Below are 144179 nucleotides of genomic sequence, written 5' to 3'. Positions count from 1 at the left end.
AGCTATTTATTTAAAAATTCTTAATAATTATAAAAAATAGTTTAATTGTTTTTTTTTTGTTAATTTAGGATTACAATTTAAGTTTAACACTATAATTTATAACTTTTAACTATTTATAAAATAGTCTCTCTATTTTTTTCAAGTTTAACCAAAATTTTGATTTAAGTTAACCGTTTAACATTATATTGAAATTAATAATTTAACTGTTTTGCATAAAATCATAAATTATATAAAAGTTGTGACTTTAAAAAGCCAATTGCTCACATATGACAACATATCTAAAATAATAAGTTAACTATAATATATTAAAAATTTTAAGTCATACTTTTATAAATAGAAGTAAAATATGATTTTTTTAATATTGTAGTTTAGTTAATTTTTTATTAGAATTTAGTTTTTGCATTAATTTAACATTATTAACCAATTTATAATAATTATTAGAAAGAAATTGAAAAGTTATTGAGGTTTCAAATGCATGTGGTGCAAGTAAAAATGTCTCTTTTATAAGTATACTAGGCGAATGTCCGCGCGTTGCACAGAAACACATATATAGTTGAAGTCTTTACAAATATATGTTTTTTTAAATATAACAATAGTGTTGTTGTAGAATTTGATATAATAATTTGTATACTAAATTGATATAATATATTGATTATTTTAAATTATATGATAATATATACATTTATTATAACTGCATAATCTCATTTGTTTGAATGACTTTTATCCGCGAGTTACACATGAATAAAATTAAATATAATATATGGTTTAAGTTATTTATAGTTGTTGTTATTGTTAATTAATTGTTTAAAATTTATTTGCTTAATGTTTTAATTTCTATCATTATAATTATTTAAAACATCAAGCATTGTTTTTTGATTTTAAAGGTAACAATATAATCATTTATATAGAGTTATTTTTAACTATTGTTATTGTAAGTTATTTTAATCTACTTATTGAAAACTTTTAACGATTATAAAAATACATTTAGGAAATATTTTAGTTAAATTGAGATTACAATTTAGTTTTTGCATTTATCAATACAATTTATCACTTTTAACTATTTACATCATATTCTTTGGTTTTTTAAGTGGAATTGAAATTTATACTTAAGTTGACACTGTAATATTATACTTAAATTAACAATTTAAGTATTTTGTCGAAGTTGTTCAAAAGTTGTTGCTTTAAACTGATAATATTTTATATACAACAACATTTTAAATATAATAAATTAAGTATAATATATTAAAAGTAAAAGACAGAACTTTATAAGTAGAAGTAAATATATTATTTAAAAATTGAAATTTAGTTTATTTATGATTACACTTTAGGTTTGATATTTATTTAACCTTATTAACCAACTTATAATCATTATTAGAAAGACACTACAACTTATCATTTTTAATTATTTATAAAATATTTTTTTGGGTTGCTTAAGTTAAACTAAAATTTATATTTAAGTTACCCTGTAATGTTATATTTAAATTAATAATTTAAGTATTTTATACATATTGTTCCAAAACTATATCATTAAAATGATAATGGTTTACATCCAACAATATATTAAAACTAATAAATTAAGTATAATATGTTAAAAGTTAAAAAAACATAACTTTATAAGTAGAAGTAAATATATTATTTTAATATTGAAATTTAGTTTATATATGATTATACTTTAGGTTTGATATTTATTTAACCTTATTAACCAACTTATAATTATTATTAGAAAGAAAATGAAAAGTCATGGGAGTTTCAAATGAATGTGGTGAAAGGAAAAATGCTTCCTTTATAAGTTTAGTATGACTAGGCGTAACCTCGCATGTTGCGCAAGAATGCATTTAAGTGGTTAAAATAATTATGGGAAAAATAGAAATATGTTGAAATTTACGTTTTTAGTTATGTTTTGGGCATTAATCGAATTATCAAATAACATAAAAATCCATCAACTTATATTTTGATACTATCTAATATAGTCCATACCTTATAAACTTTACTTTTACTTTTATAATATCCAATATATATTATAAGTTTTTGTATAATATTAATATAATCTACTTTTCTTATGTCCGATAATTTTTTTTGGATAAAATAAGAAATAAGTTGTTTTGAATGAGCTATTAATAAACAATATTGAACTAATAAACGTTATATTACACTCTTTATATTACACCAAAACATCCAATCTTTCATATATGAACTTTCAAATATTAAACATTGAAATTAAGAATGAAGTCATACATAATATATCATTATACATAAATGTCATCAAGAGTTTTAAAATAAGTCGATTAGTAAATATGATATTTAATTTCAATTACCTATTTTGCAAGGCGTACGTTTGACTTTATGTTGGTGCGCCGATAATCCTCTTCCTTAATTAAAAAGGGTATGTGGATTGCCTACCACCGGCTAAAAACAACATACCTCTCTAGTGATATCGATTCCTATGTGAAATTGAAGTAGTCATTCTAAGTACACCTTGTTTTCTAATTACATAAACAAATATGAGTAACCAAACGTAAAAATGTAATCTTTATGTAGGAAAAATATTTTAGTTAACTAACAAATTAAATAATATAAGTTTAAGAGTTAGGAGTTTCAAAACATTAATATTTTTATTAATAAGTAACACATATTGATATTTTTACAATCATTATTAAAAACCATTTGAAATATTAGATTTTAAATGAATTTTGGTTGAATTGTTTTGACCTCTATTATATATATATATATATATATATATATATATATATATATATATATATATATATATATATATATATATATATATATATATATATATAGAGAGAGAGAGAGAGAGAGAGATGGAAATTATAACATATGTATGAGTTTTAATTGATTATCTTTTTGAAACGGTACAATTACAAAACAAAAAAAACATCTTTAAAATATTTTATTAAATATTTTCGACATCACCCTATATAACATATGATCAATATATTAACGATTAAACCATAATATACAACGACTGTATTACAATAATCCAAAAACGAAGAAAATTTAAAAACGAATTAGTATAACAAACTTACAAATTAAAAGGTCTAATATAATAGCATATCTCCAAAAGTGGTCATAAGACCTCAACCCAACACAAACACCTTTCAGTTTGTTTTCTTTCTGAAAATTGTATATGATTTGTATGCATGTCTTCCCAAATGATTGACCTTTTTATAGTAAACTTTTCACTAAATGCTAATTAAACATAATATAAGTTATAAAACTTTTGAGTGTTAAATCATAATTAAAAAAACTTTCGAGTTGCCTTAGTTAAAAAATGGGGTTTCAAATGAATGTGGTTTGAGAAAGTTATAAAAAGGGGGTTTCAAATGCATGAGATTCAAGAAAAAATGCTAGCTTTATAAGTATGTATGACTAGGCGATATTCTGTGTGTTTCGTAGTTATAAATAAAATATTGATAAATATATGTTATTAAAATAAATATATACTATTTGTTAGTAAGTTTAAATTAATAATTCTTAAAGTAATTTATTATAAAATATTCTAAGTATTTTAAATAAATGATAAGCATTATAAAAAATGAGTGTACGAAATTACTTTCGTAATGGATTTATGAGTATCAAATAATAGATCTTATATTATTCTATTTAAAATCGCATCATATTAATAGCCTCTACCTGCGAAAATAAAAATAAACTCAATTTAAATAGACATATTTTATTTTTACTAAATTTTAAAACTAGTTTTTGATACATGTATTATATTTAATATTTTATTTAAACTTTTAATATTTTTAATTATTTTAGACTATCTATTTTGAGGAAAATATCATTTTTATAAAAAATACTATGTAACTTTTTTTTTGTTAATTTGACACTTTGATTTAGATTTTTCCTTTAAACTTTTTTACTATTTAAAAAAAATAGGCTTTGAGTATATTATAAAAATTATGTTTTAAATTTAATATCATATTTGGATTAACAAACTATGTATATTATATTGAGAATAAAGAATTAATATTGAAATTACAATAATGTTGGATTTAATGTATTAATTTAAAAAGAAGTTCAAAAGTTGGGGATTTCAAATGAATGTGGTTGAAGAAAAAATGCATCTTTTATAAGTATACGAGGTTATGGGTTCCCTGAGGATGTGTATTGTGGTAATTCAGTATGTGTAGTGCCGAGAGAGGTGTAATGTGTTTGTTTAAAGGGAACAGTTAAGGATTGTGGGAGTATCAGTCGAATATCATAAAATATCGGTGGAATGCATGCATTATATTTCTGTTGTTCGCAAGCTGTTGTCAGGGGTTTGATTATCAAGTTGGGAACCATTTTTGAAGCCACGAATCATAAAGTTCCTCATGAATGTCTCGAGTGGTTTTCCCAGGTGGGGGTACACCTGAGCGGATAGGGGTTGGATGCAATGCAGAATTTTTGGATTGATCATCTTTGCTCGTTGGAGCTGTGGTTGGTAAAGGTATGGCGGAGAATCAAGGGTTATTTAAGGTTGTGTTACATCATATGGATTTGGATTTGGGTAAATTTCACAATCGATATGTTTGGAGGATCATTTTTTTTCATATTCTGGTAGTGCCTCCAGTCAAGGACTGGGGGTAGATTCATAATGAATGCTCATCAGTTTTAAGGAAGGGTCTTCGAGAAGATATTATCAGTTTCCTTTTCGAGTGGGCTTTTGGTGGAATCTCACATTGGGAATCGTGAGTGTATCCATGCAATGTCTGTATTTCAAAGAGTTGTGGGTTAAGAATCCGTATGTCAAGGCATCAGCTAGAGGGTTGAGGATTTAGCTTATGTGTTTGTGCTCTGGGATGGTTCTACCTATGTGAAAGTCGGGCAAGTTATGGGGCACCAGAAATATAGCAGCAGCGTATCGGTCTGGCAGTTAAGGAAATCGGTATTTTGTAGCTCATTATGTTCATGAAATTGTTATCATCAGAATGAGCCTTCTCTCGAAGGAATATATATAATCCCTTTTGGTCTAGCGAAAGATTGTCAGCAGCATCAGAAGGCCTGCAATTTCACTTCTAGTAGGAATCTAAGGTGATCAGGAGTCGAGTAAATAGTTGGACGGATAGGTGAAGTGGATTTAGCAATTGGTTCGGTATTTGTGGTCTGTCGGGGAGTCAGACCACTTTGAGATTTCAGATTTCAGATAAAGTAGGGTTGGCTTTCTACATGGGATTGTGGATTTGTCTTCTTTAGGTTGGAAAAGTCCTGTTGGGTTTAGTTGCCTTAGGAAGGTTAATGTATTCTTAAGGTTGTGGTTGTGCTCCTCATGCTGCATGCCGAGATTGGTAAGGAATGATTTCGAGGACAAAATCGAATTTAAGTGGGGGACAGTTGTAACACCCGGTTTCGAATTTGCTTCATTATTCGGGGTTGTGACCCGATCATCAGTTATCATAAGGCTTAGGGCCTTGGGAAAGAAAGGATTTGGTCCTTTTTGGATGATGGTGTTAAAGTCTAAGTGATATGAGTGTTCAATGGTGGTTCGGAGCCCAAGGGTATAATCGTAATTTGTTAGTTCGGGCCTTTATGAATTTTGGGTTCTTGTTCGGGAAGTTTTAAGCAAAGGGTGAGTTGTTATAAGTGTAGGGTTTCTCATCACCTTTCCGAGGGTATAAAGTTCGTTGGAAACAGACTTAGGACGAAGGAGTTAAGGACGAGTGAAGTTTGAGAGTTTTAGAGGAAAATTTAGTACGTGGGGCGTACTAGCTGCGTACGCGGGGCGTAATGGGTATGATGGTCGCGGGTGGTCTCTGAGTACGTTGGGCGTACTAAGAAGTACGTGTGGCGTACTCCCTTAAGGCATGAAACCATAATTTTGGTCCTTGACCCTATTTAAACGTCATTTCTTTCATGATCCTCGTCTTTTTTCAGCCTCTAAGCCTCCTAAACCCTAGAAGTCGACCCTTAACCTTTATATTGGAGCTTTTAAGCCATTGTGAATGATCTTGGAGCATTTTTGTGCATTTTGAAGAGCTTGGAGCTTGTGGAAGAATCACCATCTGGAGTTAGCTTGTAGATCCAGAAGTTTTCCATCTTTTGCAATCTATTGAAGGTAAAAAGCTTTGATCTTGTCATCTCTTTGGTTAGATCTTCTTTTGGGTTTGATTATGGTCTTTTTAGCCTCTTATGGTTGGTCCTTGTGAGCTAAGGTTGTTTCAGAGGCTTGATCTTGTAGATCTGGACGTTTTAAGTGTTCCAAAGGCATAAAAATGTAATCTTTATGGTTTATTTGGATTCATGCATGTGTTAAGACCCTTCATTAAGCTCTTTTGAGCTCTAGAGTCCCATTAAGCCATGCATGCAAGTAAAGTTGCCAACTTTACGTGATAAGTCATCTATGGGAATCAGATCTGAGAGTTTGGAGCAATGACTTAAATGATTAAGTGCTTTTTGGAGTGGTTGGGGTTCAGAGGAGTACGTTGGGCGTACCCATATGGTACGTTGCGCGTACTAGCCACAAAGGGTGTACACTGGGCGTACCAGCTGAGTACGCATGGCGTACTCGGCCAAGTTGAGTTTTCTTGAATTGTTGACCTTTTGTACATTTGACCGTGGACCAGAAGTTTGACCAGGGTTGACTTTTGGATATTTAGGCCTTTTAGGGTATTGGGCCTTCTCGGGTTAGGTCCATGATGGGTTTGGGTCCAATTTGATAATTGGGCCATATTTGGGCCGTAGATGCTTATTTTGGATTTTAGGCCTTTGGTCATCTAGTTTGGGCCTTGGCCTTGGGCCAAGCTTGAGTAAGGGTAAAAATGTCTTTTACACTAATTTGACTCGTAGTGTGAGTCAGGAGCTAGATGTTAATGGGTTGTCATTTGTGGTATTTGATAGCGCTCGGATTTTAGCGGATCTGCAGTCAGAGATTATTCGTGTGATCAGCTGTTGATGGGGTGTTGTATTGATATTGGCAGTTTAGGGATCTGTCAGCCAGCAGCCAGGGATCGTCTCTGTGATTCGGCAGTACGAGGTGAGTTTTCCTCACTGTACTTACGGTTCGAAGGTACCAATGCCGGTCCTTTGGATTGTTATCCTGGTTTATCGTATTATTGAGTATTATGGTGATCTGTTAGATCTGTATCCTGGTAGATAGGATGATGCTATGCTTAGTGATCTATTCGATCTACATGTTATCTGTTCTGGCTATATGTTTACCGGTCGCATGAGTTGATGTAATGTGGTTGGGTTGAGACTGTAATGCTTTGTGCTGCCAGTCAACAAACCTGGTAATATTTTTATCGGTATGTTATATGTATGCTTATCTGTTATATATATGTCGACATGGTTTGTGTGTGTGGTTGGGTTGAGGTGGTCCTGCTTAGTGCTGAAGGCCAACAGACCCAGGGTGGCCCAGATAGGTTGAAGGCTAGTAGGGCGTACCAGTCAGGCCGAAGGCCCGGAGAACGGTCCAGATAGGCTGAAGGCCCGGAGAGGCGGTCCAGTCATGCTGAAGGTTCTGTGAGCGGTCCAGATAGTTTGTAGGTCGGTGGGGAGTTCCAGTCAGGATGAAGGCCTTTTATGCATGTTGTTTGTTGTATATGTTATCTATTGTGTGTTGGTACTTTGAGGGAAACTCACTAAGCTTTGTGCTTACAGTTTTTGGTTTATGGTTTCGGGTGTTTTAGAGACTCGTGGCAAGGCAAAGGTGTGACCGTACACATCCTGATTTTATGTCATTGATCTTGGGAGGCACTGATTTTCAAATAATGTTTTGAGAACACTACTTTGTAAACATTTTATTAGTAAAAGGATCGTTTTGAAAAGTTTAAAATTGTTGAAATTTTTGGGATGTTACAAAAACTTATAACAATGAAAAGGCATTTAAAATACAATCCATTCATATACTTTGCATCAAGTATTATCTATCAAAAACAAAACTATTTAAGGTCAAAGTTGAAAAATAAGGACTTCAAAAGTCAAATGCGGACAATTAATTTGGGTCGGAGGTAGTATGATTTTTTTCAATTAAAAGTAATTATATAAACAATAATCACATTTTAAACCTATAACATATTTATTCAGGTGAAAACAATTAAGCACACAGACTTAATAAAAAATGCTCTAAGAATGAGCAATCTTGCCATTCTACTCAATTGGAAGAATTAATAATAAAAATCCTAATTATTATCTGAAAGTAAAAAATCTTGAGAGTGCAATGACCATGAAATACCATTAAGTATGTAACAACCCGATTTTTCAAAAGAAAATTTTCATTTTTGATTAGCCAAACACATTTCCATAAACCATGAAATCCAAATACAATTGTTTTCAAAATTCATATCAACTACAATTTTATTTCAAAACATCAGAGTGTCCCATAAAACGCCCGAGAGAGAGTGCCCGCCGCGCCATCAAGCCTTGCCCTTGCCCTTGGGCTCAGATGTACCTGAAACAAATCCACAAACTGTAAGCTAATGCATAGTGAGTCCCCCAGAGCATACCCCACACACAATCCACATAACACATATCATATTAGCTATAAAAGTTACATATATCACATAAGCCATGCATACAACATATAAGGAAGCCATGGAAACCATCCAGAGTCTTACACCTAGTGCCACTGGAACCCCCATGTGGTCCTACTACCTGCCATGGGAACCCCCACATGGTCTTCCTGCCATGGGAACCCCCACATGGTCTTAACTAACTGCCACGGGAACCCCCACACGGTCTTCACTACTAAGAAAATATCATACAAGCTAAACATGCAAATACACTAGGATGCCATGGAAACCCTCCAAGGTCTTATACCAAATGCCACAGGAACCCCCACGTGGTCTCAGACTACTGCCACGGGAACCTCTCGCGGTCTTCCATGCAAATGTCACACTAACATAACGCATAATCAATCAACCATCCACATATCATAAAATGGGCCGACTTTGGTGCCTTAGACCCATTGGTATGGTGAGATGACTCACCTCTCGAATACTGAACTGAATAGCTGAGATCAGATGTATCCTACGCACTGCTCCTCCTCACTGCCTATAACCAACATGTGATTAACTTGTCATAATCCAATAATTACCCTCAAAGTTAACCTTGGTCAACCTTGTTCAAAGTCAAGGTCAACAATCCATGTTGACCTCAACTCGTCGAGTTCCTCACGAGTCCATTCAACTGAATCCCGCATCAACTCGCCGAGTCGCCCTAGTGACTCGTCGAGTTCATCAAATGTCCAGAAAACAAATGTCCGTTCAGACCAAAACCCTAATCCTCCACCGCATTCATCCAGAAACTCAGAAAAGGGCAAACCCTACCCCCGACTCGTCGAGTCAGCTAAGGGACTCGACGAGTTCCTTCAGTTATTTCCAAGTTCAGCCCTTTTTAGTGGGATCTAAGGTCTTAAACTCCCTTAGTGCAGATACCACGTAAAGTTGCAAACTTTACGTGCATGCAAGGCCCTTCAAGGCCATAACATCAAAACTAGGCTTCTTACAAGGTTTTTGTGCATGGAAAGGGGCTAGGTTGCATAAAGTGAGCAACTTTATGTCATTGGGGACCTAGAGAGGTCCATATCTGGAACCATATCCTTGTGATAAGTCAAGATCCGAGTTTGACTCCATTTTGCACCAAAAATGGTCATTTACTTCCAAGAAAATGGATCTAATCAACTAGAGATCAAGGTGACGACTTTATACCTCAAGATGATGGCCAATACAGAGTAGATGTCGGATCTACTACTTCTCTCCTTGCTCCTTCCTCTTCAAGCTCTAGAATCCTTCACAAATACCCCAAAATTTTCCACAAAAGCTCTTACTCTCACTCAAGAAGGTACAAGCTCGAATTAGGGTTTTCTCTGGCTAATAGGGTGATAAGGGAGGCCACAAGAGGCGGATTATGCTCTTTAAATAGGTTCCAAACCCTAAAAATTAGGGTTTCTCTTTACAGTGCCTACTCGTCGAGTCGGCGCCTTCCGACTCGTCGAGTAGAACCCAAATCCCGCGTCCTCATAATAGTCTCTACTCGACGAGTTGGAGCACCCCAACTCGCCGAGTCCATGCACAAAACCCTAAAACTTATATAAAGTAATCAATACCTGGAACAGGTGTTACAAAGTATATATAATTAAAAAATGAACATGATTTAATCAATTTGTTTCAAAAAATACCATTAAGTGTATATAAATTACAAAATTTTTGAATGGTTGTTATTAATTATGTGGAAAATGAAAAGTTTTGGAGGTTTCAAATGCATGTAGTGCAAGAAAAAATGTATCATTTATATATATACTAGGCGAATGCCCGTGCGTTGCGCAGAAGCATCTATATAGCTGAAATCTTTACAAATATATATATATATTTAAATATAACAATAACGTTGTTGTTAAATTTGATATAATAATTCGTATACTAAGTTGATATAATATATTGATTATTTTGAATTATATGACAATATATACATCTGTTAAAACTGCATAATCTCAATCTTTTGAATGACCTCTATCTGCGGGTTACTCATGAATAAAATTAAATATAATATATGATTTAATGTTATTTATAGTTGTTATTGTTAATTAATTTTTTAAAATTTATTTGCTGAACATTTTAATTTCTATCATTGTAATTATTTAAAACATCAAACATTTTTTTTATTTTAAAGGTAACAATATAATTATTTATATAGAGTTATTTTTTACAATTGTTATTGTAAGTTATTTTAAGCTACTTATTTGAAAACTTTTAACGATTATAAAAATATATTTAGGAAATATTTTAGTTAAATTTATATTACAATTTAGTCTTTGCATTTAGCACTACAATTTATCACTTTTAACTATTTACAAAATATTCTTTGGGTTTTTTAAGTGGAATTGGAATTTATATTGAAGTTGACCCTGTAATGTTATATTTAAATTAATAATTTAAGTATTTTGTCCAAAATGTTCAAAAGTTGTAGCTTTGAACTGATAATGGTTTACATACAACAACATATTAAATCTAATAAATTAAGTATAATATGTTAAAAGTTAAAGACATAACTTTATAAGTAGAAGTAAAAATATTATTTTAATATTGAAATTTAGTTTATTTATGATTACACTTTAGCTTTGATACTTATTTAACCTTATTAACCAACTTATAATCATTATTAGAAAGACACTATAATTTATCACTTTTAACTATTTACAAAATATTCTTTAGGTTGTTTAAGTTGAACTAAAATTTATATTTAAGTTGATCCTGTAAGGTTATATTTAAATTAACAATTTAAGTATTTTATACAAATTGTTCAAAAGTTGTAGCTTTAAAATGATAATGGTTTACATACAACAACATATTAGACCTAATAAATTAAGTATATTATGTTAAAAGTTAAAAACATAACTTTATAAGTAGAAGAAAATATATTCTTATAATATTGAAATTTAGTTTATATATGATTACACTTTAGGTTTTATATTTATTTAACCTTAATAACCAACTTATAATCATTATTAGAAAGAAATTGAAAGGTCATGGGAGTTTCAAATGAATGCGGTGAAAGGAAAAATGAATGGGAGTTTCAAATGAATGTGGTGAAAGGAAAAATACTTCCTTTATAAGTATATAATGAAATGATAATGGCTAGGCGAATGCCCGCGCGTTGCGCATAATCATCTATATAGCTGAAATCTTTACAAATATATGTTTTTTAAATATAATAATAATGTTGTTGTTAAATTTGATATAATAATTCGTATACTAAGTTGATATAAAATATTGATTATTTTGAATTATATGATAACATATATATATCTATTAAAACTGCATAATCTCAATCTTTTGAATGACCTCTATCTGCGGATTAGTCATGAATAAAATTAAATATAATATATGGTATAATGTTAATTTTAGTTGTTGACATTGTTAATTAGTTTTTTAAAATTAATGTGCTTAACGTTTTAATTTCTATCATTGTAATTATTTAAAACATCAAATAATTTTTTTAATTTAAAGGTAACAATATAATCATTTATATAGAGTTATTTTTAACTATTGTTATTCTAAGTTATTTTAAGCTACTTATTTGAAAACTTTTAATGATTATAAAAATATATTTAGGAAATATTTTAGTTAAATTGATATTACAATTTTGTTTTTGCATTTAGTACTACAATTTATCACTTTTAACTATTCACAAAATATTCTTTCGATTTTTTAAGTGGAACTGAAATTTATATTGAAGTTGACCCTGTAATGTTATATTTAAAGTAACAATTTAAGTATTTTGTCCAAACTGTTCAAAAGTCGTTGCTTTAAACTGATAATGGTTTGCATACATCAATATATTAAATCTAATAAATTAAGTATAATATGTTAAAAGTTAAAGACATAACTTTATAAGTAGAAGTAAAAATATTATTTTAATATTGAAATTTAGTTTATTTATGATTAGACTTTAGGTTTGATACTAATTTAACCTTATTAACCAACTTATAATCATTATTAGAAAGACACTACAATTTATCACTTTTAACTATTTACAAAATATTGTTTGGGTCGTTTAAGTTCAACTAAAATTTATATTTAAGTTGATCCTGTAAGGTTATATTTAAATTAACAATTTAAGTATTTTACACAAATTGTTCAAAAGTTGTAGCTTTAAAATGATAATGGTTTACATACAACAACATATTAGACCTAATAAATTAAGTATAATATGTTAAAAGTTAAAAACATAACTTTATAAGTAGAAGAAAATATATTCTTTTAATATTAAAATTTAGTTTATATATGATTACACTTTAGGTTTTATATTTATGTAACCTTATTAACCAACTTATAATCATTACTAGAAAGAAATTGAAAAGTCATGGGAGTTTCAAATGAATGTGGTGAAAGGAAAAATGTTTTATTTATAATATAGTATGATATGATGATATGATGATATGATATAATATGATATATATATATATATATATATATATATATGTTATGATGATATGATATGATATCATAATATGATGTTTATTTATGGTGATTCTATATGTAGAGCATCTACAATATGAGTTAGTTTTCATTAAAAACAACTTAAAATCAAAAAGCTATTTGTGTTCTTTATAATAGAGTAGTATTTTTTTCATTTAATTATCTAAGTATGTTTTGTTTTATAGTTATTTATTTAAGATTAATTGCAAAGCTATGAAACCCACCGCATCACTAAAAGAGCTTAGGAAGAGAGCTTGCTAATTAGCAATCCTTTTGAAAAAGCTCGATCATCATTTTCAAGAACTTTTTGACTTAAAAAGGTACTGAAAAAGCTTTTGAAATGACACCGACTGAATGGATTGATGATTCATCAATATGCACATGTCAATTCAAAGCGACTTAGAAGCATAAAGAGAAAAACTAGGTAAAAGTCTCACATGTCATTGTGCACATAAATAGATTTATTTCACAAATAGAGGCGTACCAATCAAGTTAGTGAAGGGAATATATATATGAGAAGGTTCTCGGTGAATGGGTTCAGACCGAATAGAACGCATAGCCAACGAGAGGCTGGAGGGGGCTCATCAGGGGAGCAAATTGAATTTTGGATGCTCTTAGTTTTATGAAAATTTGTTTTTATTGCCTTCCTTTTGATTTTATTGTCGTTTTTTCTTTTGTATTTTGTTGTCTTTTATAATCACTATTAAATTATTATGATTATTTTTGTTGTTGTTATTATTACTATTCATAGCTTATTATTCTATTATTTATTATTAGCATTATTTTTATTATCCAAAATACATTAACAATAAAATTAAAATTAATAATAGTATTATCATATAAATATGGTTTTATCAGAGATAAGATACCTCAACTCTTGAATATTAATTGTGTGATGCATAGCAACCCATACAATAGAACATTAGGTTTTCTGTTTACGCTGTAATGGCAACACAATATGCACCGGAAACGCGCTCATCGTAAATCAACCTTCCATAATAACTACCATAAACATAAACGATGACAATACCTACATTGTTTGGAATGTCTTCCGGACTAAGCCATGTTAGGAAGCACATCGTTGAACCTTGTTTGCTTAGATAATGAACGATAACACCATACATGTTTACAATGAGAAAAGTAGTGTCCTACTTAATAAGCCAAGATTCAGTTCCTATGAAATCTGACCCATAGTAATTCAATGAATAATTTATATTGTTGAAATAGTTTTCATAAATAAATGAGTATTCTCTTCTATGTTCTAACAATTCGTATAAATCTCACAAAATTTTAAGCTAATCGTCTTCACCGTAATTGAGAAAAACAACTATTGCTAGAAATACAAAATTTTCATCACACACATCTTCTATGCGAGTGACATCCATATCAAATCCATGTCAAGTTTTATTTATAAGTGAATGTTGATTTACAAAGAATGTATGGATGAAATTCACATGTACATAATGATATTTTATTCTCTTTTTATTGTGACAGATTACCGAAATTGAAATATACTATAATAATAGTAACTCATAAAAAATTTCGCGCTACGTCGTGAGTTTGAATAATGTGTGATTCGTAATCGCAGATAATTTATAATAAGAACTGTAAAATAGATTTTCATATTGTTGGTACGTTGGCAAAATTATACCAATATAATTATTAAATCGGTAAAGAAAGTTCAAGTATGTTGCTATTATGGGCCAAGAATTGCTATTACAGAATATGGTACTTTCATTTCATATTTGATTTACGGAAAAGACGTTGATTCACCTGAAGTCCACCAAAAAATACCATATTCTTCATATTGTTTTTATTATTTGAATAATGAATCAACCAAAATGATGTAAATATGGCTTATCAATATGGCTTATCCTTCGTTGATGAAGTTTTCATCTCAGTTTACCATTTCTAATCTTTCCTCAAATGGAGTCACATGGAAGCTAATCTTTTCATCATGTTGAGTCGAACGAAAAGATAATTACAAAACGGCCAAATTAAATATACATTTTCTATACAAAAATGAACAAACTTCATATTTTTGTATAATATAAATCCAATTTTTACTATATAATATGGATAAACTAATGCCATCTACAAATCAATGTTTTTTTGTCATGATTGTTGGTGATTTTAGTGTCACCATGTCATTTTATGTAACTGGAACTAACATGTGAGCTAAGGGGGCTTCATAATTTGTACTCTATTGTAACATCCAAAATCCAAGACCAAAAATTTCAATTTTAATTTAATAATTCATAAAACGAATTAGTGAAAACATCATCAAAGTTATCTCATATCATAAAAACTCATAACTCATATATCTCAAAAACATGTCATCGTATAATAATGTCAGAGTACAATTCCCAAGAACCACATAATGCGGAAGATCGTGGTGTGATGTGTTGTAGTCATGCCGGCTCCTTTCCTTTCGAAGAAGAAGTACTTGAAACCAAAATTGTAAACCGTAAGCACGAAGCTTAGTGAGTTCCCCCATCATACCACACAAACACATACTGTCAGGCATATCTGGGTGCCCGACGTACCCTGTTGAGCATTATTAGGTGCTCAACCTACCCATGTTAGGCATACCGGGGTGCCCAACCTACCCCTGCCAGACATACTGAGGTGTCCGACCTACCCATGTCAGGCATATCTGGGTGCCCGACCTACCCTCTGGTTTATCTCAACCGGTTACGGGGACTATTTTACCCCTACCACTACCACATAATATCATATCGTAAACATACTATCAGACATATCTGGGTACTGGCCTACCCCTTCGGTTTCTTTCAACCGGTAACCGGGAACTATTTCACCCCTCCTACCACTATCACATAATATCATAGCATACTAGCATATAAAGCATAACACATAGTGGCATACCAGACAATTATCACAAAGACAATTATCTCTACTATAATCACATACTAGTGGGCTGACATTGGTGCCTTAGACCCACTTCTACTGGAAGGTAACTAACATCCCACTGCTGAAGTCCCGTGGACAAAACTTTAGCTGCTGGATGACAGATTCCCGAACTGTCAACATCAAAATAACACCCAATTAATAATTGGGTTCCACCACATAACCGTAAGTCCATGCTTGGGGTAAAAGACTACTTTACCCCCAACTTAGCTTGATTCAAGCCCAAAGCCCAATCCAAAGGCCTAAACTTCAAATAATGAACCAAAGCCCAATATATTGCCCGATTTTCCAAATTGGGCCCAACCTTTACATGGTCTTACCCTAAGGCCCAACCATTTATTCTAGTCCAAACACTTGGCATTCCAATGGTCCAATATCCCATAATCATCATGGCCCAATTATGGCCCACCTATGGCCTAATTTTCCAAATTGGGCCCAAACCCCTCACATGGGTCTTACCCTAAAGCCCATCCAAATATTCTAGTCCATATACTTGTTCTTGGATGGCCCATCAATAGCCCAATCACCAAAGCGCAATAGATAGGCCCAACTAGGCGTGTGCAAAAAAACCGGTTCAGGAACCGAAAACCGGTTTGGCCCTGAACCGGTTCACGTAAGAACCGAATCGATGCTGAACCTAACCACCGGATTGGACCAATTCGCACTTTCTACCCTTGAGTCCGGTTTGGAACCGGTTTTTGCTGAACCGGTTTGTTGAACCAGTTTTGAACCGGTTTGCGAATATAGCCGTTGGTGAACCGGTTTTGAACCGGTTTTCGAGTATTACCGTTTTTTTGTCTTTTCCTAACGGTTATATAGCCGTTTGAGGCTGTTGAAGACCCGATTTTGGCTCCTTTTTGACCATATTAACCATTCCTTATAGTATATATATGTATTAGATGTTTAGGTCGCAACTTTACCTTAACCAAACCTCAAAAAAATCTCTCTTAGTTCAAAAAACGCTGTTAATTCAAACAATGGATTCGGCTTCCGTTGGTGTTGGAGATTCATCAAACAATCTTACCGTTGTTAGCATCAAAGAAACAAATGGAAATCCGGCTATTTGGTGCAACTATGATTTGTGTGTAATGTCGAACGGTATAAAAAAAGCGCGATGCAAGAAATGTGGTGCTTTTTTTAATGAAGATGGGAATTTGACATTGAAAACTCATATGACCAAAAGATGCCCCGCGGTGAAATTTGGGCCGGGACATAATCAAACAACAATGGTGAATGATGCAACATTGTGGAGTTACGATATGGCTAAAGTTCGGGATAGGATGGCGAAGTTCGTGATTCAAGAATGCATGCCTTTTGACCACTTCGACAACAAACGATTGACTTCACTCATCCAAGATACTCTCCAACCACGATATTGCCATGTGAGTCGTACTTCTATTAGACGTGGTTGTATTGAAATGTGGAAACTTGCAAAAAATGAGATGATTTTAGGATTTCAATCTTTAGAAACAGGTGTGAATTTAACTTGTGATGTTTGGACGGCTCCTCACGGTTCACCGGATGCGTACCTTTGTGTTACCGCTCATTGGATTAATCCAACTAATTAGGTAATGATGAAGCGTACTATTACGTTTGAATTGTTGGAGTACCCGCACACCGGTAGAAATTTATTTAAAATTTTAGATTGTGTGATCAAAACTTATAAACTTGAAGGAAAGATTTTTTCTATATCTTTTGATAATGCTTCAAACAACACCGTCGCGGTTGGACAACTAAAACTAAAATATAAACCAATTTGCGATGGTGTTTTTTTTCATAGTCGATGTGTTGCACATATCATTAATTTGGTTGTGCAAGATGGACTAACTAGCATTGAAACTATAAAAGATGGTTTCAAAGACATTCTAAAAGATATTTTTAGTTCTAGTAACGCTCGATATCATAATTATATGCAATTTTGTGTCGATGTGAATGCCCTCTTTTTAGGTCCGAATTGGGAAAATAATACCCGATGGAACTCCACTTGCAAAATGTTTGAATGTGCCTTACGTCAAAAAGATACTTTAAAAATGTTCCATGACAACCTTGCGGACCGTAATAAGGTTACGGCTTATCCGGAATCAAGTTGGGATACTATCAAACTTGTTACGGACATGCTTGATGTTTTTAAAAAAGCAACTACTTTTTTATCGGGGGTTTATTATCCTACAAGTTGTTTAGTTTTAAACCAAATTTTTTTAATGTGTGCGAAAATAAATGAGTTTGAAATGAGGAGCACAATGTTTGCTAATATGATGAAACCGATGAAAGCAAAGTTAAAAAAATATTTTCAAGAAATGCCTCCCATTATTACTTGTTCCGCCGCTTTGAATCCGGCTCTAAATGTTGGGGGGGTTGAGACTTTAATTGAAAATATTTGTTACGATTTAGGTTTATTGGATGATGACATTGATTATGCATCAAAGGAAGTTTCAAAATTTAACAAAGTTTTTCAAAATTTGTTTGAAGTTTATTTAACAAAATATGGTTCAACAAACATTCATGACATGATGCAAAATACGGGGGCATCCGGATCCACTTCTCACCAAAATAATGAAACAATTAGGCTTTATAATACTTTGAGGAATGAAAATTCCAAACGAGCTCGGTCTAACACCCCTGGTAGCGAGCTCAGAAGGTACATTGGTTCCGATTTCTTGTCTCAAATGAGTATTCAAGAGGTTGAAAATTTTGATATTTTGGCTTGGTGGAAAGGAAAGGAAACCCAATTTCCGATTCTAGCCGCTATGGCCCGTGATCTACTAAGCTCCCAAGCTTCTACGGTAGCTTCGGAATCGGCTTTTTCTGTTAGTGGCAGGGTAATATCACCAAGAAGAATAAAACTAACCCCTTTGTCGGTGGAAGTGTGCATTTGCTTGAAATGCTACCTTGATGGCGTGGAAAGGATACAAGACATTGAAGTACTAGAAGGCACATCGTTGCATGTCGAAGCACAAGTACATGAGGAAGAAGTAGCGATGGGAATGTCGGTGCCACTCACCCTAGAAGAGATCGAGTATGAGAGAGGATTACGCAACGACATGCGGATGACGAATAAATATAATGACTACGGACTTGGAATGAAGACTACGACGACAACAATGTTTTATATTTGAAGATGTATTAGTTTGACAATTTGGATGTTTTGTGTTTTTATGTTTGAAGTTGTATTATGTATTTCCAATATAAAAAAACAAAAAAAAAAATGAAAAAAGAGGTTGAAAATTGCTCCAAAAAATGTGTTGATTCAAGTTGAACAATTTTGTACATACATTATGTTTTTGTACATACACACAAACATCAAATTTAAAACAAAAAAAAAAGTTAATACATCAAAGGATATGTATATTATTAAACAAGAAAAAAATGAAAAAAACCTTTTGGGATATATATATGGACGTGTATATGTATGTGTGTGTAATACCATAAGGCTTTATGCCTTCCCAATTCCTTCAACCCCTAAAAACCTACTGTGAAGCATAAACTTTTTTTATGGTTAAACACAATCAAAAGCAATATAATCTAAACAAAAAAAAACCATTCCTATTTTACATTTATTAGCCCAAAAACAAAAAAAAAACAAATTAAAAAACCATTATATCTGTCGAACCGGTTTTGAACCGCTTTTGAACCGGTTTTTGAACTTGTTTTTGAACCGATTTTTTGAACCGGTTTTTTCTGAACCGGTTTCAATCACACCGAATCGGTTTACATATGTTCGGATTATTTTGGGGCTGGACCGGTTTGGAACCGAACCGGTTTCCGGGTGAACAGGTTTTGACTACGTTGACCAGAACCGAATCGGTTTTCTGAACCGGTCTGGTTCATAAAATAAACCGGTTTGTGCATGCCTAGGCCCAACTCAAGGCCCAAACAAAATTAGGGTTTTCACATAAAATGACGATTAAGGTTAAGTGTTCTCGCTTAACCCATTAAGGACTTAATCCATTAAGTTCATCACTCTACTAGCTCACCCATACAATGTGGTCGGGATTAATCCTTAATTCCAATCCAATGGTCCAAACATGCGGGTCCCGACGATTCCAAATTAATATATCCAAAATTAGGGTTTTCTAAACCCTAATTAGGGTTTCCAACCCAATCACATTCCAATTAGTCCATTTGTGAAGTTTTTATGTTAATTAATGTTAATTAAGTCGGGCACCACCCACTACCACCTCGGGTAGTGGTGGTCAACGGCGGCTCACGGCGGCGGCCACCACCTCGCGGTGGTGGTTATAATTTTAGACTAAATATGTCCAAGCATCTAAACTAACAATCCAATCACACTATGCACACCGCCACCCAACACGGCGGCTGGTGGCGGCAGAAGGCGGCAGCCACCACCTCACGGTGGTGGTGGTGGGTTTCTTCGGATTTTCCGGCCATACAAATGCATTCTACAACATTTTATCCAAAATAAAACACACATACAATGTAACATACACACACACAACCATCCTTGTTGCGGTCGGCGGTGGTACAAGGTGACAGCCACCACCTCACGGTGGTGGTGATGGCCTCTCTTTTGATTCACAATCACGCAACACACCAGCACACACACGCCATGACTGAAATATGGTCACAACCACCCACCTGGTGGCGTACGGTGACAGCAACAGCAACACTAGCGGATGGAACAGCCGTTGGAGCGGCAGCGGCGGTCGTAGCTGTGACGTAGCGATAGGAGAACGGCCGAGACCACAGCGAACAACAACAAAGCTAACAGTCGGCGTTAGCGGCGGCTTCGTCTTCAACGATTGGGGCACATCGGCGGCAACAATGCAACAATGGGAGGAAGGTGGTGTGTCGGCGGCAACAATGCAACAATGGGAGGAAGGTGGTGTGTAACGCCCGGGTTTCGGGGCTAAGCATTTTTAGACGATGTAATAGTCTAGGTCAACTATTGTAACTCTTTTTGAAGTAATAAAGATGAAATATTTGAGTATTATGTGAATTATGTGAATTTATATGCTTATTATTCATTTATAAATGTGAAATAAATAAGGAATAAATATAAGCGTCAAAATTAAAGTGTGAGATAAGCCCGATATCTCTACATAAAGTTGTAGTGGTCGAAACAAGGATTCTAGGGATATAAAGAACGCCGAAATCCGAGTTATAATGAAGAAGTTATGACCCGTCGAAGTTTCGCGACGGAACCGACACGACACCGGGAAGCGTAAATAGTGAATTTACGATAGAGCGATTTTTGGCCTTAGTAATCTAAACGAAAGTCGTAGTGTTCGTTAAACCGAGAGCGTCCATAAACATAACGCTCAAATCTGACTTCGTATGAGGAAGTTATGATTTTTCGAAGTTTCGGCTTAGTAGTGTACAGCCCGAAATTCGAATATTAGATCGAGCGGTTTCTAGCCGACACAACCTAAATGAGAATCGAAGATCTCGTTAATAGTAGCATAACGATAAAAAGACAGATGAAAACGGACGTTAGATGAAGGAGTTATGATTTTTTAACAGACCAATCGTGTCCCGGCCTGTTAAAAATATAACTTTTAAAATAAAATCAAAATTAGCCGACGGAGTCTAAACGAAAGTTATAGAGTACGATCCCGCCTTCGCGTGGATATAAAGAACGTCGAAAACGGAGCTCGTATACCAAAGTTATGATTTTTAGAAGTCGGAAAGTGAATTTGCGAGATGCGATGACGTGGCACGATCCCAGCCTTCCCTTGCTCCCCACGGTATCGCATCCGATAAGGACACGTCACACTTCGCATACGCGCCGCGTAAAAGGAACGCCCCGCGTTCGGATTCACTTGGTCTCGGAAGCTCCACGTCGCCCCATCCGAAGTGTGCCATCTGTTGACCTTATCCGAGGCTACGCCCTGCGTAGACCTACTGAACGCCATGCGTTCGAGGAGCGCCCCGCGCAGGTCCGAGGAGCGCAGCGCGTTCCCAGCAGCTCCGACCTATAAACAGCTGCGAGATCCTCCGAGTTTTTCACACAAATCTCCTTCTCTCTCTAGACTATCCTAACCCCCCTAAAGTCTAGGTTAACCCCCTAGCACCCGAAGGAAGCCCCGAGGCTCCCGGAGTCCCGAGAAAAAGGGTCTTTCGGTTCGGAAACGCTGCCCCAAGCGAAGCCCGGTTTTCAAGAAAACTCGCTGTAAGTGAGCTACACCTACGCTATTTTTAATATAGCTTTTATTTAATTATAGTAACATTATTAGGAACTTAAAATAATTATTTGGGCTATTATTATGAGTTATATAGAGTGTTGTTAACGCTTATATAACAATAATAATAGCTAGACTATTAATTAGTCGCGGTTAACGTTAGACTAAACCCTAGTGGTATTGATACTAGGTTTTGTCAAGGGAAAATTGTTTTGAGATAACGAAGTGTTGTCCGAGTACTGAGTCACCACCTAATCAGGTGAGTGCATAGTCACTTTCATCTTACACATAGATATGAAGTATTTAATATAAATTACGTGCTATGTGTGCATATTGTCTGAATACTTGTTGTCTATGCTGATGAAAGATTTTTATACATGTTTTAAATGATTTAAACTGTATATGTATTTTATATCTACAAAAATGTTGGGGAAAAACATGGGTAGATGTAATAGACGATGTGTGATAAAACGATGAGAGGCCTCGATGTTGTTGTTGTTGATTCTGTCATCTAGCTGAGTATGGATGACAACCACAGACTCTTCTAGACAGTCCAGTGGAACGCTAGCAGGCTCGCAACCTGTAGGTGTTTGTGAACGATGTGTTCATCGGTGTACTCCATCCCCCTCATGGTTGCCTTTAGGACATTTTTTGCTGAGGAACCACCTTAGCAGTAGTGTCCATCCCGATGATGATCCTTAGGCTAGGTCCCTTATGATAGGTGTTTAGGGACGTAAAGTGAGGATAACGGGAACGGGTAATCGGGTTATTGTTGGTTGATGAAATTAAATAACTTATTTATTGTTGGTTGAAAACCCTATGTGCTCACCAGGCTCCCAAGCCTGACCCACTCAGTTTCTTGTATTACAGGTAGTGGTGCACGAGCATATATATGATGTTTGGGATGAGAGATTACGAATTAGGCCTGTAGATATGAATAAATGTAGTAAGGCTTATATTGTACTGTTTATGCTTTTGATCTATATCGAACATGACATCCCGAGGTTTTTAATGAAATACATTTCTACGGAAATGCTTTGATAAATCTTTATCATATTTTATTTTGGGAACAAATTCCGCAACACTTTTATTTAAAATGTTACTCTGATTTTTAAACAAAGCATAAACAAAATCGGTTTTTTCTGGCCGTGAAAATGGGGATGTCACAGTTGGTATCAGAGCATTAGTTTAAGCGAACTAGGAATTTGTAGGATTTCTAGACTTAAACTTAGAATGCTAAGCGATGATTGTGAGGTGTGAGCACTAGCTTATTTAAGGAATTTTGCCTAAATACTTTTGTGTGCTAAATGCTTTATGCCTGACATGCTGTTATTTGTTCGGATCTATGGTCTGTTGCCGACCGGATCTGGAAACCTTATGTGTTTAGGATTCTAAACGTACGACTACGATATTAGAGCTAGCATGTAAACGTTTCGGAGAGATAAGGATGATTTAAACGTCTATCCTAAATAAAGATCTAAATTCACCTTATTTGGTGTATAGATCAAGATGGCAAGAACCCGCAGTGGAGCTGGGAATGCGAATGGGAATAAGAATCAACCCCCAGTGATTCAGCAAATACTTGTTGTAGTAGAAGTTGCACCCGATCCAATCACCATGGCTGGAGTACAGGCCATGATTCGTGCTATGTTAGCAGAACAAAGGGAGGAAATGAGGCAGATGTTGCACGCAAATAGGGACGAACCTACCATGCCCGTTGAGCAACCCGAGCTGAGTCCCGAGCAATCGGAGGAAGGGAACTATAGACGCCATGTGATTCAAGTTGGGACTCAAGGAGAACGAAGGAATAAGCCGGAGAGGGGAAACGACAAGGATGGGCGGATGTATAAGAATTTCTTGGGTGCCAAGCCACCAAGTCTCTCAGGAAGCCCAAAGCCTGTTGAGATTATGGATTGGATCTCCGAAATGGAGATGGTGTTCGAGAGCTGCAGCTGTAGAGAGAAGCAGAAGACCGTCTTCACAGTAAGACAACTGAAAACTGGAGTCTTGAGCTGGTGGAAGCTATTGGCGGATACAATGCCGCGAGGAGAAGCGCTAAAGAAGTCATGGGATGAGTTCTTGGAACAATTGAAGGCGCAATACTGTTCAGAAATAGATCTGATTGATCTGAACAATGAGTTCCAAAACCTGAAGAAGGGGAGAATGAGCGTTGACGAATACGCTACTGCATTCACGGAAAAGATGAAGTTGTTTCCATACCTAGTGCCAACCGAAATCTCCAAAATTGAGAAGTTCGCAAATGGACTGCCAGCCGACTTTGGCCCGACAGTCAAGATGGCAACGACTCTGAAATCACCTGTTCGAGCAGCTAAGAATGTGGAGACCCAGCAGAAGGAAAGGGGTCTGGAGAGGGCCGAGGTTGGTGAGAAAAGGAAATTCGATGGATCTTCAAGGTCCAACAAGAAAAGCAAATTCTCGAAGTCCGGTTCGAAGGGAGGAGGAGCCGAAGCAAAGTGGTGTGACAAGTCCAAGGGATGTGCATCATACTTGGCATTCGTAATCGATGCTAAGAAGGAAAAGAAAGAGGTACAGAATATACCGGTTGTGTGTGATTATCCGGAAGTCTTTCCCGAAGATCTTCCCAGATTACCACCTGATAGATAAGTAGAGTTTCGGATAGACTTGTTACCAGGTACAACACCGATAGCAAAGGCACCTTACCGATTAGCACCGACGGAGATGAAGGAGCTCATGACGCAAATTCAGGAGCTGTTGGACAACAGTTTCATTCGACCTAGTTCATCACCCTGGGGAGCTCCGGTGCTATTCGTAAAGAAGAAAGACGGAAGCATGCGAATGTGCATAGACTACAGAGAGCTGAAAGAGGCAGCGGTAAAGAATAAGTACCCTTTTCCAAGGATTGATGACCTATTCGATCAGCTACAAGGTTCGAGCTATTTCTCAAAGATCGCTCTTAGGTCAGGGTATCATCAACTGAAAGTGAGAGATCAGGATATTGAGAAGACTGCATTCAGAACGAGATATGGACACTACGAGTTCTTGGTTATGTCGTTTGGACTAACCAATGCTCCAGCAGCATTCATGGATATGATGAACAGAGTTTGTAAACCATTCCTCGATAAATCCGTGATAGTGTTCATCGACGACATTCTGATCTACTCGAAAAGCCAAGAGGAGCATGGCAAACATCTACGAGAGGTGTTGGAGGTATTGAAGAAGGAGAAGCTGTATGCAAAGTTGTCCAAGTGTGAATTTTGGATCCGAGAAGTCCAATTCTTGGGTCATGTGGTTAACCAGGAGGGAATAATGGTTGACCCAACAAAAATCGAAGTTGTAATGAAGCGGGAACATCCAAAGAGTCCCACGGAGATTCGAAGCTTTCTAGGATTAGCTGGATATTACCGAAGATTTATCCAAGGCTTTTCTTCGATAGCTACTCCATTAACAGCTTTGACCCACAAAGGAGCTACTTATATATGGAGTGAGAAAAACGATGAGGCATTCGAGAAGCTAAAGAAGAAGTTATGTGAAGAACCGATTTTTTCTCTACCCGATGCAGTCGAAGACTTTGCAGTCTACAGTGACGCATCTGGAGTCGGGTTGGGTTGTGTTCTGACCCAAATAGAAAAGGTGATAGCATATGCCTCTCGACTATTGAAAGAGCACGAAAAGAACTACCCCACTCATGATCTGGAGTTGGCAACGGTAGTATTCGCCTTAAAGATATGGAGGCATTACCTCTATGACACGAAGTGCATGCTTTCCACTGATCATCAGAGTCTCCAGTATCTCTTTAATCAGAAAGAATTGAACATGAGGCAACGACGCTGGCTAGAATTACTCAAGGACTACGACTGTGAGATACTTTACCACCCCGGTAAAGCAAATGTTGTTGCTGATGCTCTCAGTTGGAAAGTCAATCTTGAAAGGAAAAGGCCAAGAGCGTTGAGAATTGAAGTTGTCTCGACAATTGTGGAAAGTATCGAGAAAGATCAAGAAGAAGCTTTAGAAAAGAATGACCGAAAGGAAGAACGTTTGGGAAAGACGTTGGTATTCGGTACAAACCATCAAGGACTGAAGGTATTCCAAGATCAGATTTGGGTACCTAAGACGGGAGGAATAAGAGATCTTCTTATGGAAGAAGCTCACAAGACCATGTACTCAATTCATCCCGGTAGCACTAAAATGTAAAAGGACCTAAAACCCTACTACTGGTGGCCGACGATGAAGCTCGATGTTGCAAAGTATGTGGCCGAGTGCGTAACTTGTGCAAGAGTTAAGGCACAACATCAGAAACCGTATGGGAGTTTAGAACCTTTACCTGTACCCATTGGTAAATGGGAAGACATTACCATGGATTTTGTGACTAAACTACCTAGGACGAGGAGCGGTTATGACATGATTTGGGTGGTCGTGGATCGTTTTACTAAGAGTGCACACTTCATAGCTTCCAACGAAAGGTGGTCTATGGATAAGCTCGCAAATGCTTACGTGAAGGAGATAGTAAGACTTCACGGTGTTCATCTAATGATTGTATCGGATCGTGATAGTCGTTTCACGTCACGATTTTGGAGAAGTCTACAAGAGGAATTGGGTACGAAGTTGTGTTTGAGTACAACTTACCATCCGCAGACTGATGGTCAGAGCGAAAGAACAATTCAGACACTGGAAGATATGCTGAGAGCATATACCCTCGAGTTCCAGGGGAACTGGGACGAGCACTTACCTTTGGTAGAATTTTCCTACAACAACAGTTTCCAGTCGAGCATCAAGATGGCACCCTATCAAGCTTTGTACGGACAAAAGTGTCGTACGCCTTCTTGTTGGCTTGAGGCTGGAGAAAAGCAGTTTATAGGGCCCGAGATAGTCCATGAGACTGCTGAGAAGCTGAAGGTGATTAGGGAAAGAATGTTAGCAGCTCAGGATCGTCAGAAGAGCTATGCTGACAAGAAAAGACGACTGATGACCTTTAAAGTTGGGGATTCAGTTTTGCTTAAAGTCTCACCGTGGAAGGGACTTATAAGATTTGGGAAACGAGGAAAGTTGAGTCCAAGGTTTATTGGACCGCTCAAAGTTCTTCAGAGGATTAGGAACCAAGCTTACAAGCTCGAATTACCCGAAGAACTAGATGGTATTCATAACACCTTTCATGTGTGTTATTTGAGGAAGTTCACGGGAGAAGTTCCCGACATAATTCCAATCTCAGAGTTAATAATGGATGAAAATAAGAGGCTAATCGAAGAGCCCGAAGCAATTGTTGACCGTAAGACTAAGAAGTTACGATGCAAGATGGTCGACTTAGTGCTAGTCCGTTGGAAACATTCGAATGGGCCGAATCTCACTTGGGAAACAGAGAGTGACATGATGAGTCGCTATCCGGCATCTGTTTGCTGATGCATGATTCCGGGACGGAATCATCCTAAGGGGAAGAGAATTGTAACGCCTGGGTTTCGGGACTAAGTATTTTTAGACGATGTAATAGTCTAGGTCAACTATTGTAACTCTTTTTGAAGTAATAAAGATAAAATATTTGAATATTATGTGAATTATGTGAATTTATATGCTTATTATTCATTTATAAATGTGAAATAAATAAGGAATAAAAATAAGCGTCAAAATTAAAGTGTGAGATAAGCCCGATATCTCTACATAAAGTTGTAGTGGTCGAAACAAGGATTCTAGGGATATAAAGAACGCCGAAATCCGAGTTATAACGAAGAAGTTATGACCCGTCGAAGTTTCGGGACGGAACCGGCAAGACACCGGGAAGCGTAAATAGTGAATTTACGATAGAGCAATTTTTAGCCTTAGTAATCTAAACGAAATTCGTAGTGTTCGTTAAACCGAGAGCGTCCATAAACATAACTGTCACACCCCCAAACCAAGGATGGCGGAAACGTCCGGGGGTGGAGGACTTCATGTATAGTATCACAACAACGAGTATAATAGTGCTCAAAGTACAAACAACCAACATAAATATAATTGAAAAAGTTACACCATAGTATAAGTTTTTACATGTTTCTAAATCAATTACATCATGTTGACAAAAATGAAATGTTTGACGCCTTAGCGTTCCATCCTCAAAAGCCGCTGGTTACCTGTTTTACTGATTCCCTGAGAATACAAGTAGTTTTGAAAAGTATCAACAATTAAGTTGGTGAGTTCATAAGCTTTTGAATGAAATGTTGAAATCCTTTCTTTGTAAGAGTATGTTTGTTCTAGAAAATCCAATATTTTCCCTTTTTTAAAATGTATTGTGGCCTTAAATGTCAAGGCCCATAATGTACTACTATTTTCCAAATAAGTTGTAAATTATGCAAGTTTAATTTGACATAAACTTGTTTAATTAAAGGAAAACCCCGTAAATCTTATGATTTGTTAATACCCCATGTGAGTTATTATAACCATGCTACGACTCAGTCGGCCTTGTATACGATGTTCTTCAGGTGTCAGAATGTTAATGGCATTTGTCACCCCAGACCTGCCGGTCTAGCTGTTGCATGCAGCTAAGGTGTGGGTTTGTCAGACCCAATATAGATCTATATACAACTATCACGCTCTCCCTACAAGAGACTCTGGTTTCAATTACAGGACATTTGATTTCGTTACTTTAGAAGTAACGTGAAGCGATTGTCTCACAAATTTATTCATTAACAGATTTACGTAAGTGAACTGAAAACCCCTTTTTGCCGAGATGTACTCTCTCGTGGTGTGATGTAAATGAAACATAAACTATGACTTGTTATAGTTTATCCTAATTGTTTGTAATGTATATGAAACATAAACTACACCTATTATAGTTTATCAAAATGTTTGTAATGTATAGTAACCTTTTCTGTGTAAGTAGATTTATAGCAAAATCATAACTATATTTATTATGCCTCATCTTGCAATACTTGTAATAATAAGGATTCTTACAATTTAATGTCTATTTTTCTGTTATATAACTTTATCACAACAGAAAACACATGCAAAATACGAAGTCATCAAGGTTTAACACTTTGCTCAACATGTTACAAAGTGTTATGAAAGTTGTAAACTGTAAATTCGTTTTTACCATTTTTGCACTGATTTAGAAAAATCACAGAAAATTCATACGAAAATGAAAACTAGATCCGTAAACTCTTAGAGTTTAGAAAATGTGTCTAGTTTGTTCATAATTTTTATTATGATTTTTAGAAGTTTCTAACTTGTGTGAAAACGTTCATATTCACAGACTGGTCCGAACTCGTAGCTATAGTGATAGGCAGTTTTGTAAAAATCACCATAAATTGGAGAAAAATCGTATGGAAACGTGCAAGTAGTCATTTTAAAGGTATAAACCTGAACTATTTGTATCTAATACATTTTGGAAAACTAAAATGTTTAAGATGTTCAAAATAGTCCGTGAATGGAACGAAACTTTCCTGTTGAAAGCTGATGTTTGAGTATAGTTAAGTTTTTGGTGTTTTAACTTGTATTCTCCCCCTAAAACTTGAAGAAATCGTGAAAATGTGGGGGTATGAACTCACCTTGAGTGTTTTTAGTGGATGTATGATGAAGAAAAGGAGTTTCCAAGCCAAGAACACTTGGGAGATGCTTGAAGATTTAAAGGTTCTATGAACAAATATGATGATATTTGTATGAGGAATCCATGTTTTGTGTGAAAGGATGTAAGATAATCAAGTGTAGGATGGAAATACTTACCAAAAGTGAGTGAGAAGCTCAATCACAGCCTTGGAGTCTCGAGTTTGAGAGAGAGAGAAAGTGAGAGAAGTGTGTTTGTTCTTCTTTGAGAAAGAGTGAATAAAGTGGGAGGAGGGATAGTAACTTCCAGCCTTTAATCAAGTTTATGAGCTGGAGAGAGAGGGTGAAAGGACAAATAGTGGACTAGGTACGGGTGAATAGTAACTGAGTATGGTTTTGGAGTGGGTGTGGAGGGTTGCTTGTGTCACACATTAAGGTAAAGTCAACACTCCACCTCAAAATCTTACCCACTAGATTTTATTCTTAGGCAATGATTTTTCCTCCAAAAATGATTAAAATATGATTATATAGGGTCTCATATGCCAAAATACGAGTTTGAGTGAAAATCCAGCGTCAAAATCATGAAAAACGGTCTTAAAACGCGAAAGTGGTCGAAAACCGGGAAAAAGGGCGAAGTCTGCGAAATTTCGGATTTGGAGCTGAGGGTTCGGTCTTCAGGGGTTGAGAACCGAAGGTGGTTTCGGTTGTGGGTGAGAGCCGAGCAATCTCGCAGGCGAGAAGGAAAGGAGCGAAGGCGAAGGTAGGGAGCGAAGGCGAAGGTCAGGTTCGGTCCTCCGAGGTTCGGGTTTGGCTTCTCCAATTTCGGTTCTCAAGCAGCTTCGGTTCCTTAAGGGACCTTCAGATTCGGTCCTTGGAGCTTCGGCTCTAAGAGGGCTCGGTTCCAATAGAGAGGCTTCGGTCCTTTAAGGCTGTTTTTCATATAAACTTCCCGTTTTGAGCGGTTTCTCACCAAGTTAAGTGTCGGGATGCCCCAAATGATTATAAAAAGTTAGAAGAGATTTTGAGAGAGATTTGGGGGAGATTTGGGAGAGATTAAGATTGATAAAGAGAGATTGAAAGAGACTTTGTTTCCGAAGGGTATGCAATAGTGTTTTATCGTTTTGTTACCTCACTTATCCCGTTTAGGGTTTAAGAATTTCAAGCATACGAACTATCCAAGTGACAACTTCTTATTAAAATAGCGAGTTGTACAGTAGCTAACATATTGTAAACCCTAATATACTAGGGTTAGATGAGTTGACCGGTTTGACTTATTGACTTTATTTGACTTTGACTAGCCTGAAAATCGACGGTTGTCACATCATCCCCCCGTTAGAAGGAATTTCGTCCCGAAATTTAGCGTTTTGACTGGGACTTCAAGAATTTGGGAAGAGGTGCGGATACTTTTGTTTTATCTGATCCTCGCGTTCCCAGGTGAATTCGGGTCCTCGTTTAGCGTTCCAACAGACCTTCACAATGGGAATACGACTTTGCTTTGTTCTTTTGATCTCTCGATCCATGATTTCTACCGGTTCTTCCACGAAGTGGAGACTCTCGTTGATTTCAATTTCGTCGAGTGGTATCACGAGGGTCTCGTCGGATAGACATTTCTTTAAGTTTGATACGTGGAAGGTAGGATGTACGTTATTAAGTTCCTGTGGTAGGCGAAGCTTGTAAGCTATCGGGCCAATCCTAGCGAGGATCTCGAATGGTCCGATGTATCTAGGGTTCAGCTTTCCTCGTTTACCGAAACGTATTAAACCCTTCCAGGGTGAGACCTTTAATAGCACACAATCTCCAACCTGGAATTCCAAGGGCTTTCGTCTGTTATCTGCGTAACTTTTCTGTCTGTCTCTAGAAGCCTTTAATCGTTATCGGATTTGAACAATCTTCTCTGTAGTTTCTCTTATTATCTCTAGACCAGTGAGGGTGCTATTAGGGACTTGTCCCTTAGCTAGTTGCTTGTCGCCCACTTCAGCCCATTAAAGTGGTGACCTGTACTTGCGGCCATAGAGGGCTTCAAATGGAGCAACCTTGATGCTAGTGTGATAACTGTTATTGTACGAGAATTCGACAAGTGGTAAATGGGTATCCCAAGCTTTACCAAAGTGTATCACACACGCCCTAAGCATGTCTTCTAGCGTCTGAATGGTTCTCTCACTTTGCCCGTCGGTTTGTGGGTGATAGGCTGTACTCATGTCCAGCCTAGTTCCCAAGGACTTCTGAAGTGACTGCCAGAATCGCGAGGTAAATCGACTATCCCTGTCTGAGATAATGGACTTTGGGACCCCATGCAATCTCACGATTTCCTTGATGTACATCTTGGTCAGCTTCTCCATCTTGTCGTTCTCTTTCATTGGTAGAAAGTGTGCTGACTTGGTCAGCCTGTCGACGATCACCCAAATGGTATCCAGTCCACCCGTTGTCTTGGGTAACTTAGTTATGAAGTCCATGGTTATCCGTTCCCACTTCCACTCAGGTATATCAGGCTGTTGTAGTAGTCCTGAGGGTTTCTGATATTCTACCTTAACCTTGGCACAAGTCAAACACTTGCCCACATAGGTAGCAATTTCGGCTTTCATGTTTGGCCACTAGTACAACTTCTTGAGATCCAGCTACATCTTATTTGAACCTGGGTGGATGGAGTATCTAGTCTTGTGTGCTTCGTTCATGATGACGTCTCAGAAACCACCGAACTTCGGTGTCCAGATTCGGTTCATGAGGTAACGAACTCCGTCGTCTTTGACTTCTAGGTTTTTATCCATTCCTCTTAATGCCTCACCCGTCACATTTTCCGGTTTCAAGGCCTCCAGCTGAGCCTCCTTGATTTGTGTGGATAGGTGTGAATGGATTGTCATCGTTAATGACTTTACTCGGCGCCCCGAGTATTCTTTTCGACTTAAGTCATCTACTACTACGTTTGCCTTACCTGGGTGATAACGAATCTCACACTCGTAATCCTTCAGTAGTTCTACCCATCGTCTTTGCCTCATGTTGAGCTCCTTTTGACTGAGAATGTGTTGAAGGCTCTTGTGATTGGTGAAGACAATACACTTTGTTCCGTATAGGTAGTGCCTCCAAATCTTTAGGGCGAGCACTACCGCTCCCAATTCGAGGTCATGCGTGGCGTAGTTAACCTCGTGCGTTTTCAATTGCCTCGATGCGTAGGCAATGACCTTTCCTCGCTGCATTAACACACACCCAAGCCCCTGGTTTGATGCGTCGCAGTAGACTACAAAGTCTTCGGTTCCTTCTGGCAGAGACAAGATCGGTGCGCTGCACAGGGCTTGTTTTAACATTTGGAAGGCAGCTTCTTGTTTATATTCCCACTTAAACATCACACCTTTTTGAGTCAACGTGGTGAGTGGTTTAGCGACTTTGGAGAAGTTTTGGATGAATCTTCGGTAGTAACCAGCGAGGCCTAAGAATTGACGGATTTCTATAGGCGTTCTTGGTGCCGACCAGTTCTCTATCGCCTTGATTTTGGAGGGATCCGCATGTATCCCTTTCTCGCTGACCACATAGCCAAGAAATCCCACTTCTCTGAGCCAGAATTCGCACTTAGAGAGTTTAGCATAAAGCTTCTCAGTTCTTAAAGTCTCCAATACTAGTCGCAGATGCTGGCTGTGCTCTTCCTCGCTTCGTGAATAGACCAAAATATCGTCGATGAATACGATCACGAATTTGTCTAAGTAGGGCCGACACACCCGGTTCATTAAATCCATGAACACCGCGGGTGCGTTTGTTAATCCGAAGGGCATTACTACAAACTCGTAGTGACCGTACCGAGTCCTGAATGCCGTCTTGGGAACATCCTCCTCCTGGACTCGTAGTTGGTGGTATCCCGACCTCAGATCGATCTTTGAAAAGTAGGATGCTCCTTGGAGTTGGTCGAATAGGTCGTCGATTCGGGGTAGAGGGTATCGGTTTTTGATGGTAAGCTTATTTAACTCATGGTAGTCGATGCACATTCGGAACGATCAATCCTTTTTCTTTACAAATAGAACTGGTGCTCCCCAAGGCGAGAAACTGGGTCGAATGAACCCTTTGCTCAGCAGTTCGTTTAGTTGGCTGGACAATTCTTGCATTTCTGTCGGCGCTAGACGGTATGGAGCTTTGGCTACGGGGGTAGCTCCGGGGATCAAATCGATTCGGAATTCGACTTGTCGGGCAAGTGGTACCCCTGGGAGGTCTTCTGGAAACACGTCGGGGAAATTACGGACCTCCGGGATGTCTTTGATGTCCTTCGTTTCTTGTTTCTTATCTACCACGTGGGCTAAAAAGGCGTGGTATTCCTTTTGGAGATACTTTTGAGCCTTGACGCAAGAAATGATTTGTAAGTTAGCACTGGGTTTACCACCGTAGATGAGAAGGGTTTCGCCATTTGGCAGATTAAGGCGGACGGCCTTTTCGTAACGTAAAATGTCAGCACGATGAGAACTTGACCAATCCATGCCGATGATGATGTCGAAACTTTTTATTGGAACCGGCAATAGATCGATATTGAATGAGTGATTGTCTAGAGTGAGGGTACACCCTGAGTATATGTCGTTAGTGTTTTATGTTTTTCCATTTGCCATTTCTACGACGTATGTTTCTTTTAGTGATTGGGGATTTTGTTTTAACAATTGTTTGAATTTGTGGCTAACGAAACTCCTCTCCGCTCCACTATCGAATAATATGCATGCGTATGAGTTATTGAGGAGAAACGTACCGGTAACCATCGTGGGATCTTCCCTTGCTTCCCCCTGCCCTAAGGCCAAGATTCTTCCGACACCGCCAGTTTTCGCGTTTTTAGCTTTTGGGCAGTCCCTCTTGAAGTGCCCGGTTTCCCCGCAGTTGTAACAGGCTCGGCTTGCTCCGATATTGGCGACCGGGTTGGCTTGTTGTGTCGACGCCCTGCAGAAACGGGCAGTATGCCCTTTTTTGTTGCAATTACTGCAGTGCATTTCCTGACAAGAACCGCTGTGGTGGAAGTTGCACTTGTTGCATTTGGGAAGGGTTCCAACGTATTGCTTCAGTGGTGCCGGAGTGGAAGGAGTGGTGGCAGCATGTATGGCAACAGTCTGCTGCTTCTTTACGGGGTCCCGTGCAGGTTGCTTCTTTTTATTATTCCAGAATTTCCTCTTGTTGTTCCCTCGTCGTGCTTGATCGGAGGTGGTTGTCACAATGGCATGGCGGGCCCGATGATCAATGAGTTGTTGTGCCAACTCCTTGGCACTCTCGAAAGTAGTTGGTCGTGAGGCTAACACACTATCTTGAATCTCGGACGATAATCCCCAGAGATATCGCTCCACCTTCTTGCTTTCCGGAATGACCATCACCCGGCAGAGGAGTGCTAGATCATTGAATCAGGCGGTGTAAGCTGTGAGGTCAGAGCCTGTCATCTTGAGACTCCAAAGTTCCTGTTCTAATTTCTGCACTTCACCCCTTGGGCAATACTCCTTCAGCATCATGGTTTTCAAATCTTCCCAGCTTATCGAATTAGCCACGACGAGAGTTAGGGATTTTACGTGGCCATTCCACCAAGTATGGGCCCTGCCGGTGAAAGTGCGAGCTGCGAATTTGACTTTGTTTGCCTCGGGGCATGCACAAATTTCGAAGACAGATTCGGTCTTCTCGAACCACTGCATCAAATCGATGACTCCCCCCGCTTCCATTGAACGAGTCGGGTTTGCCATTAGTAAAGTTCTTGAAGGAACACTCTCTAGAACGCCCTTGGCTATCTCCTTGAGTGGAGTTATTAGTACCGCTCCCGGTCCTTCTGGCACTGTCGGTGCTGATTTGGGACATAGCAGCTGCCACCGCAGCTGTGACCGCAGCTTGGAACATTACCGGGTCATATTGGGGAGGCGGCGGTGGTGGATTTGTTTGCGTCCCGCCGGTATGCCTAGCAGATCTACGAGGCGGCATTTTTCTGTTATAGAATTTCAAATACGAAATGAGTATAAGTCTTTTAGAAATGGTTATCAGTCGGGAGACGCAAAACTAGGTTATTAGTTTTTAAGTATAGTATTTTCCCGATTTTTCGAATGTTGCAAACAATTCATAGCAGAAGTCTATATAAATAAACTTATGAATTTAGTAGTAATGACTTCAAATGAAATCTTATAATCTTTGTTCCATGCTTGATCCACTCATAAGATTACTTGATGCATACCAGTTGCATGTAATTAAGTTTTGATAAACCGTTGAACCTAATGAGTCTGCCCTAAATCCACAACCAAACAAGGAACAGGTCCTAAGGCGGACTCACCATTTCTAAGTCGATCGCCCCTTAATTACACATAAATTCGAGGTACACCTCAATAATCTTTGAGCTATCATTTGCAAATTGTTTGTAATATCAAGTTATGAGATCCAATGCCAAACATATAACAAAATAAAATGCAAGTCAATTTCATTGATGTAAATTTGGTACATAGTGCTTAGGAAAATTTGACCTCATAGGAGGTCTACATTACATCAATGTAGAAGAGAAATTTGACAGCATAACGACCCCTCGAATAGTGTAATCACTTAGACGCAGGGTCGAACCTGCTTGCAAGAAAGAGTAGCACCAACGCATACTCAAAATCCTAGTTTATAACAAAATGTGAGTAGTGTAAGCACTACTCGCGGTGGGTGGCATCTAGTCCATTGTGGCCTTGAGATGAGGTCGAGGCTCCCTGAAGCTCCGCAATCCGGCGTTCGGCCGCGATTACTCTCTCCTCGAGAGCTGCGTGCCTTATCTGGTACTCCGTTACCTCCGCCCGAGCAGTGGTAAGGTCCTCGATGAGTAGGTCCATGGGGTAGAAGTCTCTTTCCAAGTCCCTGGTACGAGCATCCGAGGCTTCTACAGCAGCGTTGAGATCCCGAACTTGATTCGCCACTTCCCTATTCTGGTCCCCAAGGTTCGTGATCTGCTGGATCACGACTGGGAGGGCTCTATCAGCCGGTTCCCCATGACTGAGGTCGTAGTAACCCCATTGATCGCCAAATGGTGATCGTTGTCGTTGTTGACGGCTCCATCGCTCGATCACTGTTGCCCAACGGGGCTCGGGCCCGTTGTTGCCAAAACGGTTCGCAGGCACCCTGGCGATGTAAGGAGGGTTGATGACTTCCTCCTCTTCTTCTTCGTCCCCCATTTCTTCTTCCTCCTCGGGTTCTTCTTCTTCCTCAACCTCTTCGGGGTCTTCCTCAGGATCCTCCTCGATCATTTCCTCGGGTTCTGCCTCGAGCCATCCAGCGTTTCCCTCATTAGGGAAGTAAGGGTCTCCAGGTAGATGGAATCCCGCCATGTCGTCTGTACGAGAATAGGGGTGTAAGAGATATGAAAGGAATCTAGAATGTCGAGTTACAAAGTTACAAAATACTCCTATAGTATTTTTAAATGTTATGTTTGGTTTTTACTGCATTCATTATAGGGTGATGTTAGGTGGTTAGATTTGTTGCCCACTACGACTATCCCCCAATATATGGAAGTCACTTCTCGGAAAGATATAGTTGATCAGGCTATATCCATCCCAGACTTGACCACATATCCCAAGGCATACTCGTAACGTACAACTCCTCCTCTTTTACTTTATGTTCTTCCTAGTTATGACACTATGCGAGCATATATGCATGTACTTATACTTTTAACAAGAAACCGTTTATTTTCTAAAAGTATAGCCATTTGAAAATGTTTAATCAAAGACTTTTAGTCCCAAATGTGTTTATAGTTTGTATATCTTATGTGGTTCGATATACTTAGTTCACTATAAACATTGCTCTGATACCAATCTGTCACACCCCCAAACCAAGGATGGCGGAAACGTCCGGGGGTGGAGGACTTCATGTATAGTATCACAACAACGAGTAGAGGTGCACAAAACCTGAATCCGATCCGATCCGATCCGGATCCGAATCCGATCCGGTTTCGCTTACATCATCAAAAATCCGATCCGGTCAAAATCCGATCCGAATCCGGTCAAAATCCGATCCGGTTCCAACCAAAACCCGAATCCGATTCTAATCCGATTTGAAACCGGTTTAAACCGATTTTAGTGGGTTTTAATCGGATTTTGGGGCGGATTTGGATCCGGTTTTTAGCGAATCCGGTTTACGATCCGGTATCAAATCCGATTTGGAATATAGGATTAGGATCCGATTGAAAATCCGGTTTTAAATCTGATCCGATCCGGTTTGGTCAAAACCGGTTTTGACCCAATCCGGTTTCGGATTGGATCCGGTTTTGAATAGTGAAACCGGTTTTTGTGTGCATCTCTAACAACGAGTATAATAGCGCACAAAGTACAAACAGCCAACATAAATATAATTGAAAAAGTTACACCATAGTATAAGTTTTTACATGTTTCTAAATCAGTTACATCATGTTGACAAAAATGAAATGTTTGACGCCTTAGCGTTCCATCCTCAAAAGCCGCTGGTTACCTGTTTTACTGATTCCCTGAGAATACAAGTAGTTTTGAAAAGTGTCAACAATTAAGTTGGTGAGTTCATAAGCTTTTGAATGAAATGTTGAAATCCTTTCTTTGTAAGAGTATGTTTGTTCTAGAAAATCCAATATTTTCCCTTTTTAAAAATGTATTGTGGCCTTAAATGTCAAGGCCCATAATGTACTAGTATTTTCCAAATAAGTTGTAAATTATGCAAGTTTAATTCGACATAAACTCGTTTAATTAAAGGAAAAACCCCGTAAATCTTATGATTTGTTAATACCCTATGTGAGTTATTATAACCATGCTACGACTCAGTCGGCCTTGTATACGATGTTCTTCAGGTGTCGGAATGTTAATGACATTTGTCACCCCAGACCTGCCGGTCTAGCTGTTGCATGCAGCTAAGGTGTGGGTTTGTCAGACCCAATATAGATCCATATACAACTATCACGCTCTCCCTACAAGAGACTCTGGTTTCAATTACAGGACTTTTGATTTCGTTACTTTAGAAGTAACGTGAAGCGATTGCCTCACAAATTTATTCATTAACAGATATACGTAAGTGAACTGAAAACCCCTTTTTGTCGAGATGTACTCTCTCGTGGTGTGATGTAAATGAAACATAAATATGACTTGTTATAGTTTATCCTAATTGTTTGTAATGTATATGAAACATAAACTACACCTATTATAGTTTATCAAAATGTTTGTAATTTATAGTAACCGTTTCTGTGTAAGTAGATTTATAGCAAAATCATAACTATGTTTATTATGCCTCATCTTACAATACTTGTAATAATAAGGATTCTTACAATTTAATGTCTATTCTTCTGTTATATAACTTTATCACAACAGAAAACACATGCAAAATACGAAGTCATCAAGGTTTAACACTTTGCTCAACATGTTACAAAGTGTTATCAAAGTTGTAAACTATAAATTCGTTTTTACCATTTTTGCACTGATTTAGAAAAATCACAGAAAATTCATAAGAAACCGAAAACTAGATCCGTAAAGTCTGAGAGTTTAGAAGATGTGTCTAGTTTGTACATAATTTTTGATTATGATTTTTAGAAGTTTCTAACCGGTGTGAAAACATTCATATTCACAGACTGGTCCGAACTCGTAGCTATAGTGATAGGCAGTTTTGTAAAAATCACCATAAATTGTAGAGAAATCGTATTGAAACGTGCAAGTAGTCATTTTAAAGGTATAAACCTGAACTATTTTCATCTAATATAGTTTTGAAAACTAAAATGTTTAACATGTTCAAAACAGTCCGTGAATGGAACGAAACTTTCCTGTTGAAAGCTGATGTTTGAGTATAGTTAAGTTTTTGGTGTTTTAACTTGTATTCTCCCCCTAAAACTTGAAGAAATCGTGAAAATGTGGGGGTATGAACTCACCTTGAGTGTTTTCAGTGGATGGATGATGAAGAAAAGAAGTTTCCAAGCCAAGAACACTTGGGAGATGCTTGAAGATTTGAAGGTTCTATGAACAAATATGATGATATTTGTGTGAGGAATCCATGTTTTGTGTGAAAGGATGTAAGATAATCAAGTGTAGGATGGAAATACTTACCAAAAGTGAGTGAGAAGCTCAATCACAGCCTTGGAGTCTCGAGTTTGAGAGAGAGAGAAAACGAGAGAAGTGTGTTTGTTCTTCTTTGAGAAAGAGTGAATAAAGTGGGAGGAGGGATAATAACTTCCAGCCTTTAATCAAGTTTATGAGCTGGAGAGAGGGGGTGAAAGGACAAATAGTTGACTAGGTACGGGTGAATAGTGACTGAGTATGGTCTTGGAGTGGGTGTGGAGGGTTGCTTGTGTCACACATTAAGGTAAAGTCAACACTCCACCTCAAAATCTTACCTACTAGATTTTATTCTTAGGCAATGATTTTTCCTTCAAAACTGATTAAAATATGATTATATAGGGTCTCATATGCCAAAATACGAGTTTGGGTGAAAATCCCGCGTCAAATAATGAAAAACGGGCTTAAAACACGAAAGTGGTCGAAAACCGGGAAAAAGGGCGAAGTCTGCGAAATTTCGGATTTGGAGCCGAGGGTTAGGTCATCAGGGGTTGAGAACCGAAGGTGGTTTCGGTTGTGGGTGAGAGCCGAGCAATCTCGCAGGCGAGAAGGAAAGGAGCGAAGGCGAAGGCAGGGAGCGAAGGCGAAGGTCAGGTTCGGTCCTCCGAGGTTCGGGTTCGGCTTCTCCAATATCGGTTCTCAAGCAGCTTCGGTTCCTTAAGGGACCTTCGGATTCGGTTCTTGGAGCTTCGGCTCTAATAAGAGGGTTCGGTTCCAATAGAGAGGCTTCGGTCCTTTAAGGCTGTTTTTCATATAAACTTCCCGTTTTGAGCGGTTTCTCACTAAGTTAAGTGTCGGGATGCCCCAAATGATTATAAAAAGTTAGAAGATATTTTGAGAGAGATTTGGGAGAGATTAAGATTGATAAAGAGATATTGAAAGACACTTTGTTTGTGACCTTTTTGAGTGTTTAGCTTCGCAACTCAAGGTTCGTAAACCCCGTTAAGCCATGTTTAAGGGTCTTACACACCCCCGAAGGGTATGCAATAGTGTTTTATCGTTTTGTTACCTCACTTATCCCGTTTAGGGTTTAAGAATTTCAATCATACAAACTCTCCAAGTGATAACTTCTTATTAAAATAGCGAGTTGTACAGTAGCTAACATATTGTAAACCCTAATATACTAGGGTTAGATGAGTTGACTGGTTTGACTTATTGACTTTATTTGACTTTGACTAGCCTGAAAATCGACGGTTGTCACATCATGTGACACCAGTCAAAGTTTGGTCAAAAATAAATTGATCAATAATCGTAATTGGGATGAACCAAGTGGTAGAGTTTGTAACAAGGTTTCCAAAAACATAAAGAACACTGAAATCCGAGTTATAACGAAGAAGTTATGACCAATCGAAAATCCGCGATAAACCCGACAAAACACTGTTCAGTGTAAAAAGTGAATTTTTGAAAAAAGGATTTTTAGCCTTAACAATCAAAATAAAAGTTGTAGAATATGTTAAACCGAGAACGTTCATAAAAAGAACGTAAAAATCTGACTTCATATGAGGAATTTATGATTTTCCGAAGTTTCGTTTTAGCAGTAGACAGCTAAAAATTTGAAATATAAATCGATCGATATTTAGCCGACACAACTTAAACGAGAATCGAAGGTCTCGTCAAAAGTAGCACAACGGTAAAAAGACAGACGAAAACGGACTTCGGATGAAGAAGTTATGAATTTTTAACGGATTTCCGTCCCGGTCTGTTTAAAATAATAATATTAAAAATAAGGTCAAAATTAGCCGACGAAGTCTAAACGAAAGTCGTAGAGTATGATTTTACCTACGCGTGCATATAAAGAACGTCAAAAACGAAGCTCGTATGCGAAAGTTATGATTTTCGCAAGTTTTTGGCACAAAAATCAAGAAAATGTGGAAAACCGGGAAATTTCGCTGAGTCACCTCGGACACGTCATCCCTCGCATGCGAGGCCTCCACGTGGCACCTCCTGATAGGACCGAGCTTCGCGTGTCGTCTTCTGATTGGACCAAGTCCGCGGTCCACTAAGCTTCGGACAGCCTCGCAGGAGACACCCCACGGATGCTTCTCGGACACCCCTCGCATCGTGGCATCCTCCCATTAGACCGAAGGTTGGTCAAATCCGAAGCCCCCACCTGTCCGAAATCACGTGCTCGCACCGGGTCCGAATTTGCGCACCGCCTCAGACTTCGCACGTGGCTTCGCTGCTGACTGCCACGTAGCTGCTGACTCCTCACCTTCGCCAGGTGGCTGCTGACTCACCACCTCGGACCGTACCCTCGCACCCCTATATAAAGGGTGCGAGACTCCTCGGCTAAGAAGGGTTTTTCACCTCAAAATTTCCCAAAATTCACATTTTAACCCCCTCGACTTTCTCACGACCCCCCCCCAAGGCCCCGGTATCGTGTCTAAAGCCCGAAGCAAGCCCCGGAGCCCCGGAATTCTCGAGAAGTTATCCTCTCTCCTGTCGAAACTCTGCCCGATTTGAGCCGGTTTCTCGTCAAATAAACTCTTTCCGGGAAACGAAACACTGCCCGAATCACCGCTTATCAAAGTGAGTTCATACCCCTATAATTTACATTTTTAATTGTTTTTAAATTCTTTTTAGGGGGGGGGGGGATACAAGTTTAACACAATATAAATTGTGTTAATAATTATGTGATAAAAATCACACAAAGGTTTTTCGTATATTTTTAATAATTACGAAATACTTCCAAAATGACTTAAAGTCATGTTAAACCTTTAAAGTCATGTAAACTCCGTTAAATTCTTTGAAAAATGTTTTATAAACTATTTCAAATTATAATTTCCAAAATCATGTTTATATATGTATAAATATATAAATAAGATTTGAAGGACTTAGGACTAATGAATTATCTTATTTCCTTTTCCTTGTTTGGATGTGGAATTAAGGTGGTGTTATTTGTCCGAAGGTCGTTTCCTTCTTAATTATATATATATATATATATATATATATATATATATATATATATATATATATATATGAGTATAAAAGGTTACTCCTTTTGGTATCATTACCTTTGTATCAGGCTGAGCAAATGTGTTCATCCATGTGAAATCATGCTAATCAGATAGAACATATAAATTATAATAGGTATAATTTATGATTCAAAACTAAATATACAAGTATGATTCACATTCCAAGGAAATTACCAACAATTCATTTACCCATACCAGGATATGTATAATACTTTTAGTATATGATCATATATTAAAGAAGTAATAATACATCATACCGGGTTTGCATTAACAAAGGTACTATACAGAGTACCAGGGTTAGCAAACACGGGGTAATAATACATCATACCGAGTTTGCATTAACAAAGGTACTATACAGAGTACGAGGGTTAGCAAACACGGGGTAATAATACATCATACCGAGTTTGCATTAACAAAGGTACTATACAGAGTACCAGGGTTAGCAATCACGGGGTAATAATACATCGTAAATCTCATTGGAACAATAAATTTGTGAGACCCTTCACGGTGTACTTATCTAAGTACGACTTTTAAGTCCTGACCTATTAACCAGACTCTTGTAGGGAGAGCGTGAATTTGTGTATAGATCTATATGGGACTGACAATCCCACACCTCTATTGTTCGCTACAGTTTGGCCGGCAGGCCTAGGGTGTCAAATATCATTCCATTCCGACGCCTGAAGAACGTCGCCGCAGGCATATCAGTCATATTAGTATGGTTAATAGAACTTACATGGATAAAACAACGAGTGAATTACTAAGTAATATACTTCTCTCTAAACCGTAAGAAAAGATAATTACATCCCGACCAAATATACCTTCTGTAGTTTTTACTTACAGTAAAAGCTACATATCATGAAATCAAGTATGGTAAATATACTTGTACTTCTGGTTTTGAACATTTAAAACCACAAGGCAGTATTACGGATAATATAATATTTTCCAGGATTAATACGAATGTTTTACTGTGGAACGGATAAAACTAAGAATACTTTTACAAATGAAACGGTTTATGGGATTAAACCACTTTTACAAAAGAAACGGTTTATGGGATTAAACCACTTTTACAAATGAAACGGTTTATGAGATTAAACCACTTTTACAAATGAAATGGTTTATGGATTAAACCACTTTTACAAATGAAACTGTATATGGAATTAAACTACTTATCAAATGGAACTTAGTCATTTAATCTCTGTAAACTAGTATAACATAAAAGACTTTTAGTGGTTAATTCTATAATTCCTTAGTTTCTACATCATAGTTATACATAAGTAATATCCGATTGACAGTGAAATGTGTGACTTCCGCCTTACTTCCTGTTCCTTGTTTGGTTGTGGGCTTAGGGCAGATACACCTATTTAACTGTCCATTCGATATTGGGTTATATATAATCAGTATAAACTAAGTAATTACAGAGGGAAACTATTGAGGTTATCAGTTAATCACCTCAGGAAATATAGGATTTCCTGGAGAAACCAGTGAACTTATTCAAAGGACTTAGGGTATACTTAACAAAACTAAAATACTTATGAACTCACCAGCTTAAATGCTGATCTACTCTTTCCAAATAACTTGTATTCTAAGGAATCCAGTAGAGAGGTACACTCCCGAAGCTTTCGAGAAGACTACCTAGTACCGTACCGCGACTCTTGTCTTCTACTGTACCTACTTTAGTGTTTGAATATGTAATGTTTGAACAATTATGTAAAACTTATACTTATTAATGCAATGGTTGTTTGTACTTTGATTACTATATTGCACGTGTTGTGATACTTACCTAAAGTCCACCGCCCCGGAACGTTTCCGCCGTTCTGGTTTGGGGGTGCGACAGATTGGTATCAGAGCAGTGTTTATAGTGAACTCAGTATATCAGTCATAAAAGATATACAACTATTAACCCATTGGGATAAAAACACTCTGACCAAGAGTTATACTTTAAAAATATATTAATATTTTATAAAAGTATAAGTACATGCAGAGTATATATACTAGAATGAGTATCACAAGAAGAACAAAACAAAAGTATTTGGATGTTGGACATTGCAGTTAAACCTAGACAGTGATGTAATCATATTTGGGATCAATATAGCCTGATCAACTATATTCATCTGAGATATGACCAACACGTGTTTGGGAAGTGATTGTAGTGTTGCAAATGGTCTAAAACTTACCTAAGTACCAGAAGAATTCTAGAACCAAACATAAACACTAAAATACTATGGGAGTATTTTAGGATACTATAACAAGAAAACTGAAAACTTGTTAAGTTCTTGTATCTAGAAGTCCAAGAATCAAACTCATAACTAAAATAACATGGAGGTATTTTACATACCTCTGGGGAAATATTAAAAAGATCTTTTCTGATAAGTCTATAATTACTAAGTGGATACGTTAAGGTTATATATAGCCGAGATTTTATAGACTTAGAATATGTGATTTTCACTCTACTTCCTTTTCCTTGTTTGGATGTGGTTTTAGAGTAGGATTACTTATTCAAAGGTCTATTTGATCTGGATTATATATAATCGGTACACACCATATGATTATAGGAGGACCAGGAAGGATCACCTTCGTAAAAATTTAAATTTTCTCATAGATTCTTTAGACATTCCCATTCTTGTATAAACCCGTTAGATAAACATAGTTACTTCAGCAACCAATAGAAGAGTCAAGGAGGATCCAACAGAATTTCATTAGGAGAATTCCGAGAAAGAAACAGATGATAAGTAAATAAACTATAGAAATCATTTAGTGCCCTTACCTTATTAAGGACACCAATGAGAGATTCGCATGAACTTCCGAGATTCAAAATCTTCATTACGAAGTAATGGGGATCAGTGTCAGAAGCAGAAGTAAGACAGCCCGGGAATTCAATATACCTACATAGGAGAAGGAAACCTTATAGATACCAGGAGAGAATAAATCATTACCACTCAGGATAGAACAAAGAACAAAAGAAAACCACGGTGATTCATGTGAAGTGTTCGAGCACCTGTTCATCTAAGTAATAACTAGTAAATCAATTCAACCTAGTGAGTCAGTGATTTCATTACTCACATTAGGTTTTGAGTTTATCCTCTTTTCCTGTCACGGCTAATAACAATAAATTAGATCACGGAATCTTAATTGATAGTGATTACTTCCCAAATTCATAAGTCTATTTTATGTAGACACTATTATGAATTGTTTTCGAATATTTTCGAAAATTGGGAAACGATATCCACCAAACGAAGGTAACTTAGTTCGGATGATACTCGGTTCCTAACCATTCTAGAAACTTAATTCTGTTCCTTACCAAGACTGCATCATAGGGATGCAGGTTGAATCATTGAGAACAATATAACAACACAAAAGATTAATACATAGATACAAGTGGTTAGAATACATCTAGAGACACGATAGTCGCTCACGAGCTCATTTTCTTATCATGTAACAGAATCATGCCTCCAAAGAAGTGTAACCAACCCACCAGTGAAACACCAATCCTTCATATAGATGCGGCTACGTTTCAAGCTGCGGTCACAGCAGCTGTAACAGCTGTCATGGCACACCTTAATGCTAACAATGCAAATGTTAGTAGTAATGTTATCGGTAACCCCGATCGTGGTGATGGCCAAGTACAGCAACGAGCACCTATTTGTAAGGACACCTTGAACCTTAAGCCTAATATCTTGAAACGAAAGTTCGAGAACAAGGAAGGGAGTTGTTCAACTCAAGAACCTAGCAGAGGGCAACGAACTGGGGCAGTCAATACCCCCATCAGCCCTGTTATTCTAGCACCGACTAAGCCGTATTTAGGAAACCTTCCACACTGCAGCAAGTGCAACTACCATCATCATGGAGTTTGCCGAGAGCTGCATTGCAATAGATGCAACATAAAGGGGCATACCGCCCGCATCTGTAGAACTCCGGTCGAGTTCATCACTTCAACTACCGATGTTGGAACCATTCCCATATGTCACCTTTGTGGTGAAATAGGACATTACAAGAGGGACTGTCCAACAGAGAAGAACGACGGGGGAGCAGGAGGATTTTGACCCCAATACATGGGAAAGCATCAAAGAACCCTGCTATATTTTGGTACGCTTCCAAACCCCGATAACTATCTATAATTATGATTACTTTTCCGTTCAAATTAAATCACAACCATTATATAAAAATTGAAACCCTAACAGGTAAGCTACGATGACTTAGCGTATACATAAGGGTCATTTATAATTAAGATTTGTAGACTTAGAGTGAGTAATCCCGCCTCATTTCCCGTTCCTTGTTTGGTTGTGGATTTAGGGCAGGGTTGCTCAATCAAAGGTCTTACCAATCTTAATTATACATGACTTGTATACACCAAGCGATTATAGAGAGACCTAGTAAGGATCGTTTCATGAAAGTTCATAATTTCAAATTATTAGAACCCTCGTATTGGTAGTACCCGCCAATTTCGAATCAAAAAGGGGTTAATAGCGATAATAACATAATAAAACCAGAAGCGCTGAAAACTTAGGTACATAGGATATCATTCTAGTAATCATTCGTCCCAGAACGACTTAATATCTATTTCATCGAGAGAATTCTGACATCCTCATTCGACATGGTTTGGCCTGGCCCTTACCATGTGAAAATTCTTATGTTGTATAAGAAAACTTTTTCCTTAATCAGCCGTAAGATAAAATTCTTCCAATCCATAACACAAAACCCTTAGGTTGTCTCTCATTTCAAAACTTCAGAAGTACCCATACGAAGGGCGCCCCGCCATTCCAGCCTACTCAATAGACAGGAAACTTCAAACGAAAAGCACCGAAGTAGTCTTAGAAGTCAGTAACTACCGAAGTACCTCAATAGATCTCGTAGGAAAATCATTATACTGCAGGTCGAGTTCAAGAATAGAGACTAAGAACTCATTAAGTTAGTCTATCACTGCTAAGTGTATACACGAGAGTGGTATATAAGTTAGACTTAACAAGATTATGGATGTGTGATTCTGCCCTATCTACTGTTCCTTGTTTGGTTGTGGACCTGGGGCAGAGTCACCCATCCGAACGTTTTGTGAAATCTAAATTATGTACGACTTATATACACGAGGTAATGGTGAATGAGCCAAGTATGAGTCTGATCATGAACTTCGGAGCAAAAGCCAGCATCATGTATTCTATCAGGTGGAATTCAACATGAGACCACGACAGTGGGTCGAGCTACTAAATGACTACGAATTCGAAATTCGTTATCATCTCGACAAAGCCAATATAGTAGCTGACACCCTAAGTCGGAAAGAGTACCCAGGTCATAGTGCCAATCATGGACTATGATAACCCTTTCAAATCTCTCCCCACAAAGTAAGGAGGCTCAACAGGAAGCCTTGAAACCTGAAAATGTGGCAAGTAGAGAAGATAACTAGAACGTGTGAGTGCACGGTATGCCAATATCTGTTATCTCCACTGAAATAATAGAATCGTCTCCCAGTTCAGGCAGTCACTCAAAAATCTGTAGGAACCAGAGTAGTCATGATTCTATGGGATCGACTATGGTAAAGTATGGGATACCCATTTACCAATTAGTCGAGACCTTTATCACGCTAGCATTCAAGTTGCTCCATTCGAAACCTTCTGCGGTCATAAGTGCAGATCGTATCTGCATTGGACTAAATTAGGTAATATGCAACTAGCTAGAAATCCAATTTCCACACAGCACCCTCGCTGATCTGGAAGTCATCCGAGAAACTACCAAAAACAAAATATGAATCAGGAAGCGACATAAAGCTTCCAGAGTTAATCAGAGAAGCTACGGCTTCGATAAAAGAAAACCCTTGGAATTCTAGGATGGAGGACCTTGTCATATGAAGGTCTCACCCTGGAAGGACAAGATATGCTTGAGAAAGCGTGGAATACAAAATTCAAGGTACATAGCACCATTTGAGATTCTTACCAGAATCGGTCTTGTAATTTTAAACTTAAACCACCACAAAAACTTAATAACATTCATCCCATCTTTCACATATCTAATCTAAAGAGGTGTCTACCCGCTGAAGCACTTGTTATTTCACTCAATGAAATCAAGTTAAATAAAAGTCTACACTCTGTAGAAGAACCAATAAAAACCATGGATAGGGAAATCTAAAGAACCAAGCAAAGTCTTATCCCGTTAGTGAAGGTTCGCTGGATTACAAACCGGGGACCTGAATTCACTTGGGAAAGGAAGATTAGACCTAGTCCATGAGTATCACTTTAGACTTAATTTCGGGACGAAATTCCCTCTAACGGGGGGATAATGTGACACCATTCAAAGTTTGGTCAAAAATAAATTGATCAATAATCGTAATTGGCATGAACCAAGTGGTAGAGTTTGTAACAAGGTTTCCAAAAAAATAAAGAACACTGAAATCCGAGTTATAACGAAGAAGTTATGACCAATCGAAGATCCGCGATAAAACCGGCAAAACACTATTCAGTGTAAAAAGTGAATTTTCGAAAAAAGGCTTTTTAGCCTTAACAATCTAAATAAAAGTTGTAGAATATGTTAAACCGAGAACGTTCATAAAAAGAACGTAAAAATCTGACTTCATATGAGGAAGTTATGATTTTTCGAAGTTTCGGTTTAGCAGTAGACAGCTAAAAAGTCGAAATATAAATCGATCTATATTTAGCCGACGCAACTTAAACGAGAATCGAAGGTCTCGTCAAAAGTAGCACAACGGTAAAAAGACAGACGAAAACGGACGTCGGATGAAGAAGTTATGAATTTTTAACGGATTCCCGTCCCGGTCTGTTTAAAATAATAATATTAAAAATAAAGTCAAAATTAGCTGACGAATTCTAAACGAAAGTCGTAGAGTATGATTTTACCTACGCGTGCATATAAAGAACGTAAAAAACGGAGCTCGTATGCGAAAGTTCTGATTTTCGCAAGTTTTTGGCACAAAAATCAAGAAAATGTGGAAAACCGGGAAATTTCGCTGAGTCACCTCGGACACGTCATCCCTCGCATGCGAGGCCTCCACGTGGCACCTCCTGATAGGACCGAGCTTCACGTGTCATCTTCTGATTGGACCAATTCCGCGGTCCACTAAGCTTCGGACAGCCTCGCAGGAGACACCCCGCGGATGCTCCTCGGACACCCCCCTCGCATCGTGGCATCCTCCCATTGGACCGAAGGTTGGTCAAATCTGAAGCCCCCACCTGTCCGAAATCACGTGCTCGCACCGGGTCCGAATTTGCGCACCGCCTCAGACTAGGCACGTGGCTTCGCTGCTGACTGCCACGTAGCTGCTGATTCCTCGCCTTCGCCAGGTGACTGCTGACTCACCACCTCGGACCGCACCCTCGCACCCCTATATAAAGGGTGCGAGACTCCTCGGCTAAGAAGGGTTATTCACCCCAAAATTTCCGAAAATTCACATTTAACCCCTTCGACTTTCTCACGACCCCCCAAGGCCCCAGTATCGTGTCTAAAGCCCGAAGCAAGCCCCGGAGCCCCGGAATTCTCGAGAAGTTATCCTCTCTCATGCCGAAAGTCTGCCCGATTTGAGCCGATTTCTCGTCAAATAAACTCTTTCCGGGAAACGAAACGCTGCCCGAATCACCGCTTATCAAAGTGAGTTCATACCCCTATAATTTACATTTTTAATTGTTTTTAAATGCTTTTTAGGGGGGGGGATACAAGTTTAACACAATATAAATTGTGTTAATAATTATGTGATAAAAATCACACAAAGGTTTTTCGTATATTTTTAATAATTACGAAATACTTCCAAAATGACTTAAAGCCATGTTAAACCTTTAAAGTCATGTAAACTCCGTTAAATTCTTTGAAAAATGTTTTATAAACTATTTCAAATTATAATTTCCAAAATCATGTTTATATATGTATAAATATATAAATAAGATTTGAAGGACTTAGGACTAATGAATTATCTTATTTCCTTTTCCTTGTTTGGATGTGGAATTAAGGTGGTGTTATTTGTCCGAAGGTCGTTTCCTTCTTATATATATATATATATATATATATATATATATATATATATATATATATATATATATATATATATATATATGAGTATAAAAGGTTACTCCTTTTGGTATCATTACCTTTGTATCAGGCTGAGCAAAGGTGTTCATCCATGAGAAATCATGCTAATCAGATACAACATATAAATTATAATAGGTATAATTTATGATTCAAAACTAAATATATAAGTATGATTCACATTCCAAGGAAATTACCAACAATTCATTTATCCATACCAAGATATGTATAATACTTTTAGTATATGATAATATATTAAAGAAGTAATAATACATCATACCGGGTTTGCATTAACAAAGGTACTATACAGAGTACCAAGGTTAGCAAACACGGGGTAATAATACATCATACCGAGTTTGCATTAACAAAGGTACTATACAGAGTACCAGGGTTAGCAAACACGGGGTAATAATACATCATACCGAGTTTGCATTAACAAAGGTACTATACAGAGTACCAGGGTTAGCAATCACGGGGTAATAATACATTGTAAATCTCGTTGGAACAATAAATTTGTGAGACCTTTCACGGTGTACTTATCTAAGTACGACTTTTAAGTCCTAACCTATTAACCAGAATCTCTTGTAGGGAGAGCGTGAATTTGTGTATAGATCTATATGGGACTGACAATCCCGTACCTCTACTGTTCGCTACAGTTTGGCCGGCAGGCCTAGGGTGTCAAATATCATTCCATTCCGACGCCTGAAGAACGTCGCCGCAGGCATATCAGTCATATTAGTATGGTTAATATAACTCACATGGATAAAACAACGAGTGAATTACTAAGTAATATACTTCTCTTAAAACCGTAAGAAAAGATAATTACATCCCGACCAAATATACCTTCTGTAGTTTTTACTTACAGTAAAAGCTACGTATCATGAAATCAAGTATGGTAAATATACTTGTACTTCTGGTTTTGAACATTTAAAACCACAAGGCAGTATTACGGATAATATAATATTTTCCAGGATTAATACTAATGTTTTACTGTGGAACGGATAAAACTAAGAATACTTTTACAAATGAAACGGTTTATAGGATTAAACCACTTTTACAAAGGAAACGGTTTATGGGATTAAACCACTTTTACAAATGAAACGGTTTATGGGATTAAACCACTTTTACAAATGAAACGGTTTATGGATTAAACCACTTTTACAAAAGAAACTGTATATGGAATTAAACTACTTATCAAATGGAACTTAGTCATTTAATCTCTGTAAACTAGTATAACATAAAAGACCTTTAGTGGTTAATTCTATAATTCCTTAGTTTCTACATCATAGTTGTACATAAGTAATATCCGATTGACAATGAAATGTGTGACTTCCGCCTTACTTCCTGTTCCTTGTTTGGTTGTGGGCTTAGGCAGATACACCCATTTAACTGTCCATTCGATATTAGGATATATATAATCAGTATAAACTAAGTAATTACAGAGGGAAACTATTGAGGTTATCAGTTAATCACCTCAGGAAATATAGGATTTCCTGGAGAAACCAGTGAACTTATTCAAAGAACTTAGGGTATACTTAACAGAACTAAAATACTTATGAACTCACCAGCTTAAATGCTGATCTACTCTTTCCAAATAACTTGTATTCTCAGGAATCCAGTAGACAGGTACACTCCTGAAGCTTTCGAGATGACTACCTAGTACCGTACCGCGACTCTTGTCTTCTACTGTACCTACTTTAGTGTTTGAATATGTAATGTTTGAACACTTATGTAAAACTTATACTTATTAATGCAATGGTTGTTTGTACTTTGATTACTATATTGCATGTGTTGTGATACTTACCTAAAGTCCTCCGCCCCCGAACGTTTCCGTCGTTCTGGTTTGGGGGTGCGACACATCATCCCCCCGTTAGAAGGAATTTCGTCCCGAAATTTAGCGTTTTGACTGGGACTTCAAGAATTTGGGAAGAGGTGCGGATACTTTTGTTTCATCTGATCTTCGCGTTCCCAGGTGAATTCAGGTCCTCGTTTAGCGTTCCAATGGACCTTCACAATGGGAATGCGACTTTGCTTTGTTCTTTTGATCTCTCGATCCATGATTTCTACCGGTTCTTCCACGAAGTGGAGACTCTCGTTGATTTTAATTTCGTCGAGTGGTATCACGAGGGTCTCGTCGGATAGACATTTCTTTAAGTTCGATACGTGGAAGGTAGGATGTACGTTATTAAGTTCCTGTGGTAGGCGAAGCTTGTAAGCTACCGGGCCAATCCTAGCGAGGATCTCGAATGGTTCGATGTATCTAGGGTTCAGCTTTCCTCATTTACCGAAACATAATAAACCCTTCCAGGGTGAGACCTTTAATAGCACACGATCTCCAACCTGGAATTCAAAGGGCTTTCGTCTGTTATCTGCGTAACTTTTCTGTCTGTCTCTAGAAGCCTTTAATCGTTCTCGGATTTGAACAATCTTCTATGTAGTTTCTCTTATTATCTCCGGACCAGTGAGGGTGCTATTAGGGACTTGTCCCTTAGCTAGTTCGGTGTCGCCCACTTCAGCCCAACACAGTGGTGGCCTGCACTTGCGGCCATAGAGGGCTTCAAATGGAGCAACCTTGATGCTAGTGTCATAACTGTTATTGTATGAGAATTCGACAAGTGGTAAATGGGTATCCCAAGCTTTACCAAAGTCTATCACACACGCCCTAAGCATGTCTTCTAGCGTCTGAATGGTTCTCTCACTTTGCCCGTCGGTTTGTGGGTGATAAGTTGTACTCATGTCCAGCCTAGTTCCCAAGGACTTCTAAAGTGACTGCCAGAATCACGAGGTAAATCGACTATCCCTGTCTGAGATAATGGACTTTGGCACCCCATGCAATCTCACGATTTCCTTGATGTACATCTTGGTCAGCTTTTCCATCTTGTCGTTCTCTTTCATTGGTAGAAAGTGTGCTGACTTGGTCAGCCTGTCGACGATCACCCAAATGGTATCCAGTCCACCCGTTGTCTTGGGTAACTTAGTTATGAAGTCCATTGTTATCCGTTTCCACTTACACTCGGTTGTGAGTGAGAGCCGAGCAATCTCGCAGGCGAGAAGGAAAGGAGCGAAGGCGAAGGTAGGGAGCGAAGGCGAAGGTCAGGTTTGGTCCTCCGAGGTTCGGGTTCGGCTTCTCCAATTTTGGTTCTCAAGCAGCTTCGGTTCCTTAAGGGACCTTCAGATTCGGTCCTTGGAGCTTCGGCTCTAAGAGGGTTCGGTTCCAATAGAGAGGCTTCGGTCCTTTAAGGCTGTTTTTCATATAAACTTCCCGTTTTGAGCGGTTTCTCACCAAGTTAAGTGTCAGGATGCCCCAAATGATTATAAAAAGTTAGAAGATATTTTGAGAGAGATTTGGGAGAGATTAAGATTGATAAAGAGAGATTGAAAGAGACTTTGTTTGTGACCTTTTTGAGTGTTTAGCTTCGCAACTCAAGGTTCGTAAACCCCGTTAAGCCATGTTTAAGGGTCTTACACACCCCCGAAGGGTATGCAATAGTGTTTTATTGTTTTATTACCTCACTTATCCCGTTTAGGGTTTAAGAATTTTAATCATACGAACTATCCAAGTGATAACTTCTTATTAAAATAGCGAGTTGTACAGTAGCTAACATATTATAAACCCTAATATACTAGGGTTAGATGAGTTGACCGGTTTGACTTATTGACTTTATTTGACTTTGACTAGCCTGAAAATCGACGGTTGTCACAATAACGCTCAAATCTGACTTCGTATGAGGAAGTTATGATTTTTTGAAGTTTCGGCTTAGCAGTGTACAGCCCGAAATTCGAATATTAGATCGAGCGGTTTCTAGCCGACACAACCTAAACGAGAATCGAAGAACTCGTTAATAGTAGTATAACGATAAAAAGACAGATGAAAACGGACGTCGGATGAAGGAGTTATGAATTTTTAACGGACCAATCGTGTCCCGACGTGTTAAAAATATAACTTTTAAAATAAAGTCAAAATTAGCCGACGGAGTCTAAACGAAAGTTGTAGAGTTCGATCCCGCCTATGCGTGGATATAAAGAACGTCGAAAACGGAGCTCGTATGCCAATGTTATGATTTTTATAAGTCGGAAAGTGAATTTGCAAGATGCGATGACGTGGCACGATCCCAGCCTTCCCTTGCTCCCCACGGTCTCGCATCCGATAAGGACACGTCGCACTTCGCATACGCGTCGCGTAGAAGGAACGCCCCACGTTCGGATTCACTTGGTCTCGGAAGCTCCACGTCGCCCCATCCGAAGCGTGCCATCTGTTGACCTTATCCGAGGCTACGCCCTGCGTAGACCTACTAAACGCCATGCGCCCGAGGAGCGCCCCGCGCAGGTCCGAGGAGCGTAGCGCGTTCCCAACAGCTCCGGCCTATAAATAGTTGCGAGATCCTCCGAGTTTTTCACACAAATCTCCTTCTCTCTCTAACTTCTTTCTCTCTCTAACTTCTTTCTCTCTCTAGACTATCCTAACCCCCCTAAAGTCTAGGTTAACCCCCTAGGACCCGAAGGAAGCCCCGAGGCTCCCGGAGTCCCGAGAAAAAGGGTCTTTCGGTTCGGAAACGCTGCTCCAAGCGAAGCCCAGTTTTCAAGAAAACCCGCTGTAAGTGAGCTACGCCTACGCTATTTTTAATATAGCTTTTATTTAATTATAGTAACATTATTAGGAACTTAAAATAATTATTTGGGCTATTATTATGAGTTATATAGAGTGTTGTTAACGCTTATATAACAATAATAATAGCTAGACTATTGATTAGTCGCGGTTAACATTAGACTAAACCCTAGTGGTATTGATACTAGGTTTTGTCAAGGGAAAATTGTTTTGAGATAACGAAGTGTTGTCCGAGTACCAAGTCACCACCTAATCAGGTGAGTGCATAGTCACTTTCATCTTACACATAGATATGAAGTATTTAATATAAATTACGTGCTATGTGTGCATATTGTCTGAATACTTGTTGTCTATGCTGATGAAAGATTTTTATACATGTTTTAAATGATTTAAACTGTATATGTATTTTATATCTACAAAAATGTTGGGGAAAACTTGGGTAGATGTAATAGACGATGTGTGATAAAATGATGAGAGGCCTCGATGTTGTTGTTGTTGATTCTTTCATCTAGCGGAGTATGGATGACAACCACAGACTCTTCTAGACAGTCCATTGGAACGCTAATAGGCTCGCAACCTGTAGGTGTTTGTGAACGATGTGTTCACCGGTGTACTCCATCCCCCTCATGGTTGCCTTTAGGACATTTATTGCTGAGGAACCCCCTTAGCAGTAGTGTCCATCCCGATGATGATCCTTAGGCTAGGTCCCTTATGATAGGCGTTTAGGGACGTAAAGTGAGGATAACGGGAACGGGTAATCGGGTTATTGTTGGTTGATGAAATTAAATAACTTATTTATTGTGGGTTGAAAACCCTATGTGCTCACCAGGCTCCCAAGCCTGACCCACTCAGTTTCTTGTATTACAGGTAGTGGTGCACGAGCATAGATATGATGTTTGGGATGAGAGATTACGGATATAGGCCTGTAGATATGCATAAATGTAGTAAGGCTTATATTGTACTGTTTATGCTTTTGATCTGTATCGAATATGACATCCCGTGGTTTTTAATGAAATACATTTCTACGGAAATGCTTTGATAAATCTTTATCATATTTTATTTTGGGAACAAATTCCGCAACACTTTTATTTAAAATGTTACTCTGATTTTTAAACAAAGCATAAACAAAATCGGTCTTTTCTGGCCGTGAAAATGGGGATGTCACATGGTGCGTCTTCAACCGAGAATAACGGCGGCTCCACCATGGGTTCTTTTCTCCGGCAGTAGGATGGTCGCGGTGGTGGCTTCGGTGGTTTGTGACCTCAACAGCGGTGGTGGTGCGGCGCCAGAAATCGTAGAAGTGAAGGTGGTGGCCGAAGGTGAAGGGAGATATAAGGTGGGTGGCGGTTGTGAATAGTTTTAGGGTTAGGGTTACCGGGGATGACGGGTTATAAACCCCGACTCACATGAAACTTCATCCCATAATGGCACAATCGGTCCCTCCTTCTCCTTTTTCTTTCAGATTAAGTCTAAATTTAATCAAATAGCCCCTCCTCTACAAATTATTCTCAACTTAAGCCCATATATTACCATTCAGCCCCTTAGCCTCCAAAATCTTTAAATTTTAATTCCATTATTTACCAAACACTCCCTGACCTCAGAAAATCTTTACAAAACCAGTCCGGACTTAAACTTTTAAATCCCCTCTTCCAAAATTATGACGTTTAACTCCCCAAAGCCAACACCTTGCTAAATTATTATTGATTTTGGCTACAGTAATACAAAATAGAATATAATTTACATCTCGGGATTTTAGAATTTATTATTTATTTACTTATTTTATTTAATTTCAAACGGAGTGTTACATCTAATATATGTACGGGGTTTGTGCGGAGTGTACGCATGTATAAGATCGAATTAGAAGTCGGTTCAACAACAAGTTGGGGGTCCGGGGGCAGCATCCCTGGGTCCGGGGTTTCCAAGGGGGCGGCGCCCCTTTGGTGGGGTCTAGGGGCAGCGCCCCTAGCGGGGTCCAAGGGGCAGAGCCCCTGGCTGGGGTCTCGTTAACAAAATACATCAGATTTGGAAACCCTATGTTGAGAGAAAAACTTTGAGACACACTTGAACAAACGTTAGAACAAGTATATTTGGGAATAGTTAATCTCGAAGGATCTAAAAGCTCAACAATAATATTAATAAGTTAGAGTTAGATAGTTAGAGAGTTAGTTGCGGAAAGTAAAGAAATGGAAATGATAACAATTGTTATATCAAGAATACACATAAGTTGATTCATAACTAGGAATGCATTCAAGCCAAGTTAATAAGTGAGATCAAACTTAGTGATTAAGTCACAATAGACTTGCTCTGAAGAGAGATTGTAATCAGTTATGTTCTAGTAAGGTTTGAGAGTAAGAAGAGATGCATGATAAGATAGAGAGATAGAAAAGATATCTTCAAAGTTGTTATTGAATAAGAACGAATGAGCTCTATTTATAGAGTCTCAGGAAATACACTAGATTATGTCTCTAAGAGTAGCCATGCAAGGCATACTGGACAATAGAGAGTATTACAGAAAATAGACAAAGTAAAGTAATCTAGCAAAAGTGACTGCGGTTGATTATGACTCCGGATGCGGTTGCTGATGAGGGAGCTTGACTGCGGGTGCTTGTAGACTACGGTAGCTGAAGTTCAAGAGGGTCACTTTTCATGATTCAACAATTTCCCCTAAGTGACCTCTTTAACTTTTCTTCAGCTATCAAGTTTAAGAAACTTGATCAGGATCTACCAAAACTTCCTGATATTTTCCAACCAATTGATTCTTCTTAAAATCTCGAACTTGACTTCGGCAGTTGTGTGCTTTGATCTTTCAACTGTGGTTCGACAGATTTCAAGTTGCTTCCTGGTGAGGCGATTCATGGCAGTCATGGGAATGAAGTATTTGACTTTATCGGTCTTCCTTTTGAAAATGACTCCGAGTTCAGGGAAGTTGGTTGCACCTAAGGATCTTTCTTGATAACCTTCGGTGGGCATTGGTGCAGGATCGAGTGGTGGTAGATCGAACTTTTTGGCAATGATGGGGTAGATGTCTGCGTCGATTTTAGCAAAATCACAGACAGTTTCCTTCAAAAACGTACTAGCCCTTTCAAGCGCTATCTTCATCTTCGGGTGCTTCTCCGACTTGTGTAGGAACACCTTTGCTATAAGAAAGACTTCTTCAGGATTCATGCAGGGGAAGTCAGCTTGGGTGCGGACATAGTCGTGTTCCCTTCTTGTAAGAGTGTATTGGATGAAGTCAGCCTTCATGAACTTCTGGAGCTTGTAGTTTTTGACTGTGGATGGTCTATCGTTAGACCAAATTTTCTCAATGGGAGAGGCATGCTTTGCATAAAATCGGTTAAGTCTCTCAAATTCCATTGGCAGTCTTTTGTGGTCTGGAAGGTTGCGGTCAAACTGCTCAAACACTGTGAAGTATTTAGCATTTGGGGATATTGGAACATCCCAGTAGCCATCCGAGGGGGGTTCAGCATATGTGAGATATGGTTTGTAGTCGTCATCCAACAGTCTGCAGTGGGGATTGATCCAAGAGTTTATCAAGGATTCATCCATGACAGTGTCAAAACCGCATGCTCTCCATATGAGCTCAACAAGTTTAGCTGTTTTCCAGTCTTTTTTCTTTTGAGTGGTGGCAGGGGAGTCATTTGAGCTTGGAGAGGACATGTGATCCACCAGATTTTTGAAATGAGGGGGAGTCTCTGGTTTCTCAGGAGTGATATCTTTTTGCGGTGGAGTGTTATGAGATGATGGCGGTGAAGGTTGCGGTGTAGGGATTTTTTCTGTAATGATAGGGGGACTTTGATGTTGTGAGATGCTTTTGGAATGATGGTCTTCTTCTTCACTTCCCCCTCTTGAGGAATGTAACGCATGAGCTTCCTCAAGCCATTTTCGGAGACCATCAACCTTGGCAAAAACTTCCTGAAACTGGGGTTTAAGGGCATCCGCCAACTGTTGATTGTTGGGGATGGTGGAGTTGAAGAGCAGCCTGTGAATTTCTTTAGTGAGTTGAAGGATTTCAGGACCATGAAAGTTGGTTGACAAAGATCGTTGCAGTCGGTTGATAGTAGCTTGAAGGACTGAGATAGTGGACTCATATGCAGTGTGAGTCTCAACCATCAGCTTTTGAGATTGGGTGGATTGGTCCGCAATGGCTGCTTGTAGATCTTTCTTGATTGCGGTCACCTCAGAGATGAGGCGTTCCGCAGCAGCCATGAATTCCTTGTGATCTGCTTGACGATTATTATCAAGGGACCGAATTCCCATTTCAACCTTGAGAGAAATTCGTTCAGCAACCAATCTCTCACGAGTTTCCAAGCGTTCTATCCTTTCGATCAAGGACTCCGGTCCGGGCATGTCTTCTGGTTGCGGTTGAGTTGGCTTGACCGCAGCGAGAATCTGATCGACCTTTGCTTGCAGGCTCAAAAATTCTTTCCTTGTTACCGCATTCTTCTTCTTTTTCTTCTTCTCTTTAGGCTTAGAAGTTGAATGATGGGAGCCACTGGATTCTTCGTCTTCATCAAACATCATGAGATCATCATCAGAAGGACTGGGCTTATTTACCTCCTGAAGATCAATATCATCAAAATTGAAGGTGGGAGCAGAGCTGACTTCTATTGTGGTTCCTTCGTCTTGTGATTCTTGAACAGTTGGAGTTGGGATTGGATTTGGAGTTGGAGTTGGAGTTGGAGTTGGAGTTGGAGTGACTTTGGAGGGACCTGCACCTTCACCAGTGGATTGAGCTTTACGGATGGTCTCAGCCATTTCTGTCATCCAGTCTTGAACCTTCACAATGGTGGCTACGGTATTGGCATTATTAATTGCGTCTGCCCAATACTTAGCTACTGATTGGATTTCATGTTCCTTCTGTTGCTGTTGCTTGATTTGCTGTTCTTTGCATGCTTGGAATGCCCTACGGAAAGCGGCATACTTCTTGATATCTGACTCAGACACCGGAGTGTAGTGTAACCATGAGTCGTTTGATTCTTCACCGTCAAATCCTTGGTATCGCACCGAAGTGTCCTTCGGGTCCACGGATCCTTGCACATTTGTGCTCACCGTGCCTAAACCACCTGTTACTAATGTAAGCAGAGTAGGATTTCCTGAGCTTCCTCGGTCTCCTTGAACCGGAGTCAAGTTTGGCCTCGGCTCAGTTCCGGCAAGGGCGGAAGAAGTGCCCTGCAGTTGGGAAGGTGTTTGAAGTGTTTGGGTTACATTCAAGAGGATGGAGTTCAACTCCTCAGGAGAAAAGAAATGCAGTTGGGAAGCCCTGGAGACCTTAGGGCGATAACCAGTGTCATCCTCTTGGGATTGAACTGGGGGAGAGTCTCCACGATGCGGTGAATCAGACACACTTTCTGTGTCTGGTTGGAAAAGGATAGTGGTGTTGAATGGGTCTGCGGCCACCCCAAGGACTACCGGAGCCTTTTGAGAGGCTGAGGTATCAGTCCGGTCACGCATTTGGCCAGTGGGATTGGTTTTTCTTTTCTTAAGGATGGCAATTGGTTGCGCATCCTCATCAGAATCACTATCATTTGTGGGTGCAGTTGGGGTGATTTTGCGTTTCTTTGAGGGTGTGGCTGGTTTGGGAGCATCTTTCTTTGGGGTTCTTTGTTTCTTTGAGACGTTGCGGGGGCCTTGATGGGTTGAGGCTAGTTTCTTTCTTCTTTGAGAAAGATTGGAGAGAGTAGTGGAAGATGGGACTGCGGTACTTCCAGGGGTAATGATTGCGGATGGGGTTGGAAGAGGCGGGGTAGGAGGGTATGGGGTAATACCTTCCGTAGCCTCAATATGATCTGAGACATCAGCAGTCTCAAGACCAAGAGTGGAGATAATGTGGGTTGGAAGTCTTCTAATAGGTCCAAAAACAGATTGATCAGATAAGGGATTGTACCCTTTGAGATCCTTGGTGACAAAGAAGTTGATGTCGTTGCCCATGCTGATACCTGCGTCCGCATGGAGGTCTGAAATGCAGAGGGACCATAATCTTGAAAATGTAAGTTCGGTAGGGTTCTCCTTGGGGATGTATTGTAGAAAATCATCCCATAGTATCTGACCATAATTGACATCATGGCCAGAGAAGATACTCCATTCTAACTCTAGGAGTTTGAGTCCCATATTATCCGAGCCTCCGGTTCTGCCAGATAGACTGCGGATGAAAAAATAGCAAACGATTTGCCAGACCGCAGGCAGTTGGTTTTTCTAGAATTCCCCAATGCCTTTGATTTTCTTCTAATATCCCATCTAGTAAAGTGAAGAAGTGATGTCCGCTATGGATGGAGTAAAAATCTTGATTGAGGGATGAACAAGAAGGTTAATGGCAGATAGAAACTTTTCTTTAGACATAATGACCAAAGAATCGTTAACAAGGTTAAGATGCACTTCTTGTGGGTTCTCGAGTGGTCGATAAGCTGAAAAGGCACATTTGAATAGGGTTGAAAGCGGGACAACGTCTGTGAATGAATCGAAGGGGCCAAACAGGGGGTGATTTTTCATAAACTTGATCATCAGCTTGATCGGAGCATTGTAAGATGAATGATCTTCGAACACGGCTCTGAAATTGCTTGAGGCAATCGTAGGTGTGGGATGTCTTGAAGCAGAGTCTGAACCAGTAGGGTTCACTGATCCAGATGCTTTGGAGTGTTTCTTGGATACACCGGATTTCACCATTGTAGGAGTTTGAGAGAAAGTGTAGAAACAGAGTGTGAAAAAGGAGAAAATATTCAAAGTTCAGAGAGCGTAAACTGTTCTTGGGGAAGAAGAAAAGTTTTTATAGGGATGGAGGTGAACAGTAAACGATTTTACCCTAGGTAAAAGGAATAAGGTAAAGATAAAACGTTTGAGGGTTCTTTTGATTTAGGAGGTGAAATCTCAGCCACATATTATGAAACGATTTAAATTATTTTTGAAATTTTACCAAAAAAGGTTTTCATTTAATGAAGTGTCAGACGTACATCATCACGTCTGGTGATCGTGTGGTGAGGGTTGGTTTAATCCGTTGTGCAGAGAGAAGGTGTAACGGATTGGACGTGCTGGGTAAGAGGAAAAGACAGATTAAGGATTTGTTTATGGAAAAACGTTCTTTTTGTCATCATACCTAAAATAGGTCTGACAAAAGGTTTATTCAAAAGGAGAGGGGACAGTTTCTCAAGGAATGGTTTTATTTAATGTTTTCTTATTTAATGAAGGATCATTAAATAGCACACCACGAATCAAAGATTAATGAAACAGTTGAGAAACTATTAAGGTGGTTGCAGATGGAGATCTCATTGCGGATGGATCATGTGTCATTGCGGATGGGTAGATGTATGACTGCAGTAGAAGAACTGAGGAGAGCACTTGTACAAGAAGTTAGTAACAACAAACAATAAGGACCAGTGAAGGATAAATATGATATATGGTTGCGGTACATAGACTGCGGTACATAGGATATACCAAAACCATCTATCATAAGTAACTTCAGTTAGGACCGCAACAGAGACCAGGGATGGTCTGCGGTACCTATTAATTCAGAAAGAATTGTGGGTCCGGATTCATCATTCCTAACATTTGTAAGAAACTGGTGAGTTTTGTAGAGTCAAGTGCCTTTGTGAACACATCAGCAATCTCATCATGAATATGGACAAAGATGAGTTCAATGTTACCTTTCAGAATGTGGTCTTTGATGAAGTGATACCGTAGTTCAATATGCTTGGTTTTGGAGTGCTAAATAGGATTGTGAGAAATCGCTATAGCACTTTCAGAGTCATAGTAAATTGGTATCCGCAGCATTCTGTATCCGTAGTCCATAAGTTGTGTCTTCATCCATAGTACTTGTGAACAACAGCTGACTGCGGCCACATATTCAGCTTCTGCGGTAGACAGAGATACACAATTTTGTTTCCTTGATGACCAGCTGACGAGTCTTCCACCCAGAAATTGACATCCACCTGAGGTGCTTTTTCGATCTAGTATGCATCCTGCGTGATCCGCATCTGTGAATGCTTGAAGGCTGAAGTTATTGCTTGCGGGATACCATAATCCAAGAGACTTGCTTCCTTTCAGGTACCGTAGTATTTGTTTGGCTGCGGTTAAATGTGACACTTTTGGGTCAGCCTGATACCTTGCGCATACACCTGTTGCAAAGACAATGTATGGCCGGCTTCTGGTGAGGTACATCAAGGAGCCTATGATACCTCTATAAGTCTTGTGATCCACAGATTCGCCTGAGGGATCAGCAGAGATCTTATATCCGAAGGCCATGGGGACCTTAGCCGAAGAACAGTTGTCCATGGAATATTTCTTTAACAGTTCAGTGGTGTATTTTTCCTGATGAATGAATATCCATTGCGTAACTTGTTTCACTTGAAGTCCTAGAAAGAAGTTAATCTCTCTATTCATGCTCATTTGGAACTTGTTGGTCATGAGCTTAGCAAATTCATCGACCGTTCCTTGATCAGTTGATCCGAAGATGATATCATCCACATATATTTGTACAAGCATAAGGTGATCACCATTTGCTTTTCTAAATAAAGTGGGATCAATCACTCCTCTTTTGTATCCGGACGAGACAAGAAATTCAGAGAGAGTCTCGTACCATGCTCTTGGGGCTTACTTCAGACCGTAGACTGCTTTTTCAAGTTTGTAGCAGTGGTATGGGAATTCAATACTTTCAAAGCTTGGTGGTTGTTGAAGATAAACCTCTTCTTTTAATTCCCCATTGAGAAATGCACTCTTTACGTCCATTTGGTGTACCTTGACGTTTTTGTGGGCTGTGTATGCTAAGAAGATTCTGATGGCTTCCATTCGTGCCACCGGAGCATACGTTTTATCATAGTCAATACCTTCAAGTTGACTATAGCCCTTTGCAACTAACCTTACCTTGTTTCTGACTACCGCACCAGATTCATCCAGCTTGTTTTTGAATACCCATCTAGTGCCAACAATGGTGTGACCATGTGGGTTCGGAACGAGCTGCCATACTTTGTTTCTTTTGAATTCTTCTAGCTCTTCTTGCATTGCGGATATCCAGTCAGGTTCAAGTAATGCCTCTTTGATCATTCGGGGCTCAACCGAGGACATAAATGCTGCGTAGTGGCAGTGATCAGATAAGTCATTGGAAGATCGAGTCTGGATACCTGCGGATGGGTTGCCAATGATTTGACCTGGTGGGTGGTCCTTCATCCATACGTGTAGACGGGATTGCAGATGATCAGCAGCTGCAGTAGAGGGAATGTCTTCGATATCAGAAGACTCTGCGGTTGGAGATGGCAGTTCCCCCTGGATTTGAGAACATCCTGCAGAATCATCTTGGATGGTTGGAGCACGAATTGAGTTTTCTTGAGCAGATGGAAAAGGTTCCCCCTGGATTGCGGATGGGAGATCCTCTGAAACCTGAGAAGGTTCCCCCTGGATTGCGAATGGTAGAGTGATAATCCTTGAGTCTGTTCTTGTGTCAATATTCTCTATATTTTCATCATACGAATCCGAAGAAACGTTTGAAGGTAATAATTCTCTGCGGATGGGAACTTGAGCAACATCAAGTACTGGAACCTCGACGGTTGTTGCTTGATCCGGAGTAGAGCTTTCCCCCTCAACCGGAGAGGTGGAAGTATTGAGAGATGCTACTTCGGATAGTGATGGACCAGATACATCAGCGTGCTTCTGTTGAGCTTCCGGAGACACAAGAACTTCGGATAATTTCGCCGTTTCAACAGGGTCGAAAAGATCGTCATAATTGACTTCAACTAGATTTAATGGACCTGAAGAGGCCGGAATATCGCTTTCCATGATTGCTGTCGTTTCAGTGGATGGAGAGGCGTTGCGGATGTGATAATCATCAAATTTCACATCGAAGCTTTCAATGATTAGCCTTGTACGTCTAATGAGAACCCTGTAAGCAACTTTGTTAGTGGAATAGCCAAGGAAGATGCCTTCATCAGATTTCGGTGCAAACTTGTTAAGATGATCTCGTTTATTGATCACAAAACATCTACACCCAAAGATATGAAAGAAGCGGACATTTGGCTTTCGGTTGTTAAGACCCTCATATGGTGTTTTGTAGAGACATTTGCACACAATGCTTCGATTTTGAACAAAGCATGCGGTGGCTACTGCTTCAGCCCAAAAGTAGAGAGGAAGGTGTGCGAAGTTTAGCATAGATCTTGCTGCTTCTACTAGAGTGCGGTTCCTTCTCTCTACTACCCCATTTTGTTGCGGTGTATAGGGAGCTGAGAAGTTGTGAGTGATGCCTTTGGACACCAAGAAACTGTTGAGGAGATGATTAGTAAACTCGGTTCCATTATCACTGCGGATACGTCGCACTGGTAGCTTGATCTGAAGCTCTATTTCCTTGATGAAATTGATGAGAATCTGCGGTGTTGCTGACTTGAGTCTAAGGAAGAAGACCCATGTGAAGCGTGTAAAGTCATCTATAATAACCAGTATGTACTTCTTGTGATGGAGACTGGCTACTGTGGATGGACCGCAGAGATCAATGTGCAAGAGCTCCAGTGGTTCAAAAATTGAAGAGTTAATCACCATGGGGTGACTTGCTTTGGATTGCTTTCCACATTCACATGCAGGACAGAGAGTATCATTGCTGAATTTGAGAATAGGGAGTCCTCTGACTAGTTCTCCGGTGACCAAATTGTTGATGTACCTGAAGTTGAGATGAGTTAGCTTACGGTGCCATAGCCAGCTGACTTCGGATACTGCTTTGGATAGGAAACATAACTGCGGTTTGCCTATGATCAGAGAGACATCCAGAGGATACATAGTACCTTCGGATCGAGATTTGATTAAACATGTGTTCCTATCACTTGTCATTACATAGCAAAATTGATCATCAAATTCAACTCGAGGGCCTGCTTTACATAGTTGACCAACACTGATGAGATTGTGTTTAAGGCTTTCTACATAAGCAACCTTTTGAATAGAGAAGTTCCCCGTAGTGAGAACACCATAACCTCGGATCACCCCATTCGCATTGTTGCCGAATGTGACATTTCCACCGTTGCAAATTGGCCTGAAATCTCGAAGGTATTCTAACCTTCCAGTCATGTGCAAGGAGCAGGCACTGTCGATTAACCATTCATCTTCTTGTTCCTCCTTGCACAAAGCCTGAGAATTACACGGTTAGTTTAGGCATCCAAACTAGTTTGGAGCCTGGGGCAATTGGTGAATTTCTGAATGATGCATGGACCGAGGTTGCAGGGACGGGTTTCTTGTCAACTCTTAATCCTAGTCCTGGATGTTTGTGCAGTTTTGGAGTGTTGTGTAATTTTGAAAAATTACGAGGTTTCTGACTCCGACTAGATTTGACATAGGATGAATCTTTTTGGCAATTACACTGACATTTACAGATTATGATTTTGTCTTTTGTTCCGGCACCATGCTTGGTCAGCGGTCTAGAGGATGAATTGGACTTGTGACCGGTCCGAGGTTGGTAATATCTGACATGAGTGTTGTTGGGTTTTGAAAAAGTTTGTTTTTGAAAAGGTTTAGCACGTGTAGATCTTTGAGTCCTCTTTGGTGGATTTGGTAGAATACTCTTCCACTTGTTAAAGTTTTGACGTGACTTTAAAAGTGTTGGAGTTGGTAAGATACCTTTCCATTTTGGATCATCTGAGGAATAGACTTGAAAACCATAGTTTTGAAAAGACTTTACACTCTTTTGGGTTGTGTCAGATGAATTAGGAATGACTGTTGAAACTGGACATTCCTTTTTGTATGTTTTCTTGATGGGAGAGTTTTTCGAAAAGTAGTGTGAGAAAACAAATTTTTCTGGACTCCTGGACTTTGGAAATCTGACATGCTTCTTGTTTTTCGAAAAGGTTTGTCTTTTTGTGCCTCGGGATCGAATTTCCTCTTTGAAAGCCTTTTTGGCTAAGGATTTTAGGGAACCGCAGTCTTTGTTGTTCAATTGCGGTTTCCTGGAATCCTTTGAAAATTTATGAAAACGGGGGCTTGAGTAATCAGAATTTGAAGATTCAGGGATTTGAGAACATTGACCCACTTCAAAGTTTTCTATGGGTAATTCGTGATGAATCGTTTGAAGAGTCGCAGAACTTTTGTTCGAGGACTGCGGTAGGGATGATTTGACTACTGCAGAGTATGTCTGAGATCGGACTTCAGTGGGATTTTTATGGGACTTCTGACTATAGTGAGAGACACTGCGGTCTGAGGGCAGAGATGGGAAGTCTTTCAAGACTTCGGGGTCCTTAATGACAATTTCTTCATCAACTACGGGTGAGGTTTAAGAATTTGGGTAAATGGTGCCACAGATAGGAATTTGATCACATGTGTGACCCGAAACCTCAGGCACAATTTCTTCAATGACACAATTATTACTTAGATTATGAAGTCTACCGAAGTGTGTTTTGATGTCTTCGGGAAAGGTCTTGTTATTGACTGGGAAATGAAATTCTCGGTCTGGAGGGACATACAGTCTGTCTTTGTTGAACCGGGGTGAGGAATCCATTGCGGTAGGATATCCATTTGACCAACCCCAGTTGTATGTATTGTCCACGGTTCCATTATTTACCAAATTTTCGATAGCTTCACTTTCATTGAACAATTTTTCGATTAAAAGATTTAAGCGTACAATTTCACTCTGAGCTAAATCTCTCTTGTTCAAAGTTATCTCTAATTGTGTTTCACTCAACGTTCTTGCATCCTTTTCTAACTCTAAGTCCTTTTCTAACATAGCCATTTTGAGTCTTTTGTTATCCAGTCGTCCTCTCACATGGAACATCTCTTGGGACACAATGTTCTTCTCATCTAAGGCTTTGTTATAGTCTGTAAGGACGGCAGCACACGTGTCATTAAGATCATTTATGAAGGGTTGACAGTCATGCATGCTATAGTTTAGAGTTTGGATCATGAGTTTTACCTGTTCGACGATGCTTAGAGTTCCATCCTTTGCTATGTAGCAGTAGTTCTTTTCCATCTTTGTAGACCCATCATCATCCGCAGTTGCCAGCATGCAGATTTTCCCTTTTCTTTTGACACTGCTGATGGCTTCATCTTCATCTCCGGATGACCAAACTTGATGGTCTCTTTTGACATGGGCTACGTATGCCCTTGCCTTTTCCTTATCTTCCAATTCTTGAGCCATTCTAAGGTAGACTGCTCTATCTTTTACTACGTTAGCCTTACAATCTCTTGCAAAATGATTCTCCTTGTTGCACTTGTGGCAAATCACAACATCAATCTTGTCTTCTGAAAGAGTACCGGAGTCAGTGGTTTGAATAGACTGCGGTGCTTCCTTTGGTTGAGTATTTTGAGATTGCAGTTGTGGAAGAGAACTTTTGGGATATCGAGGATGGTTATTCTGTGGATTGAAGTTACGGTTGAATGGAGGTTTGTTGAACTGTTGATTCTTGCGGAAGGAAGGAGGGGGTAGACGGTTGACTTTTGGCTAACCAGAGCAATAGCCTTCTAAAATTCTTCTTCATCATCATACTCTGAATCGACTTCGTATGACTGCGGTGGAGTGTCATACGAGGGAGAGTAAGATTGATTGTGTGGAGCTTGTGCTATGAGAGCAAGTGGTCCTCCGAAGTCTGCACAGTCTTTGAGCACGGTGGATTCTTGTGCTTGCAGTTCTCCATAGAGCTTGTAGAGTGACAAAGAATGAATTTTTCTATCGCCTTGGACTATCATCTTAGCCGTAGTCCAATGTCTTCCCAAACCATTAAGAAACTGAAGATTTGTTTCATGGTTACTGCGGATGGTGCCTGCATTGGATAACTTGGTGACTATCAAGTTGAACCTTTTGAAGGAGTCTTCCAAGCTTTCGCCAGTATGAGCTTTGAAGTTGTTGAACTCATTGAGTGCGGTTGTAAGCTTCTTGTCTTGTGCTTATTCTGAGCCTTCGTACAAATTCTTGAGAACTTCCCAGATCTCTTTTGCTGATTTGCAATTTATGATAATATTGAAGTTGTCAGGAGCAACTCCACAAGAGATTTCATAAAAAGCAACAGCATCATTTTCCATTTTATCGAGATCATCCTTGGTGGGACGGTTCATGACTGGTAGACCTCCTCCTAGTCTGGTTGTAGCGCCATCAGTTTGGATTGGTGTAAGAACTGGGACATGTGGTCCTTCTTCTACGGATCGCCATACATCTCTACCAAGTCTCCTTAAGTATCTTTCCATTCTCTGGGACCAGTGATGATATTCATTTGCTACCAGTATTGGGGCTCGATTAGAACCACCAACACTGTTGGAAACATTCAGAGATAACGATTGTGCCATATTTTCTTTTTTTTTTGAAAAGTTTTTTTTTTAAGAAATGAGCTTAAGTGGTATAGAAGGCCCTTAAGAAATCAGAGTTCCGTTTTTCAAAAAGCAACCACTATGGCTCTGATACCAATTGTTGAGAGAAAAACTTTGAGACACACTTGAACAAACGTTAGAACAAGTATATTGCGGAATAGTTAATCTCGAAGGATCTAAAAGCTCAACAATAATATTAATAAGTTAGAGTTAGATAGTTAGAGAGTTAGTTGCGGAAAGTAAAGAAATGGAATTGACAATAATTGTTATATCAAGAATACACATAAGTTGATTCATAACTAGGAATGCATTCAAGACAAGTTAATAAGTGAGATCAAACTTAGTGATTAAGTCACAATAGACTTGCTCCGAAGAGAGATTGTAATCAGTTATGTTCTAGTAAGGTTTGAGAGTAAGAAGAGATGCGTGATAAGATACAGAGATAGAAAAGATATCTTCAGAGTTGTTATTGAATAAGAACGAATGAGCTCTATTTATAGAGTCTCAGGAAATACACTAGATTACGTCTCTAAGAGTAGCCATGCAAGGCATACTGGACAATAGAGAGTATTACAGAAAATAGACAGAGTAAAGTAATCTAGCAAAAGTGACTGCGGTTGATTATGACTCCGGATGCGGTTGCTGATGAGGGAGCTTGACTGCGGGTGCTTGTAGACTGCGGTAGCTGAAGTTCAAGAGGGTCACTTTTCATGATTCAACACCCTAAATCGTCATTAAATTTCAGATTTCCTGGTTTTCTTCTAAAGCAACCCATGACGGCCAACCCTAATAGAAACCTTAATCTCATTTATTATATAAACGACTCTTCTCTTTGAAAAGAGACAGAAAAAATTCTTAAGCTCTCGTTTTTCATCAAACAAACACATAATCTTTCTAGTAATTTGGCTTACGACTTCTGTGCCTAGAATCGTAAGTATCCTCTTGGATTATCCTAGGCTGAATTTCTTGCAACCTAGTCATAGAGTAGAAATATCAGTTCGGAAAGTGTTCACACGATCCAAGTGATATCCATATCTCCACTACAAACCCTATTTTTCCTACAATGATCATAAAAGGCAAATATGGGAATTGTATCTTAACCTATGTAGCCTGAAATAGTGGCTCGGTTTCCTCTTGACACATCATATCGAACCTAGGATAATCAATAAAATTACTTAAAAATCAAAGAATATGATTAATTGTTGAAAAACAAATCACCATGTGAGGGCATACTTGGAATTACAATGTCACCTAAACCAAGCATGGAAAATCATCGTGCAACAATTCTTGGTGTGGATAGAAGTTGTATAAAGAATTAAAAAACATTATTTTAGATTATTATAAATATGTATTTGAAATATATGTTGCACCGTGTCATATTACCTTCATACTAGCATTAAATGATTTAGCAATGTGTGAAAAAACCCCAAAATATATCATAAACAAAACGTCAACCTACACATTTCAAGCATGACATCATCAAATTCAAGAGAAAAATCTATAAAATCAGTACAAAATATACAAAACATATATATAATGTTAACTGATACATTATATCTACAATTCATGTTATTTTTTATCCCAATAAAGTTAAAAAACCACCCTTGAGTAATGATTCTTCCATCTCCAAATCTGATTTCTTTTCAGCAGGTTTGGCATTTCTTGAAGCGATTATAAGAACTTTTCCCTCAAACATAAAAACACATACAAATATAGATTAAGTGTGTGTGTAAGTATTTGTGGTCACTAACCAAAAAGAGAGAACGATTGAATTGTAGAGTTTTGAAGTTACAATCAGCTGAACAAAAAGAAAACATATGTTCCACCTTGCAACTCGTTTTTGTGATGGACTAACTAATATCCAGTCGAAACCATGCTTCTTGTGCAAGAGAGGACTTAAAAAATCTAAAACTGAAGCTACATTGCATAGGAAATAAACTACAATTTACCAAATTTTGAAATTCAACTTATAATCATCAAAACCCTGAAATCCAAATTACTGTCGTCTGAATTTCTAGTAAAAAAATACAGAAAACTTCAAGTTCAAGTGTGCGCCAAACATCCAATCCGTGACCTAAGACATATTTAGAGATGCATCTCCTTACTTTCCGGTTTTTAATTCATATCTTAAATGCATTATCTGGGGTGTGTTAGGATGTGATTGAGTTGAAACATCAAACATGTGCATCGTATAATTATGCCAACAAATACTGGACATATAAATTTACATTTATCAAGAAGTTACTCGCTAATTCAAACTTGGACCCACTATACAACAAAACCTAATCTGTTCATAAAACTTATAGGGTTTGAAATTAACTCAATGGTTGGTTTAACTATAAAATAAAGGATAATTTGAATTTATCCATCACAGGTTACTGCCATTGAGGCCAAATTTGGCGTTGTCCCATCGTTGGATGCATCTAGAGAGCTACATCAAAAGTCCATAAAAAAGCATATGATGAAGTTCATTGAAACAAAACGTCAAACACTTAGCGTGTTACCAGAAATTTAATGATGTTAGAAAAGAAACCTACCATACATCACAAGCAAAACCATAAGGCTGAAGGGAGTGGTAGCATTTGATAGCAGGTGCTAAAACATTGTCACGTCATATTTTTTTTTGGACACCTAAGCATAATATGGTGATATGGAGTGGTGATGTGTTTAAAAAGGTAATTTTTTTTCTTTAATCAATTAAATGTTTATTTTAAATATTTAAATAATATAAACTTTAAAATAGGGTACAACTTGCTAAACTGGAAGTACAGACATTTAAAGCTGGAATAAATCAAAAGGTCAAATAGGACCACCTTTCTTTCTCTTCCTGCTCTCTTTCTTCTCGTCAAGGGGATAGCGAACCTGAATTAGCGCATGAGCATAGTGCCCAGATAAGGTGTAGTAGCGACTTGCCACATAGGCTTAGCGAGGGTTGTGGCGAGGCCACTCCCTTAAGCCTAAACCTCTATAGCTGGTCAAACGTTACCAAACCTACTTCTGATGCTACCCTCATTGCATCGATGCGAACTCCATTTTGTTACCGGTCCTCCTTGAAATCGATTCTTCTGTTGAAGAATTCTTCAAAATCTATGCTTTGGTACACCTGAAAATAAAAATACAAGCCAGAATTTTAGGAAGAAAAAGTCTAATACCTCTGAAAAATGTGTAAAATGCACAAGAACTAAGTTCCTTCAGTTTTGTAGAAGTGAAAATTGTAACGAAGGTTTTCCCAAATACATATAAGTAGGGGTGTGCAAAAAAACCGAAAAACCAAGCCGAACCGGCCGATCCGAAAACGAAAAAACTGAAACCGAAAAAAACCGAAACTTAAAAAAACCGGAAATCAACGGGTCGGTTTTGGTTTGGATACTTAGGTATCCGCGGATAACCAAACCGAACCGCTTGATATATATATATATATATATATATATATATATATATATATATATATATATATATATATATATATATATATATATATATATATATATATATATATATATAATAAATGAATAGTTTTAATATCCTTTTGCCAAGTATTACTATAATATAACTCATCATTAATATTATGTCATCCTCATAAATATTATGCTATTTGTCATGTATATATATTAGGCAACTCATTTCAAAATTCAAATTTATATTTTCTAATAATATGTTAGATTTGAAGTTATAATAACTTTAAAAATTTGATATATCTCTTAATTAACAATTTATTTAAAATCACTTATTTAAAATAACTGATTAATAATTATAAATTTTTATTATAAAAGTTTAATTAATTTTATAACCGTGGTTTCCACGGCTTATGAACTAGTATATATATATATATATATATATGTATATATATATATATATATATATATATATATATATATTATTCATTTCCATTGAACTGTTAGTCATATCCGAAACAAAAATCATGATCGGTAATTCCAGTTTTACACTTCTACATTATGTTTTCTTGTATTTTTATTTTTATATTTATTATACCAATTATAATGTATGTTATTTGAACTTCATTATGTTTTTATAACTCTTTGACTTACTAACATTTAGAAAGAAATCGTTAGAATCGAGTTTGTAATTTTGATTGTATTAATTTTTTATATTTAGCAGGTACCCGTGTACCGAACCGTGGTTACCCACCTTTATACGGTTCGGTTTGGTTCGGTTTTTTTGCTAATTCGGTTCGGTTTCTGTTAGTGCACATGAAGTACCCGCCCCGTGGTGACGGTTCATAATTTTATTACTATCCGAACCAAACCGCCCCGTTGACACCCCTACATATAGGGGCTGATTGTGGACGGATGTGAGAGAATGAATAAAAAAGGAAATAAGATCTCATTATGTCTTCATTCTATTATTTCTATTTTGAATTGTGATGGGCTCATAGTCTATGTGCTAGTGAGAGAGGGATATTCCCGGGTGTTTGTTATTTTCTCACCCTCATGCTACAAACTACAGTACAGCTGAAGCATTATACCTTTCCTCTGAGAAACCGACGGTACCAAATCATTTTCTTATCTGGATATTTCTCCACAACAAGGATGCAACATGACCAACTAACATTTTAAAATATCCTAAAAGTAAAGTCATCAATTTCAATCAATTAGCTTGAAAGTACATAAGTCAAAAAACTTAGTATAGAGTAACAGATTAGTAATGCCAAGTTCAAGTAAATGCATGCTTGTGACATCTCAGAATTTATTTCAAAGACTATGAATAGTCAAGTTCCCTGTAAATCTCTTTGTAATTTGACTCATTGAGTTTTAGTGCATCTTGTGTGAAATAAATGAGTTCATTTCAACTATTATAAAATACCAGATGGTATCTTACTTCCAAATGTGTAAACTGGCAAACGAATCAAAAGCTCAAACTACAACCTTAAGAATGCGTCTAAAAAACTGAAATTTCGTATTAAGCAGTTGTGAGCAAAATAAACATTCTAGTCTTGTAGTACATATTTCTCTGTTTCCGAAAATATAAAGAACGTCCAAAACGGAGTTCGTATGCAAGAGATACGACCGTTTTAAGAATCCAAAACCAGTATAATACTAGGGGTGTCAATTTATGACACGACACGACAAAAATACACGAAACGAAACGAAATCTGGACGAAATCAAAATTCGAATTCGTGTTCGTGTCGTGTTCGTGTCAAGATTAAAAAACACGATGTCGTGTCGTGTCGTGTTCGTGTTCATAAATCGACACGAAATTGACACGATTAAGCATTTGGTTGTCGGGTTTTTCGTGTTTGTCGTTTTTATCGTGTTATATATCTTTAAGTATGAATGAAATACACTAATAGTTATGTAATATTATCTTTGTCGTGTCGTGTCGTGTTGTCGTGTTTTAATTGGTTCGTTTTCGTGTTAATGAAAAAAAAACACGACATCGTGTCGTGTTGTGTTCGTGTTATACAAAACATTGTCGTGTCGTGTCGTGTCAGACAAAAACACGACACGACTGCTCGATTTGACAGCCCTATATAATACTGATGTTTTTAAAACCGTTAAAACTGTTTCTATCTGTTGAGGGACTTGCACACCTCAGATGGAAATTCGAAAATCATATTTGGACTCAGGACATAATCTATTATTTAATTTCATACTAGAAATAATTTTGACAAAAATATTTGAAAAAGTCGGAAAACCGGACGTTTCGGTCCAGTTAAACGCAAAATTTTAAACACGATTTCCCCGAGTTCTACAACTCGAAAAATTAATCCGTTTGAGTTTTTGGAATCCTTGTAACCGAGACCATTATTCTTCATTTTTCAGAAATATTATTTGATATCAAAATCGATGGCACACAATTTGAGAATGTTAGAAATAATTATAAAAGTACAAAAGAATTAGTTCTTAAATGGTTGGAGACCTATACATATGCTTGTATACATAAGCTATTCATGAATACCAAAGAATAATAGCAATTATATATAATAAATCTTTGAGTTATAATTATTTATAAACACACACAGTTTTATATATACATCAAAGTTATATAAACTAAAATCATTAATGAATACATAGGTATACCAAATATATAAATTATGACTTTTAGTGTTATTAATACATATACACATGTTTGAAATGTATAAATATATATCTAAATACAAGAATGGTCAACTCCTACACTGTACTATACCATCCATACATGAACTAGTGCAATATACTAATACATACACAAATATATGTATAATATGCAACTTATTATCCAAATACGTATACTTGTGCGTATAACTAGTATAATACATCCACACACATCCAAATACACAAATCATTGGGGTATTACATTGTTTCTAAATCCGAACAATACATAAATAATTAAACCAATACATCACACAAATACATAAATGATAAAATCAATACATTGCTTGCAAATTTGATATTAAATACACCTCTTAAATTGAAAGCCAAAACAAAATGAAACTTATACACTTTACCAATCAATGGTACAACTTTGGAGTGTTCATCTACACAAAATATTACTTGCAAAACTCCTTGACTGTCAAATTAAAGATTGATCACTCTCTTTCTTTCAACCAACACAACACTCAAAATCAACCAAAATCAAATCAGTTTATATATATATATATATATATATATATATATATATATATATATATATATATATATATTCTTTCTACAATTTCTTTCCCGTTTCTGGATCTTCAGCCAAAGAAGAAGGTTGTTGCCCTTCTCTATCCTAGTAAGGATCGCAGCCTCGTTTCTTCTTCTTCCTTTTGATTTCAAGAAGCAAAACAGCCTCATCACCATCATTCTTTTTCATTCCTTCCTGTCAAAAATCGAACCCAATCACCCACTTAAGCCCTATCGAATTCGGCCAAAAAAAAAAAAAAAAAAAAGAACAGGGGAGCTGCTGGAGCAGCCCCCATCCACTCACCTACAACCACCGGAGAAACTCTCCATCGACTTCACAGCAGCCTCCCACCATCGCCATCTTCAGCCTTCGTTGTTTGCTCCCTCGGATCGACCTTCAATTCCACTCCTTCGCAGATTTCGTCTCGAGCAAGGCTGCTCCTTCCGATTCCCTTCATCTTCAACTCGATCTCGCAACCCTCTCTTCTTCTTCCCTTCGCAAACGCCACCGAATCACCCTTCTCCCCTCGCTTTCTTTCTCTTCTGTTCCCATTGACCACAGACCTCCGAAGGTCTTGACTTCGTCGCTGCTACTGCTGATAGTTTCCTCCCACCGGACCCCCTCTTCTGGCCTCACCCTCGTACCTTCTCCTTTCTCCTATCGAGCAGCGGCCATCGAAGCCTCGTCTGCGCTGATTGTTGCTGCTCGCATTGCTCCAGGCGGACCGGTTCTCTTTTCCCCATACGCACCTTGCTATCGGAAAAGGAAGAGAGAAGCCTCGCTGCTTCCCCCTTCCTTTCTTCGGCATGGTCGACCCCGGAGACGCTCCCTTCGCCTGAAATTGATCCGACATCGTCGGACCTGTCAACTGCCTTCACGTCTCCTTCGTATTTGCCTTCGCTCATTCCTACCGTTTTCCCATTTGCCCGATCGATCAGCGGCTAGGGCAAAATAAAAGCCCTAATTTTTCCTTAGTTTGGATCATTAAACAAAAACAGTCCCTCAATGAGATTTCTTTTTATAAAAGCCCTAAAATCATTTTGTATTTATAAAATGAACAAAATACACCCTCAGTTGAACCATTTCTGCAAAATGAGTCCATTCCCCAAACTTTGGTGCATTTTAAACAAAATAGCCCCTCTAATGGAGATTCTTAACAAAATCAATCCAATTCCCAAACTTAAATTCCATTTAAACCATTTCAGTCCCTCCCTTGAATTATTTTTTAGCAAAGCAGTCCTACTTTGGTTAATTAAATTACCCAACAACCCCAATAGTTTAAACTCGTTACAAAACGGTCCTGTAAATATTTCAAAGTTCAAAAAATGTGACTTTGCGGGTTCTCACGTCAAGCTTCACCAAAATAAACGAACTCCGAACAAATTAAACTCACGTTTCAAGGGTGAGTGTTTACGACCTCTTTTTAATATTTCTAATTATTTCGGGGGGGGGGGGGGGGGGAGGGGAGGCAAGGAAGGGGGGGGGTACACGTTCGTATATACTTTGTTTATACAAATATATTATTCTTTGTGCAGAAATTCAATAAATCTAGTTTATAAAAATGTTATTTAACAACTTAACATATTGTTACAGATAAACTAGTATAAACTTTTCGTATGCGTATTATACTATTATGGTTATTTTATCGTGAAATAACTAGTCCACACAAGAAATGCTACATGGTACAAAAATATATGTTTTTATGTGACATTATATATTATAACAAGCACGTTATAAAACTTTGTAGTATTTCAAGGATTCAAGCTATTACTATTCATGTATATTTATATGTTTAAATACATAAAGTTTATCCATGTACATATGTTCATTAATTTGAAACATACATCTTTATAAAAGCGAGTACATTATACTTTCACATACATACCAAGCATACTTGGCATTTATAAACTTTATACAATGAAATTCATTATGCCTAGTGACTTAACCACAATTAAGTTAGGGGGCTGAGAGCTATTCACATACTTTTTAGTTAAGGGTTTTTTTAGTGAGACTATATTCATTAGCTAAATCTAAACACTTAGCATACCCACTCTACTATAATCGTTAATCTTCGGAGCGAGATACATATGTATAGATCTATACGGGGTTGACATCCCCACCTGCGGTTGCTAGCTACAACCTCGACTGATCAGTTGAAACGGGTGATAAGTGTCTACAATTGTTACTAAAACGTCCAATGAAACATTATAGGGGGTACATTCAGTCACATAGCTTAGTTATAGGATTCACTATAAACATTAATTGGAATCTCTCTCTCTCTCTCTCATTACAAACCATGAGCATGGTTGCTTTCAAAACTATTTGAAGTATGGAATTACTTATGTAACATTACTCTTTGGTTTTCAAGAATATTCAAAGATTCATTACAAACATAGTTTTAAGTATGGATTTACTTATACAAAAGATACATTTTGGCTTCGAAAAATTCATTAGAAACCTAGTTTTAAGTAAGGATTTACTTATACAAAAATACATTTTGGCTTTTAAAGACTCATTGAATACAGTGTTTTAACTATTGTTATACATACAAAGAAAATATTTTTTAGACTTATTAAAAGTATTACTACTGTTAGCAGAAAACCTGTAACTCTCACCAACCTTGTGTTAACCCTCAAAACTACGTGTATTCTTAGGAAATCACTAAACAGACATTCAAGACAGAATGGATTACAAGTGACCTAGTTTACTTGTTGTTGTATTATATGCCTATCTGTTAAGGCAATTCATATACTATTATTATTTGTAAAAGCCTTGTATTCAAATACCAAGATGGAACGTGAATGTTATTTTGTTTATTGTTGTACTTGTGCTATATACTCAGTTTACCTGTAATCCATAAACTTAGTCGCACAACCGATGTGTTCCTCCGCCTCGGCCGGGGATGTAACAATGTTAGAGCCAACATCATATTTTGGTCTTCATAAGCATACTAAACGAATGAAAAACGACATAATTAAGTTGAATTTTGTCGTTATGAAAACCCATAACAGGCAATACTTTAGTAACATCTACTTGTCATTCGCAATGTGAATTCACACTTTGCCATCTGATTTTACTTGCCAAGATAATTGTACACATTCAAAGAGTAACAAAGAAATAGAGACCTACATGTACTGAAGAGAAGGGCAACTAAAGAGAAATCATGAAAAGTCAAGGTTCACAATCGGCATAACATAAGTTAATTTCAGTGGATTCTGAAAGATCTAGTATGCTCAAGAGTCGTATTGAATGATGTTGCTAATTAACATATAATACTATTGGATCGTACTAACAACTTGATACAATTGATTATATATTAGAAATTGATTTTCATAAATATTCAGCAAACTATTATAATTAATATGGAATTATTTATTTCTTGGAAATAATAACTTTCATTAGCATGTAATATAATATATATCATATGGTATGATTTATTAAGTCATGTACAACATTTTGGACTAGAAAGACACTTTTGTCTTTTACCAAAAAGTTAAGGTTTAGATTTTATAAAAAATTTATAAAATTCACAAACTTTCAATTTCTTTTATTAGTCAAAACCATAACTTCCTATATGCTAGACAAGTTATGGGCTTTTGATTAAGCAAATGAAAAGTTAGACATATCTAAAAATATTATAATTAATTGAGAATTGTTTATTTCTTGGAAATAATAACTTTCATTAGCATGTAACATAATATATATCATATGGTATGATTTATTAAGTCATGTACAACATTTTGGACTAGAAAGACACTTTTGTCTTTTACCAAAAAGTTAAGGTTTAGATTTTATAAAATTTTTATAAAATTCACAAACTTTGAATTTCTTTTATTAGTCAAAACTATAACTTCCTATAGGCTAGACAAGTTATGGGCTTTTGATTAAAAAAATGGAAAGTAAAACATATCTATAAGCATGGGGGAACACTTAGACTTTAGGGTACATGATATGCTTAAACTGCTAAGGATCTAAGGATAATGAATTGACTTTATGAAGTAAGAAATGATTTCATTTTGGCGTGCAAAATCTGAAATACTCTCTGTCTCTCTCATTCTCTCTTGCTTTTGAAGATCAAGAGTTTAAGTTACTTGCATTTTTACTCTCTTGAAGTTCATACTTTGGTTATGAACTTTAAGCTTAAGAGTTTTAAGAGTTTTACAAGAGTAGCATCTTAAATCAACTTGAGTTCTTGTTGGTGTCTCAAAGGTTCCACATTCTCCATCAACTTCCCAATCTCCCTTAGAGGATCCAAAGTCTATAAAGGTTGTTAAACTCTTCTTCTTATTTGGTGCTTGTTTTCTATCTAAACTTTGCAAGAAGATCCATGGTTGGTTATAAACTTGTTTTATGGTGTTCAAAATCAAAGTCTTTCGTTGCTAAATTTTATGTTTTTGAAACTAATTTTTGAATAAAAACCCAACAATTAAATCCATCCTTGCAAGTTTGGTTAAGTTTTATGATTTTTGGAAATCGTAATTTTTGGAAAATATGGATAACTTTTTTTTACAAGAAAATGGGTTCATACATATTTTCTAGGGAAATCTCCGAAAAAATCCTAAAGTTTTAGCCCGGTTTATGGTTTAGTCCCAAATTAATTTTTGTTAACGAAAAATGACAATATACCGGTTAATGTAATCAGTTTGACATTTTTTACCTACTCAATAGTTAAATGCTAACATGGCATCTAACTTGGCGATAAATGCTGACGTGGCAACTGACAATGCATGTCATATTAGCTTCTTATGTTTTATTGAAAAACAATTGTGGTTTAACAAGAATCAAGGATCAAACTCGTAACTTAAAGTTCCAAGGGTCACTCCCTTAACCACCAAGCTAGATGCTACTTCATGTCATAACCTTTGATTTCATTAATATATATTCATTAACTCGAAACTAAAATGAGAAAAAAGTATCCAGGAGGAATCGAAACCACCAAGCTACCACTAGTATTATGATTCTCTCTCTGATTTCTTTTATATATTGTGAAAAACCAATGAAACTTATTATTATTATTATTATTATTAAAAACGCAAAAAAGAAATTCTTTTTTAAGTTCGCTTTTATCAATATTATTACATAAAAAATGTATTTAAAATATTATTTTTATGCGTAAAATCATATTTATTTATTCAAAAAAACGTATTTAAAACCATATTTTTTAAAATATATTTTTACATTGTATTTAAAATTGTATTTTTAAAATGTATTTCTACAACGTATTTATATTTATTTTTGTTTAATAATAATAATAATAATAATAATAATAATATAAACAATAATAATGAAACATCCCAAAAATACGGTCGAAAAATTTCATTTTAAAAGTCATTTAAGAGAATCATAATTCATCAAATATCCCAATAAAATCATCAGTTACGTGTCTCAATCATCATAATAAAATACTATATCAAAATCATGTCTCAAAATATCAGAGTCTAAACGTCCCAGTCTGAAAGTTGTGGTGTGTGCCATGCAGTCATCCCGAGCTCTTCCCCTTACTAGCGGAAGTACCTGAAACCAAAACTGAAAAATGTAAGAACGAAGCTTAGTGAGTCTCCCCAAACTACCACATATCATACACATAATCACATAATAACATACATTGGGCCTTGCCCGCTACATCGGGCCCCGCCCGACATCGGACCGAAGTCCGACATCGGCCCCGCCGGTATCGGGCCCCACCCGGCATCAGACCGAAGTCTGGTATACATATATCATAATATCAAGCATATAACGTAAACACATAACATAAACATATAAACATTCCTCGGGTTTGCCCCGTCATCAGACCGAAGCCCGAAACACATAACATATAAGCTAAACATTCCTCGGGCTTGCCCCGACATCAGACCGAAGTCCGGAACATATAAATAAACACATGCAAGAATCACGAAGACATCAAGCATAATTCCTCGGGCTTGCCCCGACATCGGATCGAAGTCTGGAAAGATATAGACTACATCGGGCTAACCCCGACATTGCTAACATACATAAACGGGCTGACCTTGGTGCCTTAGACTTGTTTCTACTAGAAGAGGACTCACCTTGCAAAGCTGACTGCTGAAATCTCGAATGACGAATCTCCGAGAGCTGCTCCAACGACTCCCCGGCTAATAATATCACAATAACACTTAGTCAAAACCTAATAATCCTCCTTAGGGTAAAATGACCAATTTACCCCTGGTCAAAGTCAACGGTTTGGTCAAAGTCAAAGTCAACCATTTGAGTTGACTCAACTCGTTGAGTCATCTCCCTGACTCGCCGAGTCCTATAATCCAGAAATCCTGAAATCGCGATCCAACTCATCGAGTCCCTTAGCAGACTCGCCGAGTTCTACCTTGTATAAAATCGGGACAGAACGTCATCAACTCGTCGAGTCCCTCTATGGACTCGCCAAGTTGCTTAGTCTGTTTGGGTCAACTTAAAGGATTAAGCCCCTACTCTTCAGATCCCAACTCCATACTCTATCTACATACTGGAAATGCCTTCTTAAGGGTAAAGTTTCAAACTTTACCCACTATTAGTCCTTCCTAAGGAGTTAAACTCAAACCCTAGCTCTCTAGAACATGGATCTTGGTCCAAAAGCCATAATACTCCAAACTAAACCATTCTAACACAGATCTAGGCCTTAGGCACCACTTGAATACGTAAAGTATCATACTTTACTTCAATGCATTGCCTTTTTGGGCTTAAAAGGCCATGACAACGTCATTAGGCTTGCATGGTCATAAAGTTTGCACCTTTATGCCATGGAACCCTTTCTAGACCCCAGATCTGAAAGGTAAGCCACTTGGGACATCCAAATCCCAAAGATCAAGATTCTTGAACCAAAACCCTCATAAAATGGAAGTAAGAAGATCTAATGAACTAATAGCCAAGCTAGAAACTTGATTACCAGAAAATGAAGAGGATGGAAGGAAGTCTCTGGATCTACTATCTTCTCCTTGAACCCTCTAGCTCCTTCTTCTTCTTTAAACTTCAAGAACACATAAAAGTTACTCAAGAATGGCTCACACACTCACAAAATGCTTTAGGGTTTCGTGAATTAGGGTTTAGGACTTGGAGGCTGGAAATGAGGCCAAAAGGTGGGGATTAAGATGCTTAAATAGGGTGCAAAACCCCGAAATTAGGGTTTCCCTCAGGCAGACCTACTCGTCGAGTCGAGGGCTCTCGACTCGTCAAGTAGATAGCTTAAAACCAACGTCCAAAACTCGTTTCTACTCGACGAGTCTGGGGCTTCCAACTCGTCGAGTAACTCAAATAAAATGAATAATTTATAAATAAAAGCGTACCAGAAACCAGACGTTACAAATAATAATAATAATAATAATAATAATAATAATAATAATAATAATAATAATAATAATGTTCAAAAAATAATAGATTATATATATGTGTAAAGATAAAAATTAACGAAGTTAAAAAGCATGTTGGGAAGATAGTGACAGTTTCTATAAACTATTACTAAAATTGTTGTTGATGGCTTTTGCTTAAGGGTTGTTGACATTTGCGACAGTTTCTGCAACACTTTTTGAAAGTATTGCATGTTGCTGAATTATTACCTTTAAATTTTTTTTTAATATTTTGCATGCAATAAAAGTTTTTTTCAAGTGGGAGTTTCTACAACAACATTACAAGAAATTTTTTGGTCCCTTTAAATGTCCATTTTAGGAATGGACTTGGCATCTTTTGCGTTGGATCACAAAAATGTCATTAGTTGGTTATATTTATGCACATATGTTTTATGCATGTCTGTGTTGCTTATTTTTATGAAATTATTATGTATGGTTGATATATTAGTTTTTCACAGGCTAAAATAATATTGGACAAAATAAACATCACATGGAGTTTGGTTTTCAAAATTTATAATATAGATATAATATGTAACAAGTTGTTTTAAAATAAAATCCAGTTTTATAAAAACGTTGATAACGGCAAAAGGAAGTTTTATTAAAGATATAAAAAATTTAAATGCGCTCAAACTCAAACTTAATACCGGTTATTAAAATTAAAATTGAATCATGTCAAATTATATAAAAACTAGCTTTTATATTGAACCTTTAAAAGTTATTTTCTTTTGAAAATTGATATAATGGATTATTATTTGCATGTAATAACCATGATATCATATATTTTTAAAACTATAATTATAAAACATAAAAAGAATCTTTCAAACCTCAAATCTATGCAACCTATTCTGAAGAACACTCGTACATCTCTTGTATACACTAGTGGAATAAAGGATACCTAACCACTTAGTGTTATCTTTTGATGGTTGAGGTGTATTCGTGATTTCTATAACCAAGTTATAGGCCAAATTACACAAGTTTTTCAAATTGGATGATTTGATCGAAAATCTTTTATGATAAAGGATACCTAAGCAAGAGAGTTCCAAGGCATAGATGGAATCAAACAAGTCTAATTAATTTTTTTTATTAGAGATCCCATAAATCTAGGAATTATATAGTATGATATAATTGATAATCGATATATACCAAGTTGGATTCAGGTGGATAGGATCAAGGATACCTAACCATTTATTCATTTTGCAACTTAAATCCTAGACTTTGATCATTAATGTTTTTGGAAACTAAAAGGGTTTTAATTATTAAAGGTTTAAATATTGAAAGTACTAAATAATTTTTGTTAAAATTTTGTAGACAAATAATCCATTCTCATTACCATCAATTGTCATTTTCTTTATTGACTTAATGAAACAATAACATTCAATAGATACAACTTCAATGAATGAGTTCATATCTTGAGAGACAATCTCGTGACGGATGTGAAATTGTATACACTTAAAGGTCCTAGTCCTAAACAACTTGCTTTGAGCAATAAACCTAAACATGACACCTAGGAAAGGCATCATTGTGATGCTAAAGATGCTTTAACATCAAACTAGGAATAGTTATTCCTGACTTACAGGAAGTCTTGGATAATTTAAATATATATCTGATGATATAACATGTTAAGCAATATTCCAATAAATACAATGATATTTTGTTTTAAACTAGTTCAAACATGGAATAATGCAAGGCTAAAAAGAGTCACCGTGGGTGATCTAAGAGGCTCATGTTTCATGGACTGAACACCTTTAAGCCTAAGAGATCCAAGAGGGCACACATAGATGTATCATGTTTCTACTGTGAAGAAACTGGACACTAGAAGAAGAACTGTTCATTTTATCTGAAAAGAATGTCTAGAAGATACTAGTACTTCAGGTATTTACTAGATAGAACTCTTATTTTTCATATAACACTCAACTACTTGGTACTTAAATGTTAATCTAATATCTGTATATGGCATGCATATATTTACAGAAGAGTAACTAGTTGAGCAAAATCAAGTTGGAACTACACTCATGCAGTTTATTTTATTAATTATGATAGGAACATAATGTACTTGTATTGTGAAACAATGTTTGTTTTGGAACAATGTATGTTCTAATTTTGCTTGTCTAAATATGTGTCTCAATTATTTTAATTTATGAATGATTGACTATTCACTTAAATCGTTTTTCATAATGATCACCTTCATATTCAGAAATGATTAAATTCTTTTTATGAGACTATATATCTTAATAGAAAATATTGATCCAATGCCCAGACCTCCTTCAGATTTAGGGGCAGTGACTTTTCTCCATTCTACCCAATGAATTTTTCTCTTCAGTTCACTACCACCCCATAGAAATCTACGCCTTATTTTTTCAATTTGATCGATGATCCCCAATGGAGCTTTAAACAAAGACATGTAGAACGTAGGAACACTTTCAAGAACAGATTTGATGAGGGTGAGACGGCCCCCAAAAGATAGGGAAATGGCTTTCCAACTAGAGAGCTTGGAAGATAATTTATTCAGAATTGGCTTCCAGTGTTTCTTAAGTGCCATATTAGCACCAACCGGTACTCCCAAGTAAGTGAACGGAAATTCACCATGTCGACATCCAAGTGCTTGAGTAGTACTGGACAAAGTTTCTTTATCAATTCCTACGCCAAATAAGCATGACTTGAGAAAATTGACTTTCAGACCCGAAGAAAACGATTATACTTTTAAATGAACTATTTTACGCATAAAAGCAATATTTTTTCCCCAAACTTCAAAATTTTCCATTTTAGTGCATACTTTTAATATAAAATACATATTGCTCGCTCTATATATATATATATATATATAGGGAGTGATTCAAATGAGAACCCAAAAAGGTTAAGAACCCTAAGAACCATTTTTTTTAAATGTTTCATTAAGGGCATTTTGGACAAACCAAATATTAATATTATATTAAGTAAACTTTTTCATTCCCTAGTTTACAACTAATTGCTACTTGTCGTTGGACCACCGTCAGACCGTCATCGGATAACCGCCAGACCACCGTCGTAGTAACACCAAATTCAGTGGCATTTGTTTGGTTGTATTCACAGTTTAATAGAACAAACATTTTGGCTTCAATTTCTTTGGTAAATTTTTTTTAAAACACATCATTATATTTTTGCAGCGAAATGTATATAATTTAATAAAAAAAAATAGAATTATGCTTTAACAAATTTAATTTTCTCTTTTTAAAATAGTAGACGTTTCTAAAAAATATATCGTTTATATGACATATTCATAGTTCAAAATACGATATTCACAGTTTAATAAACATATTAATTCACCAATTCAAAGTCTATTTTTTCATGCATACATTCATTCATATTTAAAAATAAAATTTGTATAAAATACACAGTTTAATAAAGTCCATTCTCAGTTTAATACATAAAATTCATAAATTAATACAATCCATTATACATTAATATGCATATACAGAGAATCCAAACCCAAACTTTACCACCACCAACTACCACATCCCCCCGCTAACCACGTGTGCCATCATCGCAACCATCATTCCTTACAAATCAGATCTGCATATAAAATCATAGATTCATAGCTTAAATATTATATTCACAGTTTAATAAACCATATAGTTCACTAATTCGGAGTTTAGTGCAAAATAATTATAAAACCTAATACATTCTTACATATTTATACAACACAAAAATAAATATATTCAAAAGAAAATCAATATAAACATACATACATAAATCATTCATACTTTAACACAAATTTCATTAAAAAGTCACAGCTTAAAACAGTCAGTTCACAGTTTTATACATAAAATTCACAGCTTAATATAATAATTTCACTATTTAATACACAAAAATTATATATTCACAACCATATTCCCAACTTAATACCTACATTTATACCTTCAGATCTATAAGTTGGTGCTTCTTTAAAAGTTTATTTACATAAATATTTTCAATTTAATACAGTTAACTCACTGCTTAATACGTTCAATTAAAAATTTAATACAAACAATTCACAGCTTAATGAAATTATTTCATAATTTAATACACAAAATTCACAGCTTAATATAACAAATTCACATTATTTGGTTTGTCCAAAATGCCCTTGAGTTTGTCCAAAATTCACATTATTTGGTTTGTCCAAAATTCACATTATTCTCAACTTAAAACTTACATTTTACAAAATTCATTCATAGTTTAATAAAGCAGTTTAAGGCTCTCATTCATAGTATTCATAACTTAAAAACATACTTGAGTTGTTGAAGCATTTTCATCAAAAACCATGTATGCACCACACAAATTCACAGTTAATAAAGCATTTCAGAACTTTCATTCACAGTATAATCAAACAGCTTGTGTGTTCTATAAATAGATATTCAGATCAATTTAAAAAACAACTTAAACTTATAAAAAAAATCATGTATTCCCAGATTAAAATTAATAAAAAGTCATGTATTTACAACATAAAACTTATATTTTTCTTATTAATAATAGTTAAAACTAACATTAACATAACTAAACGTGAAACATTAAAACATCACAATTCACAACTTAAAAACATAAATTCACATTATTTGAGAAAACAATGACATAATAGCATATTCTAAATACATAATTCACATCACAACAACCAAAAAACCTAAATTATGAACAACAATTCTATTAAAATGTTATAACAAATAAGAAAAGAAACTTTGATTCACAACTTAAAACTTATAAAAAAAATTATGCATTCACAGCTTAAAAGTTATATTTTCTTATAAATACAGTCTAATAGAATTAAATAATAACTAAAATACTAAAACATCACAATTCACAGTTTATAAAGACTAAATACACATTATTTGAGAAAACACTAACATAGTAACACACTTTCTAAGTTTAATTCACAACATAATAACACTAAAGCATAAAATTTGAATAACAATTCTATGAAAATATTATAACGAATAAAAAGCAAACTTAGATTCACAACTTAATAGCAGTTAAAACTAATATTAAGACAAATAAACAACAATTAAGAGATTAAAACCTTAAATTCACAGCTTAACAAAAAAAATCAATACAAAAATAGACATACCTGATGCATAGATATGGTGGTGTTTCACCGGAGATCAGAGACAAAGTGATGGAAACCAGTTAGTGGTGTTTCATCGGAGCGGCAAGGAAATAGCGGTGGTGGAGGTTGACGAAGATTTTAGTTCTGGTCACTCAATGTCATTGAAACTCGTAGATCTGAAGGAATAAATAGTAGATCTAGAGGTGAAAATCATATATTTGCCACCGGAGATCGTAGATCTATCACCGGAAAACGTAGATCTGGACCGAAACACTTCAGATCTAAAAGAATCGTTGTCAATAAAGTACCAGTGGTCGATAATGCTTATCAGATTAGTGTGAAGACAGTAAGGAGTGAAGGAGGATGATGTAGAAACACATCAGGTCCAAATGTGTTTCTTCAGATATCAAAGAGGAAGAGATAGAAGCCATAGAAAGTGACTAAAGCGGTAGATCTGGTAGTTTCATTGATGATAGGTGGTGGTTCATGTCAGATCTGAAGCAAAAATGACCTCTGTTGGTCGACAATAAGCAGGAGTGGTAGTAGAACACATCAGCAAGTATAAGAACGGCGGTGTTGGTGTCGCCGGTGGTGGCGAACGTGATGGTGGCGTTGTTGCAAGTCCCGATGACGATGGATTTGGGAGGTGCATGTCGGTAGTAGAAGGATGGAGGGAAGAGAGTTCCATCTTTGCACCTTGAGAAAAAAATGAGAAATGTGTGTTAGATCTAGTTTTAGATCTGATATATTTGTTTACAAAACTAGGCTAAGTGTTGTTTTTATTTACGATAATGTCATTCGTGTTTTTTAATCATTAGTAGACAAAAATGCCCTTTTATAAGATTTATAAACATATTTTGAGAAATGACAAATATACTTTTAATGATTAGTTAAAATTAATAGTTCTTAGGGTTCTTAACCTTTAGTGGTTCTCATTTAATCTTTTACCTATATCTTGACTCTCTCTCTCTCTCTCTCTATATATATATATATATATATATATATATATATATATATATATATATATATATATATATATATATATATATATATATCATCAAAAATTTAAACTTATTGTTTGATTAAAGTTGGGATAAGATGAAATTTTATTCACTATAATGGCAAAACAAAAAGAGCGTGTATGTTGCCAGATTCAAGAAATGGATCCAATTCAGAAAATGTATCCATGTTTCCGACTATAGTAGAGATATAAACAACTTCTGATTCATCCATTATTGAAACAGCCACAAGTCATAATATGTCACGAAATGTCCATTGGTCTTGATTCCATTTTCACCATATAACTTTAGTAACTAATCAGATGATCACTTAAAGTCAATCAAAAGTAGCACATGCATATAACACAACCAAGATCATGATACAAATCCATAATTAGTACTCACGTGTTAGATACCGATTTGAGATGGTAAGTCTCCCAAGAATCAAGACAAGAGAGTGGAGCAATTTTCTGATAACTCATTACTGACTCAATAATGCAACATAACCGAAATAAATATGCAATGGAAAAGCTAGAAACTAGCACTAGTGGTCAAAGACCTTATGCATGCACACACCACGTACTAACATAATGCATCTACTACTATGTCACTAATGCTGAATTTAAGGAAAAGACTTAATCAACTCATGACTTTTTCTTCTAGGAATTCTTTCTTTCAGGTGCTAGTCCATAAACCTTGCAGGCATTCATATAGTTCTTTTGGGCCTTGCTTCTTCCTTGTTTGGGCTAATGGTTGTTGGTGATGGGTCCCTTGGTGTGGGGTTCGTATCAATTGCTCGTTCCTCAACAACGAGCTCGTCCTCGAGCAATGATAAATAAGGACTGGTATCACAGAACTCTGGAAAACATAGACGGAAGTCATCATATTGTTCCCATGTGGCTTCTGTGATATCTTTACCTTCCCATGTGACCAAGATTTGAACGGAACGCCCTTGTCTACGATGGTTGGTTATGTCTGTTGGTGTAGCTTGGCTTGTGTCACATAAGGTCGTATCTGGTAGCAGAATTGGAGTAGGATTGCCATGAGCTTGGCGTAGTAGTGAAACATGGAACACTGGATGTATCTTTGATTATGGGGGTAATTGAAGGCGATAAGTGACTGAGCCAATCTTCTCGAGGATATAGAATGGACCGAAATAACGTTTGCTGAGTTTTTTGTCCCGGTTCTGAACAGACAAAAAGAGCGTGTATGTTGCCAGATTCAAGAAATGGATCCAATTCAGAAAATGTATCCATGTTTCCGACTATAGTAGAGATATAAACAACTTCTGATTCATCCATTATTGAAACAGCCACAAGTCATAATATGTCACGAAATGTCCATTGGTCTTGATTCCATTTTCACCATATAACTTTAGTAACTAATCAGATGATCACTTAAAGTCAATCAAAAGTAGCACATGCATATAACACAACCAAGATCATGATACAAATCCATAATTAGTACTCACGTGTTAGATACCGATTTGAGATGGTAAGTCTCCCAAGAATCAAGACAAGAGAGTGGAGCAATTTTCTGATAACTCATTACTGACTCAATAATGCAACATAACCGAAATAAATATGCAATGGAAAAGCTAGAAACTAGCACTAGTGGTCAAAGACCTTATGCATGCACACACCACGTACTAACATAATGCATCTACTACTATGTCACTAATGCTGAATTTAAGGAAAAGACTTAATCAACTCATGACTTTTTCTTCTAGGAATTCTTTCTTTCAGGTGCTAGTCCATAAACCTTGCAGGCATTCATATAGTTCTTTTGGGCCTTGCTTCTTCCTTGTTTGGGCTAATGGTTGTTGGTGATGGGTCCCTTGGTGTGGGGTTCGTATCAATTGCTCGTTCCTCAACAACGAGCTCGTCCTCGAGCAATGATAAATAAGGACTGGTATCACAGAACTCTGGAAAACATAGACGGAAGTCATCATATTGTTCCCATGTGGCTTCTGTGATATCTTTACCTTCCCATGTGACCAAGATTTGAACGGAACGCCCTTGTCTACGATGGTTGGTTATGTCTGTTGGTGTAGCTTGGCTTGTGTCACATAAGGTCGTATCTGGTAGCAGAATTGGAGTAGGATTGCCATGAGCTTGGCGTAGTAGTGAAACATGGAACACTGGATGTATCTTTGATTATGGGGGTAATTGAAGGCGATAAGTGACTGAGCCAATCTTCTCGAGGATATAGAATGGACCGAAATAACGTTTGCTGAGTTTTTTGTCCCGGTTCTGAACAGACATCTGGTGATAATCTTTGAGTCGTAAATAGACCTTGTCACCTACTAAAAATTCTTTATCTATTCGATGAGTATTTGCTAGAACTTCCATGCGTTTTTGTGCTCGATGTAGGTTTTCTTTTAATAAAGCACGAAGCCTTTGGTGCTCGATAAGGGTGGCATCTATGGAAGTTGTAGTTGAAGTACCAGGGTTGTAACAGTGTAAATCGGGAACAGAGTGTCCATACAGTGCTTGGAATGGTGGCATGTGGATGGCACTATGATATGACGTGTTGTACCAGAAATCCGCGAGGTGCAAAAATTTGGTCCATGAGCGGGGTTCATCGTTGACAAAGGAGCGTAAGTAGTTTTGTAAGCAGCGATTAACCACCTCAGTTTGGCCGTCAAACTGAGGGTGGTATGTCGTGGAGTACTTGAGTTTGTTCCCGAGTTGTTTGAATAGTTCCTTCCAAAATGAGCTTAGAAAGATTGGGTCTTTGTCGGACACGATGCTATTCGGGATACCATGGAGTCGATAAATGTGTTGAAGGAACAATGAAGCTAAAGAGACTACATCGAAATTAGAAGGCAAAGCGAGGAAGTGTGCATATTTTGAAAAACGATCAACAAGTACCCATATGGCTGTTTTACAGGATGAAGGTGGAAGATCCGTAATGAAATCCATTGAGATATCGCTCCAAACTGTTTCGGGTATAGGTAGTGGCTGTAACAACCCATAAGGTGTGTGGGTTGAGGTTTTTACCTGTTGACAAACCTCTCAGTTGCGTATGAACTCTGTGACATCTGTTTTGAGTTTAGGCCGCAGGAATGTGGCTCAGATGCGATAGATGGTTGGCAATATGCCCGAATGACCACCGAGAGGAGATGAATGGTACTCATGTAATAGCTGGGACCTGATGTCTTGTGCTTGTGGTAGATAGAGTCATTGGTGGTGGTATAAGAGTCCATCACGAAACTGAAAAGAAACATCATAGGTGGTTTTTTGCAGGAGTTTTTGAAGTAATTTTGGCCTTCTTGTGTGGTGTACCATGATCGTAATGATACGATCCATGTGGGGTCTGTTGTCGAGAGGGCGAATAGAAGTGGTTGTTCGATCCGGCTCATCGCATCCGCTACATGGTTGTCCTTCATGGGTTTGTAAATGATCTCGAAGTCGTACCCTAGTAGCTTGGTGGCCCGTTTTTACTGTTTAGGTGTTTGGACCACTTGAGAGAGGAGATGCTTCAAACTTCTTTGGTCGGTGAAGAAGCGAAAGTGCCGACCTATCAAATATTGGCGCCATTTTTTTACAGCTTCAGTGATGGCAAATAGCCCCCTGACATAGGCCGATGCATTTTGCATACGGGTGCAAAAACGTTTACTGAAAAAAGCTATGGGTCGGTCTCGTTGGGACAAAATAGCTCTAAGGGCCAGGTTGGTTCTGTCGGTTGTCACATCAAAAGTTTTTGCAAAATCTGGTAAGGTTAGAGTGACTAGGTGTTGCATGGCCTCCTTGAATTTTTTGAATGAGTTTTCTGCCTCTGTGGTCCACGAGAAGGATGGTTTTCTGAGTAAATCAGAGAGTTCGGCTGCAATGGTGGCGTAATTCTGGACGAACCGACGATAGAAGTTTGTGAGGCCGAGGAATCCTCGGAGGGTGGTGAGACTGGAGGGTGTTGGCCACTGTTGAATTGATTGTATTTTTTCTAGATCTTCTTGAACGCCTTTGGCAGAGATAATGTGTCCCAAGTATGCAATGGAAGGGCCCCGAAGGTACATTTAGACAGCTTTGCATGAAATTGATGGTTGGCCAATTTGATGAAATCATGTTCTAAATGTTGGTAGTGGTGCTCGATGGAGGTGCTGTAAATGAGAATATTATGACATCCCCAAAATCACGGCCAGAAAAGACTGGTTTCATTTTTGCTTTTAAAATAATTTCAGAGTAAATCCATTGATTTAAAAGAGTTGCGGAATTTGTCCCCAAAACAATACATGAGAAAATAAGGTTTATCAAAGCATTTCTTAAAGAAATGTATTTTCATTATATAACAAAACTCGGGATGTCATGTTCCGATACAGACACAAAAGCATAAACAATAAAACATAGACCTTACACAGTTATATACAACTACAGGACTATAAACAAAAACATCTTCATAATTTCTCCAACTTATGCTCTCGCGCCACTACCTGTAATACAAAGAAACTGAGTGGGTCAGGCTTGGGAGCCTGATGAGCATATAGGGTTTTCAACCCACAATAAATAATTATATTTAATTTCACCAACCAAGAATAACCCGATTACCCATTCCCGTTATCCTCACTTTACGTCCCTATGACAACAACTATTACAAGGGACCTAATCTAGGATTTTCACTGCGACGGACAATACTGCAAAGGGGTTTCCTCATCAATGAATGTCCTAAGGCAACCATGAGGGGGATAGAATACAGCGAATGAACACCCAATTTCACCAACACCTACAGGTTATGAGCCTGCCAGCATTCCAAAGAACTGTCTATAAAAGTCTGTGGTCGTCATCCATATTCTGCTGAATGACTAGATCACAATCACATCGAGGCCTCTCATTAGTTTATCACACATCAACTATCTACCCAAGTTCTACCAAACATTTTTGTAGATAACAACATACACATGCATTCACTTGCAACTTAAAAACTGATAAGATACTCATTCAATACTCGTTCCAAATAAACAGATAACATACATATACACGTATATTTATACACACATAACACGTATTCTATAGGAGGTACTTCATATCTATGCGTTAGAAGAAAGGGAATATACACTCACTTGATTAGAAGATGATCGGACAACACTACAGCTCTAAGAGTAGTATTCTTCGGTGAAACTGGAATATCTTCCAAGATCGGGCTTCTCGCAGGCAGAGCTTCGGCTCGAAAACTCTTTTCTTCTCGGGATCTTCAGGCTTCGGGACTCGCTTCGGGTCTCAGGAATGGTACCGGGGCTTTAGGGGTATAAATTGCACGTAAAACGATGTAATACGGGAGAGAGGAAAGGAATTGAGCAACAAAACTCGGCTGGCCTTCAACTTCTATTTATAGGGCCATTTTCTATACTTACGTCATGAGATTTAAGTGCTCACATCGTGAGCTCAGTATGTCACTGCGTTCGTCATTGGTCCACTTGCTATGGAGGGTGTCCAGTCTGTGCTCACGTCGTGAGCACTGTGCTCACCTCGTGAGCTCTGACACAGCCTCAAATTTTGTGTTCCGAACTTCAGAAATTCATATCCTTCGCATACGAGCTCCGTTTTTGACGTTCTTTATATCCATGCGTAGGTGAGATCATGCTCTACAACTCTCATTTAGATCCGTTGGCTAATGTTAACTTTATTTTTATTATATTATTTTTAGTTGGCCGGGACAGGAAAACTCCGTTAGAAAATCATATCTTCTTCATCTGACGTCCGTTTTCGTCTGTCTTTTCACCGTTGGACTACTATCGACGAGATCTTTGATTCTCATTTAGATCGTTTCGGCTAAATCACTCGATCTCATATTCGAAATTTGGGCTGCATACCGCTAAGTCGAAACTTCGAAAAATCATAACTTCCTCATACAAAGTCAGATTTAGACGTTCTTCTTATGCACGCTCTCGGTTTAACTTATTCTACGACTTTCGTTTAGATCACTAAGGCTAAATATCGCTCTATCTTAAATTCATATTTTATGTCATTCAGCGTCGTGCCGGTTCTGTCGCGAAACTTCGACATGTCATAACTTCTTCGTTATAACTCAGATTTCAGCATTATTTATATATTCGGAAACCTCGTCACGACCACTACCACATCCTTCATAGATATCGGGTTTATCTAAAATTTAATTTTATCGCTTATTTTTATCCTTAATTCATTTAAGTCACACAATTAAGCACAAAACACATAATACTCAAATAATACATCTTTATTATTTCAAGACGGGTTACAAAGGTTAACCTAGACTATTACATCATCATTAATGCCTAGCCTAGAAACACGGGCGTTACAATTCTCTCCACCTTAGGATGATTCCGTCCCCGAAATCACACATCAGCAAACAAATATGGATAGCGACTCATCATGTCACTCTCTGTCTCCCAGGTGAGATTTGGCCCATTCGCATGTTTCCATCGGATAAGCACTAATTCGATCATCTTGCGTCACAACTTCTTAGTCTTTCGGTCAACTATTGCCTCTGGTTCTTCAATTAACCTTTTGTTCTAATCAATTCTTAACTCAGAAATTGGAATTATGTCGGGAACTTCTCCCTTGAACTTCCTCAAATAACACACATGGAAAGTGTTATGAATTCCATTCAGTTCTTCGGGTAGTTCTAGCTTCTATGCTTGATTCTCAATCCTCTGAAGAACCTTAAACGGTCCAATAAACCTTGGACTTAACTTTCCCCTTTTACCAAACCTTATAAGTCCCTTCCACGGCGAGACTTTAAGTAAAAACGAATCTCCAACTTCAAAAGTCATCGGTCATCTATTCTTGTCAACATAGCTCTTTTGACGATCTTGAGCTGCTAACATTCTCTCCCTAATTATTTTCAACTTTTCAGCAGTTTGATGGACTATCTCCGGTCCCATAAACTGCTTTTCCCCAGCCTCAAGCCAACAAGACGGCGTACGACACTTCTGACCGTACAAAGCTTGATAAGGTGCCATCTTTATGCTCAAGTGGAAACTATTATTGTAGGAAAATTCTACCAAAGGTAAATGTTCATCCCAGTTACCTTGGAATTCCAGGGTACATGCTCTCAGCATATCTTCAAGTGTTTGTATCGTTCGTTCGCTCTGACCATCAGTCTGTGGATGGTGAGCTGTACTCAAACACAACTTGGTACCCAATTCCTGTTGTAGACTTTTCCAAAATCGCGAGGTGAAACGGCTGTCACGATCTGATACAATCGTTAATGGCATACCGTGAAGCCTCACAATATCCTTCATGTAAGAATTCGCAAGCTTATCCATAGACCATTTCCCATTGGCTGCTATGAAATGCGCACTCTTAGTGAAGCGATCAACGACCACCCAAATCATGTCGTGACCATTCTTTGTTCTGGGCAGTTTAGTGACAAAATCCATAGCAATGTCTTCCCATTTACTCATAGGCATATGTAAAGGTTCTAAACTCCCGTATGGTTTCTGATGTTGTGCCTTGACCCGCGCACATGTCACACACTCCGCCACGTACTTTGCAATATCAATCTTTATCGTCGGCCACCAGTAATAGGGTTTTAGGTCCCTATACATTTTAGTGTTGCCAGGATGAATTGAGTACATGGTTTTGTGAGCTTCTTCCATCAGAAGATCTCTTATTCCTCCTGACTTAGGTACCCAAATACGATCTTGGAATACCTTCAGTCCATGACCGTTTGTACCAAACACTAACGTTTTGCCCAAACGATCCTCCTTCCGATCATTCTTTTCAGAAGCTTCTTCTTGAGCTTTCTTTATACTTTCCACAATGGTTGAGACAACTTCTATTCTCAACGCTCTTGGCCTTTTTCTTTCAAGATTGACTTTCCGACTGAGAGCATCAGCGACAACATTTGCTTTACCAGGGTGGTAAAGTATCTCATAGTCGTAGTCCTTAAGTAACTCTAGCCAGCGTCGTTGCCTCATATTCAATTCTTTCTGATTAAAGAGATATTGGAGACTCTTATGATCAGTGAAAAGTTTGCACTTCGAGCCATAGAGGTAATGCCTCCATATTTTCAGAGCAAAAACAATCGCTGCCAACTCCAGATCATGAGTGGGGTAGTTCTTTTCATGCTCTTTCATCTATCGAGACGCATATGCTATCACCTTTTCTCTTTGGGTAAAAACACAACCCAACCCAACACCAGACGCATCGCTATACACAACGAAGTCTTCAACTCCATCGGGTAGAGAAAGAATCGGTGCTTCACATAGCTTCTTCTTTAGCAACTCGAATGCTTCTTTGTGCTTATCACTCCAAGCATAAGTAGCTCCTTTGTGAGTCAAAGCTATTAATGGAGTAGCGATCGAAGAAAAGCCTTGGATAAACCTTCGGTAATATCCAGCTAATCCCAAAAAGCTTCGGATCTCCGTGGGACTTTTTGGTTGTTCCTACTTCATCACAATTTCAATCTTTGCTGGATCAACCATTATTCCTTCTTGGTTGACACGTGACCCAAGAATTGGACTTCTCGAATCCAAAAATCACATTTGGAGAACTTAGCATACAACTTCTCCTTCTTTAAGACTTCTAACACTTCGCGCAAGTGTCTGCCATGCTCCTCTTGGCTTTTTGAGTAAATCAGAATGTCATCTATGAACACTATCACAGATTTATCAAGGAACAGATTACAAACCCTGTTCATTAAATCCATGAATGTTGCGGGAGCATTGGTTAGTCCAGACGACATAACCAAGAACTCGTAGTGTCCATATCGTGTTCTGAATGCAGTCTTCTCGATATCTTACTCTCACACCTTCAGCTGATGATATCTCGACCTTAGGTCGATCTTTGAAAAATAACTTGAGCCTTACAGCTGATCGAACAGGTCATCAATCCTCGGAAATGGATATGTATTCTTTATCGTTGCCTTATTCAGCTCTCTGTAATCAATGCACATTCTCATACTCCCGTCTTTCTTTTTCACGAATAACACCGGAGCTCCCCAGGGTGATGAACTAGGTCTTATGAAACCTTTGTCCAATAACTCCTGAAGTTGCATCATCCGCTCCTTCATCTCCGTTGGTGCTAATCGGTAAGGTGCTTTTGCTATCGGTGTCGTTCCGGGTACCAAGTCTATTCTAATCTCCACTTGTCTATCAGGCGGTAATCCAGGAAGATCTTCGAGAAATACTTCCGGATAATCACACACCACCGGAATGTTCTACACCTCCTTTTTCTCCTTCTTTGCGTCAATCACGAATGCCAAATATGATGTACATCCTTTGGCCAAACACTTTCTGGCTTTCATTAGAGAAATGATTCCAGAATTTACCCTGCGTTTGTCCCCATACACCATAAATGACTCTTTCCCTGGCGGGTTTACTTTGACTATCTTCTTTCTGCACAATATCTCGGCGTCATTGGCGCTAAGCCAATCCATTCCCAACACGATGTCGAAACCGTTAAGTTCGATAGGCAATAATTCCTTGTGGAACTTATTCCCATTCAGGTCGATTAAGATGTTTTTTCATACGATGGCTAACAGGTACAAACTTGCCACTAGAAACTTCGACTAATAAAGCATTATCTAGTCTATCAACAGGCAAAGCTAGTTTTCTACCAAATTAATGCGATATAAAGGAGTAGTTGGCTCCATAATCAAATAAAATTTGGGCAGGCAAATTGTTTACGAGAAAGGCACCTGAAGCGACATCAGCTTCTTCTTTAGCAGCTTCCAGTGTCATCTGGAAAGCTCTTGCTTTAGGCTTTGGGGGAATATTGGGTTTTGCTGCCTCCTTCTTTCTCGGACAGTCTTTCAAAATGTGCCCCTCTTCATTACACCCAAAGCACACTCTTTTGTTGGACGGACACTAATTGGCATACTGCCCCGTCATTCTACACTTGTAGCAGGTCACGTCCTCGCTACATTTCCCAGAGTGCTTTTTCTTGCACTTCTCACACCATTTCGATTCGCCTCCTTTTCCTCCTCCAAACTTTTTCGAATCAGACTTCAAAAATTTGCTTTTCTTGCTGGAACCTGAAGTTCCTTCAAACTTTCTCTTTTCACCAACTTCAACTTTGCTGGCGGTTCTTCCCTTGATCATGTCCTCAACAGACTTGGCAGCCCAAATAGCTGCCTCAAGAGTAGGTGCTTGACGTACTGGCACTGCGTACTCCCATGGAAGTCCCTTTGCATATCGATCAACTTTCGTCAACTCGTCTGGAACGATACGCAAGGCAAACTCCATTTTGTCGGTGAAGGCGTTTGTATAATCATCAAATGACATGCTGCCGTTCGTCAAAGTCAGAAACTTGTTCTCCAACTCCAACAGATTTTGGGCCGAGCAGAACTTGCGCTTGAATTGCACTAAGAACTCTGCCCAAGTCAGTTGCAGTGGCTCATTAGGGCTTAGGGTCTTCCCCAGAGTGTTCCACCAATGAACAGCTCCACCCCTGAACTGACGTACTGCGAACGTGGTCTGCAGCTTGCCTCTGCAACCACACGTCATGAAGGCTAGCTCCATATCCAAGATCCAATCCATAACTCCGATCAGATCCTCCTTTCCAGTGAAGGTCGATGGTTTGCAAGTCAGAAAATCTTTGTACTTGCATCCAAGTACATCAATTCCTCCATCCTGGTTGATTTTGATGGGTTTTGAGCATTCTAACACTTCCTAAGTGTACATGCAACCCTAATAACCTTGGATCTATGTTTGTCTAATAATCATGCAAAGTTGAATTCCAAGGTTATATTCCTATCTAGCATACATGGGGAACATTTTTAACTTGAATGAAAGATAGAATAACTTACCTTGTTGTTAATTATGATCCTTGAAACCATGTGAGCCTAGCACCCCAAGTGTGATGCCTCAAATGCTTCACACAACACCAAATGCAAAGGAGTAAACTTTGAGAGAATCTTACACTTGCAAAATCGGCTCTAGCCCTCTTGTTTCTTAGTGTCGCCGATTTTGGTGGAGAACATGTTGCTTATATAGTGTGTCACATCTAGGGTTACACCATGTAAACCCTAATGTGGCATGACTCTTCATTTCCATGACCCATGGGTTTGTAACTCCCATGGAGCCTCCATGGAGCATTCAATGGGTTTAACCCAACTTGGTTATCCATGGAGCCTTTTAGCCCACTATACAAGTTATGGATGATTTACATGATCAACCCATATATTTAATTAGTCATCTTTTGATCACTTAATTAATCCTAGATTAATTCTTGATCAATACTAATTAAATAATACTATTAATATATTAGAACTTATAATATATTAATAAACCACAAGTGTTATTTCTCTCATTTAGTCTATCCAAATGCATGATGCCATGCAACCCAAATGGACCATGCCGGGTCGGGTCAAGTACATACCAGAAATAGTTATGGACTTAGACACCTTATCCAACAGTCTCCCATTTGGATAAGTCTAATAACTATAACTGCAAGTATGACTTCAGGAACCGATCAGCAATCGTAGCTCTTTTCAAGGTTTCTCGGAACTGAGAAGATGATGATACGCCATTTCAGATAAGTGATCATATAATCCTCTGTTCTAGATATCAGTCGGACAAATACATGGAACAGTGTCTTACTTTGTGTCCAGCAGTTTGTTTCCCGATTTTTGATTTGTTTGACATAGAACTTAATTGAACACATCAACTTAGTTCTGACCGGGCCCGGTACATAGGTAAAAACAAAATCATCGAGGGGCCCAGATATCAGCTTCTAATCCAAGAAGGAACAGATAAACTTCGAATCATATGTTTGTTCTACCACTCATTGAATTATACACAAAAACACGTTTTATAACATCGAGTTACCAATGCGTTAACGTACAATCAATGCATAACCAACTCATAAGTAACAAATCATATCTCTAGGTTTGAAGACTTATATGATATTACCGTCTCACGATCACTCGAGATAAATTCCATGAAGTGATTCCAGTGAGCGTGGGTTGAGTCCAATGCTCAGAACTTATGAGCACTCATGAGTGTTGTAGCCATGTCCAACAACTTAGACCTCTGCAACCAATCATGACAGTCTTGATTCATACCTACTTCCGACATATGACCGACTGTGGAGGTTCGAATAATATGATATACCAAACATAATTATTCTGGAAGTCAAAACATGCAAAAGAAATATAGTAAACGATCGACAAGAGATAGCAACACTTTACTCATAAATAAAACACCTTTTATTCATCATCTAATGTCAATTACACTTTACAAATTTCAAGGTTATCTAACTACTAAATCTAATATCATCCTTCAGCCCTATGCTCCGAGCATGCTGGAGATGCTTAACCCGAGTCAGTCCCTTCGTGAGGGGATCTGCTGTATTCTCATCCGATGATACCCTCTTTGCCACGAGGAGTCCTTCTTCTATTCGATGTCTGATGAAATGGTATTTTCTGTCGATGTGTCTGGATCTCCCGTGATCCCTTGGTTCCTTGGCTAAGGCAACTGCACTTTCACTATCACAGAAAATTTCCATTGGCTCTTTAATAGCTGGTACAACTCCAAGGTCTCCAATGAAGTTCTTCAGCCATATCGCCTCCTTTGCTGCCTCGCTAGCTGCTATATACTCTGATTCGCAAGTTGAATCAGCCACTGTCTCTTGCTTGGAACTCTTCCAAGAAATTGCTCCTCCATTTAAGGTAAAGACCCAGCCTGACTGAGAGCGGAAATTATCCCTATCAGTCTGAAAGCTAGCATCACTATACCCTACAACTCTCAAGTCTTCACTCCCACCGAGGGTAAGGACCCAGTCCTTAGTCCTCCGTAGGTACTTGAGGATATTCTTTACCGCAGTCCAGTGTGCCTTGCCAGGGTTCCCCTGATACCTGCTAACCATGCTCAAAGCAAAGGCTACATCAGGTCGAGTACACGTCATAGCATACATGATCGATCCTACAGCCGAAGCATAAGGTATTCGACTCATTTCTGCTATCTCAGCCTCAGTACTAGGGCTTTGTGTCTTACTCAATCTGGCATTACTCTGGATGGGTAACTCTCTTTTCTTGGAGTCCTGCATGCCGAATCTCTTCAACACCTTATCCAAGTAAGTACTCTGACTAAGTCCAATTAGTCTTTTACTCCGGTCTCTCAAGATCCTTATCCCTAGAATATAAGCAGCTTCTCCTAGGTCCTTCATAGAGAAACACTTCCCAAGCCAGGACTTAACTTCCTGCAGAGTTGGGATGTCATTTCCTATGAGTAGTATGTCATCCACATACAATACCAAAAAGCTAACTATACTCCCACTATCCTTGACATATACACAAGATTCATCTTCACTCCTAGAAAAGCCAAATTCCTTGACTTTCTCATCAAAGCAAAGATTCCATCTGCGAGGTGCTTGCTTTAACCCATAAATGGATTTCTCAAGCTTACACACTCTATTAGGGTACTCTATGTTGACAAAACCCTCTGGCTGACTCATGTAAACATCCTCAGCCAACTTTCCATTAAGGAAAGCGGTTTTGACATCCATTTGCCATATTTCATAGTCATGAAATGCGGCTAAGGCTAACAGAACCCTAATAGACTTAATCTTGGCCACTGGAGAAAAGGTCTCATCATAATCAACTCCCGGAGTTTGTGAGAAACCCTTTGCAACCAGTCGTGCCTTATAAGTGTGTACATTACCATCCATGTCGGTCTTCTTCTTGAAGATCCATTTGCACCCTACAGTCTTACGACCTGGTACACTCTCAACCAAGTTCCAAACATGATTGTCATACATGGATTGTATCTCGTTGTCCATTGCCTCTTTCCACTTGGCTGACTCAGGGCCTGTCATGGCTTCCGCGTAACTGTTAGGTTCATCCAGACCTATCAGTGTCTCATCACTGATAAGTGTATCACCTTCCGGAGTAATATGGAATCCATAGTAATGCTCAGGTGCATTCCTAACCCTTGTGGAACGCCTAAGAGGTACAGACTTGTCAATTGACTCAACAGGAGTTTCCTCCTCAAGTTGAGTGCTAGGGTTTGAAGTTCCTTCACCACTTGACTCTTGAATTTCTTCAACGTCAACTTGCCTCCCACTGTCTCCTTGGCTTATGAACTCTCTCTCTCGAAAGAAAGCCCTCCTAGCTACAAAGACCACATTCTCACTAGGTCTGTAGAAGAGGTAACCAAAGGATTTATGTGGGTAGCCGATGAAAATACACCTCTCACTTCGAGGTTCGAGCTTATCATGAGTCTCGCGTCTCACGAAAGCCTCGCAACCCCAAATCTTAATGTGTTCTAGTTTGGGTACTTTACCAGTCCACATCTCATGAGGAGTTTTGGCAACTTGCTTTGTGGGAACTAGATTAAGGATATGGGCGGCAGTCTCTAAGGCATACCCCCAAAATGAGATTGGTAGCGAAGCTCGACTCATCATGGAACGAACCATATCCAACAAGGTTCGATTACGCCTCTCAGTTACACCATTCAACTACGGTGTCCTGGGAGGTGTCAATTGTGAGACAATCCCACATTCCCTAAGATAGTCGAGGAACTCTGAACTAAGATACTCACCACCTCGATCGGATCGAAGCATCTTAATGTTCCTGCCCAATTGATTCTCGACTTCCTGTTTAAACTCTTTAAACCCCTCAAAAGTCTCTGACTTATGCTTGATTAAGTAGACATATCCATATCTACTATAATCATCAGTAAAAGTCAAATAATAACGATTAGCATCCCTTTTGGCATGTTTGAAGGGCCCACACACATCCGTGTGTATAAGATCCAACAAACCTTCACCCCTCTCACAAGAACCTGTGAAGGGTGACTTTGTCATTTTTCCAAGTAAGCATGATTCGCAACTATCATCTGACTTTAGGTCAAATGACTCCAATACTCCATCCTTTTGGAGTTGGCCTATGCATTTCTTGCTTATATGTCCAAGACGACAATGCCATAATGATGCTTTATCCAAGTTATTATCATTAACAGAATCAATACACAATACATTATTTCTAAGTTATCAACCACAGATACAGTTTCATACACACCATCACAAGGTAATGCTTTAAAATAAAGAACATTATTAAAGAAAGCATTAATCGAACCAACTTCATTATCAAATGAAAAGGTGAAACCTTGTTTATACAATGCATGAAAGGAAATAATATTTCTTGCCATTTCTGGCGAATAACAACATTTATTCAAATCTAAACTAAGCCCACTACTTAGCGATAAAGTATAAACTCCAATCTTGGTGACAGGTAAAGCTTTCCTATTCCCCATGATTAAGTTTATTCTTCCATGCTCCACATTCTCACTTCTTCTTAGTCCCTGCAAATCAGAACAGATATGAATACCACAACCGGTATCAAGGACCCAAGAGTTAGAATGGGGTGAGTTATTAGATAAGATAGTGTAAATACCTGCATGGTTGGGTTTAACTTTCCCATCCTTCACATCTTGCTGGTACTTTGGGCAGTTCCGCTTCCAATGTGACTTTTCATGGCAATAGAAGCATTCAGCCTCTTTAGGGTCAGAAGAAGGAGTGACAAAACCTTTCTTGGTTCCACTTGAAGAAGAGCCATCAAGGGTCCTAGCCTTGGTACCCTTCGAAGAGCTCTTCCTCTTCTTCCCTCTACCTTTCTCGATTGCCAAAACCGGGGCGGAGTTTGGAGTAGGAGTGTTAACAACCGACTTACCCTTAAGACCTGTTTCTACGGTCTTGAGGAGTCCTTGAAGTTTGCTGAGTGTGACCTCTTCCTTATTCATGTGATATGTCATGCGGAATTGATCATAGCACGATGGTAAGGAGTGCAAAATGATATCTATTGCAAGCTCCTCAGGGAAGTTCACATTAAGCTTCAGCAACCGATCCACATACCTTTGCATTTTCTGCATGTGGCTCGTGACGGATTCCCCATCCTTCATCATGGTTGTTATGATAGAGCATATGATTTCATACATCTCTTGTCGTGCACTTTGATGGTATCTTTCCATCAGATCTTGGTGCATTTCAAAAGGGTAGAAGTCCTCATAGGACTTTTGGAGTTCCGCTGTCATGGTGGCCAACATGATGCATGCCACTTTTGTAGCATCCCTTTCATGTGCCCGGAAGTCAGCGATCTCCTGGGGAGTTGCAGTGGTCTCATCAATCTCCTTAAGCTCCTTGTCAAGGACATATTCTTTGTCCTCGTAGCGGGTAATCATCCTGATGTTTCTGATCCATTCATTGAAGTTGAATCCATCAAAAGTGACTTTCCCACACAAGTTCATAAGGGTAAAGGAGCCATTAGGATTAGAGCCAGAAGCAGCATTGTTTGAAGACATCTGAAAGAAGAGAACAAGATTAGTTTAGATATTAAGAGAATCCTTAATAAAACACCCAAATGTAATATTAAGGCTAGGATCCAATCACAATATATTATAACTTAGAAGAGGTATGCCGTAATCCAAGCTATAACATATTTGAAAGGTAGGTGAATGACGATTCACCAATTTCCACCATGAAAAACGAAATATAAATATTAGGTTTTAATTGGTTCTTAGAAATTCCTAGATTCTTTTGAGATTCAATGAACTTTTCAAAGGCATGTTTCAATCTCGAGTGTGCCCTCCAAGTTTTGTGACTGGGATACCGAGGATCACAAAACGAGGTGTGAAGTAACCATGCAAATCACTTGTTACCCTCAAGGTTTATCACTCAATCGATGTGCCGGTAAACCACACACGCTCCACCGATGCTATGGTAAACCTTAAGTCACCCTTTGCCTACCTTGTTAAGTCCAAGTTAGTGTGCCGGTTAACCACACACGCTCCACCAACGACTTAAACAAAGTGTAAAGTGTAATTTCATGGATTAGCACCTTATTCACATTTTCCTAAAGTAACTAAGATTGAGAATTTAATAAAAGCATTTAGTTACTTTATAATATTCATCATACTTTTAATGAGAATTTATAAGTCCTTGTCTTACCCGTTCGGCTAACGACCCCCCACCAATCAAGGAAGCGGTGGGTGAGAGTGGACACCCATTAAGTTGCCATTTTATAGGCAACAACCTTATACCCCCCTTATAGACCGGCTTCGTGAATGAGGCGTACTAGCGGTAAGACGACTTGACGTTATACATATATATATTAGTAACTTATAATATTATAAAGTATAAGGGTTGAATTTTAACTTTTAAAATTCTAAGGGTTGGAACTAAAGTTTTAATCAAGACTTTACATGTTCCAAAACTTGAGGGCAAGTTTTGTAAACTTCCAAAACTTTTCATTTCTTATAACTTATGAATTAATTGAGTAATAAAAATGAAGACTCTTCATTTTTATAACTCGTGTGTTCTTTTAATGTCTTTAATAAAAGTGAGACTTTTGGTTTTCCATAACTTGAGGACAAGTTATGGACTCCATTAAAACACATTATGATCATGAATTAAACTACCATGAAGGTTACAAACAATTCCTATGATCATCTAATCTTCATAAGTTCAAGAACATGAATATGAACACTTTCAAGAATCAAAAAATTACACTTAAAAAAACTTGTAATTTTAATAATTGTCATTGTAAATGGATTAGCATAAACATTACACCATCTAAAACAAGCTTTAAAACATCAAAACAGTTTAGGGTAATGTTTCTAGTCCATTTCCAGCAACAAATGTGCAAACTTTCATACGAGCAGAAAACAGAAAAAGGATTTTTTTTCAAGCTGTTTGCACACAAAAAAAAAACAACAACAAACGAACCTGGCTCTGATACCACTAATGGGTTTTGAGCATTCTAACACTTCCTAAGTGTACATGCAACCCTAATAACCTTGGATCTATGTTTGGCTAATAATCATGCAAAGTTGAATTCCAAGGTTATATTCCTATCTAGCATACATGGGGAACATTTTTAACTTGAATGAAAGATAGAATAACTTACCTTGTTGTTGATTATGATCCTTGAAACCTTGTGAGCCTAGCACCCCAAGTGTGATGCCTTAAATGCTTCACACAACACCAAATGCAAAGAAGTAAACTTTGAGAGAATCTTACACTTGCAAAATCGGCTCTAGCCCTCTTGTTTCTTAGTGTCGCCGATTTTGGTGGAGAACATGTTGCTTATATAGTGTGTCATATCTAGGGTTACACCATGTAAACCCCAATGTGGCATGACTCTTCATTTCCATGACCCATGTGTTTGTAACTCCCATGGAGCCTCCATGGAGCATTCAATGGGTTTAACCCAACTTGATTATCCATGGAGCCTTTTAGCCCACTATACAAGTTATGGATGATTTACATGATCAACCCATATATTTAATTAGTCATCTTTTGATCACTTAATTAATCCTAGATTAATTCTTGATCAATACTAATTAAATAATACTATTAATATATTAGAACTTATAATATATTAATAAACCACAAGTGTTATTTCTCTCATTTAGTCTATCCAAATGCATGATGCCATGCAACCCAAATGGACCATGCCGGGTCGGGTCAAGTACATACCAGAAATAGTTATGGACTTAGACACCTTATCCAACAGATTTGTCTAATCAACGGTGGGTTGTCTTGACCAACAGTCCCACTGAAGTTACCTCCTTCCGACTGCCCTTCACTTAATTCGGGCTGCACAATCGGCATTGAAGGTTCTTCATGATTCTGCTGAAGCAGACGTCTCGTTTCTTCTATCTGACGATCCAACATCGTATGAATCATCAATTGTACACCAGCCATTGTCATTGGCTTAGGTGCTGCTGCTACAACGGGTATTTGGTCATTTACTGGTGGTTGAGGCCGTTGATTCCTGTTTTCGTCTGCGTTTCGAACGCCACTTCTTGTTCTTGCCATCGTTGATCTATACACCGAACAAGGTGAATTTAGATCCTCAATCACGATAGATAATCAAATCATCCTTATCACTTCGAAACGTTTACATGCTAGTTCTAATATCGTAATCATACGCTTAGAATCCTAAACACATAAGCTTTCAGATCCGGTTGGCACAAACCATAGATCCGAACAAATAATATCATATATGGCAAACATATAACATTTAGCACATAAAAGCATTTAGGCAACTTTCCTAAAATAAAATAGTGCTCGTGTCTAAAATATAACATACACTATCTCAAAATCTTCACTTAACATTCTAAGTTTAAGTCTAGAAATCCTACAAATTCCTAGTTCGCTTAAACTAATACTCTGATACCCACTGTGACATCCCTAAAATCACGGCCAGAAAAGACCGGTTTCATTTATGCTTTTAAAATAATTTCAGAGTAAATCCATTGATTTAAAAGAGTTGCAGAATTTGTCCCCAAAACAATACATGATAAAATAAGGTTTATCAAAGCATTTCTTAAAGAAATGTATTTTTATTATATAACAAAACTCGGGATGTCATGTTCCGATACAGACACAAAAGCATAAACAATAAAACATAGACCTTACACAGTTATATACAACTACATGTCTATAAACAAAAACATCTTCACAATTTCTCCAGCTTATGCTCTCGTGCCACTACCTGTAATACAAAGAAACTGAGTGGGTCAGGCTTGGGAGCCTGGTGAGCATATAGGGTTTTCAACCCACAATAAATAATTATATTTAATTTCACCAACCAACAATAACCCGATTACCCATTCCCGTTATCCTCACTTTACGTCCCTATGACAACAACTATTACAAGGGACCTAATCTAGGATTTTCACTGGGACGGACACTACTGCAAAGGGGTTTCCTCAGCAAAGAATGTCCTAAGGCAACCATGAGGGGGATAGAATACAACGAATGAACACCCAATTTCACCAACACCTACAGGTTATGAGCCTGCCAGCATTCCAAAGAACTGTCTATAAAAGTCTGTGGTCGTCATCCATATTCTGCTGAATGACTAGATCACAATCACATCGAGGCCTCTCATCAGTTTATCACACATCAACTATCTACCCAAGTTCTACCCAACATTTTTGTAGATAACAACATACACATGCATTCACTTGCAACTTAAAAACTGATAAGATACTCATTCAATACTCGTTCCAAATAAACAGATAACATACATATACACGTATTTTTATACACACATAACACGTATTCTATAGGAGGTATTTCATATCTATGTGTTAGAAGAAAGGGAATATACACTCACTTGATCAGAAGATGATCGGACAGCACTACAGCTCTAAGAGTAGTATTCTTTGGTGAAACTGGAATATCTTCCAAGATCGGGCTTCTCGCAGGCAGAGCTTCGGCTCGGAAACTCTTTTCTTCTCGGGATCTTCAGGCTTCGGGACTCGCTTCGGGTCTCGGGAATGATACCGAGGCTTCGGGGGTGTAAATTGCACGTAAAACGATGTAATACGGGAGAGAGGAAAGGAATTGAGCAACAAAACGCGGCTGACCTTCAACTTCTATTTATAGGGCCATTTCCTGTACTCATGTCGTGAGATTTAAGTGCTCACGTCGTGAGCTCAGTAGGTCACTGCGTTCGTCATTCGTCCACTTGCTCTGGAGGGTGTCCAGTCTATGCTCACGTCGTGAGCACTGTGCTCACCTCGTGAGCTCTAACACAGCCTCAAATTTTGTGTTCCGAACTTCAGAAATTCATATCTTTCGCATACGAGCTCCGTTTTCGACGTTCTTTATATCCATGTGTAGGTGAAATCATGCTCTGCATCTCTTGTTTAGACTCCGTTGGCTAATTTTGAATTTATTTTTATTATATTATTTTTAGTAGGCCGGGACAGGAAAACTCCGTTAGAAAATCATATCTTCTTCATATGACATCCGTTTTCATCTGTCTTTTCACCGTTGGACTACTATTGACGAGATCTTCGATTCTCGTTTAGATCGTTTCGGCTAGAAATCACTCGATCTCATATTCGAACTTTGGGCTGCATACCGCTAAGTCGAAACTTCGAAAAAGCATAACTTCCTCATACGAAGTCAGATTTAGACGTTCTTCTTATGTACGCTCTCAGTTTAACTTATTCAACGACTTTCGTTTAGATCACTAAGGCTAAATATCGCACTATCTTAAATTCATATTTTACGTCATTCAGCGACGTGTCGGTTCTGTCGCGAAACTTCGACAGGTCATAACTTCTTCGTTATAACTCGGATTTCAGCATTCTTTATATATTCGGAAACCTCATCACGACCACTACCACATCCTTCATAGATATCGGGTTTATCTAACATTTCATTTTATCGCTTATTTTTATCCTTAATTCATTTAAGTCACACAATTAAGCACAAAACACATAATACTCAAATAATACATCTTTATTATTTCAAGACGGGTTACAAAGGTTAACCTAGACTATTACATCATCATTAATGCCTAGGGTCGATATAACACGTAAATGTTGGATAAGGTGTCTAAGTCCATAACTATTTCTGGTATGTACTTGACCCGACCCGGCATGGTTCATTTGGGTTGCATGGCACCATGCAATTGGATAAACTAAAATGAGAGAAATAACACTTATGGTTTATTAATATATTATAAGTTCTAATATAATAATAATATTATTTAATTAGTTTGATCAAGAATTAATTTAGAATTAATTAAGTGATCAAAAGATAACTAATTAAATATATGGGTAGATTATGTAAATCTTCCATATCTTATATAGTGGGCTAAGAGGCTCCATGGATTATCAAGTTGGGTTCCACCCATAGGATGCTCCATGGATGCTCCATGGGAGTTACAAACCCATGGGTCATGGAAATGAAGAGTCATGACACATTAGGGTTTACATGGTGTAACCCTAGATGTGTCACCACTATATAAGAAACCCATTCTCCACCAAAATTGGCTACACATAAGAAACAAGAGGGCTAGGCCGATTTTAGAAGTGTGTATTCTCTCTAAAGTCATTCCAAAAGCATTTGGTGTTGTGTGAAGCATTTGAGGCATCACACTTGGGGTGCTAGGCTCACAAGGTTTCAAGGATCATAATCAACAACAAGGTAAGTTATTCTATCTTTCATTCAAGTTAAAAATGTTCCCCATGTATGCTAGATAGGAATATAACCTTGGAATTCAACTTTGCATGATTATTAGACAAACATAGATCCAAGGTTATTAGGGTTGCATGTACACTTAGGAAGTGTTAGAATGCTCAAAACCCATCAGTGGTATCAGAGCATGGTTCGTTTGTTGTTGTTTTTTTTTTTGTGCAAACAGCTTGAAAAAAAAAATCGTTTTTCTGTTTTCTGCTCGTATGAAAGTTTGCACATTTGTTGCTGGAAATGGACTAGAAACATTACCCTAAACTGTTTTGATGTTTTAAAGCTTGTTTTAGATGGTGTAATGTTTATGCTAATCCATTTACAATGACAATTATTAAAATTACAAGTTTTTTTTAAGTGTAATTTTTGATTCTTGAAAGTGTTCATATTCATGTTCTTGAACTTATGAAGATTAGATGATCATAGGAATTGTTTGTAACCTTCATGGTAGTTTAATTCATGATCATAATGTGTTTTAATGGAGTCCATAACTTGTCCTCAAGTTATGGAAAACCAAAAGTCTCACTTTTATTAAAGCCATTAAAAGAACACAGGAGTTATAAAAATGAAGAGTCTTCATTTTTATTACTCAATTAATTCATAAGTTATAAGAAATGAAAAGTTTTGGAAGTTTACAAAACTTGCCCTCAAGTTTTGGAACATGTAAAGTCTTGATTAAAACTTTAGTTCCAACCCTTAGAATTTTAAAAGTTAAAATTCAACCCTTATACTTTATAATATTATAAGTTACTAATATATATATGTATAACGTCAAGTCGTCTTACCGCTAGTACGCCTCATTCACGAAGCCGGTCTATAAGGGGGTATAAGGTTGTTGCCTATAAAATGGCAACTTAATGGGTGTCCACTCTCACCCACCGCTTCCTTGATCGGTGAAGGGTCGTTAGCCGAACGGGTAAGACAAGGACTTATAAATTCTCATTAAAAGTATGATGAATATTATAAAGTAACTAAATGCTTTAATTAAATTCCCAATCTTAGTTACTTTAGGAAAATGTGAATAAGGTGCTAATCCATGAAATTACACTTTACACTTTGTTTAAGTCGTTGGTGGAGCGTGTTTGGTTAACCGGCACACTAACTTAGACTTAACAAGGTAGGTAAAGGGTGACTTAAGGTTTACCATAGCATCGGTGGAGCGTGTGTGGTTTACCGGCACATCGATTGAGTGATAAACCTTGAGGGTACCAAGTGATTTGCATGGTTACTTCACACCTCGTTTTGTGATCCTCGGTATCCCAGTCACAAAACTTGGAGGGCACACTCGAGATTGAAACATGCCTTTGAAAAGTTCATTGAATCTCAAAAGAATCTAGGAATTTCTAAGAACCAATTAAAAACCTAATATTTATATTTCGTTTTTCATGGTGGAAATTGGTGAATCGTCATTCACCTACCTTTCAAATATGTTATAGCTTGGATTACGGCATACCTCTTCTAAGTTATAATATATTGTGATTGGATCCTAGCCTTAATATTACATTTGGGTGTTTTATTAAGGACTCTCTTAATATCTAAACTAATCTTGTTCTCTTCTTTCAGATGTCTTCAAACAATGCTGCTTCTGGCTCTAATCCTAATGGCTCCTTTACCCTTATGAACTTGTGTGGGAAAGTCACTTTTGATGGATCCAACTTCAATGAATGGATCAGAAACATCAGGATGATTACCCGCTACGAGGACAAAGAATATGTCCTTGACAAGGAGCTTAAGGAGATTGATGAGACCACTGCAACTCCCCAGGAGATCGCTGACTTTCGGGCACATGAAAGGGATGCTACAAAAGTGGCATGCATCATGTTGGCCACCATGACAACGGAACTCCAAAAGTCCTATGAGGACTTCTACCCTTTTGAAATGCACCAAGATCTGATGGAAAGATACCATCAAATTGCACGACAAGAGAGGTATGAGATCATATGCTCTATCATAACAACCATGACGAAGGACGGGGAATCCGTCACAAGCCACATGCAGAAAATGCAAAGGTATGTGGATCGGTTGCTGAAGCTTAATGTGAACTTCCCTGAGGAGCTTGCAATAGATATCATTTTGCACTCCTTACCATCGTGTTATGATCAATTACGCATGACATATCACATGAATAAGGAAGAGGTCACACTCAGCAAACTTCAGGGACTCCTCAAGACCGTAGAAACAGGTCTTAAGGATAAGTCGGTTGTTAACACTTCTACTCCAAACTCCGCCCCGATTTTGGCAATCGGGAAAGGTAGAGGGAAGAAGAGGAAGAGCTCTTCGAAGGGTACCAAGGCTAGGACCCTTGATGGCTCTTCTTCAAGTGGAACCAAGAAAGGTTTTGTCACTCCTTCTTCTGACCCTAAAGAGGCTGAATGCTTCTATTGCCATGAAAAGTCACATTGGAAGCGGAACTGCCCAAAGTACCAGCAAGATGTGAAGGATGGGAAAGTTAAACCCAACCATGCAGGTATTTACACTATCTTATCTAATAACTCACCCCATTCTAACTCTTGGGTCCTTGATACCGGTTGTGGTATTCATATCTGTTCTGATTTGCAGGGACTAAGAAGAAGTGAGAATGTGGAGCATGGAAGAATAAACTTAATCATGGGGAATAGGAAATCTTTACCTGTCACCAAGATTGGAGTTTATACTTTATCGCTAAGTAGTGGGTTTAGTTTAGATTTGAATAAATGTTGTTATTCGCCAGAAATGGCAAGAAATATTATTTCCTTTCATGCATTGTATAAACAAGGTTTCACCTTTTCATTTGATAATGAAGTTGGTTCGATTAATGCTTTCTTTAATAATGTTCTTTATTTTAAAGCATTACCTTGTGATGGTGTGTATGAAACTGTATCTGTGGTTGATAACTTAGGAAATAATGTATTGTGTATTGATTCTGTTAATGATAATAACTTGGATAAAGCATCATTATGGCATTGTCGTCTTGGACATATAAGCAAGAAACGCATAGGCCAACTCCAAAAGGATGGAGTATTGGAGTCATTTGACCTAAAGTCAGATGATAGTTGCGAATCATGCTTACTTGGAAAAATGACAAAGTCACCCTTCACAGGTTCTTGTGAGAGGGGTGAAGGTTTGTTGGATCTTATACACACGGATGTGTGTGGGCCCTTCAAACATGCCACAAGGGATGCTAATCGTTATTATTTGACTTTTACTGATGATTACAGTAGATATGGATATGTCTACTTAATCAAGCATAAGTCAGAGACTTTTGAGAGGTTTAAAGAGTTTAAACAGGAAGTCGAGAATCAATTGGGCAGGAACATTAAGATGCTTCGATCCGATCGAGGTGGTGAGTATCTTAGTTCAGAGTTCCTCGACTATCTTAGGGAATGTGGGATTGTCTCACAATTGACACCTCCCAGGACACCGCAGTTGAATGGTGTAGCTGAGAGGCGTAATCGAACCTTGTTGGATATGGTTCGTTCCAGGATGAGTCGAGGTTCGCTACCAATCTCATTTTGGGGGTATGCCTTAAAGACTGCCGCCCATATCCTTAATCTAGTTCCCACAAAGAAAGTTGCCAAAACTCCTCATGAGATGTGGACTGGTAAAGTACCCAAACTAGAACACATTAAGATTTGGGGTTGTGAGGCTTTCGTGAGACGCGAGACTCATGATAAGCTCGAACCTCGAAGTGAGAGGTGTATTTTCATCGGCTACCCACAGAAATCCTTTGGTTACCTCTTCTACAGACCTAGTGAGAATGTGGTCTTTGTAGCTAGGAGGGCTTTCTTTCGAGAGAGAGAGAGAGTTCATAAGCCAAGGAGACAGTGGGAGGCAAGTTGACCTTGAAGAAATTCAAGAGTCAAGTGGTGAAGGAACTTCAAACCCTAGCACTCAACTTGAGGAGGAAACTTCTGTTGAGCCAATTGACAAGTCTGTACCTCTGAGGCGTTCCACAAGGGTTAGGAATGCACCTGAGCATTACTATGGATTCCATATTACTGCGGAAGGTGATACACTTATCAATGATGAGACACTGATAGGTCTGGATGAACCTAACAGTTACGCGGAAGCCATGGCAGGCCCTGAGTCAGCCAAGTGGAAAGAGGCAATGGACAGTGAGATACAGTCCATGTATGACAATCAAGTTTGGAACTTGGTTGAGAATGTACCAGGTCGTAAGATTGTAGGGTGCAAATGGATCTTCAAGAAGAAGACCGACATGGATGGTAATGTACACACTTATAAGGCACGACTGGTTGCAAAGGGTTTCTCACAAACTCCGGGAGTTGATTATGATGAGACCTTTTCTCCAGTGGCCAAGATTAAGTCTATTAGGGTTCTGTTATCCATAGCCGCATTTCATGACTATGAAATATGGCAAATGGATGTCAAAACCGCTTTCCTTAATGGAAAGTTGGCTGAGGATGTTTACATGAGTCAGCCAGAGGGTTTTGTCAACACAGAGTACCCTAATAGAGTGTGTAAGCTTGAGAAATCCATTTATGGGTTAAAGCAAGCACCTCGCAGATGGAATCTTTGCTTTGATGAGAAAGTCAAGGAATTTGGCTTTTCTAGGAGTGAAGATGAATCTTGTGTATATGTCAAGGCTAGTGGGAGTATAGTTAGCTTTTTGGTATTGTATGTGGATGACATACTACTCATAGGAAATGACATCCCAACTCTGCAGGAAGTTAAGTCCTGGCTTGGGAAGTGTTTCTCTATGAAGGACCTAGGAGAAGCTGCTTATATTCTAGGGATAAGGATCTTGAGAGACCGGAGTAAAAGACTAATTGGACTTAGTCAGAGTACTTACTTGGATAAGGTCTTGAAGAGATTCGGCATGCAGGACTCCAAGAAAGGAGAGTTACCCATCCAGAGTAATGCCATATTGAGTAAGACACAAAGCCCTAGTACTGAGGCTGAGATAGCAGAAATGAGTCGAATACCTTATGCTTCGGCTGTAGGATCGATCATGTATGCTATGACGTGTACTCGACCTGATGTAGCCTTTGCTTTGAGCATGGTTAGCAGGTATCAGGGGAACCCTGGCAAGGCACACTGGACTGCGGTAAATAATATCCTCAAGTACCTACGGAGGACTAAGGACTGGGTCCTTACCCTCGGTGGGAGTGAAGACTTGAGAGTTGTAGGGTATAGTGATGCTAGCTTTCAGACTGATATGGATAATTTCCGCTCTCAGTCAGGCTGGGTCTTTACCTTAAATAGAGGAGCAATTTCTTGTAAGAGTTCCAAGCAAGAGACAGTGACTGATTCAACTTGCGAATCAGAGTATATAGCAGCTAGCGAGGCAGCAAAGGAGGCGATATGGCTGAAGAACTTCATTGGAGACCTTGGAGTTGTACCAGCTATTAAAGAGCCAATGGAAATTTTATATGATAGTGAAAGTGCAGTTGCCTTAGCCAAGGAACCAAGGGATCACGGGAGATCCAGACACATCGACAGAAAATACCATTTCATCAGACATCGAATAGAAGAAGGACTCCTCGTGGCAAAGAGGGTATCATCGGATGAGAATACAGCAGATCCCCTCACGAAGGGACTGACTCGGGTTAAGCATCTCCAGCATGCTCGGAGCATAGGGCTGAAGGATGATATTAGATTTAGTAGTTAGATAACCTTGAAATTTGTAAAGTGTAATTGACATTAGATGATGAATAAAAGGTGTTTTATTTATGAGTAAAGTGTTGCTATCTCTTGTCGATCGTTTACTATATTTCTTTTGCATGTTTTGACTTCCAGAATAATTATGCTTGGTATATCATATTATTCGAACCTCCACAGTCGGTCATATGTCGGAAGTAGGTATGAATCAAGACTGTCATGATTGGTTGCAGAGGTCTAAGTTGTTGGACATGGCTACAACACTCATGAGTGCTCATAAGTTCTGAGCATTGGACTCAACCCACGCTCACTGGAATCACTTCATGGAATTTATCTCGAGTGATCGTGAGACGGTAATATCATATAAGTCTTCAAATCTAGATATATGATTTGTTACTTATGAGTTGGTTATGCATTGATTGTACGAAAACGCATTGGTAACTCGATGTTATTAAACGTGCTCTTGTGTATAATTCAATGAGTGGTAGAACAAACATATGAGTCGAAGTTTATCTGTTCCTTCTTGGATTAGAAGCTGATATCTGGGCCCCTCGATGATTTTGTTTTGACCTATGTACCGGGCCCGGTCAGAACTAAGTTGATGTGTTCAATTAAGTTCTTTGTCAAACAAATCGGAAATCGGGAAACAAACTGTTGGACAATAAGTAAGACATTGTTCCATGTATTTGTCCGGCTGATATCTAGAACAGAGGATTATATGATCACTTATCTTAAATGGCGTATCATCATCTTCTCAGTTCCGAGAGACCTTGAAAGAGCTACGATTGTCGATCGGTTCCTGAAGTATTGCAGTTATAGTTATTAGACTTATCCAAGTGGGAGACTGTTGGATAAGGTGTCTAAGTCCATAACTATTTCTGGTATGTACTTGACCCGACCCGGCATGGTCCATTTGGGTTGCATGGCACCATGCAATTGGATAAACTAAAATGAGAGAAATAACACTTATGGTTTATTAATATATTATAAGTTCTAATATAATAATAATATTATTTAATTAGTTTGATCAAGAATTAATTTAGAATTAATTAAGTGATCAAAAGATAACTAATTAAATATATGGGTAGATTATGTAAATCTTCCATATCTTATATAGTGGGCTAAGAGGCTCCATGGATTATCAAGTTGGGTTCCACCCATAGGATGCTCCATGGATGCTCCATGGGAGTTACAAACCCATGGGTCATGGAAATGAAGAGTCATGACACATTAGGGTTTACATGGTGTAACCCTAGATGTGTCAACACTATATAAGAAACCCATTCTCCACCAAAATTGGCTACACATAAGAAACAAGAGGGCTAGGCCGATTTTAGAAGTGTGTATTCTCTCTAAAGTCATTCCAAAAGCATTTGGTGTTGTGTGAAGCATTTGAGGCATCACACTTGGGGTGCTAGGCTCACAAGGTTTCAAGGATCATAATCAACAACAAGGTAAGTTATTCTATCTTTCATTCAAGTTAAAAATGTTCCCCATGTATGCTAGATAGGAATATAACCTTGGAATTCAACTTTGCATGATTATTAGACAAACATAGATCCAAGGTTATTAGGGTTGCATGTACACTTAGGAAGTGTTAGAATGCTCAAAACCCATCAGTAAAGTCACGAACTTTACGTCCATTCATGGGTCTTCAATCTCTAAAGGCCCAAAAATGAAGTCTACAAGATGCATGGGGCTCTCATGTCCATAAAGTTGGCACCTTTATGCCATGAGAACCCTCCAAGGTTTAGGATCTGAAGTTATCACTCTACTATACACTCTACACCCGAAAGTGACTTAGAAATGCCCCAAAATTGACAAGATTCAAGCCCTAAAGGAGATCTAACAAATGGGAAGTCAAGGTTGAAGCTTTTTACCTCAAACAAGCTGGAAATGCAACCAAGACTCTGGATCTACTGCCTTATTCTTGAACCTCCAAGCCTTTCCTTCCTTCTCCAAGCTTCAATCACAAAAATGGCACCAAAATAGCTCAAGAACACTCACAACTGATTAGGGTTTCGAGAATGGGGTGTGAGGGTGATGGAGGATGGAGTGGAGGATACTTAATGTGTTTAAATAGGATGCAAACCCTCAAATTTAGGGTTTCATCTAGACAGGTCTACTCGTCGAGTCGGGGCTTCCGACTCGGCGAGTAGACTCTTCCATCTGCGTCCCAAAACTCACATCTACTCGACGAGTTGGGCCTCCAACTCGTCGAGTCCCAGAGTAAAAATGCAAAAACTTAAATTAAAATACGTACAGGGAACTGGGCATTACACATCTCCCCCACTTATTCTAGACTTCGTCCTCGAAGTCTGTTGCTGCATCCGTGAAAAGCTCGGGGTAGTGCTCCCTCATCTCGTCCTCCGGCTCCCAAGTCCATCCTGATCCCTTGCGGGGCTGCCACCGCACCTTAACCAACTCCACCCTCTTGTTCCTCAGATCCTTTGACTTCCTGTCAAGGATAGCTACGGGTCGCTCAATATAGTTCAGGCTGTCATCAACCTGAATGTCCTCAAGGGGTACTACTGCTGAATCGTCCACTAAGCACTTCCGCAACTGAGAAACATGGAAAGTGTTGTGGATCTGGCTAAGCTCTGCTGGAAGGTCTAACAGGTAAGCAACTCGACCCACCCGGGCCAAAACCCTAAATGGACCGATGTACCTGGGGCCCAGCTTGCCCCGCTTCCTGAACCGGATGACAACTTTCCAAGGTGACACCTTTAGGAGGACCATGTCGCCCACCTGGAACTCCAAATCTAAGCGCATCTTGTCGGCGTAGCTCTTCTTCCGACTCTGAGCAGTCAGAAGCCTGCTCCGGATCTGCTGGATCCTCTCAGTAGTCTTGAGTACTACCTCGGTACTCCCCATGACTCTCTGTCCGACCTCGCCCCAACATATTGGGGTCCTACACTTCCTTCCATAGAGCATCTCAAAGGGAGGTCGGTCTATGCTTGCGTGGTAACTGTTGTTATACGAAAATTTCGCTAACGGAAGATATGTATCCCAACTGCCACCGAAATCTAAAACACATGCACGAAGCATGTCCTCGAGAGTCTGTATCGTCCTCTCACTCTGCCCATCCGTCTAGGGGTGGAAAGCGGTGTTGAAATGGAGACGAGTACCCATCTCGTCGTGAAACTGCTTCCAAAATCTGGAAGTAAAACAGACATCTCGATCTGACACCACCGAGACAGGCACCCCATGTCGTGCCACTACCTCATACACGTAAATCTCGGCCAGCTTCTCGGCCGATATACTCTCCTGGATCGGGATAAAATGAGCACTCTTGGTCAACCGATCCACGATGACCCATATCGAATCAACTCCACGTGCGGTCCTGGGAAGCTTTGTAATGATATCCGTGGTGATATCTTCCCATTTCCACATGGGAACATCTAGCGGCTGCATCTTGCCATGTAGCCTCTGGTGCTCGGCCTTGACCTTCCTGCAGGTCAAGCACAGCTCTACATACCATGCTACGTCCCGCTTCATGCAGGGCCACCAATAATCAGGGCGAAGATCCCGATACATCTTTGTCTCCTCGGGATGGATAGAGAACCGGGATTTGTGCGCCTCCTCCATCAGAACCTGGTGCACACCTCTATGATATGGAACCCACACCCTACGGTGTAGTGTCAACAACCCTCGGCTATCATAGTCGAAGGAGGAAACCTGACCCATAGTACGCTCGCTCTTCCGATGTTCTTCCTTCATAGCCTCCTGCTGAGCCTCACAAATCTGCTCCAGAAGCGTAGTCACTACTGTCATCCACAGGCAGATATCTTTGATCGGGGCCACCTTGCGGCTAAGAGCATCGGCCACCACATTGTCCTTCCCCAGATGGTAAAGGATCTCACAGTCGTAATCCTTTACCACATCTAGCCACCGACGTTCCTCATGTTCAGATTCGGCTGATCCATGAGGTACCTCAGACTCTTGTGATCTGTGTAAATGGTACAACGGACCCCATAGAGGTAATGCCGCCATATCTTGAGAGTGAAGACGACCGCCCCCAACTCCAAATCATGCGTCGGGTAGTTCGCCTCGTGAGGCTTCAGCTGCCTCGAGGCGTAGGTGATGACGTGCCCTCTCTGCATCAATACTACGCCCAAACCTGAAATGGACGCATCGCAGTATACTACAAAATCCTCTACGCCCTCCGGCAGGGCTAGAATCAGCGGCTCGCACAACCTCTGTCTCAGTGTCTCGAATGTTGCCTGCTGCTCAGGCCCCCATCGAAAGACCATGACCTTCTTCGTCAACCGGGTCAAAGGTACGACTATCTTGGAGAAGTCCTGAATGAATCTCCGGTAATAGCCTGCCAATCCAAGGAAACTCCGAATCTCAGATGGAGACTTCGGAACCTCCCATCTCATCACGGCCTCTAATTTGGCACGATCGACCCAAATCCTGTTCTTGTTGACAAGGTGCCCCCGAAACTGCACCTCGCGTAACCAGAACTCGCAGACCGATATGTCATCAATGAAAACTATCATAGACCAATCCAACATCGGTCTGTATATGCGGTCATGAGGTCCATGAACGCGGCAGGAGCATTGGTGAGCCCGAAGGGCATCACCACGAACTCGTAATGGCCATAGCGACTCCGAAAAGCAGTCTTCTGTATATCCTCATCCTTGAGCCTCATCTGATGGTAGCTTGAACGAAAATCTATCTTGGAAAACCAAGATGCTCCCTGTAGCTGGTTGAATAGATCATCAATCCTCAGGAGTGGGTAACGGTTCTTCACCATTACCTTGTTCAACTCCCGGTAATCTATACACATTCGATGCGACCCATCCTTCTTCTTCACAAACAGGATCGGGGCTCCCCAGGGTGAACTGCCCGGCCTGATAAACCCCTTGTCTAGCAGCTCTTGCAGTTGCGTAGAAAACTCCTACATCTCGGGAGGAGCCAACCGATATGGTGCCTTGGCTATCGGAGCCGCACCAGGGACTAGGTCGATCCTACACTCCACCTGTCTCTCCGGAGGTATCCCAAGCAACTCCTCTAGAAACACATCCGGGTACTCTCACACCACTGGCACATCACTCACAGTCGCCTTACCCTCCTCCCGGGTATCCATGAAGTAGGTGACATATCCGACGCAACCTTGTTGAAGGTAGCGCCTGACCCGCGCTGCTGAGCATAAAGTTGGTCCACGATGTGGCCTCTCGCCCTGAATCACCAGCTCTCCCCCACTCGGGGTCCTGACACGTACCAACTGCTGCGCGCAGTCTATCACTGTCCCATTAGGGCTCAACCAATCCATACCGATGATAACGTTGTTACCACGCAATGGTCTCGGAACCAAGTCTACTAGATAGCGCTCTTCGAACAGCCTCAAAACACAATCTCTGAAAACCTCTAATGCTCGTACTGATCGGCCATCAGCAATCTCGGCCTCTAGAGGGCAATCCAACATGTCCGACGACTCAGGGAACCTCTTACTAAGTGCAAGAGAGACAAATGATCGGGTAGCACCCGAATCGAACAACACCTGAACTGGAATACCGTTCACATGGAACGATCCTAAACAAAACACATAACATGGAACATAAATATCATAAACAACATATAACAAGAGCTATGGAGAAGAAATCATACCCTTCACGACATCGGATGCGACGCGTGCCTCCTCGGTAGTCAACTGGAAGGTTCGGCTCCTCACCACTGGAGCCTCTGACTTGCCCTGTCGGCCATCAGTAATCCGCAGGGTCGCTGGAGCTGGCGCCACCACTGGCGATGTTGCTGCTGTCAATATCGGGCAATCGGCCTTTTTGTGGCCCTTCTGATTGCAATGGAAGCAAATCAGGTCTAATGTATGGAATGTGGTGGTAGGGGCAGTACAATCCCTGCTGAAGTGTCCCGTCTTTCCGCACTTATAGCAGCCCGATGATCCAAATATACAAGCTCCCTCATGCGGCCTGCCGCATTTCCTACAGCGGCTCTGGCCCGGCTGGACCTTCGACCTAGTGTCGGATCCCTTGGGTTTCTTCCCCGAAACCCCAGTAACCTGCTCCGTCTCTACCTTCCTCTTCCTGAGGTGCTCTAAATCAATCTCCCTCTCCCTCGGCCTGGCAATCATGGAATCCAGGTTCGGGCATGCTGAATAACTGACATGCTCCTGAATATCAGCTCTCAACATGTCATGATAGCGGGCCTTCCGCATCTCCTCATCTCCTGCATACCGAGGCACCAATAAGGCCCTCTCCCGAAACTTGGTGGTAATCTCTGCCACCGACTCAGTAGTCTGTCTCATGTCAAGAAACTCGCTAGCCAGCTGCTGTAGCTCCATAGTCGGCGCAAACTCAGCCCTAAACCTAGTCACAAAGTCAGACCAAGTCATAGCCTTGATGGCTGAGGCTCCCAAAGAATCACCAACTGACTCCCACCAATCGCTAGCCCTGTCCCTCAAACATCCTGCAGTGTACCGGACCTTCGACCCCTCAGGGTGGAAGCTCGTCAACTGGGTAGACTCCATGTCTATAATCCATCTCCTGGCAACAATGGGTTCCTTCACCCCGTGGAAGTCTGGCGCACCGCATCCCCTGAAGTCCTTAAAGGACAGTGTGCGCGCCCATGACTGGCTAGACGCCCAGTCACTCCTAAACGCCCTAAGGCGATCCTCCATCAGCTCGATAATCCCTTCCTTGATCGACCCGGAAATCACCGGGGTCGACTCAAGGATGCCTCTCGTGATCTCAGACACGATGAACTTGCGTAGTCCCTCATCCACTGGCTCGGATCCCGAACCCAAACCTGATCCTGAACCTGATCCTAACCCTGAACCTCCTCCTCCATGTCGCGTAATCATCACCATTCTGAAACAAAACACATAATCATCAGGGTCGTACATAACCTCAAGGGGTCTCACATACTACAAGTTCCCTGGTTCTATATCAGCCCTCCTTGACTCGAGTACGGATCATCTGCTTTCAGTAGTATGGGCCCATACTACCTTCCACATCTATCCGTACTTTCCTCAAGGATTGCCTTGACTTCACCAAGTCCCTTTCACTACTACTGCTCGCTGCACTAATCTCATCCTAGGCTTACCCTAGGGTAACCATCCGACCTACTCTCCGCCATCAGCTGCATAAGGAATTCCTGCCACCGTTACCTAACTAGCTTGCGAATACCATTACATATCACTAAGACCAGATAATTCTTTGAATGCGAGGTCCTACCCTACAATGGTTGGACTCAAACAAGAGTTGCGCAATAGGGCTAGACCTAACCTTCTGAAATTATTTAGTCCTCGCAATATGTAACTTAATGTATCCGTTTACTAGTTAGCTAAAGATAACTAGAACTCCTAATAGCACAAAGCAAGCAACATTCGGGCATTGAGTAACCATACCAATCATATCCTATTTAGGCCATCGTATTACTGACTAATCAGTTCTAACATATAACTCAATAAGCACATATAACAGGTACGTAAGGCATCTTCCTAGATCCTTAACCCTAATCTAGCATGCAGTTCTCATACATACACATTAGGCATATAAGGCATCAATCCTAGATCCTTAGCCCTAATCTAGCATGCAGTTCTCATAATCGTATCACATCATAACATAACATGTATGGGTATCTTGGGGAAAACTTGCTTGAGCTCGGCCCGTTGCACACATCACGCACCTTGTTCTTTCTCAAAACTCCTCATTTTAATTTTTAGAAAACTATTTTCTTATAAAAAACTTTCAAACCCTCGATTTGAGTCCAGACACCTCCGAAGGTGTGTCCGAATCCCTCAAACCAAGGCTCTGATACCAACTTGTAACATCCCAATTTTCAAGACCAAAAATTTTGTTTTTAATCAAGTAACTTATAAAACAGTTTACTGAAAAACATCATCGATTCATATCCTTCCATAAAACAAAGTCACGTGTCTCAAACCATATCATAAAACTATAATAATGTCAAGGTACAATCCCAAGAATCTCATAATGCGGAAATCCTGTGTGTAAGTGTGATGCGCTGCTACCGTGCCGACTCCTTCCCCTTCGAAGAAGAGGTACATGAAAACAAAACTGAAACTGTAAGCACAAAGCTTAGTGAGTTCCCCCATCATACCACATACCATACAACATACATACTGTCGGGCAATTCTGGGGTGCCCGACCTAACCTGCCAGGCATTTCTGGGGTGTCTGACCTACCCATGTCAAGCAGTTCTGGGGTGCTTGACCTACCCTGTCAGGCAATTCTATGGTGCCCGACCTACCCTCAGGTCCTTACGATCGTGTCACGGGGACTATTCCCCCTACTGCTACTATCACATATCATCATATCATGCTAGCACATAAAACATATCAGGTAGTAGCAACCTAGATAATTATCACAAAGACAATTATCTATCATACAACTCCTACTAGTGGGCCGGCATTATGGCCGTAGACCCACCGCTACTGGAAGGTAACTCACCTCAATGTCGTGAAGTGTCTGAACTGTCCTTGTCGCTGGAATCAACTCCTCTCAAACTCCTACACATAACATCCTTTTTTTAATTACCATCTCATACTCTTAACCCTTTCAAGGGTCAACTCAAGTCAAGTCAAAGTCAAGGTCACTACCCTAGTTTAAGTCAACTTCTTGTCAAAGTCAACATCTGGTTGACTCAACTCGCCGAGTTGGTCCACCAACTCGTCGAGTTCCATAATCCACTAACCTTTTGGAACTTCGCTCCTACTCGTCGAGTCTTTCAAGAACTCGTCGAGTTCTGCTTCATACGGAATCGGGACCTTTGTTCTTGACTCGCCGAGCTTGTCCATAAACTCGTCGAGTCCTTCTTCATACAAGTTGAAGCATTTAGTCCTTGACTCGCCGAGTTCTTCCTTAAACTCGTCGAGTCTTTCTTCATATAAGTTGGGACATTGCCTTGAACTCGCCGAGTTCATCCTTGAACTCGTCGAGTCCTTAGATCTTCAAGCCCATATTCACGTTCATCTTGTTGAGTCCTCTTCTAGACTCAACCAGATTCCTCCGAAATAAAAAAGGTTGGGGAACCATTACCCGACTCGCCGAGTCCTATGAGCGACTCGCTGAGTCCCCCAAATTCCAAGTCTACCAAGTTGATTTCAGTTGAGCTCATTGCATCCAATGTGTAGGTCTGACCTCCTAGGGTCGATATAACATGTAAAGTCACGAACTTTACGTCCATTCATGGGTCTTTAATCTCTAAAGGCCCAAAAATGAAGTCTACAAGATGCATGGGGCTCTCATGGCCATAAAGTTGGCACCTTTATGCCATGAGAACCCTCCAAGGTTCAATATCTGAAGTTATCACTCTACTATACACTCTACACCCAAAAGTGACTTAGAAATGCCCCAAAAATGACAAGATTCAAGCCCTAAAGGAGATCTAACAAATGGGAAGTCAAGGTTGAAGCTTTTTACCTCAAACAAGCTGGAAATGCAACCAAGACTCTGGATCTACTGCCTTCTTCTTGAACCTCCAAGCCTTTCCTTCCTTCTCCAAGCTTTAATCACAAAAATGGCACCAAAATAGCTCAAGAACACTCACAACTGATTAGGGTTTCGAGAATAGGGTATGAGGGTGATGGAGGCTGGAGTGGAGGCCACTTAATGTGTTTAAATAGGGTGCAAACCCTCAAATTTAGGGTTTCATCCAGACAGGTCTACTCGTCGAGTCGGGGCTTCCGACTCGGCGAGTAGACTCTTCCACCCGCGTCCCAAAACTCATATCTACTCGACGAGTTGGGCCTCCAACTCGTCGAGTCCCAGAGTAAAAATGCAAAAACTTAAATTAAAATACGTATCGGGAACTAGGCATTACAATGTTGTTTTGTGTGTATCTTCAGGAAGGACTTGTATCTGGTGGTAACCGACTCTAAGGTTAATTTTGGAGAACACTTTGGCCCCATGGAGCTCGTCGAGTAACTCGTCAACTGTAGGAATTGGAAAGCGGTCTTTCACTGTGACTGCATTTAGAGCCCGATAGTCGACACAAAAGCGCTAGGTGTCGTCTTTTTTCGGACCAGAAGAACAGGGGATGAGTACGAGCTGTTACTAGGTTTTATGATGCCATCGTTCAACATATCGGCGATAAGATTGGTGATAATCTATTTTTGATAGTGAGGGTAGCGGTAGGGTTTAACATTGACCGGGGATGCTATGGGAATTGTGGGTATTCGATGGTCTTGTTGTCGTGGGGGCGGAAGTGAAGACGGAGTAGCGAAGATGGGCTGTAGGATTGAAGTAACTGTGTGATCTTAGTATCTGAATGGCAGATGGTGGTTGGCGTTGTTGCGGATGTGTGGGGTTTGAAATTGAAGTACAAGGCATGGAGGGAGGCGATGCTTCCTTTGTGTATCATGGTTTGAATGGTTGTCGGCGTGGCCGGCGTTGTAAGGGTTCTCCTTTGAGGGTGATAGTAGTGGGCCCTGTTTGGAATGACATTTGTGGGATGGAAAAGTCGGCTAGAATTGGGCCTAGTGTGCTTAGCCAGGCTACCCCTAATATTACATCTGCTCCCTGGGCCGGCAGAATAAAAAATGGGATGTGGAACGCCATTTTTTGGAGATGAATTTCGATGGGCGGACAAAACCCATTGCAGTGCAAATGGTTGCCATTGCCCACCATGACTGGGAACGACGAGATCGCTTTTTGTGGCTGTTGTAGGGCTTCGACGATCCGTGGTTGGATGATGTTGTGTGTGCTGCCGTAGTCAACCAAGATTTTGACTGGTGTGATGTTGATGTAGCCCGTAATTCTGAGTGTTTGGGGGGAAGCGAGACTAAAGAAGGCGATTGTCGAAAGTGACATGAAGTGATTGGCAGGGGCTTCCATGGTGATGGTCGTGGTTTTCGTGTTGTTTTCTGGGGTGAATGTTTCTATCTTGCTGGATTCGTCATTATCGACGAGAAGTAAAAACTGTGGGGGATTGCACTTGTGTCCCGGGCCATATTTCTCGGGGCACCTGAAACACAACCCTTCAGCACGTCGTTTTCACAGGACCTCCGGAGTCAAGCGAGTGAATGGTAAAGAGGGTTTTGGATTAGGTGTTGGTAGCATGGAGTGGTGTTACTGGGTTTGGCATTTGTGGTGGAGGACGAAAAGGAGTGTTGAGAGGGGTAGGATCGATTAGAGGTGGTTTTAGGTTTAGCATTATGGATTTTATCCTCAATTAATTTGGCAAGCCCGTAAGTCTGGTGTAGCGTGGTAGGGTTGTGCAAAGCAATCTCCGTTTGAATGTCGCTGCGTAAACCTGAGATGAAACAGTTACGTAGAGCTGCTGTGGAAAGCCCATCAACCTGGTTGCTTACTTTTTCAAATTTTGCCTGGTAGGCTGCCACGCTAGTGGTTTGTTGGAGTTTGAACAGAGTGGCTTGATGGTTTTCATAGGAGGACGGACCAAACCAGAGTTCAAGAGCACGACAAAATTATGGCCAAGTTCCCAACATGTAGTTGTTGGCGAGGTGTTTATACCAGCTGAGTGCTTCTCCGGTGAAGTAAAACACCGCGAGATCAAGGCGTTGCTGGTTGGGGATGTTGTAGTAGGTAAAGTAGTTGTTTTCTTGAAACACCCAATCTAATGGGTTAGAACCATCGAAGTTGGGTAGTGTGATTTTTGGTGGTCGGTGTTGGTGGTTGGGTAGTGGAGGGGGCGGTGGGGGTTGGGGTGGAGGCTGATGCTGTTGATTAGTGATAAGGGTAATTAGAGTGTTCATGTTGGCAGTTAGTGTATCAAGGCGGTGGTTTGTGGCGGTGGTAAGGTGAAGGAGGGCTGCCAATTGTTCATTGGTGGTGAGGGGTTCATCAGGTTGATTTTCAGGTTTTGGAGGCATGGTAGTCGTGATGAAAGCACCAGATTGTTAGATACCGATTTGAGATGGTAAGTCTCCCAAAAATCAAGACAAGAGATTGGAGCAATTTTCTGATAATTCATTCCTGACTCAATAATGCAACATAACCGAAATAAATATGCAATGGAAAAGCTAGAAACTAGGACTAGTGGTCAAAGGCCTTATGCATGCACACACCACGTACTAATAGAATGCATCTACTATTATGCCACTAATGCAGAGAGACTCAATCAACTCATGACTTCTTCTTCTGGAAATTCTTTCTTTTAGGTGCTAGTCCATAAACCTTGCAGGCCTTCGTATAGTTCTTTTGGGCTTTGCTTCTTCCTTGTTTGGGCTAATAGTTGTTGGTAATGGGTCCCTTGGTGTTGGGTTCGTATCATCACCCTTCGAAAGCAAGAGCTACCAAATTCCTTTGACTAGCAAACAATTTGCCACCTAATGTATGTGTCGTGGATGATGCTAAATTTATTGCTTCCTGAAAATGGCCAAAATATCAAATTTCAAAAGGTAATATATTAATAATGGTTAGAATAAATAAACAAATAATGTCAATATGGATGATTCTTTACGGTTAAAGCAATTGCCAAAGGATAATGTGTGGTCTCCGTTTGTTATAGAGTTGCGGTTTTATGTTCCATCGTTCCCTTTTCAAATGAGGCATCAAGTTGGTACCTTACGGTTAAATTATTTAGTTTTATGTTCCATAACAGGGTGTTGCAAGACATCTCAAAAGTTGGTACAACTTAAGCATTCATACTTGACTTTAATGTTTCATGTAAGATAAAAAAAAATAAAAAAAAATAAGAGCGAATTAAGACCCCAAAATAATAAATGGAAAACAAATTGTGTGAATGACATGTAATAAAAAAGAATCAATTATTTAGATAGGAGATTTTGCAAAATTGGAAAGAAGGTCTTCAAGTTGGCAACTACAATGATACAATCTTGTTAACATCGAACCACCCATGAGGTATTGTTTTTGGCTTTTTGCCTTCAACAACTCTACCATACAGCCTTAAAACTTCCACGCAATACGCAAATTAAATACCAACGGTTTACATTGGTCCACGTCATCTTTGGATGCTTCTTTTATTTGACTAAATAAAATAAAATTTTTATTGAGTCAAGAAAGCGAGGCTGTGGTTGGTTGGTTGCTACATATTTAAAAATACTTTTTCTTCTTAACTTTAATATATATATATATATATATATATATATATATATATATATATATATATATATATAAAGAGATATGTTCAATTGAGAAAAAAAAAAGGTTAAAAATAAATCAATCATTTTCAGTTACATATTTATTTTTTCACACGCGGAAATGGGTAACGGATACACATATGTTTTCCAACTAAACATTTTTTCTTAAACTATGCTAATCATTACCTTAATATACACAAAAAACATTTTTTTTTATTTTTAGAAAACTATTTTTATCGAAAAATGATTTTAAATATATCAAAATTTATAATTTTTTATTCTCTATAAATAGTCATCCATATTGATTTAGTTTTAAGATAAAATAATTTTTTTTAGAGTTTCATCTATTATTATTCATAAATGAATAAAAATGAATCAGATTTTTATTACAGTAAATTCGTTATTCACTTATGAATAAAACATATGTTTAACTTTTTTACAATTTAAGTATCATTCATATATAATATAACACGTAATAAAGTTTTCTTACCTAAAATATATTTTTACATCATTTTTCATCACATTTTGTATTTATATATGAATAAAACGTGTATTAGTTGTCGTCATATGTTATATTCATATATGAATAAAAAATTTATCAAATTTTTGTTACAGTTCATTTGTTATTCATATATGAATAATTAGTATGTTAATAAAATACAAAGTGTTTTGAAAATTTAAACTACTTATTCATATATGAATAACAAATGAACTATAACAAAATTATGATAAATGTGTTCTTCGTATATGAATATAACTTATGAGGAAAACTAATACACGTTTTATTCATATGTAAATATAACATGTGACGAGAGTTGATGTAAATTATAAAGAGTTTATTGTATGCTATATTTATATATGAATGATACTTAAACTGTAAAAATAAAAAGTAATCATACTTTTTATTAATAAGTGAATAACAAATGTATTGTAGTAAAAATCTGATGCATTTTTATTCACTTATGAATAACGATAACTGAAACTATAAAAAAAAGTTATTAACTTAAAACTATATCAATATGGATGTCTATTTATAGAGAATATGAAAAATTATGAATTTTGATATATTTAAAATCATTTTTCGATAAAAATAGTTCCTTAAAAATAAAAAAATAAAAAAATAAAAACGAAAAAAACTATGTTTTTGTATATATTAAGGTAATAATTAAAATAGTTAAAGGAAACATGTTTTGTTGGAAATCACACACGTATTTTTTTCCCATTTCTGCCGGTACGATGGAGGCTTTTGCGCTAAAAATAAATGAGTGACTGAGAATGATTCATCAATTGAACTTTTATATATATATATATATATATATATATATATATATATATATATATATATATATATATATATATATATATATATATATATATATTTGAAAAAGAATGATATGGCATATGTGCATTTTATTATTTATTCTTTTAATTTGACAATGCTTAGTTATATAACTGAAAAGTTACATTCATATTACAATCTACTTCTAATTTAATTATTTTATTTCAAACAACACTTGAACTCCCAATAGACACTTTGTAACAACTTCAATTATATATTGATAAATTATTTAATAACAAACTTAAAAATATACGGAGTTATAATTGGGTATAATAATATTTCCAATTTATATGATTCTAGATAAATTTCATGAAAATTGATGTATAAAAATTATTGTTAAATTTAGAGTTTTATATTAAGGGTTAATGTTATTTTGGTCAACAAACAATTTGGTTTGATTTTAATCGGTCATCAACCTTTTTAGTGCATTATATATCATCAAAGCTTCAAAATCAATGTAAAAAATATCAATTTTGGTAATTATAGGTGAAGTGGTAAACTGGTTGTATTGCTTATTTGATATCCTGATTAGAAATTTGGTTACCTGAATGGGTTGGGTTGATATGATATTGACATGACGTCCATATAAAGTTTTTCTAAAAAATTCAGCTTTTTAAATTAAAACAAACCTTTAAGAAAACTCTATTCAAGCAAAAATAGCCATTAAGAACATCAAATCTAGGCCTTGAACTAGTTTTAGAAGCCTTCGATAATATTAAGTGTTCTTCAAATTCATAAAATTCAAGAAACCAAACATTAAACCATAAATAACAATAAGCCATCTTCAAATCAAGAACATTCAAATATCAAAAACATTAAACCTTCAATAACATTAGATCACTAAATACAATTTTAAGAAAATTGATGAACATTAAAAACCTAAATTTTTAAACACATATCCTAAAAAATGAACATTAAAAACCAAGAAATCAAACACATATCAAAACCTTAGAAGTTTATGAACACATATAAGAAATGTTGAACATTAAAACCCACAATTCATATACAATTATTAAAATGATACACATTAAAAACACAAAAATAAACAAAGATTGAAATCACATAAATCGATAAACATGAATTAAAGAATCACTATACTATATCCTTGGTTATATATCTATTGGAGTGTGCCATATGTAACATTCTCAATGAATGTACCATAATATTCCCCGTTTTGCACCACCCAACACGAAAAACTTCTCACGGGCTTACTTATCTTAAAATTTCTCTTTCATTGACATGCTTACACAACAAAGTCCTCATGATATTTACTACTCTCATGAGTTTAAAATGTTTTGTGATATGGAAGGTATCCATATCCTTTATAAGACAATGCTTAGTTTTCATTCCCAGTCTATGTAGGATCATGGATCCCTCTAGATCCTACATTGACTAGAAGAAGAACTAAGGATAAACTTATGAAGGATGTGGATACCTTCTATATCACATAACATATTAAAATCGTGATTATTAAGCATTCCCTTGAGATGAAAATTTCAAAATTGGTGACACATCGGAAGTTTTCGTGTTGGGTGAACGATAATGGACAATATTATGGTACATGGCAACGGGATGTTACAAACTATATCAAAGATTAATCATTGGTCGATGTGTTTGATGTGGACATTGGACCTTGTAGTCAGGGGTGATTGGGGGAGGGATGTCTAATTCTACATTGACTGGGAAAGAAGACTTATTGTTATATAGTAAAGGGTGTGGATACCTTCCATGTCATAAATATTTTTACGAAGTGAGGGCATCGTATTTTGTTATTTCTATAGCTAAGCATGCCCAACTGTGACATCTCTAATTTTCTCAGCCAAAAAATACCTTTTTATTTATGTTAATCTAAAATCAGAGTAATCCTTTGTGAATACGGAATTTATCCTATAAAGTATTTCTGAAGAAATGTTTTTCATTGATTATTAAAAACTTGGGATGTCATAACTGATACAAGAAACATAAGAATAAATGTTATCATCACAGGCCTTACAATATCTTTTATACCATGGTCTATATTTCCTCGAATCTCTCATCGGATCCAAACATCATTATCTTTGTATTGCATCTTGTGATACAAAGAAACTGAGTAGGTCAGGTTCGGAAACCTGGTGAGTACATAGGGTTTTCAGCCCACAATAATATAATTAACTTTTGTTTAATTATCTATCAAATAATTAACCCGATTACCCATCCCCATTTTCTTCTATATTCATTTATATGGAGCTATCCTAAGGATCATCGCCAATGTCGCATTTTCTTACCTATTCATCGCTAATGACCTCTCCTAAGGATCATCTCCTACATCGCATAGATAGTACTGCTTTGGAGATTCCTCCGCAATACATGTCAAAAGAGTACATCGCATGAACGGGTAGTTCATCACCTACAGGTTGTGAATCTGCCAGTGTTCCACTGGACTGCTTAGAATAATTTGTGGTCGCCATCTATACTTTGTTAGATGACTACATCGCAATCATTACAGGTGAAAGTCATGGCTTCTCCTAATCATCTATCATATCCCATCTCTCATTTCTCATCACTACCCCATATATATATATATATATATATATATATATATATATATAATAAGTACGAAAATACTTATATAATTAAATAATTAAATTGAGTAAGATCATGTCACATAGGTTCATCTAACACATAATACAGATAATAGGAACATATAGTTTGTAATCATCTAAACACTTCATATCCATGTGTAAGATGAAAGTAATTATATACTCATTTGTTAAAGTTGATGACCGGTGAACTCGACAGCGCTTCGCCTAGCACCTTGGCTTTTCCTTTGATGTGACCTAGGTATGAATGTCACTAAGTCTTAGGCCCCGTTTGATAGACATCTTTCCAGGTCCAAATAAATCTTTCTGGTTGAATGTGTCGGAAAGACTATTTGATTTGCACAAAAAAGGCGTCTTTCCTAGTAAGATATGTATTTCTCATAAAGCCCCAAAACCATATCTTTCTAGTTGAATGGTTTGTTTCCATCATTCAACATAGTCAGTCAGATGTACAATCAAACCACACGGTTTCTTTTCCAGTACTTTCCTATACAACAACTATCAAACGGGCCCTTATTCATATATTCCTGGTGCTTATGATAGTCTAGATTCCTCAACAATCTCAATGTCTACATCAATATCTCTCAATTAAGGAATAATCAGGTAGGATCATATCATAGGTAGGGTCTATTTGGTATATAGAGTATATTGTTTGGAAATCCCACTTTAAACACCTCACTAAATCCAGCCTATACATCATCCCCGTAAGTAGATCCATCAACATTTTGACTTGGAGTTATTGATAAATCTTATTTATATATTCATAATAACGACTATGAATATAAATATAAGTCACACTTAAAGCATAATAATTGTAGCTTAACCTACAAAGGTTTCTGAAAAAAGTCTGGATAGTTCACATGCAGAACTTCAACCCAAACACTTCTATCTCTTTGACGACTCAAGACTTCACTAAAAACTTCTAAAATCTAACAGAAAATCGAGCTAAAATATTGGAGAATCGTAGAGATAAATAGGAAAGGTGTAAGGAATGGAATGGGGTTATAGTTGCTATTTATAGATGGATTTTGACCATGTGTGACATGCCTTTCAAGGTTCACACCGTGCACTTTGGTCGACGTCTATCCTCTGCCCTGCTGCCATGTGTTGCAAGTCTGGTGGTCTGAATACCACCTTCTAGATGCGCCCTGCGTGTCACGTGCTACGAGATTAAATTATTTTGTAAAAATTATATTTTTCTCATACGGGCCCCGTTTTCGACGTTCTTTATATCCACGTATAGCTATCGACGAGTACTAAAACTTTCATTTAGACTCTGTCGGCTAATTCTCACTTTATTTTTAAAGTAATATTTTCAAAGGGCTTAGACTGTTAAAACTCGTATAAAAATCATAGCTTTCTTATACGATATCTGTCCTCGACTGTCTTTATATCGATGAATTGGTATTGACAAGATCTTCAACTCTCGTTTACATTGTCTTTCCTAACAATCAACCATTTTTAATTTCGGTTTCCATGTCGCATACTGCCGCGCTGAAACTTCTAAAAATCATTAACTTCCTCATATGAAGTCATATTTGGACGTTCTCTATATGCATGTTGTAACACCCTGATTTCCGAAGACCTAGAAAGGAAAGAAAACCTCAAGATGAGGAAGTGACTCGTCGAGTAGATGGGTGACTCGACGAGTAGGAGCGCTAATTTGGTCGCGGGATAAGTGACCAACTCGACGAGTCAGAAGACTGACTCGGTGAGTTGGCCAGGTTTTGGGAAAACCCTAAATGCGGGACTTGTACCCTATTTAAAGAACATTACAACCCTTCTTCAGACCCCTTGATACTCTCTCAAGTTCAGAACGAAACCCAAGAGCCTCCCTCGAGTTTGTGAACCATTTTGTGAGTCTTGAAGCATTTTGAAGCTTGGAAGAACAAGAAGAAGGTTGGAAGGTCAAGGAGGAAGGAGTAGATCCAGAAGATTCACTCCATTTGCTGCTCATTTTGGTAATCAAGTTCTCACCTTGACTTCTAGTTTGATAGATCTCTTTATGTCCCTTTTTATGAAGTTTATGGTCCAAGAAGGATGTCTTGTGGGATTTGGACGTCCCCAAACTAGATCCTTCCAGATTTAGAGGTGTTCAGAGTAGTAGAGGCATAAAGGTGGAAGCTTTATGCCATTGTACCTCTCCATACAAAGTTTAAGGAGTTGTTTTGGCCTTTTGAGCAAAAAGGGTCATGCATGGGTGCAAAGGTAGTGGCTTTGTGTTATATCACGACCCTAGGAGGCCAGATCTGGGTCTTGGATGCCTTAAGCTAGTTGGAAATCGTCTGAATAGTGTTGGACATAGAGAGACTCGGAGAGTTAGTTGTGGGACTCGGTGATTCAGGCCAGTTCTTGCCCCAAAACCCTTCTGTTAAGGGTATGAGTTGAGATTGGAAAGGGGCTCAGTCAGTCTGAGTCCAGAATGGTCATGAAGTTCATCATACTCGACGAGTTCAAGGAAGAACTCAGCGAGTCTAAGGCAATCTCCATAGTTATGAAGATGGACTCGACGAGTTGTTCATACAACTCGACGAGTCACAGACTAGACACATTCATATGTGGATGATAACTCGACGAGTTCAAGGATCAACTCGACGAGTCGGATGAAGTTGGTCCCGATTGTGTGGTTGAAGGAGAACCCGTCGAGTTATTGCTAGACTCGACGAGTGGATTCGGGGTTGTATGGGGTTGGAGTAGTATGGACTCGACGAGTTGGTGGACCAACTCGGCGAGTCAGGTCAACTGGATGTTGACTTTGACCATTGACTTTGACCAAGTTTGACCAGGGTCGGCTTTTAGATTATTATAGTCTAAATGTTGTTTTGGGTATTGATAGTTTGGAAAGCCGAAGGGTCATCAGTTCAGAAGTGCCGGTTAGCAGTCAGAAGTGTTCAACGAATCTTCTGCAGTGTGAGGTGAGTCTCCTCACTGATTGTATGGGTCTACGGCCACAATGCCGGCCCATTTAGTTTATGTATGGTAGGAAGGCCTGGGGGTTAGCCCTAGGCATTATGCATGAAAGACCAGGAGGAGGCTCCTGGCACACAGTATGCTATTATGTATGGTAGGAAGACCCGGGGGTTAGCCCTAGGCATTATGCATGATAGACCAGGAGGAGGCTCCTGGCACACAGTATGCTATTATGTATGGTAGGAAGACCCGGGGGTTAGCCCTAGGCAATATGTATGAAAGACCAGGAGATGGCTCCTGGCACACTGAATGTTGTTATGTATGAAAGACCAGGAGGTGGCTTCTGGCACACCGTATGCTTAGTAGCCTAGTAGAGTAGTATGTATAGTTGTCTCTGTGATGCTTGCATGGAAGATCAGGGGGTGGCCCTTGGCACTTGTCTGTAAGACCCAGGATGTGGCCCCAGGCTTGGCAAGGAAGACCACGTGCGGCCCGTGGCAAAACAGCAAGACTATGTTTGGCACATAGCACCTTACTTGATTATGGATATGTTTGTTGTGTATGGCTCATGGTTACGTATGGCATGTATGGATCAGTTGATATGTATGGTATGTGGTATCTGGGGAACTCACTAAGCTTCGTGCTTACGGTTTTTAGTTCTTTGTTTCAGGTATTAATGTTTTCCAAGGAAGGAGCTCGGGGCGATCGCAGCGCATCACACCATGTTTTCCGCACTAGATGATCTTTGGGATTTAAACTCTGATAAATGTCTTATTGAGAATGTTATTAAATGATTGAGCAAAATTTATTTAGCGAATTTTAATTAAACAAAGCGAAATTTTTGGTCTTGAATTTTGGGATGTTACACACGTTTTGGGTTTAGTATTACTATGACTTATGTTTAGATTATTTATCCTAAATAATCTTCTATCAAAAACATCTATTTATCGTTGTAACGAATAATTATCTTATTATTCTTCAACCATCTAGCTCAATCTTACGGGAGTTACAATTATCTCCCCTTTAGGATGATTACGTGCTGGAATCATCAGCAAAACAAAGCTTATATAATGTTTCTGCAAGTAATGTTTCAATCCTAGGTAATAACTTTAGTCCTATGTCCTTCCAAATGAGTATCAAACTCTTAGACTTCTTAACTGCTCATGGTGTTCAACCTTGCATCTGCTCTGCATTCTTTGTTGGACCTTCAGTCCTAACTTTCGAGCAGTGGCGGAGGTAGTAAGGGGGCAGACAGGTGCTTGGCCCCCGCCAACCTTCTTATCTATGAGTTATGGATGCAGCAATCCCACAAGCAAAAAACAGAAAATTTTAATCTATTTTAAAATTATGAATGTTATTTTGTCCCCCTTTAAAATACAAGATCAATTTGCAGTTATATAAAAATTAAGATTGTAATTTGTAAGCATAACAAAAAAAAGTTGAAAATAAACCATATGAACTTTCCTAAATATAACAGATTACCAAAACTATATTAGATAGAGATTGCAAAGAAATCTCAAAACAAAAACTAGCTAATCAGAAAAAAATCACACGATTTCAAGGCGTTTAAACAGTGTAGACTATTAAAACCATCAATTATCAAGATTTGTAAACAGATATAAAAAAAATTCTACAATTTTTCCTTTTTGAAATCTACCCTCGCCGCCAATCTTCCTTCCACAAACTTCGCCCTATGTAGTCTACGGGATGTGTGCATCTGCATGTTCGTTTTGCCTACACCGATCGCCTACCCTCAATTGTGTTCCTCTGCTTCTCGTTGAAGATAAAAACCTGCTGTCTCAAAACGTTGAGTTTATTTCTTCTAGTATTTTCCAGGAATATAACAGGTTACTGAACTTCCTAAGGTATTTGCACTTTTTTCTCAAATTTCTCTAGGCAACTTAAAAGACTATTAAAGCATTTATATTTTCTGACATCTGATAGAAGCTATAAAGTATACCTACGAATATTTAAGTATTTATCTAATAATATATATTTGTTTCTTAGGGATACATGTCAATTTGAATTTGATATCATAATTTGTAATTACTTATTATATAAGTTGTTAATTATTTTTAACTATTTGATCTTGTTAGGTATTACAGAATAGTTATAAAAAGTTTATATATTTGATAGGAATTTATAGAATGATTATAAAAAATATATAAGCCCCCTTTATTTATAATTTCTGGCTCCTCCCCTGCTTTCGAGTTACAAACTTGATCTTCATCGGAGACTCCTCTCCTTCTCAAACAGACTCAAACCATGATTAGATATTTGATTTGGCTTAACAGATCAAATGGTCATGCTCTAATGAACTTACATTGGATGATGCAATGGCTAGACTTACGTATCTTTGAGTCAAACTTTGGTACGGATGATACCTTCCTTCAGGTTCTAATGTGGTATAACCATGTCGTTGTAGGTAACATTTCTAGCGACGATTGTGATACTTTTTTCGATTGCTTTGATCACATTTTCCTAAAATATTTTAAAGTAGAATACTACATTGAACATGGTTCTCTGAACCGGGTAACTTGCTTCGCAGATTTATCTTAGTCGGACTCGATTATGACCACGTGGGTCGGAATAACATTTTTTTCCTTAGTCATCATCGAAGCAAAGGTAATAACGAACATGAACAAAACAAATTCAACTATTTGTGTTTTTAGTAACTTTATGACTCATCCTGATCCCAGTATGCGTCCTATGCTTTCGGTAGTACATGCCCACACTACCTTCCACACCTACTCATACTTGTCCCAAAAGTTGTCTCGCAGTTTCGAAGTCAACATACAAGAAAATAATCACATAGTAACTTATGATAATTTAGAGATTTTATAATTTCTGAAAGTGATTACAATCATCTTCAAAGTTTATTAAACCCTATGCCTCTTATATCAGGTTACATATTACAATACTACATATGTGGGACGACCACTTCATGCTTTGGACTCAGTATAAGCAATTTTATTCTCTTGATTTCCTCAAGCGACATCTATTCCATCTTCCGTTGCATCTAGGATCATCTGGAATACCCTTGCATGTGGCTTTGGCGGTACATTCGGCTATGCACCTTCCTTTTTCCTTGGGAATTCATGCCCACTACCTCCACATTCGTAACATTTTTTTGTCATCGAATGTACAATCTCTAGAGTAGTGACTAGTCCTTCCACATTTGTAGCATGTCACCTCCCCGTCGCATCTCCCAAAGGTGGTTCTTCTTGCTCCTATTGCACCATTTTGCTTTAGTGTTATTCCCAGATATCTTGATGTTGGGGTCAGACTTTAAGATTTTACTCTTATTATCAGAGTTCAGGGGTCCGTAACTCTTCCTCTTCTCGCCAACTTCAGTCTTGTCGGTGGCTCTTCTCTTGATCATGTCTTCCACAGACCTTGTAGTCCAGACGGCTGCCTTGAAAGTATGTACCTGTTTAACCGACACAGAGTACTCCCATGGAAGTCCCTTGGCATACTTATCAATCTTTGCTAGTTCTTCGGAACAATATGTTGGGTGAACTCCATTTTGTCAGTGAAAGCATTACTATACTCATAAACTGACATGCCTCCCTTTTTTCAATGTTAGGAGTTGATTCTCTAACTCCAACATATTTCCTTCTGAGCAGAACTTTTACTTGAAGTGGGTCAAGAACTCTTCCTAGGTTAGTTGTAGTGGTTTGTTAGGACTTAAAGTTTTTCCCAACGTATTCCACCAACGGATCGCTACACCCTTGAATTGTCTCACGACGTAGGTGGTTTGCGACTTGCCAGTGGAACCATATGTGATGCAAGCTAGCTCCATTTCCGAAATCTAGTCCATGACTCTAACTGGATCTTCCTTCCCTTTAAATGATGATGGATTGCAAGTCGTGAAATCCTTATAATTGCAGTAGCCTCTTGGTTCATCATTCCTTTGGATCTCTGAGTCTTCCAGAGGAAGGACTGGTCGTTGGTGACTTTCTGAGTCACCGTTTCCTTCCTAAACCGTTGTTTCCTGAGAAGGAACCGGCCCACGGTTAGTTCGCTCAACAACTATTGGTTTGTTGATCAGTGGTACTCCACACCCAGCGTTAGCTAGCTTGTGGGTTATAAGTTCTCTGAAATCACGCCTTTTCTAATCTAGCATTTTCTACATCATCAATCAAACTTCGTCCATAGGGTACTGAGCAGCTCATGCTTCGACATTTTCAGGTGTTGGACCTTCTTCGTTATTGATGACTCTACCTCCCCTTGAGATCATTATGATGCTCTAAACTTGTAGGTTGGAGTATTTTAGTATAGTAATAATTTACTTAATATATATATATATATATATATATATATATATATATATATATATATATATATATATATATATATATATATATAGCACATATTAGCATTTAAGGCATCTCCATATAGTATGTTATTGCTTGAGTCTATAACTTAGGTATTTACCCTAAAGCATGATATCATGTAAATCATTTAACACATAATAGCAATTAAGGCATATTCCTTAAAGTATTCTAGTGCTTGTTTCAATTCAGGTATACTACCAAAAATAAAATAGACACACACCTCACAATCATTGCTTAGCATTCTAAGTTTAAGTATAGAAATACTAAAAATTCCTAGTTCGCTTAAACTAGTGCCCTGATACCAACTGTGACATCCCCAATTTTCTCGACCAGAAAATACCTTTTTATTTATGCTTATTTTAAATCAAATATTTTGTGAATGCGGAATTTGTCCCATATAGTATTTCTGAAGAAATGTTTTTCATTGATTATTAAAAGCTCGGGATGTCATAACTGATACAAGAAACATAAGCACAAACGTAATCATTACAGGCCTTACAATATCTTTTATACTATGGCCAATATGTCCTCGAATCTCTCTTCAGATCCAAACATCATTATCTTTGTACTGCTTCCCGTGATACAAAGAAACTGAGTGGGCCAGGTTTGGAAACCTGGTGAATACATAGGGTTTTCAACCCACAATAATATAATTAACTTTTGTTTAATTATCTATCAAAAATTTAACCCGATTACCCATCCTTGTTTTCTTCTATATTCATTTCTATGGAACTATCCTAAGGATCTTCGCCAACATCGCATTTTCTTACATATTCATCGCTAAGGATCTCTCCTAAGGATCATCGTCTACATCGCGTCTTGCTCTCTTACCTTCAATTGGTGATACCCTGACATAAGACCAATCTTTGAATAGTATCTTGTCCCTTACAATTGATCGAATATATCATCATTTCTAGGCAATGGGTATTTATTATTTATTGTTGCTTTGTTCAGCTCTTTGTAAACTATGCACATCATCATGCTTCCATCCTTCTTCTTCATGAATAACATCGGAGCTCCCCATGGTGAAGAACTATAGGTCTTATGAAACCTTTTTCTAACAACTCCTGAAGTTACATCATGACCTCCTTCATCTCTGTCGGTGCTAGTATGTATGGTGCTTTTGTTATTGGTTTAGTTCCGGGCAACAAGTCTATATGAAACTCTACTTGTCTATCATGGGTTAATACAGGAAGATCCTCGTGGAATACTTCTGAAGATTCACACACCACTGTATTCTATGTATCTCCTTTTTATCATTCTTTGCATCGATTACAAATGCTAGATATGATGTACATCCTTTGGCCAAACACTTTCTGGCTTTTATCATGGATATAATTCCAGAATTAACTCGGCGTTTGTCCATGTACACCACAAATGATTCTCTTCCAAGAGGGTTTACTCTCATTATCTTCTTTCGACATAGTATCTCTGCATCATTTACACTAAGCCAATCCATTCCTAATACTATATCAAAACTATTTAACTCAATGGGCAATAACTCCTCGTGGAACTTATTCTCATTCAAGTCAATGATGGTATTCTTTATGCATTCGCAAACAGCATTCGCAAACAGGTACAAACTTTCCGCGAGCTACCTCGACTATTAAGGCATTATCTAATCTATCTACATGCAATGCTAATCTTCTACCATATTTATGAGAGATAAATTACTAGTTCGCTCCATAATCAAACAATATATTGGCAGGTAAATCATTTACTAGGAATGTACCTGAAGCAACATCTAATTCTTCCTTTGTTGCTTGTAGAGTCATTTGGAATGCTCTCGCCTTTGGCTTTGGCGTTACATTTGGCTTCGCAACCTCCTTGTTCTTCGGGCAATCCTTCTGAATATTCCCATCCTCTCCACAGCCATAACACATTCTCTTGTTGAATGTGCACTCATTAGAGTAGTGACTGGTCCTCGCACATTTGTAACAGGTCACTTCCTCACTTTATATTCCAAAGTGCTTCTCCTTACACTTATCGCACCACTTTGCTTACTTGTTTCCCCCAAACTTCTTGTCATTGGAGCCAACCTTTGAAATTTTGATTTTCTTGATGGATCTTGAAGATCACTCAAACTTCCTCTTTTCTCCATGCTCATCTGTCACACCCCCAAACCGGAACGGCGGAAACGTTCAGGGGCAGAGGACGTCATGTACAGTATCACAACAATTGTATAATAGTAATAAAAGAAACAACAACCATTGTATTAATAATATATTTTACATTGTTTTCAAAACATTGCCTGATTTACATTAAAACAATAGCAAAAGATAATACGTAATACTACTATGCTCCGTCTTCGCAACACCTGAGAGGGTACCTGTCTACTAACTTTCCTGAGAATACAAGTGGTTTGAAAAAGTGTCAACATTAAAGTTGGTGAGTTCATCAGCGTTTTTATTATAAAAAGTATATTATTTATTCTTTGGAAAAGTTCGTCTGTTCCTACAGAAAATCCTATATTTTCTTAGTAAGAAGTGTGACCATACCTGCTCCTTCTATGATTACTTAGTTTATACTAGTTATATATAAACTAATATCGAATGGACAGTTGAATGTGTAAATCTGCCCTAAGCCCACAACCAAACAAGGAACAGGAAGTAAGGCGGAAATCACACATTCCACTACCTATCGGATATTATTTATATGTAACTCTGATGTATAAACTAAGGAACTATAGAATTAACAATTAAGGGTCCTTTATGTTATACTAATTTGTAACTAAGTGTTGAACCTTTTGTAAATAAGTTCCTAGTTCCACTTACTCTATTGTAAAACATTGTTTTCAGTAAAATAATTGTATTTGTTTTTAGAAATTTAAATCGAAAACTGTTTACCTTTAAAATAATGATGTTTATCCTAGAAAATCCTATATTTTCTATAAAACCGATTTGTAGTCTTAATCGTTCCAAGACCGAAAAGCACAAGTATAATTCCCATACTTAGTTTCATGATACCTAGTTTTATTTATAAGTAAAACTAGTTGAAGATGTGTTTGCTCTGTAAACTACATGTGATGTTACTACCCTCCTATGATCACTTAGTACATACGAGTTGTATATAACCGAGATCGAACAGACAGTTGAATGG

This window comes from Lactuca virosa, chromosome 9 (genome assembly GCF_052849685.1).
Source record: "Lactuca virosa cultivar CGN04683 chromosome 9, Lactuca_virosa_CGN04683_v6, whole genome shotgun sequence".
NCBI lineage: Eukaryota > Viridiplantae > Streptophyta > Magnoliopsida > Asterales > Asteraceae > Lactuca > Lactuca virosa.
Note: the sequence above shows the minus strand (reverse complement) of the source record.